General features: G+C 45.6%; 1 protein-coding gene across 3 annotated transcripts; it reads right to left on the bottom strand.

Annotated features, from left to right (window-relative positions):
- Positions 1 to 42905: 42905 nt before the first annotated feature.
- Positions 42906 to 141259, bottom strand: LOC122943575 (putative RNA-binding protein Luc7-like 2). 3 transcript variants are annotated; one of them, XM_044301425.1, is made up of 10 exons: positions 141027 to 141259; positions 129657 to 129727; positions 121321 to 121415; positions 108670 to 108768; positions 93175 to 93285; positions 77275 to 77418; positions 61340 to 61516; positions 53647 to 53741; positions 45940 to 46116; positions 42906 to 43450 (listed from the first exon to the last, which is right to left on the bottom strand). In XM_044301425.1, exons 2-10 carry the CDS (start codon positions 129712 to 129714, stop codon positions 43288 to 43290), a joined length of 1119 nt encoding a protein of 372 aa, XP_044157360.1. In that variant the 5' UTR covers positions 129715 to 129727; positions 141027 to 141259; the 3' UTR covers positions 42906 to 43287. The 3 variants fall into 3 exon arrangements, with proteins under 3 accessions (XP_044157360.1, XP_044157359.1, XP_044157361.1); XM_044301424.1 differs by lacking the exon at positions 129657 to 129727 and having other exon boundaries at positions 42907 to 43450; XM_044301426.1 differs by lacking the exon at positions 129657 to 129727 and having other exon boundaries at positions 42912 to 43432.
- Positions 141260 to 144179: the final 2920 nt, after the last annotated feature.

Below are 144179 nucleotides of genomic sequence, written 5' to 3'. Positions count from 1 at the left end.
TATATACTCTTTTACCATTACTAATAATTGTATTTTACAACTTTGGGATTACATCCTTTAATTGTTATCTTGCAGACTATGTTGGAGAAAAAAATATGACGAGCTAGGTTCTCGTACAGAAAACAGACAATTGTAGAATAGCCTACAGTCTGTGGCAGCAGCATGGCAAGAGTCATTCAAAAAGTGCATTTTTAAAGAAATGGTTGGACCTTAAACGACATAGGATGGATCTGATTAAAGAGGTCAGAGACAAAAATTGTCCAGGTACGATGCTTACATTAATTTTCTATCACCCACCTATTGTTATTTATGTGTTCAGTTATGCAAATAAGTATTTATATCCCTTTACAACTGATTACTTAGTTCAGTGGTGTTGAACCGATGGCAGGGGTACTAGAGGCAGCACTCAGAGCCCTCTCTGTGGGCCGCATACCCTTGAAAAGGTCTAAGGCGTACTAATCGGCTTTAGACATTTCCTACCATACAGCTTCGCAGGCACACTATTAACAGCACAGTCAGCATATTGAATGTAGGCAGCTGTTACAGCAAAATGATAATTGTGTGGAAGACAGACTATACTGGTATTCAGGTACAACGGTAACATTGGATTTTTGCGATAAATAATTTAGTTGGTTTTCTCTTCTGCCTAAAAGTTCTCCAGCACGGATTTAGTAAATGCTGGGACATGTAGCTGATTATTCCTTTAAAATATATACATTCACTCACAGCGAGATACAGATATATGATGTAAACTCTTATCCAATGTCAAAACTGTTGACTTGGTCCACCTCATTTGAATAACCCTGCAACAGTACCTTGCGAACCAATACCCCCCGATACCTCATCCTAGCTATTAACGTACTCAACTGTAAACCATCAGAAATACCTCATTTATAGTTTCATCTAACACCAAATCAAGTGAAATCAAACATAGGGGTAATCATTATGCCATTCAGATCCCACCATAGATTAATTTGTGTACCGTTAAATTTCTAATTTTTTTTGCTTTCCTTGTTTATCTTGGTATTTTTGGAAAATTTGTTCATTACAGGGGCTCCTCTTCCAAAAGTACGAGCTAAGCGCTCTAAAAAGAAGGTGGTGGTGGAAGAAAAGGAAATGACAGAGGAGCAGGAAGAGGAACAGGCAGGACCATCAGGGCATCATGCCCATAGCCCACCTGAGGCAGATGAGGTCCAGGAGGGAGGATGATGAGGAGGAAGAAGGCGAGGTGGTGACGATGAGGGTAAATATATATTCTGTTGATGTTTTAATTGAAAAAATGTCCCCACACACATACAGGTGTCAGTTTAGTCTTCACCACAGGCAGATTGTATTCAAGAAAACAATTATAAACAAGTTCAAGTTCAACCTCTAATTTTTATTCAGACTTCAAATATTACATAACCTAAAGTCCCACACTTTGCGTTCACTCCAAGCAGTGTAACAAAAAGACTAGTATATCACCACTCTTTAGGGTCTGTCAGAGACCATGCTCATTTCTCTGCAGGTTCAGTTTTCGCATCTCCTGTCCACACTTGAAAAGAACTGTATTTTTAATCCAAACTTTATTAAAAAGGCTTGATGGAGTACGGGAGTTACCTGTGCCACTATATCTGTCTAGGCACTCAGTCCAAAAACCCAGACCCTAATTAAATCCACGTAAAAAGTTTATTTTAAAGCAAGCTGATGTTACTGGTGTAATGATTTCCGTAAAGTATCTCAATGAGGCATACTATTTAATTAAGATGTAACGAGCATCCAATATATAAAAATTTTCTTAGACTAAAAAATAAAGTGCACAAAACCATATTAATATTTATCAAAAAAAATGGTGTAAAAACTATAAAACAGGCAACAAAGAACGTACAACACACAACAGTAATATAAAACATGAACACTGTAAAGTAATTAATCTACATAAAAAGCATTAACTTAACTACTAAGTCCATAACCCTAAGGTAAAAAGAACTATTATTAATCCTAACTAAACCAATATATGACAGATTAACATAGTAACATAGTACATAAGGCCGAAAAAAAGACATCTGTCAATCCAGTTTGTCATGTTATCCTGCAGGTTGATCCAGAGGAAGGCAAAAAAAAACAAAAAACTGTAAGGTAGAAGCCAATTTCCCCCACTTTAGTGGAATAAAAAATTCCTTCCCGACTCCAATCAGGCAATCAGAATAATTCCCTGGATCAACGACCCCTCTTTAGTAGTGATGTCCCGAATAGTTCGCCGACGAATAGTTCCCGGCGAACATAGCTTGTTCGCGTTCGCCGCTGCGGCGAACATATGCGATGTTCGGTCCGCCCCCTATACATCATCATTGAGTAAACTTTGACCCTCTACCTCACAGTCAGCAGACACATTCCAGCCAATCAGCAGACCCTCCCACCTCCTGGACAGCATCCATTTTAGATTCATTTGGAAACTGCATTCACAGAGAGAAGAGGGACAGTACCTCTGCTGCTGATTCAATAGGGAAAGCGTTAGCTAGGGCATTGTTCTGTGTCCACAGACTCATCTGCTGTAAGGACAGTGTCCTGACAGCACCCCAAAAAGCCCTTTTCAGGGCTGGTACGTCAGTCAGCTTTTTTTTTTTTTCCCATATATACACTCACCTAATGAATTATTAGGAACACCTGTTCTATTTCTCATTAATGTGATTATCTAGTCAACCAATCACATGGCAGTTGCTTCAATGCATGTAGGGTTGTGGTCCTGGTCTCGACAATCTCCTGAACTCCAAACTGAATGTCAGAATGGGAAAGAAAGGTGGGCTACAACAGCAGAAGACCCCACTGGGTACCACTCATCTCCACTACAAATAGGAAAAAAAGGCTACAATTTGCACAAGCTCACCAAAATTGGACTGTTGAAGACTGGAAAAATGTTGCTTGGTCTGATGAGTCTCGATTTCTGTTGAGACATTCAAATGGTAGAGTCCGAATTTGGCGTAAACAGAATGAGAACATGTATCCATCATGCCTTGTTACCACTGTGGAGGCTGGTGGTGGTGGTGGTGTAATGGTGTGGGGGATGTTTCTGGGCACACTTTAGGCCCCTTAGTGCCAATTGGCCATCGTTTAAATGCCACGGGTTACCTGAGCATTGTTTCTGACCATGTCCATCACTTCATGACCACCATGTACCCATCCTCTGATGGCTACTTCTAGCAGGATAATGCACCATGTCACAAAGCTCAAATCATTTCAAATTGGTTTCTTGAACATGACAATGAGTTTACTGTCCTAAAATGGCCCCCACAGTCACCAGATCTCAACCCAATAGAGCGTCTTTGGGATGTGCTGGAACGAGAGCTTCCTGCCCTGAATGTGCATCCCTCAAATCTCCATCAACTGCAAGATGCTATCCTATCAATATGGGCCAACATTTCTAAAGAATGCTATCAGCACCTTGTTGAATCAATGCCACGTAGAATTAAGGCAGTTCTGAAGGCAAAAGGGGGTCCAACACCGTATTAGTATGGTGTTCCTAATAATTCTTAAGGTTAGTGTACACTACGTGCAGAATTATTAGGCAAATGAGTATTTTGACCACATCATCCTCTTTATGCATGTTGTCTTACTCCAAGCTGTATAGGCTTGAAAGCCTACTACCAATTAAGCATATTAGGTGATGTGCATCTCTGTAATGAGAAGGGGTGTGGTCTAATGACATCAACACCCTATATCAGGTGTGCATAATTATTAGGCAACTTCCTTTCCTTTGGCAAAATGGGTCAAAAGAAGGACTTGACAGGCTCAGAAAAGTCAAAAATAGTGAGATATCTTGCAGAGGGATGCAGCACTCTTAAAATTGCAAAGCTTCTGAAGCGCGATCATCGAACAATCAAGCGTTTCATTCAAAATAGTCAACAGGGTTGCAAGAAGCGTGTTGAAAAACCAAGGCGCAAAATAACTGCCCATGAACTGAGAAAAGTCAAGCGTGCAGCTGCCAAGATGTCACTTGCCACCAGTTTGGCCATATTTCAGAGCTGCAACATCACTAGAGTGCCCAAAAGCACAAGGTGTGCAATACTCAGAGACATGGCCAAGGTAAGAAAGGCTGAAAGACGACCACCACTGAACAAGACACACAAGCTGAAACGTCAAGACTGGGCCAAGAAATATCTCAAGACTGATTTTTCTAAGGTTTTATGGACTGATGAAATGAGAGTGAGTCTTGATGGGCCAGATGGCTGGATTGGTAAAGGAGAGAGAGCTCCAGTCCGACTCAGACGCCAGCAAGTTGGAGGTGGAGTACTGGTTTGGGCTAGTATCATCAAAGATGAGCTTGTGGGGCCTTTTCGGGTTGAGGATGGAGTCAAGGTCAACTCCCAGTCCTACTGCCAGTTTCTGGAAGACACCTTCTTCAAGCAGTGGTACAGGAAGAAGTCTGCATCCTTCAAGAAAAACATGATTTTCATGCAGGACAATGCTCCATCACACGCATCCAAGTACTCCACAGCGTGGCTGGCAAGAAAGGGTATAAAAGAAGAAAAATCTAATGACATGGCCTCCTTGTTCACCTGATCTGAACCCCATTGAGAACCTGTGGTCCATCATCAAATGTGAGATTTACAAGGAGGGAAATCAGTACACCTCTCTGAACAGTGTCTGGGAGGCTGTGGTTGCTGCTGCACGCAATGTTGATGGTGAACAGATCAAAACACTGACAGGATCCATGGATGGCAGGCTTTTGAGTGTCCTTGCAAAGAAAGGTGGCTATATTGGTCACTGATTTGTTTTTGTTTTGTTTTTGAATGTCAGAAATGTATATTTGTGAATGTTGAGATGTTATATTGGTTTCACTGGTAAAAATAAATAATTGAAATGGGTATATATTTGTTTTTTGTTAAGTTGCCTAATAATTATGCACAGTAATAGTCACCTGCACACACAGATATCCCCCTACAATAGCTAAAACTAAAAACAAACTAAAAACTACTTCCAAAAATATTCAGCTTTGATATTAATGAGTTTTTTGGGTTCATTGAGAACATGGTTGTTGTTCAATAATAAAATTAATCCTCAAAAATACAACTTGCCTAATAATTCTGCACTCCCTGTATATATTGCAGTTGCCTGGCTGCCCGTGTGTGAGAGGCTGCAGGCTCAGTCATAGACAGCACTGTGTGCACAGTGCACGCCATTCATACAGGGTGTGACAGAAAATACCTTGCAGATAAAAACAAATTCTATTTAATATTTTTCTGTGATCTAATCACATTTGCAAGCCCGTGTGTGTCAGGCGCCCACACATACTGTATTGTGGCTAGTGGCTGGCTAGGCCTGCACTCATACCGTTACAGGGTGTCATTCACTCAAATAACTTGCAGGAAAAAAAAATCTATTTAAAATTTAATTGTGATCTAATCACATTTGCAAGCCCGTGTGTGTCAGGCCCCCACACATACTGTATTGTGTCCACTATATAGGCCTGCACTCATACCATTACAGGGTGTCATTCACTCAAATACCTTTCAGATAAAAAAAAAATCTATTTTAAATTTAACTGTGATCTAATCACATTTGCAAGCCCGTGTGTGTCAGGCCAACACATACTGTATTGTGCCCACTGGCTAGTGGCTAGGCCTGCACTTATACCGTTACAGGGTGTCATTCACACAAATACCTTTCAGATAAAAAAAATTATATTTAAAATTTAACTGTGAAATAATCACATTTGCAAGCCCGTGTGTGTCAGGCCCACACAGACTGTACTGTGCCCACTGCCCACCACTTATATAGGGTGGCACAGTACCTTGCACGCATAGTAACACTTATCTAATTAAAAAAAACAGGCAGAGGCAGGCCACGCCGCAGGGGCCGTCGTGTTCGTGGTGCTGTGATTTCCACTGGCCCTGGAATAATGCGCAGTCTTCAGAGGCCATGTACCCTGAACCCAAAAAATTCAGAGAAAATAGTTGACTGGCTTACACAGGACACCCAATCTTCAACAGCTTCCGCTAAGAACCTTGACGCACCATCCTCCTCCAGCTCAGCTTTGGTCAGCACTCTCCCTCCCGCTGCCACCACCACCACTACCACCACAGCCGCTTCACTTGATCCCTCAGAGGAGTTATTTACACATCAGTTGGATAAAATTAGTGATGCGCAACCATTATTGCCAGGGGATGTAGATAACAGGGATATGTCTCAGTCAGGCAGCATTACACACATGGATGTACAGTGTGATGATGATGATGATGATGATGATGATGTTGTACCCACTGCTGCTTCCTTTGCTGAGGTGTCAGATACAAGTGAAGCGGTTGATGATGACAATGTGTCCGTGGATGTCACGTGGGTGCCTGCTCGAAGAGAAGAAGAAGAGGGGGAAAGTTCAGAAGGGGAGCCAGAGAGAAGGAGAAGACTAGTTGGAAGCAGGGGGAGGTCGTCGCAAGGAGCTAGTGGCACAGTCAGACAGCATGTATCGGCACCCAGGGTCAGCCAGACAGCACGCCAATCAACGCATGCTGTTGCCAACACCAGAATGCAGTCATTGCAAAGCTCAGCAGTGTGGCATTTTTTTTGTGTGTCTGCCTCTGACAACAGCGATGCCATTTGCAACCTGTGCCAAAAGAAACTGAGTCGTGGGAAATCCAACACCCACCTAGGTACAACTGCTTTGCGAAGGCACATGATCGCACATCACAAACGCCTATGGGATCAACACATGATGACGAGTAGAAGCAGCACACAAGCTCAAAGCCACCATCCACCTCCTGGTCCAGCATCTTCAGCCACGTCAACCACTGCTGTCCTCCTTACCCCCTCTCAACCACCCGCCACTCTGCCTCTCACCTTGAGCAGTTCCATCTCATCTGCCCACAGTCAGGTGTCTGTTAAGGAAATGTTTGAGCGACAATTTCTTTTTTCTAATAAGGCAATCCCAAACCTCTACTCGGTGATTGAAAAGGAAGTCATGGCATCTCTGGCATACAGTGTTGGGGCAAGGGTCCATCTGACCACTGATACCTGGTCTGCAAAGCCAGGTCAGGGAAGATATATCACCTACGCTGCGCATTGGGTCAACCTGCTGATGGCTGTCAAGCATGGAATGCGTGGCTCTGCAGCAGAGTTGGTGACACTGCCACGACTTGCAGACAAGCCTACTGCCACCTCCTCTACTCCATCCTCTTCCATAACCTCCTCGGCTGAGTCCTTTTCTGCTGCGTCGTCTGGCTGCACATCAACTGAACCCCCCCAGCTCCCCAGGGGCTATTCCACATCCCGGATACGACCGTGTCACGCTGTCTTGGGGTTGACTTGCCTGAAAGCAAAGAGCCACACCGGACCAGCACTCCTGTCCGCCCTGAACACACAGGTGGATCAGTGGCTGACCCTGCACCAACTGGAGATCGGCAAAGTGGTGTGTGACAATGGAAGCAATTTGTTGGCGGCATTGAATTTGGGCAAGTTGTCACATGTGCCGTGCATGGCACATGTGTTGAATCTCATCGTACAACGCTTTGTGTCTAAGTACCCAAGGCTTACAGGACGTCCTCAAGCAGGCCAGGAAGGTGTGTGGCCATTTCAGGCGTTCCTACACGGCCATGGCGCACTTTTCAGACATTCAGTGCCGAAACAACATGCCAGTGAGGCGCTTGATTTGCGACAGCCCGACACGTTGGAATTCAACACTCCTAATGTTCGACCGCCTGCTCCAACAAGAAAAAGCCATCAACGAGTATTTGTATGACCGGGGTGCTAGGACAGCCTCTGCGGAGCTGGGAAATGTTTTGCCACGTTACTGGACGCTCATGCGCAATGCCTGTAGGCTCATGCGTCCTTTTGAGGAGGTGACAAACCTAGTCAGTCGCACCGAAGGCACCATCAGCAACCTCATCCCATTTGTTTTCTTCCTGGAGCATGCCCTGCAAAGAGTGCTGGATCAGGCTGTAGATGAGCGTGAAGAGGAAGAGTTGTGGTCACCATCACCACCAGAAACAGCCTTGTCATCATCACTTGCCAGACCTGCGGCAACGCTGCAAGAGGAGTATGAGGAAGAGGAGTCAGAGGAGGAATGTGGCTTTGAGGAGGAGAAAGACCAACCACAGCAGGCATCCCAGGGTGCTCGTTGTTGTCACCTATCTGGGACCCGTGGTCTTGTACGTGGCTGGGGGGAAGAACAGACCGTCAATGACATCAGTGAGGAGGAGGAACGGGAAATGAGTAGCTCGGCATCCAACCTTGTGCAAATGGGGTCTTTCATGCTGTCATGTCTGTTGAGGGACCCTCGTATAAAAAGGATGAAGGAGAATGACCTGTACTGGGTGGCCACGCTACTAGACCCCCGGTATAAGCAGAAAGTGGCAGAAATGTTACCAAATTACCGGAAGTCGGAAAGGATGCAGCAGTTCAAAACCAAACTAAAAAATATGCTTTACACAGCTTATAAGGGGGATGTCACAGCACAACGGGAATCTAACTGGGGAAGAGGTCAAAGTAATCCTCCTCCTACCACGGCAGCAAGGACAGGACGCTTTACAGATGTGTTGTTGATGGAGGACATGCAGAGCTTTTTCAGTCCTACACATCGCCACAGCCCTTCGGGATCCAGCCTTAGAGAACGACTCGACCGACAGGTGGCAGACTACCTCGCCTTAACTGCAGATATCGACACTCTGAGGAGCGATGAACCCCTTGACTACTGGGTGTGCAGGCTTGACATGTGGCCTGAGCTATCCCAGTTTGCGATAGAACTTCTGGCCTGCTCTGCTTCAAGTGTCCTGTCAGAAAGGACCTTCAGTGCAGCAGGAGGCATTGTCACTGACAAAAGAAGTCGCCTCGGTCAAAAAAGTGTTGATTACCTCACCTTCATTAAGATGAATGAGGCATGGATCCCGAAGGGACTGACAGTAGGGAATACGTTTAACTAACAAAAGGCCTGACATGCCTTGGCCTCAAAATGGTCCCCACGCTGCTGTATTTAATGTCTGCATCCTGGATGACTTTCGCGAATTCTCTGCCACCAACTAGGGTTTAAGCCGCAATCTTTTAGTCACCTTTCTGCCTTGAAAACTAACATTTTTCCGGCCGCTGCTACAACAGTGGCTGCAACAATAACATTGTTTTTCAGGCATGTGTACATGCCTAATTTTTCTGGCCTCTGGTGCTGCACTGTGGCTGCAAAAAACAAACAAAAAAAAGGCACATACAAGTGTCAATTCCCCTTTCGTGATCGTTACCTTGTTGTGGTGAAGCGGCTTGCGTATCACAGTGAAGCGATCATCACCTCTATGAGTGTGTTGGCAATGTTGCCACACCCCAGATGATAAGGCCGTTGCTTTATTATGATCAGACCAAAAGCGATCTGGACGGCTGGATGTTTTTTCATAGAAAAAAATTACATTTTTTTATTTTATTTTTTTAAGTTGTATGGGTGGGTTTTTAATACATAAAATAAAAAAATCATAATAAAGTCTCTTAATAGTTTATTAGAAATAATGCAGACAATTTAAAAAATCCCCAACAATTCCAATACAAATCAAGTACAAAGCTCAGAACTAAATTATTCCAGGATGTCGTAATGGTTCGTTAATTCGACAATGGTTAATCAATTCGACACACGTCCCCGGATAGGGGACATAACAGGGATTAAACTGATAGGAATAGTACTAGTTAAGACACCACTCATATAGGGTGTCACAGCACATTGCTCCGTGCACGCGCAGTGCCCCAACTTGGGAGTAAGAGGACCGACCAAGCTGCTTTTTCCATCTCCCGGTTCCTAAAATCAATTCAGTTTGGTGTATTAGAGTTTGGTCTGTCACTGTGAAGGCAGTCGAAGGTACCCGGCCTAAATTTTTTTTCACAAAAGGCAATCCCACCCTGATATGGAACATACCAGGGATTAAACTGATGAGAATAGTACTACAGAAAATAGCACTCATATCGGGTGTGACAGTAAATTGCACGGCGCAGACGCAGCGACCGTGGCGTGGATTTAAACAAAGGGAAGGGAGCCAGCAATTATTTTAACCATCTCCCCGTTCGAAAAATCAATTTAATAAATGGACCCCAGATCGGGGACGTAACAGGGATTAAACTGATGAGAAGAGAGAACTACAGGAAATACCACTCACATTGGGTGGGACAGTAAATTGCACGGCGCAGACGCAGTGACCGTGGCATGGATACAAACAAAGGGGAGGGAGCCAGCGTTTTTTTAACCATCTCCCCGTTCGAAAAATCCATTTGATAAATGGACCCCAGATTGGGGACGTAACAGGGATTAAACTGATGAGAAGAGAGAACTATAGAAAATAGCACTCATATCGGGTGGGACAGTAAATTGCACGGCACAGACGCAGTGACCGTGGATTCAAACAAAGGGGACGGAGTCAGCGTTTTTTTAACCATCTCCCCATTCGAAAAATCAATTCAATTCACCTTTCCGGGACCCTTGGTGTTGTACGTGGCTGGGTGGAGGAAGAAACCTTCAATGACATCAGTGGGACATGGCTAGCTTGGTATCCAACCTTGTGCAAATGGGAGGTTTGCGGTTGGGCAAATGGACTGTTTGCAGTTGTTTGCGGTGCATTCAATGGGGAGTTTGGTCTGTCAATGTCTGTGAAGCGGGCGTAACCTTTACACTATTTGGATTGTTAGGTGATTTATGCCCTTTATGGATTGAAATCCAACTCTGCGTCAACTGTGTAATTTTCCATGGGAGTTTTGCCATGGATCCCGCTCCGGCATGCCACAGTCCAGGTGTTAGTCCCCTTGAAACAACTTTTCCATCACTATTGTGGCCAGTAAGAGTCCCTGTGGGTTTTAAAATTTGCCTGCCTATAGAAGTCAATGGCGGTTCACACGTTCGCGAACATTTGTATAAATTCGCGTTCGTGAACGGAAAATTTTATGTTCGCGACATCTCTACTCTCTAGTAGCTATAGCCTGTAATATTATTACACTCCAGAAATACAGTACAGACCAAAAGTTTGGACACACCTTCTCATTCAAAGAGTTTTCTTTATTTTCATGACTATGAAAATTGTAGATTCACACTGAAGGCATCAAAACTATGAATTAACACATGTGGAATTATATACATAACAAAAAAGTGTGAAACAACTGAAAATATGTCATATTCTAGGTTCTTCAAAGTAGCCACCTTTTGCTTTGATTACAGCTTTGCACACTCTTGGCATTCTCTTGATGAGCTTCAAGAGGAAGTCATCTGAAATGGTCTTCCAACAGTCTTGAAGGAGTTCCCATAGATGCTTAGCACTTGTTGGCCCTTTTGCCTTCACTCTGCGGTCCAGCTCACCCCAAACCATCTCGATTGGGTTCAGGTCCGGTGACTGTGGAGGCCAGGTCATCTGGCGCAGCACCCCATCACTCTCCTTCATGGTCAAATAGCCGTTACACAGCCTGGAGGTGTGTTTGGGGTCATTGTTCTGTTGAAAAATAAATGATGGTCCAACTAAACGCAAACCGGATGGAATAGCATGCCGCTGCAAGATGCTGTGGTAGCCATGCTGGTTTAGTATGCCTTCAATTTTGAATAAATCCCCAACAGTGTCACCAGCAAAGCACCCCCACACCATCACACCTCCTCCTCCATGCTTCACGGTGGGAACCAGGCATGTAGAGTCCATCCGTTCACCTTTTCTGCGTCGCACAAAGACACGGTGGTTGGAACCAAAGATCTCAAATTTGGACTCATAAGACCAAAGCACAGATTTCCACTGGTCTAATGTCCATTCCTTGTGTTCTTTAGCCCAAACAAGTCTCGTCTGCTTGTTGCCTGTCCTTAGCAGTGGTTTCCTAGCAGATATTCTACCATGAAGGCCTGATTCACACAGTCTCCTCTTAACAGTTGTTCTAGAGATGTGTCTGCTGCTAGAACTCTGTGTGGCATTGACCTGGTCTCTAATCTGAGCTGCTGTTAACCTGCGATTTCTGAGGCTGGTGACTCGGGTGAACTTATCCTCCGCAGCAGAGGTGACTCTTGGTCTTGCGCTTGATGGTTTTTGTGACTGCGCTTGGGGACACTTTCAAAGTTTTCCCAATTTTTTGGACTGACTGACCTTAATTTCTTAAAGTAATGATGGCCACTCGTTTTTCTTTACTTAGCTGCTTTTTTCTTGCCATAATACAAATTTTAACAGTCTATTTAGTAGGACTATCAGTTGTGTATCCACCTGACTTCTCCACAATGCAACTGATGGTCCCAACCCCATTAATAAGGCAAGAAATACCACTTATTTAACCTGACAGGGCACACCTGTGAAGTGAAAACCATTTAAGGTGACTACCTCTTGAAGCTCATCAAGAGAATGCCAAGAGTGTGCAAAGCAGTAATCAAAGCAAAAGGTGGCTACTTTGAAGAACCTAGAATATGACATATTTTCAGTTGTTTCACACTTTTTTATGTATATAATTCCACATGTGTTAATTCATAGTTTTGATGCCTTCAGTGTGAATCTACAATTTTCATAGTCATGAAAATAAAGAAAACTCTTTGAATGAGAAGGTGTGTCCAAACTTTTGGTCTGTACTGTACATCCAGGCCCCTCTTGGACTCTTTTAGTGAACTCACCATCACTACCTCCTCAGACAGAGTTCCATAGTCTCGCTGCTCTTACTGTAAAGAATCCTCTTCTATGTTTGTGTACAAACCTTCTTTCCTCCAGGCGCAGAGGATGTCCCCTCGTCACAGTTACAGTCCTGGGGATAAATAGATGATGGGAGTGATCTCTGTACTGACACTTGATATATTTATACATAGTTATTAGATCTTCCCTCAGTCGTCTTTTTTCTAAAATGAATAACCCTAATGTTGATAATATTTCAGGGTACTGTAGTTGCCCCATTCCAGTTATTACTTTAATTGGCCTCCTCTGATCCCTCTCCAGCTCTGCTATGTCTGCCTTGTTCACAGGAGACCAGAACTGTACACAGTAATCCATGTGTGGTCTGACTAATGATTTGTAAAGTGGTAGGACTATGTTCTCATCACCACCATCTATGCCCCTTTTGATGCAACCCATTATCTTATTGGCCTTGGCAGCAGCTGCCTGACACTGTTTTTTTGCAGCTTAGTTTGCTGTTTATTAAAATTCCTGCATCCTTTTCCATGTCAGTGTTACCGAGTGTTTTACCATTTAGTATGTACGGTGACTTGCATTATTCCTTCCCATGTGCATAACCTTACATTTGTGAGTGTTAAAACTCATCTGCCCAAGCCTCCAGTCTATCCAGATCGCTCTGTAGCAGTACAGGTCCTTCTAAAAAAATTAGCATATTGTGATAAAGTTCATTATTTTCTGTAATGTACTGATAAACATTAGACTTTCATATATTTTAGATTCATTACACACCAACTGAAGTAGTTCAAGCCTTTTATTGTTTTAATATTGATGATTTTTGGCATACAGCTTATGAAAACCCCAAATTCCTATAAAAAAAATTAGCATATCACGAAAAGGTTCTCTAAACGAGATATTAACCTAATCATCTGAATCAACTAATTAACTATAAACACCTGCAAAAGATTCCTGAGGCTTTTAAAAACTCCCAGCCTGGTTTATTACTCAAAACCGCAATCATGGGTAAGACTGCCGACCTGACTGCTGTCCAGAAGGCCCTCATTGACACCCTCAAGCAAGAGGGTAAGACACAGAAAGAAATTTCTGAACGAATAGGCTGTTCCCAGAGTGCTGTATCAAGGCACCTCAGTGGGAAGTCTGTGGGAAGGAAAAAGTGTGGCAGAAAACGCTGCACAACGAGAAGAGGTGACCGGACCCTGAGGAAGATTGTGGAGAAGGACCGATTCCAGACCTTGGGGGACCTGCGGAAGCAGTGGACTGAGTCTGGAGTAGAAACATCCAGAGCCACCGTGTACAGGCGTGTGCAGGAAATGGGCTACAGGTGCCGCATTCCCCAGGTCAAGCCACTTTTGAACCAGAAACAGCGGCAGAAGCGCCTGACCTGGGCTACAGAGAAGCAGCACTGGACTGTTGCTCAGTGGTCCAAAGTACCGTATTTTTCGCCCTATAGGACGCACCGGCCCATAAAACGCACCTAGGTTTTTGGGGAGGAAAATAAGAAAAAAATTATTTTTAACCAAAAGGTGTGCTTTTGGTGGGTTTGGAACTAATGGTGGTCTGTGGGTGGCACTATTACTGGGGATCTGTGAAGGACACTGTTATGGGGGGATCTGTGGATGACAGACACTGTTATGGGGGGGATCTGTGGATGACGGACACTGTTATGGGGGGATCTGTGGATGACGGACACTGTTATGGGGGGGATCTGTGGATGAAGGACACTGTTATGGGGGGGATCTGTGGATGACGGACACTGTTATGGGGTGATCTGTGGATGACGGACACTGTTATGGGGGGGATCTGTGGATGACGGACACTGTTATGGGGGGGATCTGTGGATGACGGACACTGTTATGGGGGGGATCTGTGGATGACGGACACTGTTATGGGGGGGATCTGTGGATGACGGACACTGTTATGGGGGGGATCTGTGGATGACGGACACACTGCTACAGGGGGGATCTGTGGATGGCACTGTTACGGGGGGGGATCTGTGGATGGCACTGTTACAGGGGGCATCTGTGGATGGCACTGTTACAGGGGGGATCTGTGGGTGGCACTGTTATATATGTGCCATCCACAGACCCCCCACCCCATAACAGTGCCATCCACAGCCCCCCAGCCCATAACAGTGGCATCCACAGCCCCCCCAGCCCATAACAGTGGCATCCACAGACCCCCCCCCCTTAACTGTGCCATCCACGGATCAGCTCGATCACCCCACCCCCCCCCCCCCCAGTATACTAATATTAAATGTCTTATTCGATTAAAATGTATTAGATATGCCCCCTCACTCCTAAATTCCTAATAGTACCTTACATCCTATTCCTAGGTTCTGTAATGCAGGCCGGGCGGCCGGCGCGTCACTCGCTGACGTCACTTGCCTGCGCCGCCTGCTTCATTCATAAAGTAGGCGGCGCAGGCACGTGACATCAAGGAGTTACGCTGCCGCCCGCCCGGCCTGCATTACAGCACCTAGGAATAGGATTTAAGGTACGATTAGCAATATAGGAGTGAGGGGGCATATCTAATACATTTTAATTGAATAAGACATTTAATATTAGTATACCGGAGCGGCGGGGCTATAGTACATTGATTGCACCGCCCCGCCGCTATTCCCGGCCCCCAGCTCCTCCTCCCAGTCCCTCCCCCGGCCCCCGCTCACTCTACATCGCATCCAGCGATGTTAAATTGTCAGCATTCGCCCCATAAGACGCGAATTTTGCATGTCATTCGGAAATCAAGGTGCCAGAGTCTGGAGGAAGACTGGGGAGAGGGAAATGCCAAAATGCCTGAAGTTCAGTGTCAAGTACCCACAGTCAGTGATGGTCTGTGGTGCCATGTCAGCTGCTGGTGTTGGTCCACTGTGTTTTATCAAGGGCAGGGTCAATGCAGCTAGCTATCAGGAGATTTTGGAGCACTTCATGCTTCCATCTGCTAAAAAGCTTTATGGAGATGAAGATTTCATTTTTCAGCACGACCTGGCACCTGCTCACAGTGCCAAAACCACTGGTAAATGGTTTACTGACCATGGTATTACTGTGCTCAATTGGCCTGCCAACTCTCCTGACCTGAACCCCATAGAGAATCTGTGGGATATTGGGAAGAGAAAGTTGAGAGACGCAAGACCCAACACTCTGGATGAGCTTAAGGCCGCTATCGAAGCATCCTGGGCCTCCATAACACCTCAGCAGTGCCACAGGCTGATTGCCTCAATGCCACGCCGCATTGAAGCAGTCATTTCTGCAAAAGGATTCCCGACCAAGTATTGCGTGCATAACTGAACATAATTATTTGAAGGTTGACTTTTTTTGTATTAAAAACACTTTTCTTTTATTGGTCGGATGAAATATGCTAATTTTTTTTAGATCAAAATCATCAATATTAAAACAATAAAAGGCTTGAACTACTTCAGTTGGTGTGTAATGAATCTAAAATATATGAAAGTCTAATGTTTATCAGTACATTACAGAAAATAATGAACTTTATCACAATATGCTAATTTTTTTAGAAGGACCTGTATGTTGTCCTCTTCATTGTTAATTACTTTACACAGTTTATTGTCATCTGCAAAAATTTATATTTTACTGTGCAAGCCTTCTACAAGATCATTAATATATTGAAGAGAATAGGGCCCAATACTGACCCCTGAGGTACCCCACTAGTGACAGTGACCCAATCTGAGTGTGTACCGATAATAACCACCCTCTGTTTTCTATCACTCATCCAGTTACAGACATTTTCTGCCAGTCTGAGCATTCTCATTTTATATACTAACCTTTTATGTGGTACAGTGTCAAATGCTTTGGAGAAGTCCAGATATACGACATCCATTGATTCGCCGCTGTCAAGTTACATCCTCAAAGAAACAGATTAAATTAGTTTGGCATGACCGATCCCTCATGAAGCCATGCTGATATGGTGTTATTTGCTTATTTCCATTGAGATGCTCTAAGATAGTATCTCTTAGAAAACCTTCAAACTGTTTACCCACAACAGATGTTAAACTTACCAGCCTATAGTTTCCAGGCTCTGTTTTTGGACCCTTTTTGAATATTGGCACCACATCTGCTATGTGCCAATCCTGTGGGACATTTCTTGTCAGTATGAAGTCCGCAAATATCAGAAATAAGGGTCTGGCTATGACATTACTTAATTCCCTTAGGATACGGAGGTATATGCCATCCGGGCCTGGCAATTTGTCTATTTTAATCTTTTTAAGTCGCTGATGTACTTCTTCCTGTGTCCAACAGGAATTCATCTGCTTTATACACCAAGCAATGATTGTCTTTTAAAGTACATTTGAAATTTTTATTTCCTTTACTTTTACAGCCCACAACAACACGATTAAAAAAATTAAAAAAAGTGCAGCGGGAGCAGCGCGAAAGAATGAAGTAGTTCAGGGCGCTGCAGATGCAAAAGATAAGGGAGCTGAAGCTCCAATTGTCACACCAGCTCACCCTAATGGAGGAGGCCAACCAAAAGGCCCTTGATGAACTGCTCCAAGAGCAGAAAAAAATGAAAAGTTTACCATAATTTTTTTCATTTTGGGGGGGGGGCTTCTGTTATTTATGTTAATATTTTTCTTTATTTAAAGATTGTTTTATTAAACTTTATTGTTCTATAAAATTTGTTGTGTTTTGTTTTATTGTAACCAATGGGGTTACAGTACGGACAATTTAGTCTGGGCCAAAGTAATAATTCATTATCATTACATTCAGCAGCCGCCGTTACATGGAAACAAGGTAATAGACATTGCGCTGCTTATGGTCTCACCACTTATTCACTATGACTATTTTCTTGTGCCGGTGGTCATGTGTGTGCCACAATTCAAACCGAATACTGTGGCGCTCTTAGCAGCACGCGTGACGAGACCAGGTCCAATCATACACCTTGTACAACATGCATAAATGTAATCCAAAACTTGTAAAATACAAGCATTAGTAATTAATGTGATCATGTCATCAAAAAATAATAATTATGGCTATAAATGGAAAAAAAATGATTTTAGGTTACCGTTATTACATTACATTGAATTTAAATTGTATGTGTGTGGTGTATGAGCAATGGGGTATTGGCCAATGGCCATCTGAGGAGAGGTGTACCTGTGTAGTGAGGTGACGGTCCGGTATGGGGTATACAGCTGGTTCGCCTCTACGTGGTGCACCCTGGGTTATGGTAAATGAACCAGCGAATATTGAAATACTGGAGGTCAGTCATTACTTCTCAAACTGTGTGCAAGTGAGGAGGTGGGGGGGACGTGATGGAGGGGGGGGTTTAAGGTGTTGGAGGGTTATAGCGTGGGATATACTGTTTGTAGCACGTAAATAGAGGTGCTATGTGCATATGAGAGATATTTGTCTGCTATCTATACATACATGTTACAGACATTGTAGTGTGATGTAACCACTTTAATTTGTGCCATAATCATTTACCGCTTCACACCCAATGACGTAGCTATACTTCATCCAGCAGAATAATTAAACATGGATCAATCCTTATGCGGGCGCAATGGCCACCTTCTTTGTGTTGCTGCATACACACATGGCTAATGTCCGTGACCGTCAGTAATAACGATGGTGGACATTTAACCCATAAGATGTAGTGGTCACTTGTTAACTATAACAATACAAGCAATACGAATCTTTTAGCAATAGTGTTGGATTTGAAATGCAACTAATATTATTGCATTGCAATTCCAGCTTTTGCAATTTTGCTATAGGTGGTACTGGTAGAATTAACTAATAAAACAAATATAGTACTGTATATCAGAATAGTGCATTATAAGGCTACTTTCACACTAGCGTTCGGGCGGATCCGTTCTGAACGGATCCGCTCATAATAATGCAGACGGAGGCTCCGTTCAGAACGGATCCGTCTGCATTATTTTTAGCATAGAACAGCTAAGTGTGAAAATAGCCTAGTACGGATCCGTCCAGACTTTCAATGTAAAGTCAATGGGGGACGGATCCGCTTGAAGATTGAGCCACATTGTGGCATCTTCAAACGGATCCGTCCCCATTGACTTACATTGAAAGTCTGGACGGATCCGCACGGATCCGCACGCCTCCGCACGGCCAGGCGGACACCCGAACGCTGCAAGCAGCTGTCCGCCTGTCCGTGCGGAGGCGAGCGGAGCGGAGGCTGAACGCCGCCAGACTGATGCAGTCTGAGCGGATCCGCCTCCATTCAGACTGCATCAGGGCTGGACGGCTGCGTTCGGGTCCGCTCGTGAGCTCCTTCAAACGGAGCTCACGAGCGGACCAGCGAACGCTAGTGTGAAAGCAGCCTAAAAGTTGGATTTGCAATGTGGTTAATAATAGCAAATATTATCGCATTGCGATTACAACTTAGGTGATTTTGATAATGGTGGTATTGGTAGAATTAACGGTCGGATAACGAATATAGTACTATATCTAAGAATAGTGGATTATAAAAGTTGTATTCGCAATGCGGTTAATAATAATAGTAAATATTATCACATTGCGATTACAAATTAGCACTGCTAGATTCCATATTCGTTAATTCTAGCAAGCTGACCCATTCCATTAGAGAGAGACCCGGTGTACGGCATACATATTAGGACATCGTCAGACATCATCCACAACTCCGTCCTCCGTCAGGCAAAACTCCATCAGCCCTCAGACATCAGACAAAACTCCGTCCTCCGTCAGGCAAAACTCCATCAGACATCAGACAAAACTCCGTCCTCCGTCAGACAAAACTCCATCAGCCCTCAGACATCAGACAAAACTCCGTCCTCCGTCACCCAAAACTCCATCAGACCTCAGACATCAGACAAAACTCCGTCCTCCATCAGGCAAAACTCCATCAGACCTCAGACATCAGACAAAACTCCGTCCTCCATCAGGCAAAACTCCATCAGACCTCAGACATCAGACAAAACTCCGTCCTCCGTCACCCAAAACTCCATCAGACCTCAGACATCAGACAAAACTCCGTCCTCCGTCACCCAAAACTCCATCAGACCTCAGACATCAGACAAAACTCCGTCCTCCGTCACCCAAAACTCCATCAGACCTCAGACATCAGACAAAACTCTGTCCTCCCTCAGACATCAGCCAAAACTCCGTCCTCCCTAACTCAAAATACGCCCTACTACACACACTCTTCACCTGACGGAGCTGCTAGCTGCTGGAGAAGCAAAGGACCTGTGATGACGTCATGACCATGTGACGAGTCACGTGTGTGGGAGGGGTCAGATGTGCACAGCAGCTGGTAGAGTGTACAGAACAGTAGCCATCAAATAGAGCTCTGCACTAGAGATGTGTGTGTAACCTGCATGTAGCAGAGCTGTGTACTGTGTTACAGAAATGTATGTGTAACCTGCATGTAGCAGAGCTGTGTACTGTGTTACAGAGATGTATGTGTAACCTGCAGGTAGCAGATCTGTATGTGTAACCTGCAGGTAGCAGAGCTGTGTACTGTGTAGCAGATCTGTATGTGTAACCTGCAGGTAGCAGAGCTGTGTACTGTGTTACAGAGATGTACGTGTAACCTGCAGGTAGCAGAGCTGTGTACTGTGTAGCAGTGCTGTATGTGTAACCTGCATGTAGCAGAGCTGTGTACTGTGTAGCAAAGCTGTATGTGTAACCTGCATGTAGCAGAGCTGTGAACTGTGTAGCAGAGCTGTATGTGTAACCTGCATGTAGCAGAGCTGTGAACTGTGTAGCAGAGCTGTATGTGTAACCTGCATGTAGCAGAGCTGTGTACTGTGTTACAGGAATGTATGTGCAACCTGCAGGTAGCAGTGCTGTGTACTGTGTAGCAGAGCTGTACGTGTAACCTGCATGTAGCAGTGCTGTGTACTGTGTAGCAGAGCTGTATGTGTAACCTGCATGTAGCAGAGCTGTGTACTGTGTTACAGGGATGTATGTGCAACCTGCAGGTAGCAGTGCTGTGTACTGTGTAGCAGAGATGTGTACTGTGTTACAGAGATGTGTGTGTAACCTGCATGTAGCAGGGCTGTGTACTGTGTATATAGAGCAGTGTGTAACAGCATGTAGCAGAGCTGTGTACTGTGTTACAGAGATGTGTGTGTAACCTGCATGTAGAAGTGCTGTGTACTGTGTAGCAGAGCTGTATGTGTAACCTGCATGTAGCAGAGCTGTGTACTGTGTTACAGGGATGTATGTGCAACCTGCAGGTAGCAGAGCTGTGTACTGTGTTACAGAGATGTGTGTGTAACCTGGGAACTATAAAAAAGTGTAAAAAAACCCCATAAATATTCAGATCACCCCCCTTTTCCCAAAATTAAAATAAAAGACACATCATGGGTTTCGCAATGTGTAAAAACGCCCATTGTATAAAAATATATTCCCCATACGGCAAACAGCAAAACAGAAAAAAAAAAAAAGAGTCCAAATGTCCGATTCGCCGTTTTTGGTCACTTCATTTGCTACAAAAATGTAAATAAAAAGTGATCAAAAAGTCTTAAACACCCCAGAATGGTATCAGTAAAAAGTTTAGATTGCCCCGCAAAAAATGAGCCCCGACCCAGCTCCGTACACATAATTACAAAAAAGTTATGGGGCTCAAAATATGGCGACAAAAAAAAATCGGATATTTTAAATTTTTTATCACTATTAAAACGCAAGAAAAATTATACATATAAGGTATTGCCGGATTCGATCTGACCTGTAGAATAAAAGTAACCAGTCAGTTTTATCGCACATCGAATGTCGTAAATAAAAATCACGTAAAACTGTGTTGGAATTGCTTTTTTTTTTTTTTCGACAGGAAGAATGGGCAGTTTTACCATCTGAGAAAATAAAGAGCCTCATCCACAACTACCACAGAAGACTTCAAGCTGTCATTGATGTTAAAGGGGGCAATACATGGTATTAATAACTGGGGTGTGTAAACTTCTGACCAGGGTCATTTGGGGAGTTTGTGTTGTGATTATGATTTATAAAGAGTAAACACCATAAATGGCTTCAGCCGACCACTAACCATGAGCGAGAGAAAAGTGTCCGTGTTATCATTCATATTCTCTGAACAATGGTTAAAGGGGTATTCTCATCTTAATGATCACTGTTACATCTGTTAATGATTTGACAGTGATAATTTTTCTAAATACATTTTATTACCCAATTCCCATCCTTTTTTAGAAAATAAGTCCCCTCTTACCTGATGTTGTCTTTGGTCTCCCCTGGTCACGGCCACCTCTCCTGTCGAATCCAGCCAGGCCACGCTTGCGCAGAAGACGGAAAATTCTCTCCCGGCTGGGCCGCGCAATGTCCTGAACGCGCATGCAGCCGCGCATGCGCCATGATGACTTCTTCCTGGCCAGTATAGTACAGAGCCGCGAATGCGCACGGCGACTCTGTACTATACAGGCCAGGAATAAGTCCCCATGGCACATGCGCGGCGCTGTGCGCGTTCAGGACATTGCGCGGGCCGGCCGGGAGAGAATCTTCAGTCTTCTGCGCAAGCACGGCGCGGCCGGGAGAAGAATACAGGAAGTGAACGTCACGCTCAAGGAAGGTAAGTATGAAAAAGGGAAGATGAGAATACCCCTTTAAGAAATCATAAATTCTGCAAGGGTATGTAAACTTATCAGCACAACTGTAAGTAGCTGTGTGATCTGTGGAATATGGGAAGCACAAGAGGATGTGCACCATAAATCCCATCTTTGTAAGGCCTCTTGCACATGGCCGCTGTGTGACTGTGGTCGTATTGTGGACCACATACTGCGGTTCCGCAATACACAGGGCACCAGCCGTGTGCATCCCGCATCCGTGATGTCGACCCATTCACTTGAACGGAACAGAAACACGGATCGGATCCCCAAAGAAGCACTACAGAGTGCTTCCGTGGTGTTTCTGGCCATCCCTCCGCACAGCAAAAAAGTAGAACATATTCACGGACCCATTCAAGTTGAATGGGTCTGGATCTGTCCCGGCCGCTGCACGCACGTTGCCCGTGCATTGGGGACTGCAAATTGCTGTCCCCAATGCACGGAATGGACCAACAACGCTCATGTGCAAGAGGCCTAACACTTGTGATCTGTGTGAAGCGGCATATATGCATTCATGTTGCATGTATTTATTAATTAGGGCTACCAATTCTGAGTAACTCGGAGTGACAGGAGATTTACAGAATCAGATTTTATTTTTTTGTCGTCATATTTTGAGCTCTATAACTTTTTGGGAATTATGTGTACAGAGCTGGATGGGGGCTCATTTTTTGCGGGGCAATCTAAACTTTTTACTGATACCATTCTGGGGTGTTTAAGACTTTTTGATCACTTTTTATTTACATTTTTGTAGCAAATGAAGCGACCAAAAATGGCGAATCGGACATTTGGACTCTTTTTTTTCTTCTGTTTTGCAGTTTGCCGTATGGGGAATATATTTTTATACAATGGGTGTTTTTACACCTTGCGACACCCATGATGTGTATTTTTTTAGTTCTTTTATTTTCATTTTGGGAAAAGGGGGGTGATCTGAATTTTTATGTTTTATTTTACACTTTTTTATAGTTCCCAGGTTACACACACATCTCTGTTAGGCTACTTTCACACTAGCGTTCGTTGGTCCGCTCGTGAGCTCCGTTTGAAGGGGCTCACGAGCGGACCCGAACGCCTCCGTCCAGCCCTGATGCAGTCTGAATGGATGCGGATCCGCTCAGACTGCATCAGTCTGGCGGCGTTCAGCCTCCGCTCCGCTCGCCTCCGCACGGACAGCTGAACGCTGCTTGCAGCGTTCGGGTGTCCGCCTGGCGTGCGGAGGCGTGCGGATCCGTCCAGACTTACAATGTAAGTCAATGGGGACGGATCCGTTTGAAGATGCCACAATATGGCTCAATCTTCAGGCGGATCCGTCCCCCATTGACTTTACATTGAAAGTCTGAACGGATCCGTACGAGGCTATTTTCACACTTAGCTTTTATATGCTAAAATAATGCAGACGGATCCGTTCTGAACGGAGCCTCCGTCTGCATTATTATGATCGGATCCGTTCAGAACGGATCCGATCGAACGCTAGTGTGAAAGTAGCCTTACACAGTAAAAAGCTCTGCTACATGCGGTTACACACACATCTCTGTAACACAGTACACAGCACTGCTACATGCAGGTTGCACATACATCCCTGTAACACAGTACACAGCCTGCTACATGCAGGTTACATATACAGCTCCGCTACACAGCACACAGCTCTGATACATGCAGATTACACATACAGCTCTGCTACACAGTACACAGCTCTGCTACATTCAGGTTACAAATACAGCTCTGCTACACAGTACACAGCACTGCTACATGCAGGTTACACATACAGCACTGCTACACAGTACACAGCTCTGCTACATGCAGGTTACACATACAGCTTTGCGACACAGTACACAGCTCTGCTACATGCAGGATACACATACAGATCTGCTACACAGTACACAGCTCTGCTACCTGCAGGTTACACATACAGCTCTGCTACACAGTACACAGCTCTGCTACATGCAGGTTACACATACAGCTCTGCTACACAGTACACAGCTCTGCTACATGCAGGTTACACATACAGCACTGCTACACAGTACACAGCTCTGCTACATACAGGTTACACATACAGCTCTGCTATACAGTACACAGCTCTGCTACATGCAGGTTACACATACAGATCTGCTACACAGTACACAGCTCTGCTACCTGCAGGTTACACATACATCTCTGAAACACAGTACACAGCTCTGCTACATGCAGGTTACACATACAGCTCTGCTACACAGTACACAGCACTGCTACATGCAGGTTACACATACAGCTCTGCTACACAGTACACAGCACTGCTACATGCAGGTTACACATACAGCACTGCTACACAGTACACAGCTCTGCTACATGCAGGTTACACATACAGCTCTGCTACACAGTACACAGCTCTGCTACATGCAGGTTACACATACAGATCTGCTACACAGTACACAGTTCTGCTACCTGCAGGTTACACATACATCTCTGTAACACAGTACACAGCTCTGCTACATGCAGGTTTCACATACAGATCTACTACACAGTACACAGCTCTGCTACCTGCAGGTTTCACATACAGATCTACTACACAGTACACAGCTCTGCTACCTGCAGGTTACACATACAGATCTGCTACACAGTACACAGCTCTGCTACCTGCAGGTTACACATACAGATCTGCTACCTGCAGGTTACACATACATCTCTGTAACACAGTACACAGCTCTGCTACATGCAGGTTACACATACAGATCTGCAACACAGTACACAGCTCTGCTACCTGCAGGTTACACATACAGATCTGCTACACAGTACACAGCTCTGCTACCTGCAGGTTACACATACAGATCTGCTACACAGTACACAGCTCTGCTACCTGCAGGTTACACATACAGATCTGCTACCTGCAGGTTACACATACATCTCTGTAACACAGTACACAGCTCTGCTACATGCAGGTTACACATACATCTCTGTAACACAGTACACAGCTCTGCTACCTGCAGGTTACACATACAGATCTGCTACACAGTACACAGCTCTGCTACCTGCAGGTTACACACACAGATCTGCTACCTGCAGGTTACACATACATCTCTGTAACACAGTACACAGCTCTGCTACATTCAGGTTACACATACATCTCTGTAACACAGTACACAGCTCTGCTACATGCAGGTTACACATACATCTCTGTAACACAGTACACAGCTCTGCTACATGCATTGAAAGTCTGGACGGATCCGTCCGAGGCTATTTTCACACTTAGCTTTTTTTAGCTAATATAATGCAGACGGATCCGTTCTGAACGGAGCCTCCGTCTGCATTATTACGATCGGATCCGTTCAGAACGGATCCGATCGAACGCTAGTGTGAAAGTAGCCTTAGGGAGGACGGAGTTTTGGCTGATGTCTGAGGGAGGACAGAGTTTTGTCTGATGTCTGAGGTCTGATGGAGTTTTGCCTGAGGGAGGACGGAGTTTTGTCTGATGCCTGAGGTCTGATGGAGTTTTGCCTGATGGAGGACGGAGTTTTGTCTGATGTCTGATGGAGTTTTGCCTGATGGAGGACGGAGTTTTGTCTTATGTCTGAGGTCTGATGGAGTTTTGCCTGATGGAGGACGGAGGACGGAGTTTTGTCTGATGTCTGATGGAGTTTTGCCTGACGGAGGACGGAGTTTTGTCTGATGTCTGAGGTCTGATGGAGTTTTGGGTGACGGAGGACGGAGTTTTGTCTGATGTCTGATGGAGTTTTGCCTGACGGAGGACGGAGTTTTGTCTGATGTCTGATGGAGTTTTGCCTGACGGAGGATGGAGTTGTGGATGATGTCTGACGATGTCCTAATATGTATGCCGTACCGGTGTCACGACCCTTGGTCATGGTCGTGACTCCTTGGGTGCCGCATGCTGTTGCCCGCGGTTTTCCGTTGTCAACCGCAGCTGGGAGCACTTCGTTGTTGCCTCAGGTGCGGTTGCCGCGGACAATAGGCATGCGTGTGGTTGCCCTTGACAACGTGTTTTTGTGTGCACTCCCTTTGTCTGTTTGTTGTGCACGAGGTGGTGTTTGTATGCACTTGGACTCCTCCCTTCACCTGCGGTTGTCCGCGGCAACATCTGGTGATGTTTGCATGCTGTGGAAGTGTCTCGGCCCGTTGGCTGTTCTTGAGGACACGGTTGCCACGCATGCCGTTGCCGTCGGAGACAGGTGAGTGAGTTTGTGTGCTTTCCCCTTTATGTGTTTTCCCTTCTGTGGTGTAGGAAGGGTTAACTACCTTCCCAGTGTGTCTGTGAGTCACTGGGTGTGTCTGACCGTGGGTGTGGCCACCTGGCCTATAAAGCCTCAGTCCCTGGCTTGGTTCAGTAGGTTGCTCTCAGCCATGCTGGCTGGAGCAGCCTCCTGTCTCCTCCATCTGCTTGGTGGGGACCATCCTTCTGTTCATAAATCTTCGCTAGTTATATTCATGTTTGGTGTTCAGAAGATGTTTGTGTGGTCTCTTTGTTGGTGCAGCATATGGTTTCCTGGGTTCCCGTGTGATGTCTGGTGTGTGCTGTGTCCTTTATGTTGCTGTGGACATCAGCACTTGTTCATGGGTTCCAGGTTTGTGTGTCTGTGGCAGGTAAGTGCAGGACTTGTCTCACTTACCTGTCATTTCCATATGTCTGTTGATGTTCCCCCTGTGTTGCTTGGCCGTTGAGACTCCTGCTCCTCCGTGCCTAGGAGGAGTAGGGCGTCTGACTCTGTCCCCTAGTTCAGGGCCGACTTGAGGGCTCGTAGGGACTTTTAGGTTCCGGCGTATGAGCCCTCCTACCACCAAGGTCGGCTCATACTGACAGGAGACAGGGTCAGCGTTAGGGACGCAATAGGAGGTGACCTGCTCCCTAACTCTGTGGTCCCGGCCAAGGGGAAACCCTATCATCTCCTGGCTTCGCACGGCTGGGGGTTTCCCCCACCGCCAGCCGTGACACCCGGCAGCAGCTACAAGTTTAAATCTCAATACGATTAATATAACTTGAATTAAATCACATTGCGATTACCAATTAGCACTGCTAGATTCCATATTCGTTAACTTTGTTAATTCTAGACCATTCCATTAAAGACCCAGCAGCAGCTACAAGTTAAAATCGCAATGCGATTAATATAACTTGAATTAATCGCATTGCAATTTCAACTTAGACCTGGTTTACTAAATTACTTTCAATTAGCGAGGATAACTAATATATTTATCAGTCAAAACGAAATGTTCTCCATCTTCGCTAATTCAAGAAAGCCAACCATTGTAAACCAGGTACAAGTTAAAATCGTTATGTGATTTAATTAAGTTATATTATTCGCAATGCGACTTGCAACTTGATTCTCAAATCCGACAGTACATTCTAGTATGGAGGCGTTCCCATGGTGATGGAGACGCTCCATGCGCACATAAAGGCGGCAACAGGCACTGACTTGAGCGGGCACAGAGCAGGGAATCATCTCTTAAAAGTACCGCCTTTTGAAAAGCTCGGGTAATAAAAAATAAAATAAAATACGAATATTCGAAAAAAAGAATATATAGCACTATATTCGAAATATTCGCTATTCGAATATTCACGCTCAACACTAATGGTAAGTTCAGTAAGAGTTCAGGGGCCTGGATGTATTTCTGGAGTGTAATATTACAAGCTTTAGCTATTAGACAGAGGTCGTTGATCCAGAGAGTTATTCTGATTGCCTGAGTCGGGAAGGAATTATTTCCCCCTAAAGTGGGGAGAATTGGCTTCTACCACAGTTTTTTTTTTTTGCCTTCCGATGGATCAAGGCTGAACTGGATGGACAGATGTCTTTTTTCAGCCTTATAAACTATGTTACTATGACACACTGCTGCTGTACAGAGTCCAGAATTAACCCCAGGAAGACACACCTCTGAGCAGGGACCAGATTCGATTTTTCCCAATTTAACTGACAACCGAGATTTTGAACAATTCTTATTACTTCCAGAAGACGGGAAGATAAAAGGTCTACTGATTCTGCTACCATCAAGAGATCGTCCAAATATGGAAATATTAAAATGTATTTTTCTCTTATATTGGCCATCACTTCCACCATTAATTTAGTGAAGAGTCTGGGGGTCTGGAATACACCAAAAGGAAGGACTCAGTATTGCAGATGAGTTATCTGACCTTCTAAAGATAATGCTACCCTGAGGAATTTTTTAAAATATGCATGTATTGGGACATGATAATAAGCGTCCTTTACGTCTATGGTAGCCATTACACAGTCTTTGAAGAGATATTTTACTGTAGACTGAATGGATTCTGTTGCAGAGCTTCAAGGTATACCCTCAATATCTTCACTTAAATCCCCTTGTAGCTGAAGAAGCAGGTCAATATCCAAGAGACAATTTCCCCAGTAACTGGACGACACACAGTTTGGGAGTCAACTAACTTTACTAGGCATGCGCACCTGGTTTCAAACCTCCAACAGCCTAATTTACATACAATACATAGATTACTATGGTACAAGGAGAAGTGGGGTCAGACAATAGCAAGGGCTGATGGGAGGTTGAGGGGGGGGGGGACACTGCAGCTAGTTTCAACTGGTCTCCCAGTGTCCCTGAGACAACACCCTGCTGGGGAAACAATGGGACAGGAAAAGGGGGGAGGGGAAGAGGTACAGACAAGAAAGACATTCTTTAAGTGGCGATGTTTGCCACAATGCTCCCCCAGAACCAAGCCGGCATACACAGTCTGATCCCAACGGATCGCTTGAGGATGTCCGGAGGAGCGCTCACAGATCACTTTTCAAGTTCAGTTTGTTTGGATAATCCGTCGGCGTTGCCATTTTACTTCCCAGGGCAGTAGTGGATGGTAAAGTCAAAAGGCTGTAGTGCCAAACTCCAGCGCAGCAGCCGGGCATTGTCTCCTGACACCCTGTTCAGCCACACCAACGGGTTGTGATATGTAAGGAAAAGGGTTGTCCATACAAATAGGGCTGCACCTTTTTAAGGGCCCACACCACGGCCAGGCATTCTTTTTCTATGGCGGCGTAGCTTACTTCCCGGGGTAAATGTTTTCTGCTTAAGTAAGCCACTGGATGCTCGCCGCCATCTTCTCCGACTTGGCTCAGTACTGCCCCCAATCCAAATATAGAAGCGTCTGTGTGGACGAGAAAGCGTTTAGTTGGATCAGGGGCGGCAAATACAGGTGAATTCACAAGAGCCGTTTTTTTTTAGTTGCTGGAATGCCTGCTCACACTCCGGGGTCCAGACTACTAGATAGTAGTCTGGACCCCGGAGTGTGAGCAGGCATTCCAGCAACTAAAAAAAAAGGAAGATTCTTGTGGGTCAAATCGGTGAGGGGTTTGGCCAGGGTACTGTAGTTGGGTACAAATTTACGGTAGTATCCTGCGGTACCTAGGAATGCCAGTACTTGAGTTTTGGTACGAGGGGTTGGCCATTTGGCTACAGCCTCCACCTTAGTCGATTCAGGTTTTTGTTGGCCGCTCCCTACCCGGTGTCCTAGGTATTGGACTTCTGCCATCCCTATATGGCACTTACTGGGTTTCAGAGTTAATCCTGCATCCCTAATACGGTCTAGTACGGCTTCTATGTGGTTTAGGTGTTCAGTCCAGGAGTGGCTGAAGATCGCTATCATCTAGATAGGCGCAAGCGTACTCCTGGAACCCATCCAATAGCCGATCCACCATCCTCTGAAAAGTAGCCGGAGCGTTTTTCATCCCGAATGGCATGACCTTAAACTGGTACTGGCCAAACGGGGTGACAAACGCCGACTTAGGGATGGCGTCTTCGGCTAGGGGAATCTGACAATACCCCTAACAAAGATCTATTGTGGTGAGGCATTGGCCCCTGGCCATTTTGTCCAGGAGCTAGTCTATCCGGGGCATAGGGTAGGAATCAGATACAGGCTTATCATTAAGCCTCTGGTAGTCTACGCAGAAGCGGGTAGTCCCATCCCGCTTCGGCACCATAACTACTGGGAGGTCCAAGGGCTTTCAGAGTGCTCTATGACTCCTAGTTGTAGCATTTCTTCAATTTCCTTGTGCATATTATCCTTTACGTATTCAGGTAAACGGTAAGGAGGTTGGCGGAGAGGGGTCTGCCCTGGTGTTTCTACTCTGTGGGTGGCTAACGGGGTGTACCCGGGGAGATTAGAAAAAGTGGTTCCTTTTTCCCTTATTAGACTATGAGCCTGCGCCCTTTCCTGGGGACTCAGCCGTTCACCTAACTGAACCTCTTCCAGGTCCTCTTTCTGGCCCTCTTTCTCTAGGAGGTCTGGGAGAGGTAAATTGTCAAAGTCCTCTGCGGCAAAGGAGCAAATAGCGGTCACCTCTTCTATGCGCTCGTAGTAGGGCTTTAGCATGTTCACATGAAGCATGCGTCTGCCCCCTGCTCCAGCGCATGGGCAGATCACATAGGTGGTATCGCAGATTTGCTCCACTACCTTGTATGGGCCCTGCCAGGAGGCCTGCAGCTTGTCATTAGGGACTGGCCGTAGGATTAACACCTTCTGCCCGACTTAAAAGCTGCGGTCCCTGGCCCCCTTATCATACCATCTGCGCTGTCGTTGTTGGGCCGCTTGGAGGTTAGTATGTACCGTCTGGGTCAGAGCCTCCAAGCGTTCCCTAAACTCCAGCACGTATGGGACAATAGGGGTACCATTCGTAGTTACCCCTCCCTCCCAGTGTTCTCTGATAAGGTCTAAGGGACCCCTCACTCTCCTCCCGAACAATAATTCAAAAGGGGAGAATCCCGTGGATTCTTGGGGTACTTCCCTATAGGCAAAGAGCAAGTGGGGCAAAAAACTTTCCCAGTCTTTTTGAGTGTCTATGAACGTGCGGATCATCTATTTAAGTGTTCCGTTAAACCGTTCACAGAGCCCGTTGGACTGGGGGTGGTTGGTGGGTGACCTCTGCAGTGAACTGGCTGCCCCTATCCGATATAATCTCCCGGGGAAATCCCATATGGGAGAATATTCACATAAGGGCATCGGCTATAGTCTCTGCATGTACATTGGTCAACGCCACTGCCTCTGGGTATCTAGTGGCGTAGTCCACTACGGTCAAGATGTATTTCTTGCCGGAGGGACTGGGTTTCGCTAGGGGTCCTATTATGTCTACAGCTACTCGACTGAAGGGTTCTTTAATTATGGGCAGGGATCCGAGTTTGGCTTTATAGCGATCCCCTCTCTTCCCTACCCTCTGGCAGGTATCGCACGTTTGACAGTATTGTCTAATATCCTTTGAGATACCTGGCCAGAAGAAGTTCTGCGTCAGCCAATGTTTCGTTCGTCAGATTCCTAAATGTCCTGATAATGGTATATCGTGTGCGATGTGCAGCAACTCTTGTCTATACTTTCGGGGTACCACTAACTGCTTACTGGGCACGGGTATGGACCCTGCTACTACCTTCTTTGCAAAGCAGTATATGAGACCTTTGTCCCAAGCATATCTCTTTCCCTCCAACCCTTCTTGGTCCTTGTTTATCCTATCTTTATATACCTGCAGGGAGGGATCGACAGCCACCTCACTGCCAAATTCCAGGGAAGCATCCCAGGGGAGAATAGGCATTCTATAAGTGGCGATGTTTGCCACAGATTCCATCTTGAACTTTTTGTATTTGAGATATTGATGTAATTCCCTCAAGTTTATCCCGAAGGAGCAGTCTGGTTTGGGTACTACAGAGACAAGTAAAATCCCCTTCCTTTTTCGAAGTCCGGGACTGGGACTAAAACCTTCTTCGTTAGTAGGGAAAGAATTTCTTCTTTTAAAGCCAAATATTTAACAAAATTTGAGGATAGATCTGTGAACTTTAACCTGTCCGGAGGGGGAGATGACAAACTCTAGGCGAAAACACTCCATTCCAATTATCCAAGGGCTTGCAGAGATCTTCTCCCAAGCATCAGAAGAGATAGTCTTCCCCCTGCTGGACAGTTACTGTCCTTGCTGACCTGACTGGGAGGTCAGGGAGTTAAAGAGGAACCCTTTTTGTCTTTTTTATATCTCTAACCTCCCTCCAGTTATTTTCTCTTCTATCTGATCTATTGAAAACGCTCCTGTTTCTACAAATAAACAGCTTTTTAGAGGGTTTGGAAAGAGGAAAACCTCTCTCTAAAAGGTCATCAAGGACTGACCCAAAAAGAAAATCCCACTGACAAGGGATAGAACAGAGCTTTTTTTTTTTAAACCACATCTCCAGACAAACCCCTAAGCCAAATAGCCCTCCTACCCAAGTTTGACAGAGCCGCTGATCTAGCATTCAATCTTATTGCGTCAGCCGAGGAATCAGAGTCAAAATCTACCGCCTTAAAAATAGTTGGAAAAACTGCAAGCAGCTGATCTCTGGAAGTTTTATTCTAAATATGAGACTCCAACTCCTGCAAGCATAGTTTTAAAGATCTGGCTGTAGAGGTAGTGTCTATATTAGGCTTAAAAGCCTGGGTAGAGGCTTCCCATACTTTTTTTTAAGATAGACCTCCACTCTTCTATCCATTGGATCTTTCACTGTACCTAGGTCTTTAAATGGTAAAGCTGTTCTATTTGAAATTTTGCCTACAGTGGCATCCAATTTAGGTGGCCTATCCAAACTGGAGGATTCGCCCTCATCAAAAGGTTATTTCCTCTTAACACTTCCAGCGATAAAACATTTTTTTTCAGCTTTTTTCCATTTTTTTAAATTAGATATTTTATATTTTCATTTAATGGGAAAACTCGAAAACTCTAGACCGCTTATACCCCAGGTCCCCGACAATGTCCTGAATGGATTCCTGCTCCCTAGCCTCATTCATTTCGATAGTGGCTCTAATTGCTTTGAGTAAGGAATCCGTATCTTCTGGGGAAAACCGAGAGTTTTGTATAATTAACCAGTAAAATCTCTTTCTTGCTCTTCCTTGGGGGACACAGGAAACCTTGGGTATAGCTCAACTCCCTAGGAGGCGTGACACTAAGTGAAAACTTTTAAGCCCCTCCTCCTGCAGCTATACCCTCAGCCTGGAAAGCGAGACTACCAGTTGCGTGTCCAAGTAGTGAAAAAAAGGCAATGACCAACCATGTGAAACCAAACAAGTCAAGTACACGACAGGGGCAACTAAACCGTAACAGTAAATCAGAAAAATGGGTGGGTGCTGTGTCCCCCAAGGAAGAGAGAGAAAGATATTTTACTGGTAAGTTGCACAAAAATCTTGTTTTCCCGCCCAATTCCTTGGGGGACACAGGAAACCTTGGGACGTTCGAGAGCAGTCTAAGAGGGGAGGGACTACAGCCCAAGACAAAACCACTGGGGGAATCAAGAAACCGCCGCCTGCAAGACCAAGTGTCCCAAAGCAGCATCCACCGATGCATAGGTGTTCACCCTGTAGAACTTGGTGAAGGTGTGCAAGGAAGACCGGGTGGCCGCCTTGCACAGTTGTTCAGCCGAAGCCCGATGCCTCTGAGCCTAAATGGCACCGAGAGTGCTGGTAGAATGAGCGGCAACTCCAAAAGGTGTCTCCTTGCCCTTGGCGCGGTAAGCCTCGGCAATAGCCATCTTGATGAAGTGGGCAATAGACACCCTGGACGCCGCCAACCCCTTGTGCGGACCTTCCGGAACCACAAAAAGAGTCAGTGCGCCGAAAAGGTCCGGTGATCTCCAGGTAGATCTTAAGGGCCCTAACGACATCCAGGCGGTGAAGCTCCCGTTCTCGAGGGTGAGCAGGAGACGGACAAAGGGAAGGGAGGATAATGTCCTCATTGAGGTGAAAGACGGAGACCACCTTCAGGAGGAAGGAAGGGAGCGGACAGAGAACAACCTTATCCTGGTGGAAGACCAAAAGGTGCTCAGTACAAGAAAGCACCGCCAATTCAGACACCCGTCGTAGAGACGTGATGGCTACAAGAAATATGACCTTGCAGGACAAAAGGCAAAGAGAGACCCTCCGCAAAAGTTTGAAAGGGGAAGACTGGAGCGCCGAGAGCACAACATTAAGGTCCCAGGGTGGAATGGGAGAGCGATACGGAGGAACAGCGTGAGCAACTCCCTGGGTGAAGGTTTTGACAGGACCGAGAGGGGCCAAAGGACGCTGGAAGAGGATGGAAAGCACCGAGACCTGACCCTTTAAAGAGCCGAGACCCAGACCCAGACCCAGGCCCAGGCCAGACTGTAAAAATGACAGGATCGTGGGGAGGGAAAATCGAAGAGGATGAACATCCAGATTTTCGCAAAAACCTAGGTAAGACCGCCAAGTCCGGTAATAAATCCTGGACGAGGCCGGTTTCCGTGCACGGATCATGGTACGAACCACATTCGCCAAAAAACAGAGTCACATTAAAACTGCGGTCTCAACAGCCATGCCGTTAAACGTAGAGACCCTAAATGCTGGTGGAAGATCAGCCCTTGAGAGAGAAGGTCTTCTCTTAGAGGCAGCGGCCAAGGCGCATCTACCAGGAGCAACATCAGGTCGGCGTACCAAGGCCGCGAGGCCAATCTGGGGCTATCATAGGCATGCCCTCTGTCGCGATTTTCCGGGGAACCCGCGGCAGAAGGAGGAGGGGCGGGAACATGTACAGGAGGGAAAATTCCGCCACGGAAGAACAAGAGCGTCGGTGCCGTACGCCCTCGGGTCCTTTGACCTGGACAGGAAGGTGGGGAGCTTGTGGTTGAACCTGGAGGCCACGAGATCCACATCCGAACGACCCCAACGGAGGCAAATGGACTCGAACACGTCGGGATGCAGAGACCAGTCGCCCAGGTCGATCGTGGTCCGGCTGAGGAAGTCTGCCGCCCAGTTTTCCACCCCGGGATGTAAATTGCCAACAGGGCCGGAACAGGAGGTTCCGCCCAGCGGAGGATCTGAGACACTCCCCGCATAGCCGCTGCACTGCGAGTGCCCCCCCTGATGATTTATGTACGCCACGGCCGTGGCGTTGTCCGACTGGACACGGACGGGATGGCCCGAAGCAGGGGAGTCCAGTGCCGGAGCGTTATGAGAATTCCCTCAGTTCCAGGATGTTTATCGGCAGCTTGGATTCTGATGGAGACCAAGTGCCCTGGACGGACCGGGGAGGAACTGGCGGGGGAGGGGGGGGGGGGTCCGCAACCGCCAGAGAAGGGAGGTCTGAACATGGGGAGGTAGGGGGAAGGGCCCGTCCAGACTCTCCAGGGACTTGTCCCAGGCAGACAGGATCGCTGCCTGGAAGATGCAGGAGTGATATTGTGCGAATGGAATCGTTTCGAAGCAGGACACCATCTGTCCCAATACCCACATGTTGGACCGGAAGGACGCACGGCGGTGGAGAAGGAGTGTCCAAACTGAATGAAGGGTCAGATGGTTTTCCGGTGGGAGACGAACCTCCGCCGCTTCTGTATCCAGCAGCATCCCCAGGAAGACGAGCTGTGTAGAGTGGGTAAGTGAAGACTTGGGAAGGTTGATAATCCAACCGAACCGCTCCAGGGTTTGCAGCGTGAAGTCCACGCTGGTGAACGTCTGGGAAAAAGAAAGCGCCTTGATGAGCAGGTTGTCCAAGTAGGGAAGCAGAAAAACACCCCTGGAGCGGAGCAAGGCTAGGACAGGGGCTAGGATCTTGGTGAACACCCGAGGAGCCGTCGCCAGGCCGAAGGGGAGGGCGACAAATTAATAGTGGTCTTTCCCCACCGCAAAGCGAAGGAAATGCTGGTGACACCGAGCAATCGGGACGTGGAGGTAAGCATCCTGGATGTCGAAAGACGACAGACTCCCTTTTTCCAGAGAAGCCACCACGGATCGGAGGGACTCCATCCTGAACTGGCGAAGACGGAGAAACCGGTTTACCCGTTTGAGGTCCAAGATCTGTCTTACCGAGCCTTCCTTTTTGGGGACCACAAAAAAGGTTTGAGTAGAACCCCTTGAATCTGTCCCTTGGGAGGAACCGGAGTAATCACTCCCTTGTCCAGAAGGGTGCGAATGGCTTCGGAGAAGGCGGACGCAAACTGGGAGTCCCTTGGGGCACGGGAGCGAAAGAAACGATTCGGAGGGAAGGATGCGAATTCGATTTGAATCAGGATGACAAAATCTCGAGTGCCCAGGCGTCAGAGACGTGTGCCTGCCAGATGTCCCTGAATAGGAGGAGGCGGCCCCCTTCCCGGGTGGGTGGGGGCGCACCTTCAGGCAAAGGGGTGCTTGGCCGAGGAGGGGAGGGCAGGTTGGGACTTACGCCAGAAGGGTTGAGTCCGAAAAAAGGGCTTTTTACGCCTATCCTGGGAGGAATTAGGGAAAGGACCGATTGCGGGTCGAGGGCAGGAGGAACTGCGGGAGGACCTAAAACGAGATAAACCAGGACGGCCTCGAGTGGTGCTCTTGGTCCTGGGCTGGAGAAGATGGGTGCTCTTCCCCCCCATGGCTTCAGAAATGATCTCGTCCAAGTGGGTCCCGAATAAACAGGAACCCGCGAAAAGAAGTCCAGCAAGAGCCGTTTTGAAGCGGCATCCACCGTACAAACTTTTAGCCAAAGTTCTCTCCTGACAGACAGCCAGAGCAGAGGAACAGGCAATGACGGCAACCGCATCAAGTGAGGCCTCACAAATGAATTTGCCTGCCTGAACAACGAGCTGGGCTAAAAAATGGAGGTCCTGAATGGAGACATCCGAATCAAGTTCCTGGTCCAGTTGGGAAGCCCATTCCAAGACTGCCTTCCCGGCCCAGGCGGAAGCAAAGACCGGTCTGAGGGCTGAACCGGAGGCGGCAAATATGGCTTTTGTAAGGGATTCCATGCAACGTTCTTCAGTGTACTGAAGAGAGGAGCCGTCCGCCACAGAAATGGCCATGCTTTTAGACAGGCAGGCCACGGGAGGGTCGACCTTAGGTGGAGACGTCCAAGTGGAGATGCAATCTGCTGGGAAGGGATAACAGATATCCAACTTCTTAAGGGGAGTAAAACGGGCATCGGGGCGAGTCCAAGCCTTAGAGACCACAGACGAGAAGTCGGTGTGGAGGGGGAAAACCGTGGATGCCTGTTTGTGGCGGAAAAAGGACACACTGGCCTTGTCAGTGCTGGGAGGGTCGTTGTGGAACAGCCACTCACCATCCTGAATTCTTCACCCTCTGTCCAGTCCAGCAGGGTCGCCCCTTCAGCTACTGGCACCGCAGTGGCAGGAAGCTGGAGAGGGGCTTGACGTGTAAGTGACCCTTACGCTGGCGGGATGCAGGGGAGCTGGGCTGCCCTGGTCCTCCTCGAATTCTGTGGGGGAATCCGCAGTGCGGATGACCGGTACTGGCCTAGCTCGACCCCGGGAGAAACAGAGGTCCAGGCATGTCGGTTGTCCCTGTGAATAGTAAAATTAAAAATGAAATCTAAAAAAAAAAATATGTTTTAGAAAAGGAATTGGGTGAGAAATGAAGGTCTACCCGGAGGATTCTTCATCAAAGGAAGAACTCAAATCGTCCAGGACTTCACCTTGCTCATTCTGATCAAAAGACTCTGAATTTGAGATAACGTTAGAGTGACCCTGTTTGCCCATCGCTGAAGCAGGGAGACATTTCTTAAACACGTTAATAGAGTCAGAGACTTCAGATTTAACAATGTCCTTGATACTCTGAAGCAGAGATGGGGATTCTTCCTCAACTACTTTGTTCACACAATGCTGCATAGTAATTTGGAGCAGGAGGGAGCAAGTTTTTTCTTGCACATGGCACACTCTTCCCTTAGCTTTAGTTGTGGCTTTTCTAGGGCCCTCTTTGGTATTTTTTAACAAAGTGAGAGAATAAGCTCCATTAGATTCTAGAAGAAAGTAAAAGGATGGGGATTAAACCCCATTGCCCCACAAGGAATATGTGCCATAATTAACATGATTACCCTCCTCCTCCTCCATACTTCCAGACAAGGAGAGAGAGTTTTTCATTAGGGTGCACACACACACACAGGCCGAGATCCTTCTGGCAGCACGCAAAAAAAGAGGACAGGGTTTAAAAACGCAAAACCCAGGTCATGCGACTTCTGGTTTCGCATGTGCATTGCGCCAGGAAAACCCAGCCTGTCCCCGTCAATGCAAGCCAAGGAATGAGAGAGAGAAGAGGCCCGGACCTCCTCAACACTGCAAGGAGGATCCGGCGCACCAACATGACCTCCCAGTTATGCTGGGACTGCCCAGGAACGCCAGCCCGACACAAAAGTCCTGGATCAAGAAAGAGTGCCCCAGACTTTGCTAAGCAGCTCCTAGTAGAGACCAGGTAACCCCCATATACATCTCGAGTTAGGGGCTCCTGCATCTTTTACTTTATAAAAACATATATATAAAATATTTACCTTCCTTACTAAAACATATATTTTAAGGTATTTAATAAAAGGTATCTTTCAAGAAAACCCTATAGATAGTATAATCCTAGATACTTAAATGGTTATTGAAAACACCATATATCAAATCAAATTATAGAGTTATAATCTCAGGCTGGTTACTCAAGAGGTGGGACAATAAGGCTAGGTCTACACGATGACATGTGTCGCGCGACATTTTGTTGCACCAATGTCGTGCGACAATTTTTATAATGGCAGTCTATGGTGTCGCACTGCAACATGCAATATGTTGCAACTGCGACGCAACAGTCGCAGAAAATCCATTCGAGATGGATTTTTCTGCGACTGTTGCATCGCAGTCGCAGCATGTCGCAGTGCGACACCATAGACTGCCATTATAAAAATTGGTGCGACAAATGTCGTTGTGTAGACCTAGCCTAAATGTCCTTCCTACTCACGGTTTGTTGACACAGGATAGGGTGGAAAGTGGGACTAAATGTGTCCTTGTACAGGGTTCACTGACACCAGATACGTCCCAATTCTCTTTCCAAGTCCAGGTATATGGGAATAACAAATATCCCTAATCTTTCCCTGTCTACAGGTAGAGCACCCACCCCGAAAGGGGCGACCCCACCTCTCGGTGGCTAAACCTTTTATAGCCCCTGCCCTTAAGATGGTCGTTATTCCCAAAAACAAAATATATTTGATAAAATAAGTCCCAAAAAAAAGGCTCAATGTTGCGTTTTCGACATTATTTAAACTGCTTCTTCAGGGGACATTTCCAATGTATGGGAGACCTGTTGGTAGTAGTACAATACTTCTGTTCTCCAGCCTGCTGTCTCCAAGTCCCTATGATTAGGGAGTACAACCACAGATATTGGCTACCAGATTAATGGCGTGAGGGAGAGATCCAGGGAAAGATTAGGGATATTTATGTTATTCCCATATACCTGGACTTGGAAAGAGAATTGGGACGTATCTGGTGTACACTTTCCACCCTATCCTGTGTCAACAAATCATGAGTAGGCAGGAAATGTATTGTCCCACCTCTTGAGTAACCTGCCTGAGATTTTAACTCTATATTTGATTTGATATATGGTGTTTTAAATAACCTCTGAGTGCTTTTATTGTGAAAAAAAAAAAAAAAGATTTTATAGATATGTAAAGTAACCTTAGATGAATCCTGTCAGAGATGAGTCCAGTGTTCTGAATGAGCCCAGCCACGCCCATTGTGAAGGAGCCCAGCGCCCAGCACCGCCTCCCAATTCCTCCGAATCTCCTTGCTCCCCGACGTCACAAAGCAAAGTGCCGTAATCTCACGATGCGCGAGTTAACGCATGTGCAGTGTCGGCATAGCGTTCCTTCCCTGTGCTAGCATCAGTTTCCAGGAACAAACTGCACATACGCTAGCTCATGAGATTACGGCGCTCTAACTTTGTGATGTCGGGGAGCAAGGATGAGATTCGGAGGATGCGGGGTGGTCCTGGGTTCCTTCACAGTGGGCGTGGCTGCACTCCGAGAGTCAGAGAACGCTGGACTCATCTCTGACAGGACTCATCTAAGGTTAATTTACATATCTATAAAATTGTTGTTTTTTTTTACATGTCATCTATGCTTGCAAGCCAAATCTCCTGAAAGGACTGCAACACACACCTGAGGAAGCATTTAAAGTGGGGAGAGACCTTCAGGCAGAAGAGGACTTAGCAGGGGGATATTTGGAAACCTTAGAGCAGGGATGCCCTGGGCTTAAAGAATAGGTGCCTGAGGAGTGTTGGAGTTTCCCATCAGAATGAGACAATGAGTCCCAAAAGGAGAAAAACCTCTGGTAATGTGCACCAGAAGAACGGCATCTGGAACAGTTCTGGGGCAGACGGATACTCCTACCACCCACAGTCTGTAAAATAAGCTCTTCTAGTCGCTTCCCTAACAGCTTGTATCACAAGAAGAGCAATAAACTCCTTTTTAGACGCTAACTAAAGCCTACCTGGAGCGTTGAGAAGACTGGGATATATCACAAGGATACTTTGAAGCCTGAAGTAACTGAGAAGTGGGAACAGATACCCTTGAGAGGCTTCAGAAGACAAGCCCTGATGAAAATGGCTTGGCCCAAACAGGGCAGGCCTTAGCAACCCAGCCAGCAGTGAAGGCTAGGTGAATAGCTGAGTCTGCTGCAATAAATGTGGACTTAGACAGGGAATAAGGGGTCAGACAGCAAAGTGGCATCCACCAAGGGAAGAGTAGTGGGGCCCTAGCCAGGCTCTGAGGTTGTCTACCCAAGTAGGTATTGACCACCTGCAAATAGTGTTCTTTGGTAAACGGAACAAAACCTCCCAAATCTTGGAGTTAGGCAGACGTCTGTTCTGGTGATGCTATTCCTTCATCAAAATCCCTATGGTTAGTGAAAGCCAGGAAACGGTGATTGATAAGGTCAATAGAGATCTCATCCTGGGATGAAGACTCATCCTTGACCTGAAGGGTGTCCCCTAACCTTCTAAATGAGACTGTCTGGCAGAAGACAGTCTGGAACTCTGCTTAGGAGGCAGAGGTGTATCTTGAGTTGAAGAGGTGGGGTGAACTGGTGAGGTGATCCTGCCAGTGGTATCCCTTCCTGGGAAAAATCTGAGGATGAACAGGACCTATGTGGCGAGACCCTATGGTGCTCATAGGTCTTCTCCTTGTTATGCTGCTGCGATCTGGGCAGACAAGCACTACCGGGTTGCCAGAATCAGGGACAAGTCGTCAACTGGAATGGTCTATGCCCAGCAATAACCAGAGACTAGAGTGAGAGGTGCTGTCTCCCAATGTCATTAACAGGAATTGTCTTTTCCATTCTCAATGCTTTCAGTTACACATTCTAGAGTTTAAGGAGTCTTGTTGCAATTCAGGTAAAACCCTTTTCTTATTACAAGGATAAGTGGCGGCATTGAGGTTTGTAACTTATTACAGGACATTAGTTTAAGCAACAATCAAATAATTATTTGTAACCTAAAAGGTGAGACCCAATTATACTGGTCTAAAATAAGGGAAAATGAAACAGAAGAAAACATAGGACAAAAGTTGACATTAATATATTTTTAATAAACAATATTGGCAGTTCATACAGACAAAAATTGTACAGATGATATTGCTAATTATATTGATTTAAAAAAATTGATTAAAGAAAAAAAATGGTGGTGTATGGTGATCAGTCTCTGCTCTTAAAAATCAATTTCATCTATTAGATGGAGTCGCAGCTCCTGAAGGGATAAGTATATGTAATGTTTTCCTGTTTGTAAGCCATTCTTTGTGTAAAAAAAACATTACTACACCACCCTGCTTTACACAAAAATGCTGCAAGGGAATGTTTTAAGAACCAGTTTCAGAACAGCGAGAATTGGACAGCATGGAGGATTGAACGTATGACAAATACAGTGTACCTGTTATGCATTTAAAGGGGTTTTCTGGAAGTTTTTTTATTTATGGCTTATCAGGACAGGTCATCAATAATAGATCAACAGGGGTCTTACTCCAAGCACTCCTGTTGAGCAGCTGATTGAGAAAGCACATTGAGGTATTGTAGCTCAGCCCCATTCACTTGGCCATGTGACATGGCGTAGGAAGAGTCTTAATCGCTCACAGAGTGCCGCAACCTCTTTGAAAAGCTGATTGGTCGGGGTGAGAGGAGTCAGACCCTGGCCAATTTCATATTGCTGACCTATCCCAAGGATAGGCAATCAATATAAAAAGCTGGGAAAACCACAAAGTTTTAACACGAATGAGGATAGCATAATGTATTAACATTCATGTCTCCGGTTGTCCGTCGTGTGAAGATGAATAATGTAATTGCCGTCTCTTACTGGTATGTGCACTTTATTCTGTACACCATAGTGCCATATTTCATTTATTTATACTTTAACCAATACACTGCAAATAGGAGTGGAGAATGAAGCAATACTGTTAACTTTGCAATCATTACTAACAAAAATATTCTAGCATTTTGGTAGATATTAAAGAACTGCAAAACAAATAAAACAGCAAAAAACATTTCTAGAAATCCAGCAGCAGAGGCCATAAGAGCAGACCAAGAACTTTGCGCTCATCACTGAATCTGGTCTTCATGGTGTACAAACAACATTCTAGAAAGCTTACGTGTCACAACTGAGAAATGTACTTTCCTAGCAATGAACTATAAGGTGTTAGGCTACTTTCACACTTGCATTCGGGGTTCCGCTTGTGAGTTCCGTTTGAAGGCTCTCACAAGCGGCCTCGAACACATCCGTACGGCCCCAATGCAGCGGATCCGCTCAGAATGCCTCAGTCTGGCACAGTTTGACCTCCGTTCCGCTCAGCAGGCGGACACCCGAACGCAGCTTGCAGCGCTCGGGTGTCCGCCTGGCCGTGCGGAGCCAAACGAATCTGTCCAGACTTACAATGCAAGTCAATGTGGATGGATCTGTTTGAAGTTGACACAATATGGCTCAATTGACTTTCAACGTTAAGTCTGGATGGATCCGTCTGATTAACTTTCAGACTTAGAATTTTTTCTGAAATATAATGCAGACGGATCCGTTCTGAATGGATCCCATCGTCTGCATTATAGGAGCGGATCCGTCTGTGCAGACACCAGACGGATCCGTTCCTAACGCAAGTGTGAAAGTAGCCTTAAAAAGGTCTTGGGTCAAACCACCCTCTCAAAAAAAAAAAAAAAAAAATCCTGCCGTTTGATTGAAAAATAAAAAGTCTGTACAAATTGCTAAAATGAATGCAGAAGAAAAAAAAAAAAAAAAAAACCCTCAGATGTAAGGACAAAAACAGACTAAAATACGATTTTAAACCTAACTTTTTGAGTTGTCCACAGAGTAAAAATAACTTAACTTTTTGGTGTAAACCAATATATACCAAGTATAGATCTGAGCTCGTATCTATTCCTAGCAGAAGTAGCCAACTGTCCTTGTTACTGTCCCTTTTAAAAACAGCAGTCCACTAAACCATATGTTTCCAGCTGAAGACAGACTCAGATCTCTCCAGCTTCACGTTCTTCAGAACTACGTTCCTCCGATTTCCCATTAGCAGTTTCATAGCTGCGCTTTTTGTGCCTTCGTTCTCTGTCTCTTGAACGATCCCTGTCTCTTGAGGTTCTCTCCTTATCTCTAGAAGACCTGGAAGGAATCAGATTACTACTACAAAATTACTTAAAAAGTTATTCGTTATACAAAAAAAAAATGTAAAAAAAAAAAATGATGGATATTGCTCCACCCCTTCTTAAAGTTACAAAAAAAAAAATTCCATATTTCATGAATTAAAAGGGGTAGAAAACCAGACAGAACATACGATCAGCCTGCGATCAGATCCTGCGCCTTTGCTCTGGTTCCCCCAGCAAAGCTCTGTTTACCAGCTGCAGCATCGCAACCATCACTGGTCTCTTTGGCGAGTTGCTGGAGCCAGCGATTAGCAGCAATGGTAGCCTGTTATCAATACGATGTCACCACTGCAGTCAGGAAGACAGAGCCCTGTCAAGAGAACTGGAGCAGCAGGTAAGTAACAATCTATTCTTTATTGCAGGTGAATCACATGTGTTTGGCGTCCTCCTGAAAATGGGCAAACCCTATAAGTTAACCCCTTAAAGACCGAGCCCATTTTCATTTTTTATTTTTCCTCCCCACATTCCAAGAGTCATAACTTTTTTTATTTTCCGTTCACATAGCCATATGAGGGCTTATTTTTGCAGGACAGGATATGTTAAATGGTACCATTAAACATACACCATGTCTTGTATTGGAAAAATACAATTTTGCGGTAAAAATAAACGCACAATTACACCAATTTTTGGGATTTGATATTATGTCCACTGTGTGCTAAAATGGATATGATGTCCTGCAGATCAATACGATTAAGGGCAATACCAAGTTTGTATAGTTTATTTTATAACTTTAAAAAAATAAAAACCTTTGAAAAAAGGTTTTACTTTGCATCACTATTTTCCGACAGACAACTTTTTTATATTTCCGTCTACAAAGCTGTACGAGGGCTTCTTTTCACCGGGAAAAACTGTAGTTTTTAATATGTACCATTTTTAGTACGTACAACTATTTGATAATTGTTGTATTTATATTAAAATTTTCTGACATTTTCTGATGCAGAAATACCCATTATTTTTAACCACTTCCTGACGCAGTGATTTTTTTGTTTTTTGGCCTTTTTCTTAACTTTTTTATTTTTCTATTCATATAGCCATATGAGAACTTGTTTTTTGTGGAACAAATTGTACTTTCCAATGGCACCATTTAATATTGCATAGGATGTAGATGGAAGGTGAAAAAATTCCAAATGGGGTGGAATTGGAAAACAAAAGGCAATTCCACAACAGTTTTATCAGTTTTGTTTTTACGGCGTTCACTATGTGGTAAAACTGGCTTGTGCTCTTCATTCTCCGGGTCAGTATGATTACAGCGATACCACAAATGTATAGTTTTTCTTGCGTTTTAATACTGACAAAATTTTTTAATGCCTTCCCTGATCTCTGCCCAGGGGAGGTAATCCGCCTGCAAAGAGCACACTTCTGACCACGGCGTCTAAGGTATAAAATGTCAGCGATCGGCAGTACAGCCAATCACGGACATTAGCCAAGGGGGTCTGCTGTATGAAACATCTATGGCAATCGCTCCACATGTACAGAAGATGTCGAAGTTTGTTTGTTTTTTCTTACTTTTCACTCAATAACAACTTTTAGCCCCTTTAGTGGGCTAAAACCTGTGATCTTCTGATTGCTTGTGCTATAAACTATAAGAGAAAACTATTCTGGTCTATGATATTTTCATTGCCCGACTGTGAAACTGTGCCTCGTGCATGGCTTCACAGGCAGCTTACCATGACAGGCCTGGGAACCTTCAGCAGGCATCAGGCTGTCATGGTAACTGATTTAATTTGCATCGGCCTATGTAATCAGGCCGATGCAAATAAGAGCCAACGGATATAGCACCTTAACACAGAAAAGGTCATCAATATGAGATCAGTGAGTTAACAGCTTTGTACACTGTGTGATGGCTGTTTTCAGGTAGTGCTGCTAATACTTCTTATCAAGTGAATGGGACCTGAGCTGCAAAACCAGAGAATGGCTACTACACAATGTACAATGCTGTGGTGTTCCAGCTATATACACCAATTTCATATGGAATATGTGGCTGCCACATGTCAGACCCCTACAGATATCATACCGATGACCTATCCTTTGGATTGATCATCAATATGTTTGCTCCAGAAAAACCCTCTAAAAGCGATGGTCAACTTTGGAGCCATTTATTTTTCATCATCGATTTGGATGTAGTTTGGTGCAAATAACACTTTTGTAATAGGATTTTATTTAAAATTAAATTGTAGTTTAGCAGTTTTTCACTACATAACCAGCTGCATAACGCAGTTCTGCAATAAATCCGTAAAGACTACGTGTCTCTATGATCACTACTGAGGGATCTTGCATGCAAAGCAAAACTTTGATGTGAGCATAAATAAGATATACAATCGATCAGGACAGATGAGACGGACTGGATACGATCATCAGTCTGATAGATTCATCACATAAATGCTTTCTGCAGCAGGCTATGTAGTGAAAACTATTAATTAACACAATTTACAAATTAATTAGTAATCCTTAAGTCACAAAACATACTTTGACTTGGAACTCCAATCTTTGCTCCTATCCCGGCTGCGGTGATGACTGTGACTACGACTGCGACTGTCAGAGCGTGATCTATGGCGGTGACGTCTATCCCGAGATCTGGATCGTGTTTTTCTCCTGCGGTCCCGGGAAGATGAACGATGTCTGCGTTTCTCCCTGGATCTAGATCTACATGGGGAATTACAATGTTACTGAAAATTCATTAATATAACCAAAAGCAACCAACACATCACCTCAGGTTTCTTACTTGGAATTACAGTAATAATAAAGTATATTCAATTTTTATTTTAAAAAAAGGAGCATTTTGTAGTTTGAAAAAAATAAAAATACAAATAAATCAAAGCCTCTTATTTGTCAATGCCTGAACACAGTCACCACAAGGTGACTAGGAGAAATTGTTTTCTCGCCAAAAAGAATATAGCACCATGACAGGTGTCCAAAATTGAATCTGATCAAAACAAAACTTCTGGTCAATATCCTGTGTACTGATGAGAGCAAGTTGGAGAGGTTTGTTTTTTGCCAAACACTCAGGATACTTGCAGTCTTTAAGACAATGATGAACTCTACTTTATACCAGGATATTCTTGACAAATGGGAAACTATCTGCCCAACAGCTAAAGCCAATCTAAAATTACAACTTGCAAAAGGAAGATCATTCTAAGTAAGTAAATTGACATATGTAATACTAAAGAAGAAAATAAACGTTAAAGGTAATACAACTTCCAGCTATTGTTGCTAAAGGTGACTCTATATGTTACTGAACCATAAGGAGGCTTTATTTTTAAACCACGCTTTTTCAGAATAATGGTTCAATTTTGGGGGATGACAACATTATTACATTGCGACTGATAAATAAAACCATGGGAAAAAGAAAGCACACCCTCTTCATCCTGATGACTATATAAAGAGAAAAAAATAAAATTTAACAGAGGTGTACTGATTCATATACAGGTGCATCACAAATTAGAATATCATCGAAAAGTTAATTTACTTCAATAATTCAATTTAACCACTTCAACCCCGCTAGCTGAAACCCCCTTCATGACCAGAGCACTTTTTACACTTCGGCACTACACTACTTTCACCGTTTATCGCTCGGTCATGCAACTTACCACCCAAATGAATTTTACCTCCTTTTCTTCTCGCTAATAGAGCTTTCATTTGGTGGTATTTTATTGCTGCTGACATTTTTACTTTTTTTGTTATTAATCGAAATGTAACGATTTTTTTGCAAAAAAAATGACATTTTTCACTTTCAGCTGTAAAATTTTGCAAAAAAAACGACATCCATATATAAATTTTTCGCTAAATTTATTGTTCTACATGTCTTTGATAAAAAAAAAATTGTTTGGGTAAAAGTTATAGCGTTTACAAACTATGGTACAAAAATGTGAATTTCCGCTTTTTGAAGCAGCTCTGACTTTGAGCACCTGTCATGATTCCTGAGGTTCTACAATGCCCAGACAGTAGAAAAACCCCACAAATGACCCCATTTCGGAAAGTAGACACCCTAAGGTATTCGCTGATGGGCATAGTGAGTTCATAGAACTTTTTATTTTTTGTCACAAGTTAGCGGAAAATGATGATGATTTTTTATTTTTTTCTTACAAAGTCTCATATTCCACTAACTTGCGACAAAAAATAAAAAATTCTAGGAACTCGCCATGCCCCTCACGGAATACCTTGGGGTGTCTTCTTTCCAAAATGGGGTCACTTGTGGGGTAGTTATACTGCCCTGGCAATTTAGGGGCCCAAATGTGTGAGAAGAACTTTGCAATCAAAATGTGTAAAAAATGACCGGTGAAATCCGAAAGGTGCACTTTGGAATATGTGCCCCTTTGCCCACCTTGGCTGCAAAAAAGTGTCACACATCTGGTATCGCCGTACTCAGGAGAAGTTGGGGAATGTATTTTGGCGTGCCATTTTACATATAACCATGCTGGGTGAGAGAAATATCTTGGCAAAAGACAACTTTTCCTATTTTTTTATACAAAGTTGGCATTTGACAAAGTTATTTTTCTCACCCAGCATGGGTATATGTAAAATGACACCCCAAAACACATTCCCCAACTTCTCCAGAGTACGGCGATACCAGATGTGTGACACTTTTGCAGCCAAGGTAGGCAAAGGGGCACATATTCCAAAGTGCACCTTTCGGATTTCGCAGGCCATTTTTTACACATTTTGATTGCAAAGTACTTCTTACACATTTGGGCCCCTAAATTGCCAGGGCAGTATAACTACGCCACAAGTGACCCCATTTTGGAAAGAAGACACCCCAACGTATTCCGTGAGGGGCACGGCGAGTTCCTAGAATTTTTTATTTTTTGTCACAAGTTAGCGGAAAATGATGATTTTTCTTTTTTTTTCTTTTTTCCTTACAAAGTCTCATATTCCACTAACTTGCGACAAAAAATAAAAAATTCTAGGAACTCGCCGTGCCCCTCACGGAATACCTTGGGGTGTCTTCTTTCCAAAATGGGGTCACTTGTGGCGTAGTTATACTGCCCTGGCAATTTAGGGGCCCAAATGTGTAAGAAGTACCTTGCAATCAGATAACTTTTCCCATTTTTTTTATACAAAGTTGGCATTTGACCAAGATGTTTATCTCATCCAGCATGGGTATATGTAAAATGACACCCTAAAACACATTACTCAACTTCTCCTGAGTACGACGATACCACATGTGTGACACTTTTTTGCAGCCTAGATGCGCAAAGCGGCCCAAATTCCTTCTAGGAGGGCATTTTTAGACATTTGGATCCCAGACTTCTTCTCACACTTTCGGGCCCCTAAAAAGCCAGGGCAGTATAAATACCCCACATGTGACCCCACTCTGGAAAGAAGACACCCCAAGGTATTCAATGAGGGGCCTGGCGAGTTCCTAGAATTATATTTTTTTTTTGCATAAGTTAGCGGATATTGATTTTTTTGGAGCCTTACCAGGGGGGTGATCAATGACAGGGGGGTGATCACCCATATAGACTCCCTGATCACCCCCCTGTCACTGATCACCCCCCCTGTAAGGCTCCATTCAGACGTCCGCATGATTTTTACGGATCCATGGATACATGGATCGGATCCACAAAACACATGCGGACGTCTGAATGGAGCCTTACAGGGGGGTTATCAATGACAGGGGGTGATCAGGGTGATCACTCCCCTGTCACTGATCACCCCCCCTGTAAGGCTCCATTCAGACATCCGCATGATTTTTACGGATACATGGATCGGATCCGCAAAACACATGTGGACGTCTGAATGGAGCCTTACAGGGGGTGATCAATGACAGGGTGGTGATCAGGGAGTGTATATGGGTGATCACCCGCCTGTCATTGATCACCCCCCTGTAAGGCTCCATTCAGACGTCCGCATGTGTTTTGCGGATCCGATCCATGTATCCGTGGATCCGTAAAAATCATACGGACGTCTGAATGGAGCCTGACAGGGGGGTGATCAATGACAGGGGGGTGATCAGGGAGTTTATATGGGGTGATCATTGGTGATCAGGGGTTCATAAAGGGTTAATAAGTGATGGGGGGGGGGGGTGTAGTGTAGTGTTTGGTGCGACTTTACTGACCTACCTGTGTCCTCTGGTGGTCGATCCTAACAAAAGGGACCACCAGAGGACCAGGTAGGAGGTATATTAGACGCTGTTATGAAAACAGCGTCTAATATACCTGTTAGGGGTTAAAAAATTCGGATCTCCAGCCTGCCAGCGAGCGATCGCCACTGGCAGGCTGGAGATCCACTCGCTTACCTTCCGTTCCTGTGAGCGCGCGCGCCTGTGTGCTCGCGTTCAAAGGAAATCCCGGCCCTCGCGAGATGACGCATATATGCGTGACTCTGCGCAGGGCCGCCACCTCCGGACCGCACATCTGCGTTAGGCGGTCCGGAGGTGGTTAAAAAGTCAAACTTGTAGATTCATTACATACAGAAGATTTACATGTTTCAAACATTTATTTCTTTTAAATGTTGATTGTGGCTTACAGCTAATGAAAACCCGAAAGTCAATATCTCAAATAATTTGATTATATAAGATAAATTAAACAATGATTTTTAATTTAGAAATGTTGGCCTCCTGTAAAGTATGTACAGTATATGCACTCAATACTTGATTGGGGCTCCTTTAACCTCCTTTTGCACGAATTACTGCATCAATACAATGTGGCATGGAGGCGACCAGCCTGTGGCACTGCTGAGGTGTTATGGAAGCCCAAGTTGCTTTGATAGCGGTGTCTCAGATTCTCTATGGGGTTTAGGTAAGGTGAGCTTTCTGGCCAATCAAGCACAGTGATACCGTGGTTATTATGTGGCGGTGTGGGCAGGTGCCAAGTCCTACAAGAAAATTAAATCAGCATCTCCATAAAGCTTGCCAGCAAAGGGAGGCATGAAGTGCTCTAAAATTTCCTGGTAGACGGCTGTGCCGACTTTGGACTTGATATAACACAGTGGACCAACACCAGCAGATGACATGGCTCCCCAAACCATCACTGACTGTGATAACTCTTCCTTCAGACTCTGGGACCACGATTTCCAAATGAAATGCAAAATTTACTTTCATCTGAAAACGGGACCTTTTTCTCCTTAGCCCTGGTAAGACACTTCTGACGTTGTCTCTGGGTCAAGAGTAGCTTTACACAATGAAAGCAACATTTACGGCCCATGTCCAGGATGTGTATGGTGGCTCTTGAAGCACTGACTTCAGCCGAAGTTCACTCCCTGTGAATCTCCCCCAAATTCTTGAATGGCCTTTTCTAGACAATCCTTTCAAGGCTGCTGTCATCTCTGTTGCTTTCTTGTGCACCTTTTTCTACCTCACTTGTTCCTTCCACTCAACTTTCCATTAATATGATTGGATACAGCACACTGAACAGCCAACTCCTTTAGCAATCACCTTCTGTGGCTTACCCTCCCTTGTGGAGGGTGTCAATGACCGTCTTCTAGACAACTGTCAGTAGTCTTCCCCATGATTTTGTAGCCTACTGAAACAGACTGAGTGACCATTTAAACGCTTAGGAAACCTTTGCAGGTGTTTTGTGTTGATTAGCCAATTTGTGTCTACAATATTGAACTTTTTTAATAATATTCTAATTTTCTGAGATACTGTTTTCTCCAGAATTTTCACCATAAAGAATGCATCACACCAGAAATGAGTTATAAATGTAAGCGGGCGGGGCTATCAAATTGGCGCATATTACGCCTCATTCATCAGCCTCTTATCAGCAGAAATTGCTCAAATTGTTGCGGACAATTAAGCCAGCTTAAGCGGTGGTGTTTTGTGTAAAAATTTAAGGCATAAAGATGCGACTTTTTTTCAAAAAGTCGCATTTATGTTAAGAAATAACTCATTTTAGGAACAAGTGATAGGTACTGTAAGTATTAAAACATACTCATTTATTTTTACCTAATATAAATGAGCCAGGCATGGTTTTGTCAGTAAATTGACATTCAACAAAAAAAATAATAATAATAATAATGTCAAGATTTAACACTGGAAATGTCGCAAATATATTTCAAAAGTCGCAAATGCGGTCTGGCAGAGGTTGGCTGAAATGGCGCATTTTGGTATTAAAAAGTCGCTACTGGCATTAAAATTTTGCAAAAACCGAGAGAAATAGGCATATAATAAAGTTAATATTTTAAAAAGTCACATTTTAAAAGTTACATGCACCTTTTGATATGAGGTGAAACAAACCACCACTTTTGATTTGTAATGCTAGTATTGTAATGAGAGCCATTATTGATAAATGCCCCCCACCGCTGAATTTTGGGGTTTCATTAGCTGTAAGCTATAATCATCAACATTAAAATAAATTAATGCTTGAAATAGATCACTCTGTGTAATGAATCTATATAAGTTTCACTTTTTGAACTGAATTACTGAAAGAAAATTAACTTATTCTAATTTATTGAGATGCACCTGTAAGGTTTGTTCACAGAAAGACAACCTGTGTCTGTAATGTATGATATAAACCTGTACATTTTATATGTATAAATAGCTCCACAGCTACACAGACACAGCTATTGGAAACTAGTATACTCTGAATAGGCCTTAATAGTGAGGTGCTGTTCTTGCACACATTACTGCCAAGGCTGTAGCAATCCTGTGACCAATAACAGAATGTCATCATTTCCAGTCTGACAGCGACTGCAGTGGTGGTATGAAAGGAGTTTGGACAACGACGCTTTCGTTTTTTCCTTGCCACCTTTCAAGAGCTTTTTTTTCTAACCAAAAACATTATTTGGGTGGAATGAGAGGGGACGGGAAAACAAAAACAAAACTTTTGCCATTGCTTTTTGGATTATGTTTGTATGGCATTTGTTGTGCTGTAAAAATTACTGCATGTTTTCTTTTCTGTGGAGTAAAATAGTTTTTATTGGTACCATCATAGGTTTAATACGATTTTTTAATTTTTCTAATTTATTATTGTGTAGTCGAGGTGTCCCCAAAAAACTAACAATTCCAGCATTGTGCTTTTTTATGATGTTTACAGTGTGGAATAAATAATGTGATATTGTAATATCCTTGAGGTGCAAAAAAAGACCAATTAGGTTTATTTTTTTAAGTAATAAAATTGGATTTTTTTTATTCAATATTTTTTTCATTTTTAAAAACTTTATTAATCTGTGATCACTAGTACAATACACTGAAATCAATATTTTTGTATTGCAGTGTATTTTGCTGCTATCCTATTAAACTTTCCCAGGTCGTATTTATAAGAGTACTAACATGGCAGGCCTGGGGATCTTCACTACAGACTGGCATTTTAGGAGTTAAACGAGCAGGATAGAAGGTTTCTAATCACAGCCACATCAGCTGTATAGCACAGGACACTAATGACCATGACATCTAGAGGATTAAAGGATCATTGTACTTTCATTAAACCTTTGATGCTATGGGGAACAAGTCTATATGTCTAGAATTAGTGAATTCTCTCTCTTTGCTGCAAGGCTGAAAGCGAGACGGACTCAATAGAAAGTCTATGAGACCTCTCGCAAAGTAAGGACACTCTCTTTGTTCTAGAGTTCGGTGGGGGTCTCAGCGCTCAGACCCTGTGACATTTTAAAAATGTAATCAAAGTACAGTGACCCTTTAAGTAACAGGGCCATAAGCACCGCTCAAAGGTGTTCATTTGGACCATAAGAGTCTGCTAAAAGTGTGGCTATAAGGATGTGCTGTGGAACCTGGCACTAACAGTTAGGTCCCTTTCACACCAGCAAGTTCCACGCATTAGACTCACAGCGTGTCAGTGAGAGCACCCGTTCTAACCTCCCAGCACTGAAAAACAATGGTGTGCTTGGTTTTAATGTAACTTTATTCTTTCATGAGTTATTTACAAGTTATGTGTCACATGACCCTCTTCCTATTGAAAAAACAAAAGTTGGATTCAAAATGGCCGACTTCAAAATGGCCATGGTCACCACCCATCTTGAAAAGTTTCCCCCCTCACATATACTAATGTGCCACAAACAGGAAGTTAATATCACCTGGGAGGTCAGGACGGGTGCTCTCGCTGACATGCTGCGAGTCCAAGGCATGGAACTCGCTTGTGTGAAAGGGGCATTAGATAAAGCAGCCACCGTTATTTATATGGAGGCTCACATTAACAATCTAGTGCCACAACATACTGTAATAAATACTCTAGTTTGTGAAATTATGATAAGCTTGGTAATAATTACTTATTTCATCATTACCTTCTTTTTAATTTGTCTCGCTCTTCTCTATCTCGCTCTTCTCTGCGCTTCAATCGATCTTGATTTCGTTTCTCCTGCTTTTCTGCCACAATTCTCTATTTGAAAGAACTTAAATTACATTTCTAAATGGTTTCCGTTACACAAATCAATCTTTTAAAATAAATGGAAACGGTAAAAGTACAGTGTAATTACTGCACTTAATGAATAATGAAATAATAAAACAAATGGAAAAAAACATTCCAATATGTTGGATTCTAATTTTCCCACAAATTTTGCAACTATATCCATACAGTATCCTCAATGGATGTGAATAGCGTTTTTCATTCTGACATTCAAAATGTTCTGGAAAGAAAAAGGAGATTTTTGTATAACTTACAGTAAAATCTCTTTCTCTGGGGGACACAGGAACCGTGGGTATAGCCATGTCCTCTAGGACAGTGTTTCCCAACCAGTGTGCCTCCAGCTGTTGCAAAACTACATTTCCCAGCATGCCTGGACAGCTTTTGGCTGTGCGGGCGTGCTGGGAGTTGTAGTTTTGGAACAGCTGGAGGCACACTGGTTGGGAAACACTGCTCTAGGAGGTGTTGACACTAGATAAAGCTGTTAGCTCCTCCCCTGGCAGCTATACACCCTCAAGCATGGAGAGAGAGCTTCAGTTTGTGTACAAGCAGTAGGAGAAACAAGCCAATCAAAGAAAAAAAACATGGAACACCAACCATGCCAAAAGACACAATGGGGTTCAAACCAGCAACTGCCACAACTGTGCTCGAACAACAATACTGGGTGGGTCCTGTCTCCCCTCCCCCCCCCCCCCCCCCATGAAGAGCGAGAAAGATTTTACTGGCAAGTTATACAAAAATCTCCTTTTCTCGCCCATATTCATTGGGGGACACAGGAACCATGGGACGTCCTAAAGCAGTCCACGGGAGGGAAAAAAATAAACACCACAGACCCATGGAAGCAAGCGTCCCTGCAGGCATCTAAGAAACTGCCACCTGCAAAACCATGCGGCCCAAGGCAGCGTCCACCGATGCATAAGTATGCACATGGTAAAATTTTGTGAGTGTGTGTAAGCAGGACCAAGTAGCCGCCTTACACAACTGTGCAGCCGAAGAGCGATTCCTCCGAGCCCAAGATGCGCCCACCGCTCTGGTGGAGTGAGCCGTGACAACTAAGGGCGGAACCCTGCCCCGGGCGCGGTATGCTTCAGCAATTGCACACCGAATCCAACATGCGATTGCCACCTTGGAGGCAGCCAATCCATTGCGAGGACCCTCTGAAATGACAAAAAGGGAGCCTGTATGGTGGAAGGGACCAGAGGCTGCAAAATAGATCTTCAGAGCTCTGACAACGTCCAAATGGCTTAACTCCTTTTCCTTAGAGTGTGAAGGAAATGGACACAGTGAGGGAAGGACAATTTCCTCGCTAATATGCAAGTCAGAGGCCACCTTCACAAGAAAAGAAGGGACAGGCCGGAGAACCACTTTGTCCCTATGAATAACCAGCAAGGGTTCTCTGCAAGAGAGCGCCGCCAACTCGGACACCCGTCTGATGGAAGTGATGGCGACCAGAATAAATACCTTCCAGGACAGGAGTCAGAGAAATCTCCCGCAAGGCCTCAAGGGGAAAGCCTGGAGTGCCGAGAGGACTAAATTCAGATCCCAAGGCGGTAAAGGAGGATGTACGGAGGAACTGTATGTGCCACTACCTGAAGAAACATCCTTACAGGCCCCAGGGGGGCCAGAGGGCGCTGGAAAAGGATAGAAAGCGCCGACACCTGACCTTTCAAAGAACTAAGGGCTAGACCAAGGTCCAACCCTGAAGAAAGGAAAGGACGATAGGGAGAGGATGTTCCGGCTTTCACAGAAACCCTGGAAGGACCTTCAGGTTCTATAATAGATCCTGGACGATGCAGGCTTCCTGGCCTGAATCATAGTGCGGATGACATCCGGCAAAAAAAAAACTCTTTGCGTCAGAATAGCGGTTTTAATGGTCACCCCGTCAAACGAAGAGACCTTAAATGCTGATGGAAGCCCAGTCCCTGTGAAAGAAGGTAGTCTCTGAGAGGTAGTGACCAAAGGACATCTCCTAGAAGGAAAACATGGTCGGTGTACCACGACGGGGCCAATTCGGGGCGACGAGGATCGTTGGAATGCCCTCCATCCTGATTTTCCGTAGAACCCTGGTAGGAGGGGGAAAAGACGTAAAGGAGGGAGAACCCTGCCAAGGGGAGATCAGGGCTTCCATGCCGCAAGCTTCCGGATCCCTGCTCGGGAGAGGAAGGTGGGAAGTTTCCGATTGAGCCTTGAGGCCATCAATTCCACGTCCTGGTGACCCCAACGCAGCCAGATCGCCTCGAACACCTCCGGGTGCAGGGACCACTTGCTCGGATCTATCGTCGTACTGCTGAGGAAGTTCGCAGTCCAGTTCTCCACACCCGGGATGTAGATTGCTGAAATTGCCGGTACATGGGTCTCCGTCACCACAAGATCTTGACAGATTCCTGCATTACCGCAGAGCTGCGCGTTCCCCCTTGGCGGTTGATGTCCAGAGTATGTAATGGCTACGCCAGGTTCCACGTACCGTAGAAGCTGCGGTTTTCCCCGCCACGCAAAACTGGGGGGGAGGCTTGAGGATATCCAGTAGAAGCCATGGTACCATACTGACCCAGGGAAGTACAGCTAATCTTAAACACTCCACCTGGCAAGGGTGTTGAACAGGAACAAGCGCCAAGCCAGCGTCAGGGTAGAACCCCAACTTGATGAGGGCTGCCCCACTGCAGCAACCACGAACGCTAGGACTAGCGTAATATCTGCACCTGCAGAGGAGAACACGTTGTAGCTAAACCAGAGTGCCAGCATAACCACTTTCCACATCAGGAATGGTGGACAAAGAATATAGAGTCAGTGCAACACTCGACTCCTGGAACGTAAACACAATATTATGCGCCATGGTGTACGTACTACATACTGTTGAGGACACATACTGGACCAGCGAAGGACCTTGGAGATGGGGGACACTAGGACACAAGTGTTGCTAGGTAACCCCCTGAGAGGAGAGAGGTTGTCATATTCATGCCCCAAACCAGCACCGAAGAAAAAGATACAATGTGGAAACAGCCACAGTATCCACTGGCGGCACCCATATACCACTAGATTAGGAGTACAGGCCACCAGAGTGTATGGATACTCGCTACACCCAACTTGTAGAAGAAGGTAAGGCATCTAGAGCCATGGCGTAGTTGAAGTGCAGCATCCAAGATGTGTACTCATTCCCCACATTAGAGGCTCACTAGTAGAAGGGGGCAATGTTACCGGAAGCATAGTGATGGCCATGCGACTGATGAAAAAGCACCCTGTGGTAGGGCAAAACTCTGCTGAAGGAAGGGGTAGTGCGACAGTCAGAACAGAGTCCAAAGGTAGTGTAATTATACCACCAATGGAAGGGGGTAATGCCTACAGCAAGCACTGCACCCAGTGGTAGTGGAGAACTCAACCATGAAGGATGGTAATGCATTAATGCCTACAGCAGGAGTTACCCCTTTACGTAGGTGGAGTAATGGCAATGCATTCGGTAAACACTGGAACCGTTGATAATGTCATAACGCCACCTATGGAAGAGGCTAATGCATACGGTAAGTACTGTCCCCAGTGGAAAGCAATTCCGCTGGAGGGAGGTAATGGCTAAGGCAAGTATTGCATCCAGTAGCAGTGCAAATACTCCCCCTAATCAACTCTATATGATACACAGGGTATATAGAACTCCAATCTTCTTATGGAAGATGGGATATAGATCTGACTCCAAGTGCCCGAAATGTGGGGAAGAAGGGGCCAGATTGCTCCATATGCTGTGGAATTGCAGTGCGCTACAGGGCTATTGGACAGATACAGTCCTGATCAAAAGTTTAAGACCACTTGAAAAAAGACAAAAAAAAATAAAAAATACATTTAGCATGGCTGGAACCTTGTTAAGATCCAAGTACAGCTTCAACATGCAACAAGAAGAAATGGGAGTGAGACAAAACATTTTTCGGGCATTCAATTTAATGAAAACAACGAATAAACTGAAACAGGCTGTTTTTCAGCTGATCAAAAGTTTAGGACCACACCTCCAAAAAAGACCTAAACCCCCTCAAAACAGAAATCTAACTTACAGACATGAACTCCGTAATGAGTAGCTTCGCCGTTATTGTTTATCACTTCCAAAATTCGTTTCAGCATACTTGATGCAAGCGTTTCCATGAGGTGAGTGGGAACATTTCTCCAAGTGGTGAAGACGGCTGCACGAAGGCCATCTACTGTCTGGAACTGTTGTCCATTTTTGTAAACTTCCCTTGCCATCCATCCCCAAAAGTTTCTCATATTGGATTTAGATCAGGGGAACACGCAGGATGGGCCAAATAAATGATGCTATTCTCCTGGAAGAAGTCCCTTGTCCTGCGGGCATTGTGTAATGTAGCGTTGTCCTGTTGAAAAACCCAGTCGTTACCACACAGACGAGGGCCCTCAGTCATGAGGAATGCTCTCTGCAACATCTGGACACAGCCAGCGGCTGTTTTACGCCCCTGCACTTCCTGAAGCTCCACTGAAGGAAAAAGCACTCCAGACCATTATGGCGTGTAGAAAACATCTCAGGTGGGATCTGCTTGTCATGCCAGTAATGTTGGAAACCATCAGGACCATCAAGGTTAAAAAAAAATTTCATCAGAGAATAAAACTTTCTTCCGCCTTTGAATGTCCCATGTTTGGTGCTCTCTTACAAAGTCCAAACGAGCAGTTCAAGGAGATGAGGTCTTTGAAGACTTTTTGTTTTTGAAGCCCTTCAGTCTCAGATGCCATCTGATGCTTATGTGGCTGCAGTCAGCACCAGTAAGGGCCTTAATTTGGGTCGAGGATCGTCCAGTGTCTTGACGGAGAGCCAATTGGATCCTCCGGCTCAGTGCTGATTACATTTTTTTGGGTCTTCCACTTTACTTGTTTGTTCCATAACCCTCAGGACCATTTAAGAAATTCCAAATGACTGTCTTACTGCGTTCCACCTCAGCAGCGATGGCGCGCTGTGAGAGACCCTGCTTATGCAGTTCAACAACCCGACCACGTTCAAAAAGGGAGAATTTTTTTGCCTTTGCCATCACAACATGTGACTACCTGACAGAAAATGACAATGAATCCACATCTTTGCACAGATTTGGCCTGTGGCATGTGGTCCTAAACTTTTGATCAGCTGAAAAACAGCCTGTTTCAGTTTAATCATTAATTTTCAATTAATTGAATGCTCAAAAAATGTGTTGTCTCACTCTCATTTCTTCTTGTTGCATGTTAAAGCTCTACTTGGATCCTTGTTAAGATCCAACAATGTAAAATATGATTTTTTGCCATTTTTCAAGTGGTCTTAAACTTTTGATCAGGACTATATAATCAATTTACCAAAATGTATAGTGCTAATTATAAACTGGATCCTAGGTTTTGCTTGCTTGGTATGTTAGATTCGGATAACTTGCCACCAAATGTTACAATCGGAATCAACAGAATCTTATATCAGACATGCAAAACCCTAGCTGCTAAATGGATACAGCCGCTTCCCCCAAGCATATCGGAATTCATTACCAGAATGAATACTTTGATACCGTTTGGGGTCCACCTAACGAAGGGGGTAATGCATACCCGGGAATAACGGTGCGTCTGAGCGTGACCCTAGGGAGGAAGGGTTTGGGTGCGGAGGTGACCGAGGAGGAATATATCCTGCTCTGACCCTGCAATTCTACCTCTCAAGAACTAGCCCATGGCAGTTGGAGGCTGCGCCGGTGGGATTTATCAACCAAACTACTCGGGGTGGAATGGGAATTTCTACAGGTTCACTCACCGGATTGTGCAGGCGGTGCTACATCAACCAAACTACTCCGGAGGGTGGATTGGGAAGGCACAGAGATCCACCATTAGATTGCGCAGGTGGTGCTTATCAATCAAACGACCCGGAGGGTGATTGGGAAGGTCGGGATGTTCCCCATTGGATCACGCAGGCAGCGCTTTATCAACCAACGACCCCGAAGGGTGATTGGGGGGGTTTGGATGTCCACCATTGGATTGCGCAGGCAGCGCTTGGCAACCAAACGGCCCCGGAGGGTGAATGGAAAGGTCCAGAGATCCACCATTGGATTGCGCAGCCAGGAGGGTGGATTGGGAAACTGAAGGGTCCTCCTCTGTCCGTGATAGGACACGGGCCCAGTCTGACTCAGACAGGGCGGTCCTGCGGACTGAGGGGGAGGACCCGAATAGACTTTTTATTTTTATAAATAAAAAAAACTGGGATGCCCAGGCTCAATTGGACAAGAAGCAGAGGAGTTAAATTCCTCAACATTAAAGCCCTGCAGATAGAAAACCATATAATCCTGTGCCAGCCTCAAGAGATGGCTGACCAGGAAGGGTTAACTGCCTGAGGGCCAAGGGCGGGGCCCTGTGAGCTACTGGGGGAGAGGAAAGCAAGGCGGGAAGAATTTGTGCCAGATCACCCCCCTCCCCAAGGATGAAAGTGGCGGGCTAGTAGGCCGCAAAGCCGGGGCCTAAAGTTATGAGACACGGCCAACTAGAATGTACTGCCGAAGCACAGAGGTCTGCGGGGACACAACGCTGCATGATCGCGGCTGGCCGAGAGGGCAGCATGCTCACCTGACACCAGCGCATTACTGTAGTGGCAGAGAAATGCACCCGCTTGCGCACACTGGTCGGGGGAGAACGTTGCGCGGGATGGAGTGAAGGTGGGGCCCAAATTTATTGGTGCCGGGACCCAGTGCTGGCGTTTAGCCATCTGGAGCGGCGCGCTGGCCTCCCTGCATTCGGACCACAGCGGTGCGCACGGTCGACCACTGTGTCTAATAGTGCCTGCGGGAGACATGGCCATCAACCCCCTATGTGCCCGTGTATCGTCAGCACAGAGGGGGAGGGAAGGGAATGCCAACAGAGGAAACTGGGCTAGAATAAATTAAGCTTGGCCAAATAGGAAGGGAAGGAGGGATAGGAGTTAAACATACTCACCTAGTCCCGTGTACTCCCCTTATCTTCCCCCTCTTCACTTCACCCTCCCTGAGTGGGCCCATAAAAGGTCACCTCCTCAGCAGCTGGCACCGGAGTGGCAGGAGTCTGGTATGGCGGGAAGGTCTTCTCTTTGTCAGACTTAGGTGACCCCTTGGTTGGCGGGATGCAGGGGAGCTGAGCTGCCCTGTTCCACCTAGTCTTCTTGTGGGAGAGGAGGCAGTGGGGGGGACCGGCACTGCCTAAAAAGAAGAAGAGAAAACAAAATAAACTAAAATAAAAAATCTTCAGGAGCTACCCTGCATAGGGAGGTCTTGCCTCCTATTGACACTAGAAAAAAAACTGAAGCTCTCTCTCCAGGCTGGAGGAGGTATAGCTGCCAGGGGAGGAGCTAACAGCTTTATCTAGTGTCAACGCCTCCTAGAGGACATAGCTATATCCATGGTCTCTGTGTCCCCCAATGAATACGGGCGAGAAAACTTGTGTGAATAATGACAGTGTTCATTTAATGTAACCCATGAGTAAATATGCTTGCAAATCTGCGGCAGAAATCGTAGTTTTCTCTGAACGTGTGTGGTGGATTCCTGACTGTGTGAATATGGCCTTGGTTTATAAAAAAAAAAAAAAAAAAAAGTGGAAAGTTTGTACACAGAAAATAAAAGTACCTTTAACTCATCTAATTTCTCACGTATTTCAATGAAGCCCAAGTGCAACTTGCCACCAAAGTGGTCAGCCAATCTTCTGTCGTTATCATGCAGTCCCAGATAGGCAGAACATACTTCACATACTCTCAGCTTTTGCTGCTGAAAGCTTGAGGCTGGCATAGAACTGCGATAGATTTCCTGTTAGTAAAATAAGATTTTAACACTTCAGATCACTGCAGTATATATTCTTATATAAAATCTATCCATATACAAATTTCACTGCACTATAATGAGGCTACTATCACATTTGCGCTTTTGCCTGTTCCAGCTAGGATCAGCAAAAACGCTCCTGTTACTAATACAACCATCTGCGCCCGTTATAAACGGATCCGGTTGTATTATCTTTAAAATAGCCAAGACGAATCCGTCTGAAAGTCAATGGAGGACAGATCAGTTTTCTATTATGTCCGAGAAAACAGTCATGGGATGCTTGCTGCGGTTTGCTCTCTGGTATGGGAACGCAACCAAACGGAATGGCATGCAGTTTGGAGCATTCCGTCCAGTTTTGTCCCCATTGACAATGAATTGGGACAAATCTGAAGAGTTTTTCTCCAGTATTGAGATCCTCTGCCAGTTGCCAATACCTGAAAAGTTAAAGACAAGTGTGAAAGTAGCTTTAGTTTGTGTCTGCTTTGATTTAATTAGAATCTACAGTGGTATTTAAAGGGTACCTCCAATTATAAACCACTTTCCATAAATCAAAAGTGCAAGAAAATAAGAAACTTTGTAAGAAGGTACCTGAGATCATTGTGGATGGAAGGTATGTGTCACCGAGGTTCCTGGCCTCGGTGAAGTAAGAGCCGGTATTTTGTGTATCAGCAGAAGCTATTGCTAATTGACACCGTGAGAGTTAGCATGGCTGTCATAGCTGATCCAGGAGTAGTCAAAGTGCTGGGTGGGTGACTACTCCCCAAGTTCCAGGCCGGGTTTTGCCAGGCATAAAACCAGCCAGCACTGCCAGGTGTGTGGATTTGCCTCCCTCTGACAGTGGTGCTCAGAAGTCTGTGTGCTGTGAACTGAGGGCTGTGCTGGGATTTGAGGTTTGAGCTGGGCTGGAGGACTCAGGCCCCTCTAAAAGGTGAACAGGCCGCCTATAGATTTGATGAGGTTGAACTGCTAACAGGGTGTGAATTAACACCCAGGAGAAAAAGGGACTTATTATTTATGGATTTTCCTTGTGTGTGAACAAACACCAAGCCACCCACGTTTTGTGATACACCTTATCTGCATTTGGTTATACACCAATGTGGGATTAAACACCGCTGTTTGATTCAAGAACTGTGTACTTTGCCTCTATAATGCATCCGCTAGTCATAACTACCAGAGCGAATCCCCACATTATATAGCTATATAAAATCCTTCTCTCTACTTATCAGGCTCCTTCATCTCCTTAAAGGGCATCTGTCAGCAGATTTGTACCTATAAAACTGGCTGACCTGTTACATGTGCGCTTAGCAGCTGACAGCATCCGTGTTGGGCCCATGTTCATATATATTTTTCATATATGCAAATGAGCCTCAAGGAGTAATAGGGGCATTGCAGTTACACCTAGAGGCTTTGCTCTCTCTCGCAACTACCGCACATTCTCCACAGGGCCAAGTTTGATGACATTTACACTAGGTGTAACGGCAACGCCCCGTTACTCCTAGAGGGTCATTTACATATATGAAGACATTTTTCTCAGAAATGCGGGCACATATGAACAGGAGACAAACACATGCCTTCAGCTGCTAAGCACACATACAACAGGTCAGCCAGTTTCATAGGCAAAAATCTGCTCACAGATGCCCCTTAAAGAAAACAGTGCCAGAAAAACATTTAACTCTTAATCAGACTGACCGGATCCCACAAATTTGCTTTATGGGCAGGAAGCAGGTTTATCTATTTATTCCTATGAGTCTCAATGTCAGTCTCATAGGAATCAAGAAAAAAAAATGACTTTATGTCCACACAGAACATGCTGTAAGATCAAGCGAGTCTCACGGGTCACATGATCTAACTGCCAAAAATCGTGGTCTATAGCTGTCCCTATTAGAGTTGTTGCGATACCAAATTTTTGATACGATTTTGATACCATAAAAAAAGTATTGAGATACTCGATACCATTCCATACCACGCAAAAAAATAAACAAAAAAAAGCCACATGCATTTTTCTGTTTCAGCGTTCACCGCATAGATTTTTTAAAAATATTTTTATAGTTTGGACTTTTTTGACGTGGTGACATAAAATATATAAATCAATAAATATATGTGAAATTAGGAAAGGGGGTGATTTATACTTAATATTTTGTTGCTTTTTTTTTTTTTTTTACACACCTTTTATTTAATAACCACTAATATTTAACTAAGTCCGGACCCAGGAAAAGTCCTATCATTGGTGGCGCAGTGCACCCATCCCTCTCCCCGTTCATTGGTGGCAGCAGCGGCACAGGGGAGAGGGAGACACTGCTTCCTTCTCCCCTGTGCTGCTGAGAGAACATGAGCGCGCTGACAGCTCATGTTCGGAGATACTAGACTGCGCAGCCCAGTATTGAAAAAGTCAGAATTAATCTTACCGGTAATAATGTTTCCAGGAGTCCGATATGACAGCACTACATGGAGGTAGTCTCCCCCGCCCACTATTGGGACAGGAAACAGAGAGAGGTTAAAAGCTTCCCCCCCCCAACCCACCCACCTTCACCAGTCTTTTATAGATTATCACACAATAATGGGTATCATAATACAAAAGAAAAAAATACTCTATAAACATTAGGGAGGAAACTACCAGTGCGGTCATGTCGGACTCCTGGAAACATCATTACCGGTAAGACTAATTCTTACTTTCCAGGACGTCCTCCATGACCGCACTACATGGAGTAGGAATACCAAATTAATCCAATAACTAGGGAGGGACCGCAGCCTGAAGAACTTTATGTCCAAATGACTGGTCATTATTCCCTGACATTTAATCTGTAATGCTTACAAAAAGTTTGGGAACTTACCCAGGTGGCTGCCTTACATATCTGGTCAATAGAAACATTTGCATGTTCGGCCCATGAAGCAGAGACTGCTCTCGTTGAATGAGCCTTAACGTCTTGAGGACAGGGAAGCCCCTGGCCCTGATGGGCCTCTTTAATGACTATTTTAATCCATCTTGCTAATGTCGCTTTAGAAGCTTTCTTGCCTTTATTGCGGCCTGAAAATTGAATAAACAGATTTGAGTCCAATCTGAAAGTACTGGTAACGTCTAGGTAGGAAAGTAGAGAACGTCTAACGTCCAGAAGATGGAACTTCTTCTCCCTTTCGGATCTGTGTAGAAGGTTGGTAGTACTATTTCCTGGTTACGGTGAAAGGAAGAAACCAGCTCAGGTATAAAAGGATGGGTCTAGCCTTAGTATGACTATCCTCACAAATTTTAAGGTATGGCTCACGGATGGTAAGGGCTTGGATTTCTCCTAGTCTACGAGTTGATGCGATAGCTACTAGAAACATCATTTTCAAGGTTAAGTTTCTTAAGCTGCTTTCATGTAAGGGTTCAAAGGGTGGTTTTGTTAAGGCATTAAGAACTAGCGACAGATCCCAAGGTGGAACCGGGGACCTTAGTGTTGGTCTAATCCGCGTGGTTGCCTTTAAAAACCTGTTTACCCATCGATTTTCTGAAAAGGAGTAATTTAGGAACCAGCTTAAGGCTGCAGTCTGAACCTTAAGGGTACTGGGTTTAAGACCCATGTTGAACCCTTCCTGGAGGAAATCAAGAATATCTCCCAGACTCAGGAGTAGAGGATTCTTCTTCTCTCAGTGCCATCCAGGAGCAGAATTTTTTCCAGATTTTATTATAAATTGCAGATGTCACCTGTTTATGGCCTCTCTGAATGGTGGATATTACTTCATCTGAGAATCCCTGTAATTTTAACAAGTCCCTTTCAGAAGCCACGCTGTTAATTTCAGCTTGGTTACTTCCGGATTCCAGATTGGACCCCGATTCAACAGGTCTGGCCCGAGAGGGAGAGGGATTGGTTTTTCTTGACTTAGTGAGGACAGAACCGGGAACCAGGCTCGTTTTGGCCAAAAAAGAGCTATGAAGATCACTCTGGATGATTCCCTGCTGATGTTCCTCAGGGCTATTGAAATCAGGGGGAAAGGAGGAAACGCATAAGCTAGCTTCATGTTCCAGGGCTGGGATAAAGAGTCTACTGCTGTAGGATGATCGGCTGGATTTCGGGAGAAGGAGGTTGTTTGTGCATTCTCCCTTGATGCAAAGAGATCGATCTCTGGGTATCCCCATGTTGATGTCAGTTCTAGAAAACACCTGTATGTTCAGAGTCCATTCGTTTGGATCTATAAAGTGTCTGCTGAGGAAATCTGCCAACTGGTTTCTTGAACCCTGTAGGTGTACCGCTGAGATTGACAGCACATTCTCCTCTGCCCAGGAAAAAAAATTGTTTGTCAGATTCTGCAGAAGAGGATATTTTGTTCCCCCTTGATGTTTGAGGAAAGAGACCGCTGTCATATTGTCTGATAGGATTCTTATGTTCTGTCCGCTCAGAAGATCTTGACTCTGTCTGAGCGTCTCCCAAACGGCCTGAAGCTCTCTGAAATTTGAAGATAATTTTTTTATGGTCTGGTTCCAGGTTCCAGGTTCCCTGGAAGTAGTAGATTCCAACCTTTGCACCACAACCTTGTTGGCTGGCATCTGTTGTCACTACAACATATGGGCTTAGATTCCAGGAGACTCCTTTTGATAGGTTGTCTGATATCTGCCACCAATCCAGAGATTTTCGAGCATTTTCTTTTATAGTGAAGTTCCGGTCTATGGATCGATGGTCTCCATCCCAGACAGTTAGGATCATTTTCTGTAGGACTCTGTGTGATGTTGACTCCACGGTAACGTGAATATACAAGATGTCATTAGGCCCAGAATGCTCATGGCGTCTCTGATGGTGCACACTGATTTCTTCTGAAACGCTTTCAATCTTTTGACAAGGTTTTGTTGTTTTTGAACTGGAAGGAAAGACCTCTGTAGGTTTGAATCTAGCATCGTTCCAAGGAAAATTTTTCTGGTTTCTGGTACTAGGTCCGATTTTTCCCAATTTATGATCCAGCCGAGATCCTGTAAGAGGGATATTGTCGTCTGTGTTTGCTCCGTTAGTACTATGGCGGAATCTGCGGTTAGGAGAAGATCGTCTAAATAAGGTACAATCTTTATTCCCTTCAGTCTGAGCAAGGCCACTATCTCTATTACCAGCTTTGTAAACACCCGAGGGGCAGTTGATATCCCAAAGGGCAGGCACTGGAACTGATAATGGCTTACTTTCCCCGCTTCCCTTACTGCGAATCTTAGGAATTTTTGGTGGTCCGGATGTATTGGTACATGGTAGTAAGCATCCTTTAAGTCCAAGGTGCACATTACCGCTCCCTGAGAGATGAGGGGTGTAGTTGATCTTATTGATTCCATCATGAAGCGGCGATACTTTATGAAGACGTTTAGGGGTTTTAGGTTGATTATAGTTCTGAATGAACCACCTGGCTTTTTGACCAGGAATAACCTTGAATAGTAGCCCCTGTTCTCCTGATCTTCAGGGACACGAGTCACTGTGCCTAGATTCCTTAATTTCACGACGTCTTTTAAGAGATTTTCCTGTGATGTACCTTCTCCGTACCCTGTCAGCACAAATTTTTGTTGTGGAGCCGATATAAATTCTATCTTGTATACCTCTTGAATAATTTGGAGCACATAAGGGTTTTGAGTTATTTGGCTCCTTGCTGGCAGAAAGGATCTTAATCTCCCCCCGACTGGCCGTCGTTGTTTGTCTTGGGAAATGTTGGGGTTAAGCAGAAATCCTCTGCCCTCACCCCCTTTAGGATAGGACTATTCCCCCCCCCCCCCCCCCCCGACTTTCCCTCATCTTTATAATTTTTTTTTTTTTTTGGCTGAATTTTTTTTTTTACAAAAAAAAAAATGTGTCTTCCTAGTTTTTGTTTCTGGAAACCATACTTTTTTTTATCTGAGGCTTTCTCAAGAATTTTATCCAGGCTAGGGCCAAACACATGATCCTGAAAATGGAATTGCACACAATTTATTCTTTGAGGTAAGATCACCAGACCAGTTCTTTAACCACAGAGCTCTCCTTGCGGTGTTTAGAAGGGCCCCACTTTTAGCTGCGAACCTGACTGACTCAGCCGAGGCATCCGCTGTAAAGGCAGTCACCATCTTTAGGAGCGGGATAGTCTCCAAGATGTCCTCCCTGGGAGTTCCCATTGATAAATGATTCTCCAGCTGAGATAACCACATTAGTAAGGATCTAGCCACTGATGTAGCTGCAACGTTAGTTGAAATTAAGGCCGCAGAAGCCTCCCAAGACTTTCTCAGGAGACCATCAGCCTTGCGGTCCATGTGGTCCTTCAGCTGGGAGGAGTCCTCAAATGGGATCGCTGTTTTTTTAGCTACCCTGGCGACTGGGCCGTCTATTTTGGGGATTTCTTCCCATAGTTTAATGTCCTCTTTGTCAAAGGATAAGAGACTTTTGAATTCTCTAGGAATAAACAGCCTTTTCTCTACATCTTCCCACTCATCCAGGATCATTTGTTTTAAGCTAGAATTCTTTTTTGTAATCAGGCCAGCAAACATTTCCTCCTGAATGGATCTCTTTGTCGGTTCGTCCGAGATATCCATAGTCTGCCTAACTGCAGTCAGGAGGGAATCCATGTCCTCAGTTGAGAAAAGGTATTTGCGTTTCTCCTCGTGGGATGAGGAAGACAAAGACTCATCTTCTTCCGAATATTCCACCTCTATAACCTCTGGGTCTGATTCTAAGGTTTCTCTAGGTCTTTTTACCCCGGTGGTTTGCTCAGCCACCTTAGGCGTTATCAAGGAGGAAACTGACGCTTTAACTTCTTCTTTAATGATGGCTCTAAGGTCTGTTAATAGGGACGACTGTTCCTCTTTCATCATTTTATTAATACATTCCGCACAAAGCTTCTTTGTATATCAATCCTGAAGCCTTTTGCTGCAGATAGCGCATCTTTTAGGCTTCTTTTTACTCTCCACCTTGAGGGTAGGATCTCTTTCTCCCTAAGAGACATGACGATAGGTTTAGCAAAGCATTATAGCCTGCTTTTTCTATCATTATTCCTTCCCATGTAGTGCTGGGTTACTCACATGTCCCTGGGCAGGAGGGTCTGGGGACTGCTCTCTCATGCCGGATGAATCCATAACTGAGGGACTCACACTTAGCCCAACCAGAATTTAAATGCCACTGGCACTTACCCCTCCTGACATGGATGCTCCTCCCATTTCACCTTCTGGTCACTTTCAGGGATTCCGGATCGGACACGAGGCCAGAACGCTAGCCTCCAGCGTCCCTCGCCGTGGGGATTGATCGCAGGGCGCCGCCATACTGGATACGGTGTCGAAGGTTACACGCATGCGCACTCCTTCCCCGGCGCCTCTACATCACTTCCGGTCTTCTGCACTGAGCCGGAAGTGAGAGAAGACACTCCGGCTCCCGCGCGGTCTCCCCTGGAGGAAGCATCATGCAGCCCAGAGCCCCACCGGGGTTGCAGCTACGGTTCCCCAGCTCTTTGTTTCCAGCAGTGAGCCGCATGACCCACAGGTACTGGAGGGGCTGGGAGGCTAAGGGACCCCAGCTTAAAGGTTTTAGCCCGGCGCAACAGAAAATAAAAAATTTAAGGTCCAAAAGAGAGACCCTCTGTCTGCCCCTTCCATTATTGGGACCGGAAAAAACACTGGTGAAGGGGGAGCTTTTAACCTCTGTTTCCTGTCCCAATAGTGGGCGGGGCAGACAACCTCCATGTAGTACTGTCATAGAGGACGACCTGGAAAATAGAAATCCTGGTATCGCATCAATACCGGGACAAAAGTATTGAAATTTCGATACCCGCAACAACCCTAGTCCCTATATACTCTGCATTAACAATAGTGAGCGCTTACTGGCTGCTGTCAGCGCTGATCAGTGTGACAATAGCAGGGAAGTTTAGGGAACACTGTACATGAGGGAGAAGTGAAGACGGATATGCCTTAGCAATGCTCAGTCATTTAGAGAACGCTGCTAAGGGACATTTCAGGGCAAGTTTTCTCCTATAAATGTACAACTTCACCAAATAAAGTATATTAGAAAAATCTTCCCCATCGCTGTTTCTACACATTAGGGAAAAAATAAATGGATGTTACACTTGAAAAGCAGTCTCCTCTCTGGAGACAGATTTAATCTTCACTAAGAGATTTGTCTACCTGCTACCCATAGAAGGCTATGCAGAGAGGAGGGAGCAGCTACAGAGAGAGACAGATGCAGAGAGAAGCTGCTGCACGCTTTAGTAAATTTCCTCTCACATCGATACTGGCATTACAGCTACTTACTGCTGTATAATGACCTCCATGCTTCTGCTGTTTCTGGGAGAGACAATCAAGCTCTCTCCTAAGAGTCTGCTGTCTATAGGACGTCAATGCAGCACATCTCCCCCGCTCTGTAACCCGATGTCGCGTTAAAATTTGAAAGCAGCCTCCTCGCTGGAGGAAACTTTAAACAGTAAATGCAGGATGCGTAGGAGAAGGTGGCATTTTTCTATAAGATATATTATGGCACTTCACTTGCATAATTTATTTATGGAAAGTTGTTTCTAATTGAAGGTATACTTTAAAGTGGTTGGCCAGGATTAGAAAAACTTTCCAGAAACTGCACCACATCTGTCCCTGTGTTGTGTCTGGTATTACTGCTCACAGCTGCACTGAAGTGAATGGGGCTGTGCTGCAACACCACGAAGACTTGGTCTAGTACTGGTTTTTCACCGAAACAGAAACAAGCTACTGCCAGACTCACATCTACCATGTTGATTCATCGTGCCCTTGTCTTCTTCCGGCCCCATGCTGTGTCCTGACACGTACAGTGTTTGGACGTAGTGCACGTAGACGCACACTATGACCTAAAGCTGTGCGCTGTCAGGTCACAGGACAGCACGGCAGGAAGACAACCAAGGAGGGTCAGTGAATCTGTGGCAGCGATGTCCGGAGCTGGAGAGGTTAGTTTATATATTCTTTTTTAAATGACTGATCTGAGGCTGAGGGGCCTATTGGGGGTCCGATCTGAGGCTGGGGGTCTGATCTAAGGCTGGGGAGGGTCTGATAGGAAGCGGAGTAAGATGGGGGGGGCAGATCTGAGGCTGAGAAAGGGAGGGACAGTTGCGAAGAAAGAGGCAGGGACAGTGTAAGCTGGGTGAACCTTCTGGGTTTAGCTTGGCTGCCATTAATGCCAAATAAATAAATAAATATACAACATTCCCAACTTAAAAATGAGACTGCTATATGTGGTCAAAATGGTGCTTGTACTAGATGTAATATATGTAGTGCAGGTGCCATTTTGTGCTGCAAAAATAAAATGCTCTAGATTTTTTTAAATTGAAGCACCATTTCTGTAACTTACCCCTAAGTATGGTTGTTGCGGGTTTATAAACTTTGATACCCAAATCGATACTTTTGTCCCGGTATCGATACGATGTTGGGATTTCCATTTTTTTCGATCTGGGCTGCGCAATCTAGTATTACAGAACATGAGCACGCTTGTGTTCCATCAGCAGCACAGGGCAGTCTCTCCTTGCCCCCTGTACCGCTGCAGCCACCAATGAGTAAGAGGGGCAGGACTTTAAGTTACCCGCTGTGCCCCCATTACTGTCTTCTGCTCCGTATGCTAATTACTACTATCGGAGCAATGGGCAAGAGACATCAGCTTCTTTCCTGGGCATTCCTTCTCCCTGGCTGTAGCGCTTTCCAAACGCAGTGCAGAACGCCCGAGCCAGGGAGAAGGAACGCCCAGAAGAGAAGCTGATGTCTCCTCCCCACGGCTCCGATAGTAGTAATTAGCATACGGAGCAGGAGACAGTAATGGGGGCACAGCAGGCGAACGGAGCAGTGCCCAGGAATAATAGTAAGTGCGGGGAGATCCCTGGTTGCCGCTCTATGTAGCCTGCTTATGAAAGGTCGTAGTCTTTAACTTTTAATACAGGAGGCGGGTGCCGGCAGCAGAATCGCATAGCCAGCACACTACCTCTGACAGTGAGCTGCTATCAGCGGCAGTTAACTGCCGCTGATCTGCTGCCAGTACCCTGTATTACAGGTTAATCATCATTAGTGGCGCAGTGGGCCCGCCTGCCCAAACCCCCCCCCCCCCCCCTTCAATCCCCCTAGTATTCAAATCATTGGTGGAAGCTTCTGATCGGAGACCCAGCAGTGTAATCCTGGGGCTCCGATCGGTTACCATGGCAGCCAGGACGCTACTGAATTCCTGGCTGCCATGGTCAGCTCCTTTCTGCTGTGTGCACAGAGCAGCAGGGAGTGTGTGAAGTCCTGTTCACCCTAATAGAGATCTATTAGGGTGAATAGGACAAGAGATCAAAAGATCCCAGGTTCTAGCCCCTAAGGGGAAAAACAAGATTTTTGTATAACTTACCAGTAAAATCTCTTTCTCGCTCTTCCTTGGCGGACACAGAAGACCTTGGGTATAGCTCAGCTCCCTAGGAGGCGTGACACTAAGTGAAAACTGTTAAACCCCTCCTCCAGCAGCTATACCCTCAGCCTGGAGAGAGAGACTGCCAGTTGCAAGTCCAACAAGTGGAACCAACAAGCCAACCGTGTAGAATAAAACAATGAATGGGTGGGTGCTGTGTCCCCCAAGGAAGAGCGAGAAAGAGATTTTACTGGTAAGTTATCCAAAAATCTCGTTTTCTGGCCCATTTTCCTTGGGGGACACAGAAGACCTTGGGACGTTCGAGAGCAGTCCAATAGGGGAGGGACCACAGCTCCAAGGCAAAGCACCCGAAGGCATCAAGGAACCGCCGCCTGCAAACCCAGGCGGCCTAAGGCAGCATCCGCCGGAGCCCGAGTATGCACCCTGTTGAACTTGATAAGGCGTACAAGGAAGACCGGTCGCCGCCTTGCACATTTGCATGGCCGAAGCCTAATGCCTCGGGCCCAGGAGGCACCGACAGCTCTGGTGAAATTAATGGCGACACCAAAAGGCAGATCCCTGCCCTTGGTGCAGTAACCTCAGTAATAGCCATTCTGATGAAGCGGAGGAAAGCCACTCTGGGGGCCGTCAAACCTCCTGGAAACACAAGAGACCGAACGCCGACAAGAGTCTGAGATCTCCAAGTAAAACTGCAAGGCCCAAACAACGTCCAATCGGTGAAGTGTCCGTTTCCGGAGATGGGAAGGGGAGGACGATAGCCTCGTTGAGATGAAGGCAGATACAACTTTCAGAAGGAAGGAAGGGATGGGATGGAGAAACAGCCCTGCCCTGGAAAAGGACAGAAGGCTCGGAACAAGAAGGGGCCGCCATTCAGACACCCGCCAGAGACACGATGGCAACAGAAACACAACTGTACAGGACAGAAGGAGTAGGGAAAACTTCTGTAAAGGCTCCAAGGGAAAGATTGGAGCGCCGAGAGCTCAGTATGTAGTTCCCAGGGCAGTACAGGAATGGTACAGAGGAACCAAAAGAGCCACTCCGTGGAAGAAGGTCTTGACAGGCCCAGGAGGGCCAGGGAACGCTGGAAGAGGAAGGACAGCGCCGACACTTGACACTTCAAGTAACCAGTCCCAGGTCCAGGCCGGACTGCTGAAAGACAGAACCATGGGGAGAGAAAGGCAGATTGGGGGAATGCCCCGCTTCCCACCGAACCCCAGGTAAGAACCTTAAGTCCGACAACAGATCCTGGACGAAGCACGGCCGGGAGCGAACACTAGCGTGCCCGCTGGAATCGCCTGGCAAGCGGGAGAAAACCCAATGTGATCAGGCACAGACCAGTAACACAGGCAGAAGGGTCGGAAAAAATGGTCCCGTCGGCCCCCCGAGCAACGTCGTCCCGTATCCACCCGGAGTGGGGGAGCAGAAGGACAGACGAAAGGGACCGAAAAAGGTCCGCCCAGCATCCGACAGATGCCAGGACAAGACAGGCTAAAGTCCATGCCGACGTAGCCACCACAGAAAGGTGTTCTACAGTCCCGGTGTGGGAGATCTAAGGACAATCTTGACCGAAGGGTAGTCCTCTCAAGTTACCGAGAAGGTAAGTCCACAGCAGGACCATGCCCAGAATGGAAAACGCAATCTGCACCCAGCGGGAGGACAGAATGCGGTAGACCCGGTAAATACACACAGCTAGTACTGCCAATGAGAACAAGGGAGATGGTACGATACCACAAGGAACACTGGAACCATCCAAGTGAACAACCATGCTCTCCCCCAAGGGGGAGGGGGAGGGCAGTGAAGGAACAGCCTCTGAAGCCTGGACTGGGCAGAAGCCACATCGGAGTGATATGCCCCAAGCGGGAGCCAAAACAGAGTCGGCGAGGAAAGGCAGTCGAGACAGAGGCCGGCATAACACCCTCAAACCGAAAGGAGGAGTGGGCAACAGGGAGGCCATATGACAGCTCAAAAGCAGAATCCCCGCTACTCTGTGAGACGCCCTGCTCACCGCTTTACAGAAGACGAATACCCTGAAGAACCCAAAGTGGAGTTCCCCTGGACCTTGATAATCGAGCACCCAAAAGAAGTTGGGTGACTTACCCGAGAAGAGCGGCCCGAACCTGGTAACAGATCAGCCTGAAGCGCAGAGGGCACCAATAGAAAGGACTCATACCACACTGCATCCGAAGAGGAGGAAATGGTAGTAGGCGAGGGAACAGTAGTACCAGCCGGGACTGGCGCATGTACATACCGGCCGCGGGAGCCCACACCGCGGGCCGGAAGTGTCAGGGGCCCGGATGGAACGCCGGCAGGCAGCGAAGCCTGAGCCAAAATTTGAGGTGCCAGGCCAACAGGAATGTACGGTCGGCCGGGGCCTGGAGGAGCATAGCTCTCAAGTCAAAAGCCGGCCGCAGGTGCCCATCCCGTGGGCCGGAAGTCAGGGGCCCGGGAAGGAGCGCCGGAGGTGCCGCGAAGCCTGGGCCAAAATTGCGGCGCCCGGTCGTGTCCAAAATCGGGGCGCCCGGGCCGGAGGAGAGGCCTAACGCCACTGCCGTCAGGAGCGGGCCCCAGGCCCTGAGCAGCGCACCGATAAGGGTATGGGGGGGAACCCGAGACCGGGTAGCCGACGATAGAAGGGACTCCGGTAGGAGAATGAAGGCAATTTGGCTGAACCTATTGCAGCCAGCGGCATCCTATGGAGGCCAGGAGGGGAGGAGAGGGAGCAGATTGCCACCCTGCGGCACCCCAGGCGCCAGCCTAGGTCCAGCATGGGAAGGTTCCAGAAGCACCAGTATGGGGGTCAGGCACACAGGAGACCGAGGTGGTGGTGGGGGGGGGGGGGGGGACGTAGGGCTGGAGAAGGCACTTAATCACCATCAGCCATCTTTACCCTCGGTCCGTTCCAGCAGGATCGCCCCTTCAGCTACTGGCACCGTAGTGGCTTGCGGGCGGCCCTTATGCTGGCGGGATGCAGGGGAGCTAGGCTGCCCTGGTCCACCCTTTCTTCTGTGGGGGAGGCAGCAGTGCGGGTGACCGGCACTGGCACAGCTCGACCCCGGGAGAAACAGAGAGGTAATTGAGTCTCTGTTGTCCCTGATGGTCTGGAAGAAAAAAGTAAAAATCTAAAATTAAACAAGGAGAAAACAGCCCTGCAGAGCAGGGAGTGTCTTGCCTCTTTGGACACTAAGCAAAAAACTGGCAGTCTCTCTCTCCAGGCTGAGGGTATAGCTGCTGGAGGAGGGGCTTAACAGTTTTCACTTAGTGTCACGCCTCCTAGGGAGCTGAGCTATACCCAAGGTCTTCTGTGTCCCCCAAGGAAAATAGGCGAGAAATGGTTATTAAATAAACTGTAAAAAACAAACAAAAACCACACTAAGTATAAATCACTCCCTTTCCCAATTTTACATCTAAAATAGCTAAACAATAAACAAACATATGACATATCGCCACGTCCGAAAAGTCCAAACTATTACAATATAAAAAAGAAATAAATAAAAAATCTATGCGGTAGACTGCCAGAATAGAAAAAGAATAAAAAATGTGCAATTCGCCATTTTTTAAAAAGCGGAATGCACGTGGCTTTTTTTTTTTTTTTTTGCGTGGTGTCGAATGGTAACGAGTGTCGCAATACTTTTTTATGGTATCGAAATAGAATAAAAAATTTGGTATCGCAACCACTCTACCCATAAGTCACTTATATGTTTGACCAAATATAGCCTTCAAATTGAGAATTTTGTATGGCCCCCCGAACGATGTTACAAATATTCAAAATGGCCCGCCCTCCCTGTCTACAGTGCCGCCTTCCTCACCTCAGTCCGCCTCCACAATCCTCCTGTTCCTTTGCCAGATCCGGCGCCTGCGCACTAGGCTCAGCCTGATGCACCGCGGACTCCTGGCAGCGGCGGCGCATCAGGCTGAGCCTAGTGCGCAGGATCTGGCAGAGGGATGGGAGGATTGTGGAGGCGGCGCTGAGGTGAGGAAGGCGGAGATTAAGACTGGGAAGGAGGCGCTGGGCACCAGACGGCCGGGCACCCTGCAATAATGGAAGTCCCCTTGGGCACCTTAGGTAGGCGATTGACATGTTATAAAAACCAATTTTTGGGGGGCTAATAGAGCCACAAGCAGGTTTAATAAGGTCTGTTTAGGATTCATATTACTAGTACGGACATGGGCATATGCTTATAGGGCTAAAATCTCATGACAGAATCCCTTTAATCATCGGTTCGATCAATGTACATGACAAGTGTGAACAAGTTTTAATAGCCTACTATTCTGACATTTTTGGAGTAGGAAGGCTTACCCAATTTTGTTCTTCCCTTCCCCTAGGCCAGTGGTCAGCAACCTTCGGCACTCCAGCTGTTGTGAAATGACAATTCACAGCATGTTCAATTTACTTCTATGGGAGTACTGAAAAAAGCAGAGGAAGTGTGCATGCTGAGAGTTGTCACTTCATAACAGCTGGAGTGCTGGTGGATGCCTACCCCTGCCCTAGACCAACAATGCATGATAATAGGTTGAACCAGTGGACCAAATTATTCCCCAACCATACCATATTCATACCTCCCAACACGATGGAATACAATGATGTTAATAATCTATGTCACACTGCACTCTAAACAGGACAGGTATTTTATGCAGTTTTTAAAGACAAAACCAGGAGTGGATTCGAGAAGAGATGATGGGTAGTATCTGTCAGTCATACTTTTTCTTTTATGATTCCTTGCTGATTGTAGCTTCAAAAACGACACTAAAAAGAACCTGTATTGCATGTGTGGCCTACGGCTGAGGCTACACACAAGGCATATTGTAGAAAGATTTCTCCAATTTTAACCATCAAGCTACAGCTCTTGTCCAAAGCTACACATTAAGTTGCATGCATCTGAGTACACTCCTCTGGACTGCAGCTGTCACTTAAGTAAAATCAAATCTTTCAGCACTACAAAAAGTCTAGGTGTAGCTGATGTGTCCTATTAGATTACCAAGCGGTTGATCAGGATAAGCGCCAATCAACGATACACACGTCCACCAATACTTGTTTAGGCGATGCAAAGTAAGCGGGGAGGAATCATTTGTACTGCAACGGTTCTTCCTCTATTCAGTTCTGATTAGCAGCAGCACATCCCTAATTACATAGGGCGATGTGATGCCGATAACTGGGCATCTTTCATTCTGACGAAAGACAAACAGGCATTTCCTCAATTTTTGGCTGACTATAGGCATGATAATACAGGCCAATTATTGGAAACAAGTGTTCCTACAAAATCTTTTTCCCCAAGCCTATTCGGAATTAGGATCGTCAATGACATTCCTTTTTCCTAATAGATTTGGACCAAAGAAGATGTAGTAATAACTAATATGCTACCAAACCAAAAATACAAGTAATTCCTAGAGACATTGTCTATATTATGTCAAGCATTTATAAATGAAGCTTTTATGACAAACCTCAGCTTCTCGTTTCCGAATTCTAGTCTTTTCGACTTCATCCATAACTTTCTGTGACTCTTCGACATTTCCTTCTGCCCCTAACTGCTCAGCTTTTGCTAGCAGTTTTCCAATCTCTTCATTTAGTTCGTGCACTCTCTCTGCCTGAACAAATTAATCAGGTTACATTACCAACATCTCTAAAAACATACTGCACTGCCAATTTGTCTACAACATTTTTATCATAGATTTTAAATACAATTCAGTAAAAAGCTTATTAGATAACATGCCCACTCTCTTCCCAGCACTGATAACAGAGGTCTATGCAGGCCTTGTAAGATGCATGTAAGCGCCGGTGCTATGGGTGTGGGGGATAACGTCAACTGTGGATATTACAGAGGGGAGTATTGTGCGGCCTTGGGTATTACAGTGGCGAAGCACTGTACAGCTAACATTGTTACTATGGAGCACTGTGCAGCTGGCACTGTTATGGGGGAGGAGAAACACAGCTGGAGATATAGGAGGAGCACTGTGTTGCGGGCGCCGCTACAACTGAGGAAGGGCACTGTGCTACTTGACGTGTTACAAGGGAGAGAAGTGTTCGGCTAGCAGGGCTATGGGGGTGCACTGTAAGTTCTATTCTTGGTATCTTTTTAAACATATATTTTTATTGTTTTCAAAAAGGGAATAAACAAAATACATACATACCAAAAATTTGTATGCGAGTTTGCTTACAATGACAAAATAAATTAGTACAAGTCTTATAATCCCCCAACATAGGGGTTCAAGATAATAAGGAGTACAAATAATACAATGATAAAACAAAAACAAGGGATAGGGAGAGGGTAAAAAGGGGAAGAAAGAAGGGTGACAAAAGAGAATAACAAGGAGCCATCCTAATCTCCTTTACCATAAATTTGTAGAAACCCTGTTGAAACGAGAGTGAAGCCAGTAATGCCATGCAATTTTAAATATGTCTGTTTTGTTATTAGTGGCGGCACTTATTTCATGTAAACAATTATTGTTAATTGCGTTATTTCCATCAGTTTGGGGTTTTTCCAGTACGGAGCAATTTTTGTTCTGGTTGCTACAATTGCGTGAATGATTACTATTCGATAAGATTCGGGGAAAGAATGTAAGTTAATAGAGAGTAGGCTTGGCCATTATTAATGAGATTGTGGCACACAGAGGTTGGATTTCTCTGCATTCCCACCATATATGCTCCATGTTGGCTCCCGCCGCTGAACATCTCCAACACATATTAGGAGCTAAAGGGTACATTTTAGTCTATAAGGAGTATAATACCACCTATACAGAATTTTTCTGGAATTTTCTAGATGATTGACACATTTGGATGATGCACTAATGACGGAGAATGCAGAATCCCATTGTTCTGGTGAAATTACTGTGTTTAATGCAGATTCCCATTTACGTAGTAGCGGGAACAGTGGAGAGTCCAGATCATCAGTCAAATGGTAGTAAATGAAAGGGCTTTAACCACTTCAGCCCCCCCTAGCTTAAACCCCCTTAATGACCAGACCACTTATTACAATTCTGCACTACACTACTTTCACAGTTTATTGCTCGGTCATACAACTCACCACCCAAATGAATTTTACCTCCATTTCTTCTCACTAAAAGAGCTTTCATTTGGTGGTATTTCATTGCTGCTGACATTTTTACTTTTTTTTGTCATTAATCGAAATTTACCGAATTTTTTTCAAAAAAAATGACATTTTTCACTTTCAGTTGTAATTTTTTTTTAATAAAACTACATTTACCCGGTCATGGTGGATAAGCTGCGGGACTAAAGATGAAAATCTATTGGCCAACAATTTGGAGTATATTTTCACGTGAGAGTTCAATCGGGAGTACGGTTGAAAATTTTCTGGGTATTCAGGGGATTTGCCGGGTTTGGGAAGAGCCACTATTGTGGCTTGAAGCATTTCGGGTGGTATTTTACCCGTGGTCATTATGTGGCGACATGTGGCTGAAAGGTGCGGGGCTAAACTATTTGTGAAGGTTTTAAAATATTCGTTTGTTAACCAGTCAGGTCCTGGGTACTTATTGTTTTTAGTCCGTTTTATCATTTGCATTATTTCTGTTGTTTCTATTGGTTTGTTGAGTTCCGCGAGTTGCTCAGAAGTCAATTTAGGTAAGGCAATATCAGCTAGGAATTTGTTAATTACCTCTGAATTAGGTTGGGGGACTGATATATTATCTTGAAGGTTATATAAATTGGAATAGTAATTGGCAAAGGTATTTGAGATTTCCTGGGGATTAAGTATTTTTTGTTTTTGGGTATTATAAATATGTAGTCATTTTTTCTTATTTTGTATGGATTTAATTTTGTTAGCTAGCATAGCATTAGCTCTGTTCCCCTGTGAGTAGAATTTTGCCTTTGCTCTCCTCAAGTTATGTTCATATTTATTTTGGAAAAGTTGATATAGTTCGTATCATAAATCTCCCAATTGTTTTTGGATGGCTTGTGAGGGGTTTGTTTTATCCTTTTTTTCCAATTCAATGATGGAAGTGCTTATTTGTTCTGTTCATATACGTCTTTATTTAGAAAAGGATGAAATGCAAATGAGTTGGCCTCTAATGAAAGCTTTATGTGCACACCAGATTGTAGTAGTGGAACTATCAGGGGTGCAGTTATATTTGAAGTATTCTTTCAGAGCTTCTTCAATTTGAGTTTGTGTTGAGGGCAATGATAAGTGGTAATTGTTAGCTCTCCAAGAAATGTAAGGTGGTTTGTTGAATTTTTCTGAGAGTTGGCATGAGACCGATGCATGGTCGGACCATGTTATGGACACGATATTAGCCGATAATATTTTTGGGAGGGTCCATTTGTCGACCAGTATCAGGTCAATTCTGGAGTATTGTTTATGAGAGTGTGAATGGAAGGTATAATCACGTTCTGAAGCATGTAATACTCTCCAGGTGTCGTATATATCTTGTTAGAAGATACTGAGCTAATTGTGAGGGGATATGCTTTTTTGTTTGGTTGGATTTGTCCAGAGATTGGGATGGAGGTAAATTGAAGTCTCCACACATGATCAGGGAGCCTTGTTTAATGGGTTGTGTGGTATTTATTACCTCTTTACCCCGCCTCCGGACCACCTAACGCAGGATTGCAGTCCGGAGGCGGCCGGATTATTCCTCTTCGATGCGCCATCTCGCGAGATGCGAGATTTCCTGTGAACGCGCGCACACAGTAGCGCACGGTCACAGGAAACTGCAGGTAAACAAGTGCATCTACAGCCTGCCAGCGGCGATCATTCGCTGGCAGGCTGTAGATGCGATTTTTTTTAACCTTTGAAAGGTATATCAGACGCTGTTTTGTTAACAGCATCTGATATACCTGCTACCTGGTCCTCTGGTGGTCCCTTTTGCTTGGATCGACCACCAGATGACACAGGAAGCTCTGTAAGTAGCACCAAACACCACTACACTACACCCCCTGTCACTTATTAACCCCTGATCACCCCATATAGACTTCATGATCACCCCCCTGTAAGGCTCCATTCAGACGTCCGTATGCGTTTTGCGGATCCACAAAACACGGACACCGCGGATCTGCAAAACACGGACACCGGAAATGTGCTTTCCGCATTTTGCGGATCCGCACATTATTGCCAGAACTATATAGAAAATGCCTTTTCTTGTCCGCAATTGGGCCTGATCTTGTGCGCACACTTGCGTTCAGTCCGCCCCACCGCAGTGACAGAATATTTTATTTTTTTTCTGATCACTGCAAAAACACAGTAAAATCGCCGCAGCGTTATAAAAAGATCACTTTTGAGGGGCATGGCGAGTTCATAGAATAATTTTTTTTTTTGGCACAAGTAAGGCTACTTTCACACTTGCGTTCAGAGCGGATCCGTCTGGTGTCTGCACAGACGGATCCGCTCCTATAATGCAGACGATGGGATCCGTTCAGAACGGATCCGTCTGCATTATAGTTTAGAATAAATTCTAAGTGTGAAAGATGTTCAGACGGATCCGTCCAGACTTTACATTGAAAGTCAATGGGGGACGGATCAGTTTGAAAATTGAGCCATATTGTGTCAACTTCAAACGGATCCGTCCCCATTGACTTACATTGTAAGTCTGAACGGATAAGTTTGCCAGACTGATGCATTCTTAGCGGATCCGCATCCACTCAGAATGCATTATGGCAGTACAGATCCGTTCGGGGACGCTTGTGAGAGCCTTCAAACGGAACTCACAAGCGGAGCCCCGAACGCTAGTGTGAAAGTAGCCTTAGCGGAAATTGATTTTTTATTTTTTCTTACAAAGTCTCATATTCCACTAACTTGTGACAAAAAATAAAATCTCACATGAACTCACCATACCCCTCACTGAATACAAATGCATAAATATTTTTAGACATTTATATTCCAGACTTCTTCTCACGCTTTAGAGCCCCTAAAATGCCAGGGCAGTATAAATACCCCACAAGTAACCCCATTTTGGAAAGAAGACAACCCAAGGTATTCCGTGAGGGGCATGGCGAGTTCCTAAAATATATTTTTTTTTTGGCACAAGTTAGCGGAAAGTGATTTTGTAAGAGGAAAAAAAAAATATATATAAAAAATATTTCAGCTAACTACTGCCCTGGCATTTTAGGGGCCCTAAAGTGTGAGAAGTCTGGAATCCAAATGCCTAAAAATGCCCTCCTAAAAAGGTACTCATTGGAATTTGGGCCCCTTTGCGCATCTTGGCTGCAAAAATCTGTCACACATGTGGTATCGCCGTATTCGGGAGAAGTAGGGCAATGTGTTTTGGGGTGTATTTTTACATATACCCATGCTGGGTGAGAGAAATATCTCTGTCAAATGACAACTTTGTTGTCTATTACAGAGATATTTCTCTCACCCAGCATGGGTATATGTAAAAATACACCCCAAAACACATTGCCCTACTTCTTCTGAGTACGGCGATACCACATGTGACACTTTTTTGCAGCCAAGATGCGCAAAGGGGCCCAATTTCCAATGAGTACTTTCAGGATTTCACAGGGCATTTTTACGAATTTGGATTCCAAACTACTTCTCACGCTTTAGGACCCCTAAAATGCCAGGGCAGTATAAATACCCCACATGTGACCCCATTTTGGAAAGAAGACACCCCAAGGTATTCCGTGAGGGGTATGGTTAGTTCATGTAAAATTTTATTTTTTGTCACAAGTTAGTGGAATATGAGACTTTGTAAAATAAATAAAATGTCTGTCTGGGAATTGTAGAACCTCAGGAAACATGACAGGTGCTCAGAAAGTCAAAGCTGCTTCAAAATGCGGAAATTCACATTTTTGTACCATAGTTTGTAAACGCTATAACTTTTACCCAAACCAATAAATATACACTTATTGCATTTTTTCTTATCATGTAGTTTTAATTGAAAAATTTCACAACAGAAAGTGAAAAATGACGTTTTTTTGCAAAAATTTCGGTCAATTTCAATTAATATAAAAAAAAAAAGTAAAAATGTCAGCAGCAATGAAATACCACCAAATGAAAGCTCTATTAGTGAGAAGAAAAGGAGGTCAAATTTATTTGGGTGGTAAGTTGTATGACCGAGCAATAAACCGTGACAGTATTGTAGTGCAGAATTGCAAAAAGTGGTCTGGTCATCAAGGGGGTTTAAGCTAGGAGAGCTGAGGTGGTAATGAACGCAAGTTGGTTAGAGTAAGGAGCGTACAGGGAGACTAGAGTGTATGGTGCATTATTGATATTACATACTAGTATGACATATCTGCCTTCGTTGTCAGATTTACTGTGGATCAGCTGAAAAGAGAGGGAATCCCTAACAGCGATGATTACCCCTCTTTTCTTGTTCACTGCAGGTAATGCAAATATATTAATACAATTTTTATGCTATGAGTATCTGATTCATTCAAGTGGGTTTCTTGAATGCAGATTACGTCACATTTAAGGGAATGAACTTCCTTCCATAGTAATGTCCTTTTAAAAAGACTGTTTAGTCTGTTGGCGTGAATTGAAGATATTTTAGTGACCATTACTTGCAGTGAAGGTAAGGCAGGTTGAGCAATGCAATATAAGATTTGTACAATACACAGTACTCTTAAAGAATAAAATAAAACTATATTGCGATATCTAATAATATATAGTGTCTAGCAAATGCGTAAACCTTGGCACTAGCAACACAGTCACTACGCAGTATCAGTTATAACAATGTCAGTCTCACTTGTCACCTATAGAGTGACTATAGTATTAATATATGTGGTAGGGAGAAAGGATTAAATGGGAAGGTAAAAAAGCAAAAGAGGTTAAATCAGATAAAAACAGAAAAAAATAATACTATTTTATCTATATACCAAATTCTCAAACTAAAGTCCGGTTCTAAGTGAACTAACTGGGTACTGGTTTATCCAGCTATTAACCCCATAGGGACACAGCCTTATTTCACCTTAAGGACCAGGCCATTTTTTGCAAATCTGACCACTGTCACTTTAAGTGCACATAACTTTAAAACGCTTTGACTTATCCAGGCCGTTCTGAGATTGTTTTTTCGTCACATATTGTACTTCATGACAGTGGTAAAATGAAGTCAAAAAAATTATTTTTTTTGCACAAAATAATACCTAATTTACCCCAAAATTGCAAAAATTAGCAAATTTCAAAGTTTCAGTTTCTCTACTTCTGTAATACATAGTAATACCCCCAAAAATTGTGATGACTTTACATTCCCCATATGTCTACTTCATGTTTGTAGCATTTTGGGAATGATATTTTATTTTTTGGGGATGTTACAAGGCTTAGAAGTTTAGAAGCAAATTTTGAAATTTTTCAGAAATCTTCAAAATCCCACTTTTTATGGACCAGTTCAGGTTTGAAGTCATATTGTGAGGCTTAGATAATAGAAACCTCCCAAAAATGACCCCATTTAAGAAACTACACCCCTCAAGGTATTCAAAACTGATTTTACATACGTCGTTAACCCTTTAGGTGTTGCACAAGAGTTATTGGCAAATGGGGAAGAAATTTGAGAATTTCATTTTTTTGTCTAATTTTCCATTTTAACCCATTTTTTCCACTAACAAAGCAAGGGTTAACAGCCAAACAAGACTGTATCTTTATTGCCCTGACTCTGACGTTTACAGAAACACCCAATATGTGGCCGTAAACTACTGTACGGCCACACAGCGGGGCATAGAGTGAAAGGTGCGCCGTATGGTTTTTGGAAGGCTGATTTTTATGGACTGGTTTATTTACACCGTGTCCTGTTTCAACCCCCCTGATGCACCCCTGGAGTAGAAACTCCCTAAAAGTGACCCCATCTAAGAAAGTACACCCCTCAAGGTATTCAAAACTGATTTTACATTCGTCGTTAACCCTTTAGGTGTTGCGCAAGAGTTATTGACAAATGGGGATGAAATTTGAGAATTAGATTTTTTTGTCTAATTTTCCATTTTAACCCATTTTTTCCACTAACAAAGCAAGGGTTAACAGCCAAACAAGACTGTATCTTTATTGCCCTGACTCTGCCGTTTACAGAAACACCCAATATGTGGCCGTAAACTACTGTACGGCCACACAGCGGGGCGTAGAGTGAAAGGTGCGCCGTTTGGTTTTTGGAGGGCTGATTTTTATGGACCGGTTTATTTACACCGTGTCCTGTTTCAACCCCCCTGGAGTAGAAACTCCCTAAAAGTGACCCCATTTTGGAAACTATGGGATAAGGTGGCATTATTTGGGGGACTATTTTTAGGGTACATATGATTTTTGGTTGCTCTATATTACATTTTTGTGAGGCAAGGTTACCAAAAATTGAGATTCTGAAATTTCATCTCCATTTGCCATTAACTGTTGAGGAACACCTAAAGGGTTAATAAAGTTTGTATAATCAGTTTTGAATACCTTGAGGGGTGTAGTTTCTTAGATGGGGTCACTTTTAGGGAGTTTTTACTCTAGGGGGGCATCAGGGGGGCTTCAAAAGGGACATGGTGTCAATAAAAAAGGCCATCAAAATCGGCCTTCCAGAAACCATGTCGGTCCTTTCCTTTTGCGGCCTCCCTTTTACTGATACAGCAGTTTACGACCACAAATATGGCATTTCTGTAAACTGCAGTATCAGGGTAATAAATATTAACTTTTGTTTGGTTGTTAACCCTTGTTTTGTTACCGAAAAAAAACGGATTGAAATGAAAAAGTGCCAAAAATTGAGTTTTTGGCACCGTTTTCATTTTTTTTTTTTAACCGTGTTAATCTGGGGGGTTGGGTCATGGGATATTTTTATAGAGGAGATTCTTACGGACGCGGCGATACCTAATAAGTCTACTTTTTTTTTATAATTATTTAGGTTTTTGACTATATTATCCTTTTTGATACCCAAACATTTTTTTGGTATCTCTAAAGTCTAGGTGTCATTTTTTTTATTTATTTTTTATCTGATTATCTTATGTGGGGGCTCATTTTTTGCGGGACGAGCGGACGGTTTTTCTGGCACTATTTTGGGGGCTATATGACTTTTTGATCGCTTGCTATTAAATTTTTTGTTATGTTTGGTGACAAAAAAAAATCTTTTTTTGCACTTTTTTTTTTTTTTTTTGGACCGTGTTAATCTGGGGGGGTTGGATCATGGGGTATTTTTATAGAGGAGATTATTACCGACGCGGCGATACCTAATATGTATACTTTTAATAAATTATTTTAGTTTTTTTGGGTGTCTCAAGTCTGAGAACCATTTTTTTTTTTATCCCATGTCAGTCCTAAATTGGGATATAAATTTAGTACTCCATGGAAGTGTGATACTCCCTGAAGCAACCAATAATGCAGAGGCCCGGATGATCGGGGCACGTGTCACATTGAGTTGTGGTGTCCTTCCGTATCCCCCTCCTGTGACACACTCTGCACCTTTTTTGGGTTCGTCCCTTCTTTCCAGTATGGGGGACCACACCTGGAAAGTGTTGGCCAGGGACGATCCGGGCGCCTACAGTTCCCGAGGTACTCCGGCCTGCTCTTTCCCGGTCCGAAAAGATCAGGGCCTTGAGGACTGCCTCATAGAACTGGAGGAATGTCCCTGTGCTGCCAGCGCTTCGGGATAGTACAAAAGAGTTGTACATGGCAACCTTCACCAAGTAGACCGCAACTTTTTTGTACCATGACCGGGTTTTGCGCATGGCGTTATATGGCTTGAGGACTTGATCAGAGAGATCAACTCCTCCCATATACCGATTGTAGGCGACGATACAATCGGGCTTGAGGACCGTTGCCGCGGTACCTCGCACAGGGACAGGGGTGATGCCGTTACCATGAATTGTGGGGACAGCATAAGGACATCCCTCTTGTCCTTATACCTGACCAGCAACAGGTTTCCAGTGGTAAGGGCACGGGTCTCACCCCTGGGGATAGGTACCTGGAGGGGGAGGGCAGGGAGGCCGCGTTGATTTTTCCGCACGGTCCCACAAGCGAACGTGGATCTGGCGGCAAGGGACTGGAACAAGGGGATACTGGTATAAAAGTTATCCACGTAAAGGTGGTAACCCTTATCCAGCAGTGGGAACATAAGGTCCCACACAAGTTTCCCGGTAACACCCAGAGTGGGGGGACATTCTGGGGGTTGAATCCGGGAATCTCGCCCCTCGTATATACGAAATTTGTAAGTGTACCCTGAGGTACACTCACAAATTTTGTATAGCTTCACACCATACCTCGCTCGCTTGGTGGGCACATACTGGCGGAAAATGAGTCTCCCCTTGAACGCAATGAGAGACTCATCAACCGCGACCTCTCTTCCAGGTACATAGGCCTCCATGAATTTGGCCCCAAAGTGATCGATGACCGGCCGTATCTTGTACAGACGGTCATGGGCAGGATCACCTCGGGGGGGACATGCTGCATTATCGGAATAATGCAGATATTTCCGGATGGCCTCAAACCGGGAGCGTGTCATGGCCGTACTGTAAAGTGGGGTCTGGTATAGGACGTCCCCACTCCAGTACAGCCTGACACTGGGTTTCTTGACCAGCCCCATATGCAGCACGAGGCCCCAAAATGTCCTCATTTCGGCTGCACTGACCGGCGTCCAGCCACCGGGCCTGGCCAAAAAGGAGCCCGGGTGTTGAGCGACGAACTGTTGGGCGTACAGATTCGTCTGCTCCACCATCAGATTTACCAGTGGGTCACTGAAAAAATGACGAAAAAAGTCATATTCAGTGTAGCCCACTGTGGAAATCTGGATTCCTGATTGGCCTACAAAATCAGGAATCACGGGCTCGTATCGCTCTGGGCTACACCAGACAAATTCACCGGCAGGGTGCTCCGGTGGATTTAACTGGTGGGCCGGGAAACCAGTACGAGCCCCAGAGCTGCTCGTACTAGGCTGGGCCACAGGGTCCCTAACATGGCGGTCCCCTTGCTCCACCTGGCGGCGTCTCCGCCGCCTTGGGGGCTCATCATCATCGCTAGATGATGAGGAGGATGCGGATGACAACAGGAATGTGGGGTCATCCTCATCCTCACTGGGACTCTCGGATTCAGAGGCAAGCTGGGCGTATGCCTCCTCGGCCGAGAACGTCCGGCGGGCCATAGGGGAGTGTGTGTCTGCGTGTATATGTGCGTGTGTGTAACTCTTTAATTTTGTGTGCGTGTGTGTGGGGGCACGGGTGTTCACGAACTCACCCTAAAAACTAAAAAAAAAAAAAAAAAAAAAAAAAACTGACTAAAAAAAAGGCCAAAAAATGTGGGAAAAAAAATTCAAAACCGCTGATCAACCGTCCGAAGTTGATCAGCGGTGGGGTGTGCGATGCGCTAACAGTGGCCGGACACTAAGAGTGCCGGCCACAGTCAGCGTACACAAAAAAAAAAAAAAAATCCTGCACCCCAAAAAAGTGGGGGAAGAGGGGAGGGGGGGCAGGGGGGGGGGCAAGTGGCAGCACCCCTGGGGGGTCTAGGGTCACACAGCTGTGCTGTGGACCCCAGACACCCTAACTAGGGTGATGCAATGAAAAGTAAAAAAACTAACTTTCCCTTTTTTTCCCTGCCTAACCCAAACTTTCCCTAGCTGTCCCTATGTACCTGATGGGGGGTGCTGGTGGCAGAGATCGGGTCCTGGGGGCACAGATCGGGTGCAGGCAGCGGCAGCAGACACGTGCAGGCAGCTCCTCTCTCCTCCGGCTCCGGAACACAAAAGGAGGAGGAGAGGAGCGCCTGCCTCTTTTGAATCTGCCGCCGGACCGCCCACTGACCAATCAGAAAGCGATCCTGAGTGGTGATGTCACCATCACCACTCAGGATCGCTGGATGGCGATTGGTGGAGTGAAATCACACCACCATCACCATCCTGTTCCGGGTTATCGGGTCTTCAGAGACCCGAATAACCCGGAAACGCAGAAAACCGCAGGTCTGAATTGACCTGCGGTTTTCTGCGATCGCCGACATGGGGGGGTCACAGGACCCCCCGGCGCATTTGCCCCAGGTGCCTGCTCAATGATTTGAGCAGGCACCGTGTTCCGATCACCGCCCGCCGAGCGGCGGTGATCGGAACCATTCATGACGTACCGGTACGTCATGTGTCCTTAAGTACCAGGACATCATGACGTACCGGTACGTCATGTGTCCTTAAGAGGTTAATGGGGTGGATAACAGTAAACAAGTACAGAATCTCCTGGGAGACCTGCAGCAAAGAGTGTAGACATAACGTAGTCTAACAACTTTCTTTTATCATAAAGGATATGTCCTTTGAATAAAGAGTAGAAGTCCCTTCATCCACTGTGATTAGGGACCATTTCTGGAGCAGCTTCATGGAGTCTCTCGGTGACGTGATCACGTGGGTGGTTCCGTTTTTGAAGATCAGTAGTTTCACCGGGTAGCCCCACTTGTATGGGATGTTGTGATCCCTGAGAATTTTGGTAGCCTGAGAATTCTCTGCGTCTGTTTAACGTAGCAGTGGAGAGGTCTGAGAATAATGAGATTTTTGTGAACTCACCTGTAAAATCTCTTTCTCGCTTAATTCATTGGGGGACACAGGATCGTGGGTATAGCTTACTGCTGCCACTAGGAGGCGACACTAGGCTGAAAACTGTTATGCTCTCTCCAGGCTGGAGGGGGTATAGCCTGCAGGGGAGGAGCTATCAGTTTGTGCTTCAGCAGTAGGAGAAAACAGTACCGAAACAAAAACATAACTAGTAAGGACCACTGCCCAACAAAAACCGAACCGGACACCAGTCCCAACCGGCAACTCTGACCCACTGGCCTCATAAGAACGAGAAAAAAATGGGTGGGTGCTGTGTCCCCCAATGAATAAAGCGAGAAAGAGATTTTACAGGCGAGTTCACAAAAATCTCGTTTTCTTGCTCATATCATTGGGGGACACAGGACCGTGGGACGTCCTAAAGCAGTCCCCAGGGCGGGAAAACAACCACAGGCCCCAACTCCCTCATGTAAGACACTACACTGCGGCCTGTAAAACAGGGGAGCAGCATCCGCCGAGGCGAAAGAATGCACCTGGTAAAATTTTGTGAAGGTGTGTAAAGAAGACCAAGTCGCTGCCTTACACAATTGAGACGCCGAAGGGTGGTGAAGGTGAGCCCAAGAAGCCCTGATCGCCCTGGTAGAGTGAGCCGTGATACCGGGAGGAGGAACCCTGCCTTTGGAGCGGTAGGCCTCGGCAATGGCCGATCTAATCCACCGAGCAATCGTCACCTTGGAGGCTGCCAAACCTTTGCGAGGACCCTCCGAGATCACGAACAGGGAGTCCATACGCAGAATCGACACACATCCCTTGTTGGCTAGCCGAAATCAGGCTGTCCACCATGGATGCAATCTGAGAAGAATGCTCCACCTCCACATCCGCATCCGAATCCCCAAGCTCTCCCTCTGACAGGGGGGGGGGGGATGCTGAGGCGTCAGAGGAGGAACGGTTGCCTGCTCTGGGGCGCTTACTAGGAAGTCTGCCTCTGGTTTGTGCGGTCTGCGACTGTGCGGACTGCACCGGCGGTGATTTCTCCACCAAACGACCCAGCAATGAAAGGGTGGATTGGGAGATCTTAGAGAGGTCTTCCACTGCCCGTGACAGGGATCTTGCCCAGTCTGGTTCCCCCTGGACAGGACGATCCGGGGCTTCTGTGAGCTGTTGGGCCCTAGAGGGATGGCTCTGTGCAGACTTCTGACATGCAGAGCACAGTGATAGTGACTGACCACGACGGAATTTTGCCGAGCACGAAGAGCAGGCATAGTAAGTGGTCTTGCAAGGTGCCTGAGGGGGGTCAGTGGCCGGGTCAGACATGGTCAATCTCCTGCTGGATGGGGGTAAAGATAGCCTACCAGTATGGAGGTCCCAAGTCCTGTGTCCTACCCACGCAGCGCCGGGGAAGAAGCAGGAAGTTCAACTCTGGCGGGAGAATAAGCCACGCCCCCTTCCAGCCCGGGAGCGGCAGCCTAATGCTGAAGTGGGGAGGCCACGCCTTCCGCTCTGTGCACGTGACCGCAGCTGCGGCCCGAGTGCTTCTAATTCTCCTCTACATCCTATTCTCACCTGCCTGACCGCAGCGGTAGGGAACCGCTGCGGTTAACGTGGTGCCCAGCGCCCTACATGTGCGCCGTGTTCCCTTATCTTCCGGTTGCAAGAAACGCGGCCTGGGGCTAAGCTGCTGTCCCCAACTAACAGTGCCGCGCCTTCCGGGTAAGCGCTGGTGCGCGATGCGGCAGAGGAAGGCGGGCGGCGGCGGGAGGAGGGCGTCTGCACCGGCGGAATGTGGAAAGGGAGGACGCGGCACGCGAACATCAGGGACTGGAAGGGGTGGTCTCAACCACCGCACAGTCCCTGAGAGAACCCCTCCACCTGAGAAGGAATGAATGGCATTGAGGTCAGGAACACGGTCTTGCAAGTGGGGGAGGGAGGGACCATTGGGGTAGCCACTGCATCTGGGGATGACGGAGGTCTACTTACCCGTCTTCATCTGTGGCCTTCACCCTATAATGGATCACCAGCAGGGCCACCCTATGACCGCTGGCACCAGGCGACAGGGGTCCAGGCAGAGGTAGGGCTGAAGAGAGGGTGACCCTTTTGCTGGGGGGAGGCAGGGAAGCGAGGCTGCCCTGGTCCACTTTTCTTCTTGGGGGAGGCGAGGCGGTGGAGTAGGTGCACCGGCCAGCCTCCCGGGGATACAGGGACGCAAACGACCCTGTGCCCCCTTCCAGTCGTCTGAACAAAAAAATAAAATCTAAAATCAAACGCCATCCTGCAAAGCAGGGAGGTCTGCCTCCTATGACACTAAGCTAAAAACTGATATGCTCTCTCCAGGCTGGAGGGGGTATAGTCTGCAGGGGAGGAGCTAACAGCTTTCAGCCTAGTGTCGCCTCCTAGTGGCAGCAGCAAGCTATACCCACGGTCCTGTGTCCCCCAATGATATGAGCGAGAAATTAATATATTCTTGAAGCAATCTTGGAGATCTTGGGTAGAGTTTGTCGCTTTGAGGATTAATTCCTTAAAATGGTAGAAATGAAGCCTGGCGATGATGTCCCTGGGAGCGGCACTAGGAGCACTTTTAGGTTTAGGGATTCTGTGCACTCTGTCAATCATTAAGTCCCTTTGTTCCACTTTTGGGATCAAAGCAACAAAATAATCAGTAAGAAAGTCCTTGATAGCATCAGGGTCCATGGTCTCAGGGATTCCTTAAAATCTTAGATTGTTGCGCCTTGAACGATCTTCAAGATCTGCTAGTTTGAGTTTTAGAGCAGTTATTTCATCCTCTGCTTCATTATATGCGTCCACTAGTTGATTGTGGGCATTAGTAAATTCCTCCATTTTATCCTCAATATGACTTGTTCTTTCTCCAATTTGAGTAATATCTTTCTGTAATGCATAAAAAGCTGTGGAGATATATTTTTTTGAATGGAGTGCCTCAGGTCACAAAACAGGGACCTTAGGGTGGCTTCAGTGACTGGTACTGACTGACCACTAGTAGTTGGGGATGGGGAGGAGTGAATTGCAGATATGATTGATTCATTCTTTTCACAAGGAGGTGCTGCTGCTTCCTTCAGTATATTTTCAATACTTTCTGCTGCAGCTTCATGCCTATTTGGGAGGGGAGATAGATTCAGCCCTGCAGTTCTGGATAGAGGGCTTCTTCCTCCAGCACTCCTGAGCTGTGCAGAGGTTTTCAAACTCCTGCGCTGTATCGGGAGCGCGTGGTGCGGAGAGCGGGCGCCATTTTGGATTTCCTCCTGGCCCTGAGCTCTTCTGAACGCAGCGATTTTGCTCGGCGGCTCTCCCTTTCTCCTCATTCTGCCCATACCTGATGGTGGGGGGCAAGTTCCGGCTGGTTATCGCCTCTTTTGTGAGGTCGCTGGGTTCGTTGGTGCCTGCTGTGAGCCGCTACTTTGCTTTAGGCTCCAGAGCTAGTGCAGGACGCATCCGCTCAGCTCCACATCTGGCTCCGCCCCCATTCTTGGTATCTTAAAGGGATTGCGTAAGAATGTGGGGATTGGGTCAACCCACTGACCACACACTTTACCAGACCAATACAGGGAACATTACGTGTTGAAAACATCTGGTTTGGCCACTGGTTGCGGTAAAGACCGGATCCCCTTGCATCATGTGACCATTTGTCATGCTGTAAGTGGAGCCGATCGCAATTAGCCACAGTGATGTCAAACTGGATGTTTACAGCGAGGGAGCCAGCGCCGGGAAGCAGGCAAGTGATCTTCCCTTTCCAGGTCCCTATAATGGGGCTATCCAGGCAAAACCTTGCATGACTGGTGCTCTTCGAATCCCTGTGTCATGCACTGACCCCTCAGGTCCTTCACCATGTGTAACAGTAAGGAGTATTCCTATATAAAGACATTTATAATCTTTATATCCCATGCATATGTATACATCTAGTACATACTATTGTTCATGGTGAGATATCATACAATAAGTTACTTGTACAGAAAATACATTTACTGGTCTTACTTTGGCAGCTACTTCTGCACTTATTTCCTCCTGCGTATCAGCCAGTCTTTTTTTTGCAATGTCGGTTCGCCTGTCACAGTCTGCAATGAATGACTTCAAGTGGTCCATTGCCTATTAGAGAAGGGATATAGTTTTACAATCGAATAACAATCATATAACTTACAGTGGCATGTAGAGTGATGATTGTAGGTAATATGGTGCCACAAGCCTTCACATAGACCTAAAATATTTAGTTTTGCTGTGCGCATAAAACCCAGGACTCAATAACTGGAGGCAGTACCTTGCCGTAAAGTAGCACTTTAACATATGTATGTATAGCATTTGGCTCTTAATTTGGAGACAGCTACTGGGTGCACAACTCCAACTATTAACGAGCCCTTTCTTTAGATGCAATAGTTGCCTAGTGTCTCCTCTAGTCTCCAAATGGGCATACAAAAATAAAAATGCCAATATCATCTTCATTGAAAAACGAGATTTTTGTGAACTCACCTGTAAAATCTCTTTCTCGCGTGGTTCATTGGGGGGACACAGGACCATGGGTATAGCTTGCTGGTGACACTAGGTTGAAAAAAAGACTTAGCTCCTCCCCTGCAGGATATACCCCCTCCAGCCTGGAGAGTTTGTGCTCAAGCAGTAGGAGCAGTAGAAACATGTGCAAAATGAAAGAACGCAACAAACGCCGGAGGGAGCGAACCCGCTAAACACCCGACTGGCAACCAAACATCACCATCAACAATAATAAAGTGGGTGCTGTGTCCCCCAATGAACCACGCGAGAAAGATTTTACAGGCGAGTTCACAAAAATCTCGTTTTCTCCCTGCCCTGGTATCATTGGGGGACACATGACCGTGTGATGTCCTAAAGCAGTCCACGGGGAGGGAATTTTTTATTTTTTTTATCCATGCCCATGGAAATAGCACCCTCGAGAATGCTTAATACCAGGAATGCCACCTTCCCAGAAAGAAAAGGGCGGGGGGGGGGGAAACGACTTGCAGAGAGGGGTCATGTTCCTCACTGAACGCCAAACGACCCATCGGACGAAACCAGGTACCTGGCCCTAACCCTGGAAGCAGAACCAAAATCCCAGGCCACAGGATAAACCTCTGCTAAACAGAGGAAGCAGTCAATTGGCAGACCGATGGCCGTAGAGGTTTGCGGGGAGACTGAGAAGCTGGTTGATCACCCACAGAGAAAAAACACCTGAATCAGACACGCCCAACCACAGGCCAAAGAACCAATACATTTGAGATAGGTAGAAGTAAAACTGATGTGAAAATCACTGGCGGTGAGGAGCTCAGTCAGCGACCATATACTGACAGTGTGGCAACACTGCTCGACAGAAATTTCGCCCAGACCAATATACGAGAAAGACTCCTGCCGGATGGAGTGTGATGACGACGTTCAACGCCCCACCCGTACCTGAGAAAACACAGGTCACATAGGAAAAAAATAAAATAAAAATAGTGATGGGCTACTGGCCAGGTAGACAGAAGGGAGAGACAAGCAAGATTCAGCTCCAGAAAAGGTGTTCAGTTCCAGAAACGAAACTTCTATCAGCGGTGGTAAGGCGTGACAGCACCCCCGCTCTGCCTGGCGTGGTGAGTCTCAGTCTATCCACAGAATGGGCACTGAAAAAGTATGACCACCATCGGATTGACATGACCGTCATTACTCATGTCGTAAGAGAGGTAATTGCAGATACAGGTAGCACCCCCAGGACCAATGGGAAGGCTTCACCTGTAGAAAGAGGGATGTGAGGCATCGCTGCACACCAGCCAGGACCGGAACAAACACCCTGTGCCAATGCAGATGAGGAGAAAATAGTAACGTAGGAGCCACCAAGGCTTGCGGGGTGGCCTTGAACCCGAGCCAGAAAAGGAAAGGGATGGAAGGAGAAAATAGGCCAGGGCTAAAGCCCATTCTCTATCTGAGACTGGTACTATAAAGAAGAAGCCACAGAATGATAGTGACGTCGTCAAACTCCGCCTAAGGAAGAACCCATGCACCATATTCCAGCTGATGAGGGGACCACACGGCAGAGGTCCCCGAATTGAATGCGGCATTAGAAGAATCCGCCACCGAAGGAGCTGTGGAGGGGGAACCATAGTATGTTGTGACAGCGCAAAGACCCCTCGTACCGTTGTAGCCACAGCATGCCCCGTTAGCGCAAAACTGAGGGGGAGGCCTGAGGACTTGCTGTAGAAGTCATGGAACCATACGGCCCCAGTAAAAAGGGTATTCCCATCTTAATGATCACTGTTAAATCTGTTAATGATTTAACAGTGATCATTTTTCTAAATATATTTAATTTACTAATCCCCACCCCTTAGAAGAAAATGAACATATACTTACCTGACTGTTGTCTTCTGTCTCCCCTGGTTACGGCCACCGCTCTTCTCCGGAATCGTGGTGGCCGCGCTTGCGCAGACGTCTTCTTCTTTTCTCCCGGCCGGGCGCAGTCCTGAAAGCGCACGCCGAGGCCGCACTATGGTGATTTTTTCCTGGCCAGTATAGTATACTTGCCAGGAAGACGTCACCAGGGGGCATGCGCGGTGGCGTGCGCGTTCAGTCTAGCACGCGGCCCGGCCGGGAGAAGACTTCAATCAAGATGGAGCCCACCCCCTGCCAAAACCAGGAAGTGGACAGTGCGCCGGGAGCAGGTAAGTATAAAACAGCGTGATGGGAATACCCCTTTAAGTAGAGCCAATCTAAAAAACACTCCCCCACTGCAATAACTACGAACCCTAGCACCAGCGTAGAAACTACACCTATGGAGGAGAACACACTGTAGTAGCTAAACCAGAGTGCCAGCATAACCACTTTCCCAGATAAGGGGGAGTGGAGCTAGAAAATACAGAGTCAGTGCGACCCTCGACTCGCTGGAGCGAAATCACTATATTATGTGCAATGGCGTACACCCTCCATATTGTTGAGGACAAATACCATGACAGACTAATGGTGGAGGCCCATGGAGATGTGGTTCTCTAGAACACTTAAGTGTTGCCGGGTAACCCCTTGAGAGGACAGAGGGTGACATTCATGCCCCAAACCAGCAACGGCAAGAAGAGAGGATACAACGGGGAAACGGCTACGGTATCTGAACCAATCAGACCCGTAGCCAACTGTACTGGAAGTACCCCACTAATGGAGTTTGGCAATGCTTACGTCGAGCATTGCCTCAGTGGCAGTGCAATCAAACAGTGGTAGTGCAACAAAAGGTGGAAAAATGCATATGGCAGGAACTGTATCCCGAGGAAGTACAAGCACACCACCTAAGGAAAGGGGTGATGCATATGGAAGGAACCGTACCCAATGGTAGAGAAATTACACCGGTTATGGACAGGGATAATGCTTATGGTGAGTCCCGTACCCGGTGAGAGTGCAATTACTCCACCTAAGAGAGGGGTAAGGCATATGGAAAACACTGAAATCAGTGATAATGCCATAACGCCATCTATGGAAGAGGCTAATGTATAAGGTAAGTATTGTACCCCGCAGAAATGCAATTCCACCACCTACGGAAGAGGGAACGCCTGCGGCCAGCGCTAGTGCAGTTAGTCCACTAAGAAAGGAGGTAATGCCTCAGGCAAGTACCTTGTCCAGTAGTAGCGCAAATACTCCGCCTATGGAAGGGGGTACTGCATACGACAAGCACTGCTGTCTACCGTGGATGCAATCTTGGAAGATTGCGCTGGGTTCATGACAGAGTCCAAGTCAGTAATCCCTCCCTCAGACCAAACTTCTCCAGGGAGGAAGGGTGCTTCTGAGCGTGACCCTGGGGAGGAATTTTGGTTTGTGCAGAGGTGATCGAGCAGTTTGTGCAGAGGTACTGCATACAACCGCACCACAGGCTGAAATTCCATGCTGAGACATGACCTTCCCACCTGATAACATTGATTATAGCAAACACTCTGTACAGTGTCAGGTAAGCCCACGGAAGTGGGACACCACAACGCGCTGACCGACCGAACTGTAAGCATTTAGGCGGGCATATATTTATATAAGAGAGATATGAATATCAATCCCAAAATCAAAAGCCCAAGCCACATTCCTGGTTTTCTCTATATATGAACACCCCACAACTGGATTTACCCATTATCCTTTTCCACATATGAATCTCCTACAACTGGATTTATCATATCATCCTTGTCTATATAAGAACCTCCTACAACTGTATTCACTATATTACCTTTATAATTGAAGACAAACGCTAAAATCGATTAGTATACAGGATTAGAGGCGTTCCTTTATGCAGAGATAGAGAACATGTGGAGTGACTTCGTGGTCTATTTATTATATATACACTACTATATATTTTACTATATTTGGGGTACACCCACCCACTCATTTTGTTTTGTTTTTAGTTTGTATATTTTATACATAGATTTTAATACCTCAATAAATATATGTGTATCCATGTGAATCCGTTTAATACTTATACTACTTACCATTGGAAGGGTGATTCAATTGGACTAGAGCACCAATCCTTGTATATGGTAGAGTGAGCTATTGCCGATCATTATGCACACAGCGATACTTAAATATGTCTATTTGTTTAATTTTTGTTAAAGGAGTTGTCAGTTATTTTTTTGGTTCTTTGTATGTGTCCAACTAATCAAATGTAAAGGCTTTGGGGGCGGAGCCTAGCGGCGCATGGAGTAGGACGCACGCCGCACTAGCTCCGGCAAGAATCCTGACTAAAATACCCACGACGGTGGCGATATACCCTCCACACATCCAGAGGAGCAGGGGACATAGCCAGGAAGCGGTCCGGTGCGGAGAAATATAAGCATGCCTGCAAAGAGAGGCAAAACGCCGAGCCGGCAGGACAGAGAGGCACGGTCCCAAGATGGCGCTGAGGAGGAAGAGTGGCCTGACCTGGGGGCGGCGGTGAGTCAGGGAGCGGCAGCGCGGCTGGAGCGCTTCGCTCACAAGCCACACCAGCTCCCCAGCCCTGTGTGGGGAGAAGGAGAGGGCACCCTGTCACAGGTGGAGGAAGGCTCAGGGGAGCAAGATAACCCCTGTAAAGAAGATCAGCAGTCCCCAGTTCAGCATGAGGAGGGGGCGAGTGCTAGCCTGTGCAGCACTGGGAAGTGTCTGCCTGTAATCAATGCCCCTGAGCCCACCCTGAAAGATGTGATGGCAGCTATTGCTAGCTGTAACGCCACCCTCCAGAATATGAATATTAATATTGGAAGTCTAAAAGCGGACATGTCCATTATCCGTCATGACCTGCATAAGGTGGCTGAACGCACCTCAGAAGTGGAGAGGAGGGTCTCGGATCTGGAAGATGGGGCTGTTACCCTACAGAGAGAGAGCCGGGCTGCGTCAAAGGATATAGCGGCGCTCTACGCTAAAACCGACGACCTCGAAAACCGTTCTCGACGCAATAATATAAGGCTGGTGGGCATTCCTGAGAAGTCTGAGGGCCCAGAGGCCACTGATTTTATTGAGAAATGGCTCGCGGAAAAATTCCGCGATAGAGGACTTTCTGCACTTTACGCTGTTGAACGAGCGCATAGGGTCCCCACCAGGCCTTTGCCGCCAGGACGTCCGCCACGTCCAATACTGGCTAAAATCCTGCACTATCGAGACAGGGACACTATACTGAGGGCTGCAAGGTCTCATCCTGATTTAAAAATTAATGGAGTTCAGGTGTCCCTGTTCCCTGACTATTCGTCGGATGTACAGAAAAAGAGAGCTCGCTTTGTGGAGATTAAACGGAGGCTGAGAGATTTGCAAGTACAGTACTCCATGATGTTCCCGGCCAGGCTCAGGGTGGTGGCGTTTGGATCCGCGGTGTTCTTTGAGGACTCGGATGCTGCGGTCAAGTGGCTGGATCAAAATGAGCGTCGCCTTAGGATTCCATCAACAGACACCTGAGACTGTTGGACATTCCTGCTCCTGATTGAAGTTTTGAAGTCCCAGGGACTGTCCACCCACCGTTGTGGACATTTTCTTTTGTCTTTAGCCGGTTGCTGGAGACATCTTGTGGGTAGAGCATACGCCCGAGGTTGCTCCCCACCTTCTCAATGTGCCTGTGTACGGTATCGTGCTGGATGCTGTGCTGCTTCAGGCGCTGTTGGGCCAGGTTCACAATGTTGGCCCCGAGTTCATTACTGAATCTAATTATGCTGCATATGTTTACTGTCTGGGGAGGGTTAGTTGGGTGGGGGGAGGGAGGGGGGAAGGGGTTAGCGGGGGTTAATACTGTCAAAGGTGCTATTGTTGGCTATTCTAAAATGCTGAAACGTACAGTCCTTGTATATTCTGTTGGGGAAAGTAGGGAGGAGAGGGGAGTCTGTAATCTGATGATTAACAATGTTTTTTCCCGCAGCGGTTGGGAGGTGGAAAGGTGTGGATCTCAAATGTACTTTTATATATGCATGCATTCTTATGGGACCTGTTACGAGAATACTTAGCTGGAATGTGAGGGGAATGGCGGATGCTACGAAGAGACACGGTCTGTTCCGGTACCTATCTAGATATCAGCCGGCAATAATATGCTTGCAAGAAACGCATGTGACCAAACAATCTATACATGTCATGCAAAAGCCGTGGCTGGGTTATTCTGTGCATTCCGTCTTCTCCTCGCATTCCAGAGGGGTTAGTATCCTAGTCTATAAGAATATCATATTTGAATGTCTCAGGGAATGTGTGGATGAAGAGGGAAGGTTTATAGGAATGCATTGTGTGGTTCAAGGGATAAGAATGGTGCTAGCGACAATCTATATACCCCCACCATTTTCCTCAGTGCCTTTAAGGAAACTTATGGAGTTTATGGCAGAATTCTCTGAACTTCCAATGTTGATAGTGGGAGATTTTAATAATGTACTTGACAGTTCGCTCGATAGATGCCAGATCACACCTAGTGGTAGTAATGCGGGTGAAACCTTGTTTGCAAGAATACTGAGGGAACTAGGTCTGATGGATGTATGGAGAGAGACCCACCCCCTGGACAGGAAATACTCGTGTTGCTCCTCGACTTATGGCTCCCTGTCGCGTATAGATCTGGGTCTGGTAAATGCGCATATGTTCCCGTTTGTACAGAACTCAGAATATCTTGCTAGGACCCTATCTGACCACTCCTTATTTAGCATCGCCCTCGACATCTCTGTGACAGCCAGGCCGGGGGTTAGTTGCTGGCGATTGAATGCCTTTTGGTTAAAACTGATGGGTGAGCCGACTGATATGCTTCAATCCCTTAGGGAATATTTTTGTATAAATGAAGGGACTGCGTCTCCGTCAGTCGTCTGGGATGCAATGAAGGCCTTCCTCAGAGGATCCTTTATTAAAACAGTCAGTCGGATTAAATCTAAATCTAGAGAGCTTGATCGGCAGAAGCAGGATAATATGAGGATAGCGGAGGAAGCTTTTGTGTTAAATCCTTCTATCATGACAAGCAATACCTTGAAGGCTAGGCAGGAGGAGTTGAGGTGTCACCTTTTGGAGGTAGCAGAGAGGAAACGACTGTTTTACAAGCAGCAATTTTTTACTGAGGGTGAGAGTGTGGGCCATATGCTCTCGGTTATCGCAAAAGCGCAGCAAGGGTCACAATGTATATCTGGCCTGTTAGATGCTGGCGGCGTCCTCAGGCGTGATACGGATAACATTTTGAATATACTGAATAATTTTTACTCCTCTCTGTATACTTCTAGGGTGACATGCTCGGATGCGGATATTGACACCTTTTTAGCCACATTAAATCTCCCTAAGCTTTCCAGGGAAGACAGTATGCGATTAGAGGAGCCGATTGAGTTGGAAGAATTGAAGGCGGCATTAGCTGCTATGGCCAACGACAAGGCTCCAGGTTTAGATGGGCTTTCCGGCGGAAGTTTATAAGTCCTTTTCGGAAGTGCTGCTCCCGGAACTTCTGAAGGTATTAAATTATTCCAAGGAGAGGGGGGAGTTGCCTCCGTCCATGCAGGAGGCGGTAATAGTAGTCATTCCTAAGCCAGACAAGGATCACTCTCTCCCTGACTCATATAGACCGATATCGTTGCTCTCCGCTGATGTTAAGTTGCTTGCAAAGGTCTTGGCCATGCGTCTGTCTAAAGTGATTTTGTCTATCATACACTCTGACCAGACTGGCTTCATGCCTCAGAAGTCAACGTCAATTAATATTAGAAGAGTGTTTGCCAGTATTCAACTTCCAGCTGATAATGTTGGAGATAGAGCTATCCTTTCTTTAGATGCGGCCAAGGCCTTTGACAGCATTGAGTGGCGATTCTTGTGGAGAGTTATGGCGTATATGGGATTTGGAGATGAATATATATCCTGGGTCCGGGTGCTATATTCTAAACCCAAAGCATGTATCAGGGCGAATGGAGGAGTGTCCCCCAAGTTCTGCCTGGGCCGGGGTACTAGACAGGGGTGCCCGTTGTCGCCTCTGCTATTTGCAGTTGCGATTGAGCCATTGGCCGCAGCAATTCGGAAATCGACGGACATTCGGGGGTTCCAATATGGGACAGTTGATAATAAAGTGGCGATGTATGCAGACGACACTTTGCTTTTTCTGGGGGATACTGGTCCATCGTTGGAAGCGGCTATGAAAATCATTGATTGCTTCAGGGATCTGTCGGGTCTGACTATTAACTGGAGTAAGTCGGCGATTATGCTGCTTGACGGGCAAGTGCAATCACAGACAGTGCGAGACAGAAGTATTCCATGTGTAGCGACCTTTAAGTACTTGGGTATCCATATATCCCCGAGAATACGAGACTTTGGGCGCCTTAATTTTGACCCGCTGGTTGTTAAATTTCGTAATAAAACTAAGGCATGGTGTAAATTATATCTGTCAGTGGCGGGAAGAGCCAATCTCATTAAAATGGTGTTGATGCCCCAGCTACTCTATGTTCTACATAATTCCCCGGTCTGGCTGTCAAAGTCCAAATTTGCTCCAATCAATGCTACTTTCAGGGAGCTCATATGGCGGAAGGGGCATCCGAGAATTAAGCTGGAAACGTTGCAATATCCTAAAACGGAAGGGGGCCTTGCAGTGCCAAACCCCTGGGTGTACTTCCTGGCGGCTCAATGCCAACATTTTAAGGGGTGGCTGGAACTGGAGTCGAGTGAGATGTCGTGTCAGTTGTTTAAGTATTGCTTGTCCTCTAGTGACCTACTGCTAATCCTTGAGACTAAGGGGGCTGGAAGGAGTGGTCCGATGGGTGATTTGGGACATTTGATGCAATCCGTGTGGAATAGGGTCAAGCTCCTGAGGGGGGTTTTCGGCAATACGGAATACACTCCACTGTGGGATAATCCCGTGCTGCCGGAATTCCTCTCCCTGTCTGAGTTTGGGGCATGGAAAGGGAAGGGTATTCTGAGGTTGGGACATCTTTTAGAGGAAAAGAAGTTCATGTCATTTGCCAGATTTCAGGAGAAGTATGAACTGCCTAGAACTCACTTTTATAAGTACCTTCAGGTGAGACACGCTTACAACTCCACATTTAAAGGTACAACTATGGTGGCGGGGAGAGATGCTGCATTGCACCTGATTCTGTCCAGGGGGGCGAGGAGAGGTATGATTTCCTGTATATACAAGATGTTGCTTGATAAGTTTCTAATGTCACATCCGCTTGCGGCTAAAAGTAAATGGGAAAAAGATGTTGGCGAATTAACTGACAACCAGTGGTCTGACATACTGGAGGCGATACCTCTCTCTTCCTTGAGTGAAGGGCGTAAACTCTCACAGCTGTTTATTGTCCATAGAGTCTACAAAACACCGTTTTTTTTTGTTCCGTATAGGGTTTAGACCCACGGATGAATGTCCAAGATGCTCTGTGGTGTCTGCAGATTTGTTGCATATGATGTGGACGTGCGAAAGGTTGGGGAGATACTGGGAGTTGGTACGTCAGACGACACAGGACGTTTACAAAGTACGAATACCCTCTGACCCGAAAGTGTGTGTGTTGGGATATGTCTCTGAATTGGCCACCGGTCAGGTGCATAAAATAGCTATAGGTAGAGTGTTGTATGTTGCTAGGAAATTAATCGCCTTACATTGGATACAGACAGCGCCGCCAACGCTAGGTGAATTCTTAAGTGCGGTTGACGTGATGCTGAGTTATGAACGGATGGTATACCAGAAGCGTGGATGCCCAGCGAAATTTGAAAAATTGTGGGATCCATGGCTGTCGTTTCGACGTCTGAATAGAGGTGTTTAACAATGTGCCTTTTGAATCTTGCAGGTTGGGTGGGGTGGGATGGGAGGGGTGGGGGGGTTGGATTGTAATCTGTTTACTGCACATAGCTTGGCGTCCTTTTCGTTATTAGCCGTATGGACAGCATGTCTCTATGTCATCCTTGTACGTAATATGATAAAACGTGTAGCTACATTGTAAAATGTTCAATAAAAAATGATCTGATTTAAAAAAAAATGTAAAGGCTTTATAATGCACTTACTGCATCTACAGTTGCTGCTTTTTTCAGATTTCACTGAGGGTCAGCTTCTCTTCCTGCTCTTTGGTGCACAAGCCTGAAAAAGCAGAGGTGTCTGTACACAAGTCACTGTGCTGGCCAAGCCCCCCTGCACTGCCTGCTCTCTCCCTGGATTCTTCAGGGAAAAAACGTTAACCCCTTCAGCAGCACAGACTCAGGGCTGAAGGCTTTATTGAGCAGCTGCAGGCAGTGAGGAGACAAATGCCGCGCACAGGAGCTAACAGACTGGAGGAGTTCTGCAGAGCATTGCACAAGAACAGGTATGGGGAAGATACTGTGTGCATCAGCAGTGTAATTGTACAGCTGAGACTTGTAGTCCTACACATACAACATGCTGCCGAGTCTCCCCACAGTAGGACATGTCACTCAGGGCAGACTTATTCACTGCTTTTGCGGAGCAGCAGAGATTGTTGTTATTGCAGGTAAACAAAGGGCCAGAAGAGAACCAGGGAAATGAGGAAATAACATTTTTTGTGCCTAAAACTTGTTTAGCTTAGTTATATATTGCTGCCCATCAGATTTACATTGCTATATTTTTTTTTCATAACTCAGTCGACCACTACGTTTTACACAGTAAAAGCATTTTGGGGGAAAAAAAAAATTCATTTTCTGAAAGCCATTTTTTTTTTTTTTTTTGGTCTGAGACCAAAATAAGCTCCTCTTCTCCCCCCCCCAGAAGGGGGGAACATACGGTTACCAGTTACATACTACCACCAGGATGGTTTGTCGGATACAGCGCCTTGAGATAGTACAAGTACACCGCTGAGGACGACGGTAATGGGTGCCAGATGCATACTAGAACCAGAACAGAGTGATGAATACAGCATCTGGGGATGGTACCATCATGCTGCATGAAGAAGGTCCACATGATTGCCTAGCACACATTAGAGCCAGGAAAGGGCAATGCAGGAGCCGTATGGGCCACAGATTGTACCAATAGGGCAAAACACTTGGAGATACTACAAATACTCCGCCTGAGAACAGGAGTAATCTGGCTGCATGATGCACACTATAATGGGAGTGAAGACATGGCTACAGCATCTGGCGCTGGTATAGGTACTCCACTTAATAAAGGAGTTATATGGCTGCATGATGCACACTAGAACTAGACAGGGGCAATGGCTACAGCATTTGGAGATGGTACAGGTACTCTACCTAATCAGGGAGTAATACGGCTGTGTAGTGAAGACTAAGGCCAGACAGGTGTAATGGCTACAGCATCTGGAGATGGTACATGTACTCCACCTCTGCATGGTGCACACTAGAACCAGACAGGAGCAATTGCTACAGCATCTGAAGATGGCATCTGTACTTCACTTGATTAGGGAGAAATACGGCTGCATGGTGCACACTAGAACAGGACAGGACAGTTGTAATAGCTACAGCCTCTGGAGATGGTACAAGTATTCCACCCAATAATAGAGTAATGTGGCTACATGGTGCACACTAGTACCAGACAAGTGAAATGGCTATAGCGTCTGAAGATGGTACGGGTACTCCACCCAATAATGGAGTAATATAGTGCATGGAGTGCATTAGAACCAGACAGGTGAAATGGCTATAGCATCTTAAGATGGTACAGGTACTCCGCTTAATAAGGGAGTAATATGGTTGTGTGGTGCACACTAGCACCAGGATGGTGTATTGGCTACAGCGTCTGGAGAATACGGTAGCCTGGAACACTCTCCGACTAAGAGGGTGTGTTGAATACAGACCCTGGTAATATTGAAATTACTCCAGCTGAAAAGGAGATACATTGGAACCAGGAAAGTTTGCCAGATACAGCATTTGGCAGTGGTAGGAGTACCCCCCTGTGAAGGGGAAGGCGTACGTACCTGGGACACCACATAAGTGGGTCAGCATGCGAAACACGGTGGCGAGTAAAGCACCACCTACTGGAGAGGCGGCAAGCTGACTTACCTGTGTGGATAATTATCTGTGCAACCAGGGGGATTGCCATCTGAAAATCCACTAAAGGGGGTACCAACCCTGGAGAGGAGAGGTTCCTCAGAGGACATTTGTCTTTGACCACCCAGAGAGATTTAGTATGGTGGAAAACCGCCTGATGCTCTGTTCAGAGTCAGACTCTGAAGAGGTGCAGAGGAGTCCCTCGATGAGGCAGGAGAAACCTGAGGCATTTCTCTCAGTGCTAGTCCTGTCCTGGGAGGAAACCAGGGTGTAGGGGGTGAGCGGGACCTATGAGGAGAGATCCTAGGCCGCTATTGGACTCTGCCCCCTGATATGAACAAGGCAGGAAGCAATGGGGCATGCTGCCGCATGAGGGCAGGGATTTCTGTCCTGGAAGTGACCCGAGGATACAGAGGAGGAGCAGGACCTAGTTGAGACAACCCGAGGTCGATTACAGGACCTGGTGGCTGAGCGTGAGCGTACCCAGTTAGTAGAGGAATGCCTGGCGGGGCAGAGGCAGCTGCATTTGGGTAGGTAAGTGGTCCAATAACTCCACCATAGATTGGGAGGGTAGGGCTAGATTCCCTATGGCCTGGGACACGGAAGGGACCCATTCAGGAGGGGCCTACGCAGAAAGTGGGGGCAGGGAGCCCTGGGGGAGCCTGGAAACCAGGCAATGCACACAAACAGGGTCAGGCTGACCGCATGGCGACTTTCTACAGCAATGGCTCACGAAAAATACGTGGCGACCCCGAAGAGGGCTGGGAATGGGGGGGGGGGGGAAGAGAACACGGTCAGGTGCTGTGTCCCCGAAGGGGTGTTGCGGCTGCCACAGAAGCGTGCAGGAAGGCTTTATGGGATGATCATTTATGCTGGCAAGATAGAGGCCCTGAAGCCAGAGTTAAGTGAAAACTCTGCCCACTGGGGGGGGCAGGTAAAAAAAAAAAAAAAAAGAGCGGGAAGCCAGAAGGGGGCGGGAGAGGATGCCGCCTAGTCAAGGTAAAGGCCAGGGCCTTGATTAATTAAGCAGCCGGAAAAAGTGAGCCAACAGCAGGACGGAACCGCGGGACACCGGGGGCCCTCCGGAAAGAAAAAAATTTTTTTTTAAAAAACAGGGAAAAAGGCGCACCTGGGACCCGAGTACAGGCCAGAGAAGATGCGGCCTAGTCCCGGCAGAAGCCAGAGACTAAGGTAGAAGGGAAGGCCGGGGAGGGGCATGGGTGGCCAGGAGACGGGTTTCCCAGGCCCCCTGAATAAAGTGTAACCTACCCCCTGGCCAAAGAAGGGGAACTAACCAGAGACCCCATGGGACACAGGGGATAATACTTATCGTCCGGCGTCTTCAAGTGCCACAGGGTCACCCCTTCGGCAAACTAGCACTTACGTGGGACTACCGGCATGCCACTGCGGATGCAGTAATGGGGGACCGACATGGTACTCAAAGTACGCGTGCGAAGGGGGTGCAACCAAAGTGGATATCCACGATGGAGCCCCATCCTGCAGCAGGCAGAAACCTGCAGACAAAAAGAAAAAAAGGAATAAAATAAAAAAGCAAGACCTGCAAAAAAAATGAATAAATAAATAAATAAAAAACAGCAGGTCATGTCTGCCTCCTACGACACTAGACTAAAACTGATTAGCCTAGTGTCTGTGTAGAGGGCATAGCCCACCTGGGCGGAGCCAACCTTTTTGATCTCTAGTGTCGCCTCCTAGTGGTAGCTGGGCGTATACCCATGGTGCTGTGTCACCCAATGACATTAATGAGAAAACACTGCTTGCAGCGTTATTCTGTCCGTGATGGGAGCGCTACCAAACGGAACGGAATACATTCTGGTGCACTCAGTTTAGTTACGTTTTGACCTCATTGACAATGAATGGGGACAAAACTGAAGTGTTTTCATCCGCTATTGAGATCCTATGACAGATCTCAGTAGCGGAATTTAAAAACGATAATGTGAAAGTAGCCTTATATAGCTCATCGTGACATGGTATTCGTCCGTTTTTCCTTTATTTTTTCTTCAATTTTTTACATTTTATATGACTTGATTATGGGAAAGGGCCTTTTTTTTAACTTTTAATCTTTGTCCCAACTTTTGGGGGTCTGATCTTCTCTACAAAGCATTACAATACATTGTGTATTGTAATGCATTGCCTGTGAGTATTTACACTGACAACCTGGGGGCTGGATCTCATACGCTTCCGTAGTTGGCAAGCTGCAATGCCTGTGTAAGGCATCGGGCTGCCACAGTAGCCATCAGATCCCCATCACCGCAGCGCGAGGACCCGATGGGGTGAAAGAGGGACCCCGTACCCTCCGCAGTCAGAGTAAGATGTACTGCGCTGATACCCTACAGGTTAAACTGATTATTTCATCACATAAATTGGTGGAATATTGAGACCCGCTCCTATCCAAGCGGGGCGCACTGCACATGTTTCCTCAAAGGAAAAACCTAGTACATATAAAACTATGATAATACTTCAAATATTTTAATAAGGTCATGCAGTTTGAAATGTGTGCTTTTTACATTTCAGGAATTGACACACCTCAAAATAATCTTTATACAATGCCAGCATATTTCACAGCAATAAATGCTAAGTACTAAAGTGACAAAATCAATACAGATGTATGAACAATGAGAGACAAAAAGGTCCTAGTCCTAAATACAGGTTTGATTTATATATTTGTTACACTAAACTTTAAACACTTACCAAAGATCTCTTGACCACATGGCAGAAAAGCATTATTACCAGCATCCATATATTAACAAATCGACACAAGCAAATCATAATTTTATATTTTCTCTTACTTTTTGTAATCTAACTTGTTTGCCACCGAGTCAGAAAATACTGTTGGAGAACATGATTTTATTATTTATTTTTACACCACATTTCCACAATAACTAAAGCTGTCATAGCTGTGAATAGCATGTCTTACTGAGGAGTACAAGTCCAGGCAACGTGAAAAATGGCACATTATGAGGGCTTTGCTGGGTTTAGTAGGATCAAGCAGCTGTCATTTGACAATTGTCCCTACGTTCATATGATCACTGGGACCAGGAGAGGCAGCAGCATCTCTGTTTCGACTGCAAACACAGCACTGATATTGGTATAGATATCGAGAAGGCAAAAGAATTTAACAAAACTTACATCAAGCTCAAAGAAGAAATCTTGTTGTTTAGATGCAATCTCATAATCTGCTCTCAAGGCCAAGTCATGTACCTTCAAACATTCTCCCAGATCCATTCTCTGCAGAAGGAATATTACAGTTTATTACAGAAAGAATTACTTTAGGAAGAAATAAATATGACAGCAGAACTGTAGTTACCAGGCATTGCCACTACACTTTGTACAGCGCTGTGCGACTGGTGACAGAGGCTGCAGGGATCAGCTTAAAGGGATTCCGTCACCTGGATTTTGCCTATAGAGCTACTAGATCGCTGATAGCACGTCCGCAATATCCGTTCCCCATAGCGCTCGATGTGTGTGTGTGTGTGTGTGTAAATGAGGCAAGTAAGGTGCCCAAGGGGCTGTTACTAACATTTTTAATGCCCAGCCACGCCCACTGTGAAGGAGCCCAGCACCACCTGCATCCTCCAAATCTCCTCCTTGTTCCCCGAGGTCACCAAGTTAGAGTGCCGTAACCTCGTGCATGCGCGAGTACGTGGCATGTCAGTGCCAACATATGTTGTGCATTTTCATACGTATACAATATTATCTAATGACGTTATAATCAAAATGTATGCTCATCTCATTGCCTTCAAGAATAAAATCAGCCTGAACCAAAGTTCTATTATGTTGCTGAGGAAGCAAAGATGAGTTCATTGCAAGTTCAGTTTATATAAAAATAATTGTGAACATAAACGGACATTGTATTTAAAAAGTTATTACAAAAGATATGGGACTATCTAGAGGAGTAAACCTACTTTAAGACATGTCTGTCTGGAGGGAACAAGGTTATTTTATAGATAAGCAATGGCTTGATAAGGACTCATATCCTTGAGGCACACCTGCTGTATGAGGTTCAATTTACATATTCATAATTAGATAGAGATATATATAGATATATATAGAGAGAGATATATAGATATATTTAGTTTACAACATATGGTAATTCATATAATGTGTTATCTATGTGTAACAATGTATCGATTTATATATATGTTATACCATGTATTTATCATTTAGAAGGTATTGTAGAAGGTACAGAAACATTGAAGTAAGTTTATGTTAATTGGATTTCTGAGAAGAGTAAATGTTATTTCAAAACAATAGTTATTCATGGATGTAGATACCGTATTTTTCGCCCTATAGGACGCACCGGCCCATAAGACGCACCTAGGTTTTTGGGGAGGAAAATAAGAAAAAAAAAAATTTTTACCAAAAGGTGTGCTGTGTGTTTGGTGGGTTTGGAACTAATGGTGGTCTGTGGATGGCACTATTACTGGGGATCTGTGGATGACGGAAACTGTTATGGGGGGATCTGTGGATGACGGACACTGTTATGGGGGGATCTGTGGATGACGGACACTGTTATGGGGGGGATCTGTGGATGACGGACACTGTTATGGAGGGGGATCTGTGGATGACGGTCACTGTTATGGGGGGATCTGTGGATGACGGTCACTGTTATGGGGGGATCTGTGGATGACGGTCACTGTTATGGGGGGGGATCTGTGGCTTGCACTGTTACAGGGGGGGATCTGTGGCTTGCACTGTTACAGGGGGGGATCTGTGGCTGGCAAAAGGTGTGCTGTGTGTTTGGTGGGTTTGGAACTAATGGTGGTCTGTGGATGGCACTATTACTGGGGATCTGTGGATGACGGACACTGTTATGGGGGAGATCTGTGGATGACGGACACTGTTATGGGGGAGATCTGTGGATGACGGACACTGTTATGGGGGAGATCTGTGGATGACGGACACTGTTATGGGGGAGATCTGTGGATGACGGACACTGTTATGGGGGAGATCTGTGGATGACGGACACTGTTATGGGGGAGATCTGTGGATGACGGACACTGTTATGGGGGAGATCTGTGGATGACGGACACTGTTATGGGGGAGATCTGTGGATGACGGACACTGTTATGGGGGAGATCTGTGGATGACGGACACTGTTATGGGGGAGATCTGTGGATGACGGACACTGTTATGGGGGAGATCTGTGGATGACGGACACTGTTATGGGGGAGATCTGTGGATGACGGACACTGTTATGGGGGAGATCTGTGGATGACGGACACCGTTATGGGGGGAGATCTGTGGATGACGGACACCGTTATGGGGGGGGGATCTGTGGATGACGGACACTGTTATGGGGGGGATCTGTGGATGACGGACACTGTTAGGGGGGGGGATCTGTGGATGACGGACACTGTTATGGGGGGGGATCTGTGGATGACGGACACTGTTATGGGGGGGGATCTGTGGATGACGGACACTGTTATGGGGGGATCTGTGGATGACGGACACTGTTATGGGGGGATCTGTGGATGACGGACACTGTTATGGGGGGATCTGTGGATGACGGACACTGTTATGGGGGGATCTGTGGATGACGGACACTGTTATGGGGGGGATCTGTGGATGACGGACACTGTTATGGAGGGGGATCTGTGGATGACGGACACTGTTATGGGGGGGATCTGTGGATGACTGTCACTGTTATGGGGGGGATCTGTGGCTTGCACTGTTACAGGGGGGATCTGTGGCTGGCACTGTTACAGGGGGGGGAATCTGTGGCTGGCACTGTTGTATATGTGCCATCCACAGACCCCCAGCCCATAACAGTGCCATCCACAGACCCCCCAGCCCATAACTGTGCCATCCACAGATCGCTGCTGTTTTCAGGCAGGACGGTCGGGCGGGCGGCGCGTCTCACTGACGTCACTTGCCTGCGCCGCCTGCTTCATTCATAAAGTAGGCGGCGCAGGCACGTGACAAGAGTTACGCTGCCGCCCGCCCTCCTGGCCTGCATGAATTCAACAGCAGCGATTAGATGTAAGTTAGTAATAGGAGTGAGGGGGCATGTTTGATAATTATTAATTGAATATGACATCGTATATTAGTATACTGGAGCGGCGGGGCGGTGCTATACTACACTGACTGCACCGCCCCGCCCCGCCGCTATTGCCAGCCCCCAGACACTCCTCCCAGTCCCTCCCCGAGTCCCCGCTCACTGATACATCGCTGCCAGCGATGTAAAACTGCAAGTATTCGCCCCATAAGACGCAGGGGCATTTCTCCCCCATTTTGGGGGAAGAAAAAGTGCGTCTTATGGGGCGAAAAATACGGTAAGTGAAATGTACAAGTTCCAATGCCAAGCATCAAAGCCGTTATATAAAATTTTCATCAAGTTAACCTATGGTATATTTCAGTAAGATAGGAGAAGACAGCCAACTCCAACAAGTCTAGGATATAGGTAATTAAAAGTGTCAGGAAAAGAGCTTCCTCAATGATTTATATTAAGAATGTCAAGCAGGTCATGAGAACTTATTATTAGATATTTAATTTTAATGCTTAAAAGTTGTGATGTTCATCTGCAGTACCGCAGTGCCATCTGGAGGACAATATTATATTATTTCATTATTTGTTCTATACCATATTAGGAGTTGATATGACATCATGGTGTTATTAGCATGCGAATACACCCACCTTACCTGATTGGGAATCCCTAATCTAAAAGGGATGATTCTTAGATAAGGGGGGAATAATTACTCGTGTGCGGAGTAGCAAGGGAGGAAGCCATAGAGATCCATATATCCATCCATCTAATCAAAAAGATAAACTTTACCAGAAGAAACTTGGATTATGTTTTAGTTCTTCAGAACTGATCCCATCTGAACTCTGTCTACCTTTGACCCAGTAACGTATATTTTGTTTACTACTCGTGAAATTAATAAGATATTTCTCTCGGTATATAGCCAAGAGTTCCCATACTGTGGGAATATATAGTCTTAGGTGCCTCCATAATGCTGATTATTCTCTTAGCAAAGATGCATATTGTTAATGGAAGATCTGACATTATTTGAAAAGAGGACTAAAACCCTTGGAAAGTTATTTTCCATAGTCTGATTGCCGAGCTGAATATTTTATCATATTTTTGATTGCTCATAGGAAAACAGAGTCAAGGGATAACAGTTATTTTCCTGTATATCCGTGTTTTATTGTTATAGCCTGTTTGATAAAAAAGAAGATCCTAAGTTTCTCTTGGTATACGAGTCTGTTTGTTAAAAGTATGACACTGGTTGTCATAAATCATTAAATCATACTGTGCTGATCAGATAGGGGTGTGTTTTGGGCATTATTTTATAATTTCATCATTTGTTTTGCAATTGTATTGTTTTATATTCTTTGTTTTTATAATAATAAACGATTATATATTTTTGCATATACAATTGTCCCTTTGTTTCACTGCTTGCACAAATCAAATTAAGATACCTGATGAAAAGAACGTAGAGGCGTGTTTATGTCCACCTGAAGGATAATATAATTTTTATACTTTTTTTAAATTATCCTCTCTTTTATATGAAGATTCTTTTTATATAGAAGATATATGACACTGTTCCTTCAATGTGTTGGGAACGAACTGCGCATGCGCTAGCTGCGAGATTACGGCGCTCTAACTTTGTGACGTCCGGGATCAAGGAGGAGATTTGGAGGATGCGGGCGGTGCTGGGCTCCTTACTTGCCTCATTTACATATATAATCTTTTTTTTGCCTAAATGAAAGCATTGAGAACTATGGGAAATGTATATTGTATAGTTAGAGAGTCAGTTAATTTTTTTGCAGATTGTCTTGGGCAGAGGCTCATTTTTTGCGGGATGAGAGGATGTTTTATTGGCACTATTTTGGGGTACATATGACTTTTTGATCGCCTGCTATTACACTTTTTGTGATGTAAGGTGACAAAAAAAATTGCTTTTTTTACACCGTTTTAATTAAAAAAATTTGACTGTGTTCATCTGAGGAGTTAGGTAATATGGTATTTTTTATAGTTCAGGTTCTTACGGACACGGCGATACCTAATATGTATACTTTTTTAAATTATTTTAGTTTTACAAATTATTATAAAAAAAAAAAAGTTTAAAAAAAATTGTTTGCGTCTCCAAAGTCTGAGAGCCATAGTTTTTTGGGGTTTTTTTCTGGGCAATTGTCTGTGGCCAAATAGAATTAAAATTGGGGAAGGGGATTATAAATTTAGTATTCCATGGAAGTGTGGTACTCCCTGAAGCAGCTGTCAATGCAGAGGCCCACATGATCGGGGCACATGTCACACCGAGTGGTGGTGTCCTTCCGTACCCCCCTCCTGTGACACACACTGCACATTTTTTGGGGACCGTCCCTTCTTTCCAGTATTGGGGACCACACCTGGAAAGTGTTGGCCAGGGACAATCCGGGCGCCTCCAGTTCCCGAGGTACTCCAGCCTGCTCTTTCCCGGTCAGAAAAGATCAGAGCCTTGAGGACTGCCTTATAGAACTGCAGGAATTTTCGTGTTGCCAGCGCTCCGGGACAGCACAAAAGAGTTGTACAAGGCAACCTGTACCAAGTAGACCGCAACTTTTTTGTACCATGCCCGGGTTTTGCGCATGGAGTTATATGGCTTGAGGACTTGATCAGAGAGATCAACTCCTCCCATATACCAATTGTAGTCCACGATACAATCGGGCCTGAGGACCGTTGCCGCGGTACCTAGCACAAGGACAGGGGTGATGCAGTTACCGTGAATTGTGGACAGTACAAGGACATCCCTCTTGTCCTTATATCTGACCGGCAACAGGTTTCCACTGGTAAGGGCACGGGTGTCACACTTGGGGATAGGTACCTGAGGGGGTGGGTAGGGAAGCCACGTTGATTTTTCTGCACGGCCCCACAAGCGGACGTGGATCTGGCGGCGAGGGGCTGGAACAAAGGGGATACTAGTATAAACGTTAACCACGTACAGGGGGTAACCCTTATCTAGCAGTGGGTGCATAAGGTCCCACACAAGTTTCCCGCTAACACCCAGATTGGGGGGACATTCTGGGGGTTAAATACAGGAATCTCGCCCCTTGTTCATACGAAACTTGTAAGTGTACCCTGAGGTAGCCTCACAAAGTTTGTACAGCTTCACACCATACCTCGCCCACTTAGAGGGAACATACTGGCGGAAAATGAGTCTCCCCTTGAAAGCAATGAGAGACTCATCAACAGCGACCTCCCTTCCAGGTACATAGGCCTCCAAAAATTTGGTACTGCCTGACCCTGGTATTTTTGACTAGGCCCATGTGCAGCACGGGGCCCCAAAACGTCCTCATCCTGGCTGCACTGACCGGAGTCCAGCCACCAGACCTAGCCAAAAAGGAGCCCGGGTGTTGAGCAATGAACTGTTGGGCGAACAAGTTTGTTTGCTCCACCAGATTCACAAAGTGGTCACTGAAAAAAAAAAATAAAATAAGTCATTCAATGAAGCCCACTCTGCGAATCTGGATTCCTGGTTGGCCAACAAAGTCAGGAATCGCAGGATCAAAATCCTCTGGGGTGAACCAGACAAGTTCACCGGTAGTGGGCTCAGGTGGACTTGTCTGGTGGACCGGAAAACTAGTACGAGCCCCAGGGATGCCCATACTAGTGTGGGCCACAGGGTCCCTGGCATGGGGGTCCCCTGGCTCTGCCTGGCGGCGTCTCCGCCTCCTTGGGGGCTCATCATCACTAGATGATTAGGAGGATGCGGATGACAAGAGGAAAGTGGGGTCATCCTCACTGGGGTTCTCGGAGACAAGCAGGGCGTACGCTTCCACGGCCGAGAACGTCTGGCGGGCCATAGGAGAGTGTGTGTGTGTGCTTGTGTGGAAAACTTTATTTTGTGTGCGTGTGTGTGTGGGGGACGGGTGTTCACGTTCACTTATAAACCTAACAAAAAAATAAAATAAAAATCTAATAAAAATGAAAGCCCCAAAAATTTGAAAAAAATAAATGTAAAATAAATAAATAAAATCAAACTCGCTGATTAACAGTGGTGTGGGCGATGCACTAACAGTGGACGGACGCTAAGAGTTCGCCCCAAAAAGTGTATGTGTGCGCACAGCATCCCTGGGGGGTCTAGGGTCGCACAGCTGAGTGTGCTGTGGACCCCAGACACCTGATCAGGGTGAAGCAAAAAAAAAAAAAAAAAAAAAAAAACTATCCCTCAGTCTCCATGCCTAATCTAACCTTTCCCTAAACCTGTCCCTGCGAACGTTTGAGTGTCAGGTGGCACTATGGTGGCTCACGTGGGGGTGCTGGGTTCAGAGGTGGACAGACGGGCTCCTCTCTCCTGGCTCCACGGAAGCACCGCCACCTCTTAGGATCTAAAGATGGTGATTACACCACCGATCATCCTCCTATTCCGGGTTATCGGGTCACCGGAGACCCGAAAACGCAGCCAAACTGCAGGTCTGAATTGACCTGCAGTTTGCTGGGATCGTTGATACGTGGCGTCACAGAGTGCCTGCTGAATGCAGTCCTTAAAAGGGAACCTGTCATCTGGATTTTGGATATAGAGCTGAGGACATGGGTTGCTAGATGGCCACTAGCACATCCGCAATACCCAGTCTCCATAGCTCTGTGTGCTTTTATTGTGTAAAAAAAACGATTTGATACATATGCAAATTAACCTGAGATGAGTCCTGTCCCTGACTCATCTCACATACAGGACTCATCTCCGGTTAATTTGCATATGTATCAAATCAGTTTTTTTACACAATAAAAGCACACAGAGCTATGGGGATTGGGTATTGTGCATGTGCTAGCGGCCATCTAGCAACCCATGTCCTCAGCTCTATACACAAAATCACGGTGACAGGTTCCCTTTAAGGATTCGGATATCAGGGCGTACCTGTACGCCCTGTGTCCTTAAACGGTTAATAGTGTGGGTGTAGGATGTCAGAGCCCCACCAATCTGATATTGGAGGATAGTTTAGCAATATCATAAAAAAAAGGCTCTGGACACCTTCAGTGTATGTCCATACATGGCATAAATAATGCTGAATCTTGGCAGCAGAGTTTTGTGAGGCAAAAGTGATGAGATCTCAACCAAATGCTGCACACAAATGGACTTGTGCTCTGTGTGCTTAAAGGGCTTCTGTCAGCAGATTTGTACCTATGAAACTGGCTGACCTGTTACATGTGCACTGGGCAGGTGAAGGCATCTGTGTTGGTCCCATGTTCGTATGTGACCATATTGCTAAGAAAAGTGATGGTTTAATATATGCAAATGAGCATCTAGGAGCAACGGGGGTGTTGCCTTTACACATACAACAGGTCAGCCAGTTTCATAGGTATGTTGCAGGATTTAACTGCAGCTTTTAACTTTTGCAATGCAAAGGTTGAAGGCAGCTAGAGACCTGCAATGATCCTGGCAGCAATGCCACCACAAATATCAGCCCATTTCAGGAGTTTTGTTGTCCGGATGCACTTTGGACTTTCCCCAGTGAAATTATGTGTGACTGTACCCTTGGGGTGAGTTGTTTTATTGCATTAGCTATATTACAGGATAAAAAGTTACAGTTAATTGAAATGTTGCTCTGTTTGTCTTCTCACACATTGCAGAATACCAATTCATACTCGGTGTGAAATCTGACAGACGAGCTCCGGCAGCTCAGTCTGTAGCCTCCGTCTCTGCTTACATTACAACCAAATAAAATAAACTTCATTCAGAAGGAAAGAGGTCAGCTTAGATTTGTGTTCATAAGAGCAGAGATAGGCCTGCAAGAGAGCTCCTCTAATGGATTTTAACGTTGACCGGGACTGAGCAGCTTGCAACGTATGAGAACACATACAGGCTGCAAATTACAAAGCAAATATTTTGTTAACTTTGCTTGTATTAAATATTAACAAATGGAAGTTATGCGGGAATAAAAGGCTTTCAATCACTAGTGACAGCTAGCGCTCTTAAATAATTCTTGGACAACCCCTGTAAAGAGAACCTGTCACCACAATCCTGTTAACCAGCAGGAGTAGCTGAGCAGATTGATATCTATTTTTATGGGAAAAGAATCTCTGTAAAACATGTAATTTAATCCTTTATGATTAGGAGTCATGTGGGCGGTGCCACTCAGTGACTAAGCATACGGAGCAGGCCGTCAATGACGATTGGGACGATCCACATGATTTGCAAGCATAAAAAGAGAAGGTGTTAAAATGAATAAATTACAAGTTTTACAGATTTTTTTCCCCCATAAAACTATACAATCTGCTCAGCTCCTCCTGCTCTATAACATGCTGCCTGCAGATTGCACCATCAAGGTAGCAGGTTCCCTTTTAGCACTAATAATCTAATACCAGGATCACAGTGCCAGCCAACATACAGCCCGAGATATAGCCTTTAGAAACAGGGTTGACTGCCCCAGTTATAGGCGAAATCAGTCCTGTTACAGTGATTTGAGCCACAGGACTAGGACTGTTAGAGCTGTACTGGGTCAAGTCAGACCTGGAATAGGGCTCATGCACACAAACGTATTTTCTATCAGCAAAAAAAAAAAAAAAAAAAAGAAGTTACTCCATGTGCATTCCGTTTCCATATGTCCGTTCCGCAAAAAATAAATAAATAGAACATGTCCTATCATTGCCCGCATTACAGACAAGGATAGTACTGTTCTTATTAGAAGCCAGCTGTTCCGTTTCGCAAAATACAGAATGCACACGGACATGATCCGTATTTTTTGCAGGACCGCAAAATAAATAAAATCGCGTGCATAAGCCCTAATCCTAGGAATCAGGTGACCAGAATAGAGGCAGCACTGCTTGGGCAGCCAGCTAAAGCCTGAACTGTAAATATACTTTGGCATGAGGTTTACAGACCTGGACCACCTACTTGAAATACACAAAGGGCGGTCTGTTAAATTGACTTGTTAAGGTAATAATGTCTGCCTCTTGCACACTTCCTACATCTATACACCAGAACACAATTGTCACCATTGATAAGTTTCAAACATGAAATCTAAAATTGAATTTCCTGAAATAAGTCTCTGAGCAACTGTAATTACAATTGGGTGGTAAAATTGAAGAAAGTCATCAAAAAAACTACTATCACTGGACTTTGTCAAGCCATAAAAAAACAAAAAAACAAACAAATAAACATTAAAATGATGTTGGAACCGCGCTGCTTCTCTTTTAATCCGGCTTCTTTCTTTGGTGCAAACAACCAAGTAGTAAAACACAAGACAAAGATACTCCCGCTGTTTGTTCCACGAACCTCCAAAAAGGATTCTCTATAGGGTATCGAGGATCACAAAATAGTGTAATGCCTCCAATGCATTTAAATAACAATGATTTATTATACTCAAACTAATTTAAATTGCCAGGATATCATAAAATAATGCAAACTTATTTAATGATATGCTGGCAATTAGGGGTGGGTGGTATAGGCGATATGGATTTTGTGCATATCGCCGGACTGCGATATGACCACGGAGCGACCATGGTACGTCAGTGAGCGGCATTATACTCACATGCGCCGTGCCGCCGGGCGCTTCGTTTTCTCATAGGTCGCTATAAGCATTAGCAATGCGCCGCACAGACAGAAGGAGCGCTCGGCGGCCACCGCGCACGTGAGTATAATGCTGCTCACTGACATACCATGGCAGCTAGGACTTCAGTAGCGTCCTGCTGCCATGGTGACCGATCGGAGCCCCAGCATTACACTGCTGGGACTATGATCTGAACTGCTGCTGCCACCAATGATGTGGGGAGGGAGGGGGCCCCTGCCACCAATGATCAATACTGGGGAGTAAGGGAGGGGGGCCACGGCCACCAATGATTAATACTGGGGAGGGGGGTTGCAGAGGGGGCTGATAAGAGGGAGAGGCTGGGGGGCTACATCAGAGGCTGGCTGCCATGGTCAGCTCCCTGCTGTTGTGTGCACAAAGCACAGGGCAGCTGGGAGAGTGTAAAGTCCTATTCATCCTAATAGAGCTCTATTAGGGTGAATATGACAAGGGTTCTAGCCCTTAAGGGGGCTAATAGTTATTAAATAAAAAGTAAAAAAAAAAAAAAGTAAACAATATATTGCATATCGCGCATGCTTAAAATTATATCGCAATATAGATTTTAGGCCATATCACCCACCCCTACTGGCAATTTAAACAATTTTGTGAGTATAACAAATCCTTGTTATTTAAATGCATCGGAGGTATTACACTATTTTGGGATCCTTGATACCTTATAGAGAATGGTGGAACAAACAGCGGGAGTATCTTCTGTCTTGTGTTTTACTACTTGGTTGTTTGCACCAAAGAAAGAAGCTGGATTAAAAGAAAAGCAGTGCGGTTCCATCATCATTTTATTGTCTTCTGTGTGAACATGACCCACTTCACTTCTGTAAGCAGCAGAGCAAGTACCCTATAGCCACGGAATTAGGGCTGCACGATATGGGAATTTTGTGCGATTGCGATTAGGGCCCTAAAAATTGCGATAACGATATGCGATTCGATATTGTAAGGGAATCGTGCTAGAGGTCTATTTGCTTGGATTTTCAAGGCAAAAGCACACACAAATTACTGATAATGCTGAAATGTAGTTATGCTTAACTCATGAACTGAAATGCACAGTGTTTTTCAAAATAATTTTACTAAATTAAATAACATATTTGCATTACTGTACAAAAGTACAAAATACAAAACTTGCCATTTTCTTAATAGCACCGCACAGAACAGATAAATAAAATAGAATAAATAGAAGAACATTTGTTCATTAAAATAATGACTTGCCTCCAGTCCCTCCTCCCTCCCCGTACTGTAACTCATGTATCGCCGGCCGCGCTGTGCAGCATAGCGGCCGGCGATACATCAGTGTCAGCCACGTAAAAAGTCAACCATCGCTTTTTGGGGGAAAAAGTTTGTCTTATAAAGTGAAAAATATGGTAATACAATTGCAGCATTTTTGGGTCAGCCAATTGGCAATTGCAATATGGCAATTTATTGCGATTGCTTTGGCAATATATTGTGCAGGCCTACTTGGAATTAAAACATTATATAAAAACCGCGCAGCTCTTAGATCAGCAATGGAGATTCTAGTCTCTGAAGGCACACAGAAAGTGGTTTCTGATACGATTGATCACTGGACTAGAACCTGGGCTTCAACATAAGTCAGAATTCCTGTCTACTAAATATTGAGAAAAAACTGCTCGACACAGTGAAGTACCACAAGTTCTTAGTTAATCCAACTTCTTTATTATACTTACAAAATTCCAAATATAAAAGTCAGAGTATAATCAGTCTTTTCAATTTGCCCGACCCGAGTTTTGCCTCCAGTGTCGAGCTGTTTTTTTTAATATTTAGTAGACAGGAATTCTGACTTATGTTGAAGCCCAGGTTCTAGTCCAGTGATCAATCGTATCAGAAACCACTTTCTGTGTGCCTTCAGAGACTACAATCTCCATTGCAGATCTAAGAGCTGCGCGGTTTATATATAATTTTCAAGACTGAGTGTGAACTGAAACCTACCTCACCACGGACCAGCTGTGCTCAAAATATAATTACGGTTTAAGACTTTTAAATTATTTTTTTTTTTTTCCAAGTGTATTACCCATGGAATGATTTACCAAACGATGCCTCAAGACAAGTGCAGCTAAGTAACGCGTCCACTGTAATGGCGGCAAGGATCTTCCTGTAGGGTATTTTTTACATTTCATCTGCTTTGCTGCTACTGTAAATGCAGTGGATTTTCTAAACACAATTCCACTGCAGACAATCTGCAGCAATTACACTACACGTGGCTGTACCCTATGGGGAACTTTAGAAAAAGAGCTACAAAATAAACAAAAACACAAGATTACCTACCGTTCCAGAGAGTATATCATGGGGGCAGCAATTGAGCAGATGGCTTTTGCACACTCTTTCATCACTAAACTTGATCCGCTGTCTTGTTGTATCACCTGAAAAAGACGACCCGTAATATCTTATATTAGAGATCCAAAAGTCTGCGTCGCGGACCATAACATCAGCCTATCCTGACTATGCACTAAAGTCTAAAATGGCGCTACGGTCCGTTTGTTGGAGGGTATCAGTAGAACATCCAATTATAAGAACTATGTAATACTGTTCTTTCAGTCCGTTTGCAGGTTCTGTAATATAACAGATGTGATCACACTGAATACACAGAAATGTAGCATTTTGAAATTAGAGGCACGGGAGCATATGCTGAGGGTGCACAATTTGTCATTCGTCATATAGAATGGATGGAAACAAACCGATCGGAAGAAAGCTATCTCTCCATTATAGAGCTATAGGACTTGGCAGGTTACAAAGCACTAGAAAACACTGCACTATGGACTAGAGATGTCCTACTCCTAAAGCAGACCAAGAGGTAAAAAAGGCTGAGCTGGTCTAGTCTATACTAGCTTTGTAAGCAAAATAATATTTTCAACAAATGTATGGGGTTGTTCGAGTTAGAAAAACACAGCTGCTTTAAAAAAATAAAAATAAACTGTCCTCATGTTGATTTCAGTATATTGCAGCCCAGGCACATGCACTTCACTGCAGCTGTGCTGCAATACCAAAGGCAAACAATGGATGGGTGCAGAGCCTTTTTTCAGAAGAAAGCGTGACAGTCTTCTAATAGCGGACAACCCCTTTAAGACTAGCAGGTAACAGTTACATTAGAATGCAGGAGTAATACAAACCTGAGAAGTACTTACACTAGTCAAGACCCAGGAATACTCTTACTGTGCAACATTTTACCAACATTACCCTTCTTGTGCTCTGTGGACATGATGAGACCAGCGGGAGCCCCAAACAGATTTTTCTACGTTTTTGCTTTTTGCTTTTCCTTTGATGCAGATAGTTAAAAAAGCAAAAGGGCAACATCCAAATGGAATAAACTATTAGGATACTGGTTATTTGATGTGAGGGTTAGCTTAAAATATGCAGTTCTGCTAAAAGCGGGGGGGGGGGGGAAATAATCCCATGTCAGGTTGTGTAGATACTGAAGACGGGGCATTGATCTGGGCCATATCTGGAGCTGGAAAGGATTTTTCCCCCTTAACATGGGGCAATGGGCAGAAGCCTCAATGTGTAGATAATCCAAAGTGTGTGGGATATAAAGTTGGCTTATTTAAGATGCCCCATAAATTGCCATCTGCAATTTGTTTCCAGAGATTTGCCAGATACTCATGGGAATGGTAACCTGACAGATGCCCTGCTTCAGGACAGATACATTATATACAGAAGATGCTGATATCACTGACCGGATGCAAAGCAGTTTCCAGTTATCTATTACAATGTCCTTCATTAAAGGGGTTCTACAGTTATTTTAGATGATCTATCCACTGAATAGATCAGCATCTGGTCGGCGGGGGACACCCGGGACCCCTGCCGATCAGCTGTTTGAGAAGGCAGAGGCGCTGGCAGTAGCAGGTTTACCGCAGGCCCAGTGACGTCACGACTAGTATTCAGGTGAACAGAGCTTAGCCGCGCCCAGGCCAGTGATACTAGTCGTGACATCACTGGGCCTGTGGTAAACCTGCTACTGCCAGCACCTCTGCCTTCTCAAACAGCTGATCGGCAGGGGTCCCGGGTGTCGGACCCCCGCCGATCAGATGCTGATGATCTATCCAGAGGATAGATCAGTTTAAAATAACTGTAGAACCCGTTTAAAGTTAGAAAGTAAAAGGGAAATATTTAGCTAAGGCTACTTCCACACTAGCGTTAGAAGAATCCGAAAGGCAGTTCCGTTGCCGGATCTGGAAATTTAAAAGGTCTGCGCATGCACAGACCAGGAAAGCGGATCTGTTTTTTTCCAGAACACTTGGTACCGGATCTGGCATTAAAGGATAACCGTCGTATTATTATTATTTTTTGAGTATTGGATTGTGGTGATTAATATCACCTTGGTGGCCCCATTTCAACTTTTCACAATTACCCCTAAATTCCACATTTTTGTTCCCTGTACAGCCTACTTTTACCTGTGCTTAAAATAGGGTTGCTAGGCATGGTCAATAGACGGAGCACCAGCGTGCAGGGTCAGATTACAGACAGCCAGGGACTGTAAGTAAATGATTAAAGCCAGGTCCTCCCCAGCAGCTGATAACAGTGCCTGGGCTGTGTGCACTTATCCCTGTCCCTGCACTTGGCAGACGCTCCCTCACTCAGCAGACTTGGAGAAGGCAGAGTGGAAGCAGCGCAGACCAGGGAAGGGAGATCTGCCATCTGCTCAGTGTATAAATGAAAGCAACATGTGGTAAGAGGACCCTTTTGTGCTGCAGGAGTTTAACCCTTTAGGGGGGAGGGCTCTGGTTACTGACACTTTTGGGGGGCTATTGTTACTGGCTAGTGAGGGCAGGCGGATTAGCCTCAGGGTGAGGGCAGTGGCTGCCATCTTAACTGAATAGTGAAATTGCCGTTTTATGCAGACTGGTTGCTAAGGGCTGAATCTTATTAAATATGGGGTAAGTCAGTCTAATAGTAACTGATTCTGGAATATCATGTTATTAGTAACTACATATATGAAAATTGAAATTAGGGTCTAAGTGTGACAGTTATCCTTTAATACATTTCAATGGAAATTAATGCCGGATCCAGCAATCTGGCAAGTGTTCCGGAATTTTGGCCGGAAACCAAAATACTGCAAAAGGGACTGAACTTAGGACATCCTGAACGGAATGCTTTCCATTCAGAATACATTGGGACAAAACTGAAGAGTTTTTTCCGGTATTGAGGCCCTATGACAAAACTCAATACCGGAAAAATTTAACGATAGTGTGAAAGTAGCCTAAGAAAGTATATTTACAAGAGTGCCAAACGTGTTTTACAGCGTATCAATGACACAGATGAGGACCTGGCTGTCGAGGAGCCCTCTAATCCAAGAAAAGGGGCATTTTTGGTCTTGGCTGTCCAGTGAAGGGTGGATTTGCAACAGATTTGCAAGCACTCACCATGGAAAGCAATGGAAGATATGTAATTTCTAATACCAATTTATAAGAAATGCAAGTTCACTTTAATGGACAATGAATTGTGAATGCATGGCCACCTATTCATTAAAAAGAAAACCTCTTATTAGCAGAGCAGAAGCGTTCGGAGGTTAAAACAGTTTGTCACAAAGGTTTATTAATGTGCCATGTAGTTCTTACATTTAAATTGGACAGAGCAGATACATTATGGTAACAATAGCATTACGTTAAAGGGTTTTTTCCAGTACTTTAACAATAATGATGGCTGATCCAGTGATGGTTGGGGGTCTGACGTCCCGGACCTCTGTCTACAGTAGACGGAACTGGTTATAGTAGCACTCCTTCCGCTAAGGTGAATGGGAGCGGCTGTGCCGTGACACGGCTGGTGTTGCTGACTTCTGGCAGCTGATCAGCAGGGGGTAGGGTGTCAGACCCCTGATGATCTAATATTGATGGCCTATCCTGAGACTAGCCCATCAATATTAAAGTACCAGAAAACCCCTGCAGGAAGTTGTACAGGACAGAAGAGACATCAGCTAGAATATCTTGGGCAAGTCTGTGGAGGGCAAATACTTTCCAATTTATTAAGGTTTCCATAGATCTCAGTAGAAGGCAACCAAAAGTGATGAGATTTTTACCCCCTTGACAAACTTAGAACTTATAAACATATATAATTTGCTTTGCTAGAAAATTATTCATCACTAGAAATGGTCTTGAATAATTTTCATGCCAACGTTCTAAAATGTTAATAATTACTTTAATGCAATTCTGTGTTTTAGAATATTAAAATAATACGTTTTTCAGCTATTTTTGTTGTTATTTGTCCAACTTTGTTGCTGGAGGCAGGCGCTGGACCTAGTTAAACTGGCCATACACATTTAAAAGCTGCTGGCCGACAGCCCTCTCCTGTCTCCGCTATACACATGTTCTGCCGAGCTGAACGGGTATGTCTAAGTATGCTATGGGCAGAGCAGAGAAAGCCGCTGCCAGACAGTTCTGATAGCAGCCGCCCAACATACCGTTGCAGAGAGTGTATCATGTCAGGTGAGAATCAGAAGCTCCGCACACACATTGATGTGTCTGTCAAACCAGAAGTTTTTGGCAGGTTCGGCCCACAGAAGTATAACATGTATGGCTAGCCTTTGTCTCGGTCCCTCTCTGGCAGCTGACAATATAGTTCTATGTCCCCTTCAGAAGAGGTCTTCTCAGCTATGCTTTAGAGGCTGGGGTCCTCGTCTGACAAGCTGGGCAGTAAGCCATTTCTATGGTAAAGTCACTATGTACTATGGCTGTCAAGCATGCGATTGCCCATCACCCTTCAGCTTATGTGAATGTGTGCATTGCTATAAACTTTAAACGGTGCTGTCAAGCCCCTTTTAGCATGGAGATACAGTTCTATCTACATATCTGCTATCTTGCTGCTATAAAAGTGGACTGCACACCAAAACTATTTCCTAATACAACCCGCAGCAAGCAGCGGGTTGTGTCCGGTCGGTCCCCCGATGCCTGCCAGAACATGTATGGATTAGGGCTGAAACGATTATTCGAATAACTCGATTAAATCGAGTCAAAAAATTAATCGATGCAGTTTCCCTGCATCGAGTAATCGTTTACACCACGTGATCACGGAGCGGGAGTGAAATTAAGCGCCTCACTCACCGCTTCCGTGTCCTCCGGAGGTCAGAGAGGCAGGACTGAGCCGGCCGGCACAGAGGAGGGAGGAGCAGGAGGGAGTCCCTCCCTCCCCACTGTGCGCGGCTGCCGCTGAACACCAATGAGGACAGAGTAGGAGGAGGAGGGGAGGGACTGTGGCCACTGCACTACCAATGAATCTGCCGGCCATATCCCACAGGGTCCCCCCCCCCCCCCATCATTGGTGGCAGTTTGCAGTTCCGATCGGAGCCCCAGCAGTGTAATGCTGGGGCTCCGATCGGTTACAATGGCAGCCAGGAGTCACGCTACTGAAGTCCTGGCTGCCATGGTATGTTAGTGAGCAGAGAGCAGCGCATTTTACTCACGTGCGCTGTGGCCGCCGGTCGCTCCTTCTTCTGTCTGTGCGGCGGATTGCTAATGCTTACAGCATTAGCAATGCACCGCACAGACCTATGAGAAGAAGGAGCGACCGGCGGCCACAGCGCACGTGAGTATAATGCGCTGCTCTCTGCTCACTAACATACCATGGCAGCCAGGGCTTCAGTAGCGTGACTCCTGGCTGCCATGGTAACCGATCGGATGGGGGGGGGGGGGAAGGCAGATCAGAGGCTGGAGGGAGGGGGGGGGGGGGGGAGGCAGATCAGAGGCTGGGGGGAGGGGGGGAAGGCAGATCAGAGGCTGGGGGGAGGGGGGGGGAGGCAGATCAGAGGCTGGGGGGAGGGGGGGAAGGCAGATCAGAGGCTGGGGGGAGGGGGGGGCAGATCAGAGGCTGGGGGGAGGCAGATCGGGGGAGGCAGATCAGAGGCTGGGGGAGGGGGGGGCAGATGAGAGGCTGGGGGAAGGGGGGGCAGATGAGAGGCTGGGGGAAGGGGGGAGGCAGATCAGAGGCTGGGGGAGGGGGGGAGGCAGATCAGAGGCTGGGGGCAGGGAGATGGAGAGAGAGTGGTTGATGGAGGCTGCAGGCACCACCTTGGTATGTATAAAGTTATTGGTTTAGAGAGGGGTTAATGAAGGCACCTCCAAGGTGCTTTCATTAACCTCTTCAAACCAATAACTTTATACATGCCTAATGCCAAGGTGCTTCCATTAACCCCTCCAAACCCAAGGGGCATGTATAAAGTTATTGGTTTGGAGGGGTTAATGGAAGCACCTTGGAGGTGCCTTCATTAACCCCTCTCTAAACCAATAACTTTATACATACCCAATTACGTACATTATTTTAAGTAGCTTTTTCTTATTAGATTACTCGATGAATCGAGAAATATAATCGATAGAATACTCGATTACAAAAATATTCGTTTACTGCAGCCCTAGTATGGATCTCCGCCGGATTACATTACACTTAATGGGTCCGGCGGACATTCCGTCAGCATCAAAATTTAAACTGGAGATGTGAAAGTAGCCTTACAAGGGCTGAGCTGCTGCTTCTTTTATGCCCCTTTCACACGGGCGAGAATTCTGTGCGGGTGCAATGCATGAGGTGAACGCATTGCACCCGCACTGAATCCGGACCCCTTCACTTCAATGGGGCTGTGCAGGTGAGAGGTGATTTTCACGCATCACTTGTGCGTTGCATGAAAAAAAAAAAAATCGCAGCAAGCTCTATATTCAGCGTTTTTCATGCAACGCAGGCCCATTGAAGTGAATGGGGCTGCGTGAAAATCACAAGCATCCGCAATCAAGTGCGGATGCAGTGCGATTTTCACGCATGGTTGCTAGGAGACGATCAGGATGGGGAACCGATCATTATTATTTCCCTTATAACATAATAGCATTCTTAAGAATGCTAAGTAAAATAGTGATGGAGGGGTTAAAAAATAAAAAACTATTAAACTCCACTTGAACGCTCAGCCTGGCATGTCGTCTTTCTTTTTGATGAAAAGGACCCATGGTGACGTCACTGCGCTCATCACAGGTCCTTTAGGCAGGTCCTGAAGAAAGTAGAAAGAAGAGGAGATCCGCCACGTGATCAAGTGGATGGGGCGAGTTAAATTTGTTTATTATTTTTAACCCCTCAATGGACATTTTACTAAGCAATCTGTATTAAGAATGCTATTATTTTCTCTTATAAACTAGGTTATAAGGGGAAATAATTAAATCTACACAACACCGATCCCAAATCCGAACTTCTGCGAAGAAGTTCGGGTACCAAACATGCCGATTTTTCTCACACGCGTGTTAAATGCATTAAAACTCTTTGCACTCGCGTGGGGAAAAGAAAAAAAAAAAAAATGGGCATTTTCCCGTAACGCACCCGCATCTTGTCTGACCCTCACACGCGACGACGCCCGTGTGAAAGAGGCCTTACAACTCTCTTGACAAGTGTGCAGTGGTAAGATTACGTCTGCACACTTCTAGACTAACCACTCAATCCCACCCCAGTTTGGGCCATCAAATTCAAATCAAGAGGAACAGTACCTGCACAACATAACACCAGCCTCCAACTGTCATGTTGCCTCTCCTAATGATGGTCATTAAACGGGTTGTACAAAGTTAAAAACGTATCCCTTATTCACAGGATAGGGCATAAGTATCTGATCAGTGGGGGTCCAATCACTGGGAACCTAATTACGAGGACTGTGGTCCTGTGCCCCATTATGAAGGTATATGCAGGTCACATGTCTGCTGCGGCTCCATTCTTTCTCTATAGGACTACCAGGGACAGCAAAGTCCTGTACTCCAGCATTACCAGCAATCCCATAGAGAATTTATGTGCATTCATACAGAACCCCCACCGATCAGATATTTATGTCCTTTCCTGTGAGATGCAGGAAGGATATGGACTGAGGGCAAGGCCACTATTGGCCTAAACTAGGAAGCATCCAACCCTGGGATACAAGTATGATGGCCAAATTGAATTACTGATTTTAAAATGTTCAACCTGCTATTGTAATAAATTCATACAAGATAAATTAACCACACTGGAGCGCTACAGACATGGTCAGTGTTGTTCCAGCATAGGGTCAAATCTTTAGAAGGCTTCAACCCAAATAGATGCAATATGCAAGTCTTTTCAATGTTTTATGCAGTAGTGCAGATGGGATACTCTGCTTAGCATGTATTGTTTTTTTTTAGATATTTTTAAAGGAAAAGTACTGGGATTAACCACGTATTTTATCACCATGAGTGACTACACACAGCTCATGTACCTTCGTGACAGGAAGAGAATACCTATAAAAATAGCCAAGATACTGCCATGCCCTATGTCATGGCTTAGGGATGTTTTCTGGGTGGTCACCATCATTGCGGTATAAAACACACATTGCCAACTGCTAAGGACACACTCTGCTATTATCAACTCATCCTCCCTAAATCCAAACCCATACAACCAAATGATACTACACGTTGTAGAGTTCTGCACATTGGTATGAAAGATATTTTCAGAATACCAAAAGGCAATGTAACAGCCATGCTAGCTGAGGTCTGTCTACAGCAGAGGTCTTCTGTCCTGGTTCATAGTTGGGTGATATAGGTTCACTGTTGGGGTCAGCAGCTGCAAGATCTCATGGTTTCTGTTACACAACTGCGTTTCTCTCCACATTCATTAACACATCTGAAAAGTTTGTTATAACTCACGGCTCGGCGAATGCGGGGCCTTTCTGATACTCCCTTGCGGATTGAAGTAGGCAGGCATAGATACATTGAACCTTTATAAATAAAACAAGGGGGCCAGATTGTTCAGTTTGTATAAAATACATTGCGTCTGCCAGCATTTTAACACAGTAGCAAAGAACATCTTGATCCAGACTTAATGAAAAACAATCTATAGTTATTCCCTCCCAAACCAATTGCCAGGCATGAGGTTTCACATATTTTAAAAACATTTCCTACGTGGATTAAAACACTAAATACACTTGTGGTATTGACCATATCAGTTTTATTGTTTAGCTGTGTAATAACAATCCACGTGCTTGGCTTTAAAGCATCGAACAGCTCACAGATCAACTGTTCAGTAACCAAAAAAGGTTACATTTACTGAACAATTACAAAACACTGTTTGGCTATAAAAAAAAAAAAAAAAAAAAAAAAAAAAAAAACAAACACCTTTCTTGTAGAAATATACGTGAAACCACATACCTGGTTATTTCCACAAGTCATGCATTGATTGACAGTGTGAACCATCTCCAAAAGGTTCAGGACATTCTGCTTAGCCACAGACATAAAAAGGAAGGCAGGGAAGAAAAAGAAAGAAAAGAAAAGGAAAAAGAAAAAATAAACAAATAAAAAAAAATCCATGACTTCTAATGCAACCGCCATGTTCAGTCTACTCCACTCCTCCAGCAAATACTCTTTAAAGGGAATTTAATTAGTGAAGAATACACAAGGGACATATGCTCCTCAGACTTCAGTTTCCTGATCCAGGCCCATTACCTACAGGAGAAGGTTTGCGCATGGACATAAGATGCATGTATGATCAATGTACGTACATCTGTTCTACGTCTCTGGGATCTGGTATTGTTAACAGCATGGGTCACATTTTGGAGGACTATTTTTTTACGGTTTCCTGCATTCATATTTGCGTTCACTGTAGCAACCATAGGAGACCCACTTAGAAGGGAGGTAGTGTATTAAATCAGGGGTGGTCAAGGTTCAGTAGCATGACCAGTAGTCCTGATCCTTCCTCTATTGCATACACAGAACTAATTTTGGCTCGCTTTAAAAAAAATTGTATGGCAGAAATCGTGACAAATTTCTACACCTCCTATTGAGGAGGTCGGGTTGTCAGAAATACCCAGGTAACCTACAGCCAAACAACTTCTTCGAAAGTGCCATAAACATACAACCCTAAAGCACAAAACCATCATCAAGACGTTAAAGCGAACCTTTTACCTCAATTTCACTTAATAAACTAGCAACAGTACCTTATAGATCATCTTCAGTGTGTTCTTATACATCCTTGTGCCGCTTTCATGCGCTGTATATGCCTGAAAAAAATTGTCTAATCATTTCCTGCTCCAACAGTCACGCTAGAAGTCAAGGGGGTAGCCCTTCCCTCACTTCAGGCTGTAACTCTCCTGCCCTAACCCTGCCTCTATGCACTGTAATTGACACCCGGCTCAGTCGCCGGGACTGCGCTTGTACAGGCTGCGCATGCGGCGTCCTCCTTATTCGCCGCGCGGACTCAAGCGCGATCCTGTCACTGAATTACAGGATCGCGCTTGAGTCTGCGCGATAGACGGGATCGCACGGCGAATGAGGACGCCGCCGCATGCGCAGCCTGTACAAGCGCAGTCCCGGCAACTGAGCCGGGTGTCAATTACAGTGCATAGAGGCGGGGTTAGGGCAGGGGAGGTACAGCCTGAAGTGAGGGAAGGGCTACCCCCTTGACTTCTAGCGTGACTGTTGGAGCAGGAAATGATTAGACAATTTTTTCAGGCATATACAGCGCATGAAAGCGGCACAAGGATGTATAAGAACACACTGAAGATGATCTATAAAAGGTACTGTTGCTAGTTTAAGTGAAATTGAGGTGAAAGGTTCGCTTTAAGAAAAAAAACGCAATTAGACTTACCGGCAATTCAGTTTCCTTGAATCCACCTTGACTGCCACAAGTGAGAGATGACCCTTGACCTCTGTAGGGGCAGAAATACACGGAGAGTTCAAATTGCCCCCACCCCTCCTCCCTCTCAGTGTTTTTACAAATTATTAAGGAAGGTGAGCAATAGTGTATGTCCCCTTGAATCATATCCAATACAAACACATCTACAAAAAGGTGTATATTTTGAAGGGATATATATGGGCCGTCATGGTGGATTAAAGGAAACAGAATTACTGGTAAGTCCAATTGCGGTTTTCCATTCCATCCACCATGACGGCCACAAGTGACAACTAACAAATACTTAAAAGGGGTTCTGCAGTTTGCTTAAACTGATGATCATCAGCATCTGACACCTGGGACCACCCCGGCCGGTCAGATGCAGATGGATAGATCATCAGTTTAAACAAACTGCAGAACCCCTTTAACTAGGGTGTGAAACCGCCTGCAGAACTTTTTGGCCAAAAGCTTAAGGCGATAATGTTTTACAAATGTGCCGAGAGTAGACCAGGTAGCTGCTTTGCAGGTTAAATCTTATGAAACACCAGCTTTTTCTGCCCAAGAAGAGGCCGTAGCCCTGGTAGAGTGAGCTTGCATACCCTGTGGACAGGGTATGTTCTGAATGGAGTAGAAGCACTCTATGGTAGATCTAATCCATCGAGCTATTGAGGACTTAACCTTTAGAAGCTTCTAAATATTGTAAGATGGTGTTCCTTACATCAAGGAGAAGGCATTTCTATCTTATCTTCTGGAAAGCTGGTAACTGATGGTAACACGTTTTCCTGGTCTCTGTGAAAATCTAACCAGACTTTAGGGAGGAATCCTGGATCTAGCCTTAACACTTTTCGGTCCTCAAAAATCTTAATGGTTCTCTACAGGAGAGGGCCTAAATTTCACTTAAACTGGCTGAAGTGATGGCCATGAAGAAGGCAGTCTTGAGGGACAGGTGTTTTATAGAGATTTCAGCTAAGGGAAAGAAGGAAGATCTAGTTAATCCTTCTAAAACTATGTTGAGATTCCATTGAGGAATTCTAGATCTCAAGGTCTGTTTTAATCTGGAAGCTGCTCTGACAAATCTCCTTATCCACCTGTGTTCTGCAAGACTTGTGTCGTAAAAGCACTAAGAGCTGATATCTGGACTTTAAGTGTGCTGGGTCTTAAGCCAATTCCTAATCCGTTCTGTAAAAAAATCAAGTTTTTTTATTAATTGGAGAAAAGGTGTCCGGATGTTCTTCTAGCCAACTGCAGAATCTCTTCCAGATATTGAGATAAATGGCTGAAGTGACTTTTTCTACTTGCTTAAAGAGTATGAATTACTCTGTCTGAAAGGCCCTGTCTCCTGAGAGATTCGCTCTCAGGATCCAGACAGCTAGATTGTAGATCTGTGGATTTTGGTGCTTTATTGGTCCCTGAGCGAGGAGATCCTCCTGTAAGGGTATTTTCCATGGTTCTTCCAGTGCCATTCTTTTCAGAGCCAAGAACCAGCTTCTTTTCAGCCAGTGAGGAGATATTAGGATCATTGTTGTTGGTTCCCTCAGAATTTTCTGTATCACATGGGAAGGGTGGAAAAGCAAGACAAGGCTCCATCACCAGCTAATTGACAGGGGAGGGGGTCTAGTGAACAGAATCTGCGGACCGGAGTACTTTTTCTGGATGCGAATAGGCCTCTCTGGAACACCCCATCTGGATGCGATTTCCTGAAAAAATCCGCTTCTAGATTTTGACCCTTTTGGATGGATCGATGTTAAGGAGAGAACATTTTCTTCTGCCAGAGAAAGTATTCTTTTTTCTACCTCTGCTAGAGGGTTGGATCTTGTGCCGCATACTGAAAGCAGTGGAGGTAACCCTTGGGATCTTTTACCGTAAATTTTAGGTACTTATGGGAAGCTTGATAGATTAGTATGTGGTAGTAGGCATCTTTTAAATCTATTGACGCAAAAAAAAAAAAAAAAAAAAAAAACACGCCTTCCGGAATCAGAGGAATGGTAGAGGCAACCAACTCCATTTTGAACTTCCTGTACACAATAAACCTGTTTAGGGGTTTTAGATTTATTATTGTGCGGTACGAATTGTCTGGTGGTTTCTTGACTAGGAAGACCCGTGAATAAAATCCCCTTCCTATTTCGGTATGTGGCACTTTTATTATAACTCTTGATCTGATCAGGTCCTGAACCCCCTGCCAGATCTTCTCTTTAAACTCCTATGTTGTGGGTAGTAATTGTGAATCTTTCTGGAGGGTCTGAAGAAAATTCTATCTTGTAACCCTGTGCTAGGATCTGTAAAGCCCAGGGATTTGATGTGATCCGATTCCATTGCTCTAGAAAATCCTTCAACCTTCCTTCTACTTTGGCGTCATTGTTTGTTCTGCTTATTCTGGGGATTGAGGATAAATCCCCTACCTTTGCCTCCCTTGCTATAGCTCCAACAACCTGTCTTACCCTGCCCTCTATAGGATATACATTGGAAAGAGAACAGGTGAAAGGGTTTCTTTTTAGTTTCTCTCTCTTCCGGAAACCCCTTCTTCTTGTCGGCAGCTTTTTCCAATATTTTGTCTAATATTGGCCCAAATACAAATTCGCCTGAAAAGGCGATAGAACATAACTTGGCCTTGGAGGCCTTATCCCCCGACCAAGCTTTCATCCATAATGCTCTTCTGGCAGCATTGGATAAAGCTGCATCTTTGGCAGAAAAAAAAACACTGACCGATGAGTTAGCCAAAAAAGCAGTTGGCAATTTTAAGAGTGGGACAGAATGTATAATATTTTCCCTGGGGGTCTTATTTTTCAGAGGTTCCTCTAATTTTGATAACCAGAAATACATAGCTCTGGCTACAGATGTAGCTGCAATGTTGGTGTTGATGCCAAACATTGCAGCTTCCCTTAGGAGGGAGTCTGCTTTACGTTCCATCAGATCGCTAAGCTGCGAGGAACGGTAGCGCAGTCTTTTTTTTACTACCTTAGCCACCTGGATATTGATCTTGGGAATTTCATCAAATATTTTACATTCTGTCGCATCAAATCTTAATCTATTCCTGAATTCTCTTGATACTCCTAGCCTTTTTTCTGTCTCAATCCATTCATCCATAATCATGCCCTTATTTTCATTGACGGGGAATATTTTAGATTTTTTCGCTTTTAGACCCCCCAAACATCTCATCCTGTACTGTACGTGGTTTGGGAGTATCTTCTATACCCATAGTGGATCGTATGGCTTTGATTAACTCTTCCATGTCATCTGAGGAGAAGTATTTTTTTATCATCCTCCACAATTTCTCCCTCAGACAAGAGATCCTCTTCAAAGACTCGTCTGGAGGAAGAGGCATCCTCGTCATTGTCCTCTGACTCAGAGGAGGATTGAACGGACATTCTGTTTTTTTTTGGGGATTTGGAGTGGGACTAGCTGTGCTCTCAGCGACGCCATGGAAGATCTGATCTCTTCTTGAATAAAAGATTGCCTATCAGAAAAGATAGATGGCTGCTCTTCTTTTACAATGTCCGAAATGTAGACTTTACATAATTTCTTTTTGCAGTTATCAGGCAGTCTCTTGGCACAAGTAGCTCACTTTAGAGGTCTTGCTCTAGAGACTCTCTTGCTCCCTAAGGAACAGAGAAAAGCAACCAAGTATCATACATTGGGTAAAAGAAAAATACAGAGCCCTCTGAACAGGGTGCAGGAGCGGCAGTTTCCAGCTTGCTAGAGCGCCCTGCTATGAAATACTGGCGTCTGAAGTCATCCTTGTGCATCTTGCATGGTGCGCTATAGCTCCGCCTCCCTCTGCTTCTGGTATGTGAAGCCGGAGGTGCAGGTCACAAGAATTGCGTGCGTCCCACGTGACCCAGGTCTCAACAAGCGTACCCTGGATAGCAATCTGGATGAAAGCGTACCCAGGATAGCAATCTGGATGAAACTCATGCCCCAGCACGAACTGGAGCGAGCGTCCCATGGCCTTAGGAAGCAGACCTCTGATACCTTAATAGTAGTGGAAGGAAGACCAAGACATGGATGGAGCGCAGGTCCCAGCTTAAGCCAGAGCGAGCATCCATGTTGCTCCCGCTGCCTAGCCTTAGCTCCTGCCGCGGGAAGGTAGCAGGAGATCTGAAAATAAAAAAATCTGAAGTCTTCACCTCCCGATAGGAAGGACTCTCTCTCTCTCTCTCTCTCTCTCTGCATGCTTACCCCGTAGGGGCAGGAAAAAAAAACTGAGGGAGGAGGGGTGGGGGCAATTTGAACTCTCTGTATATCCCTGCCCCTACAGAGGTGAAGGGTCATCTCTCACTTGTGGCTGTCATGGTGGATGGAATGGAAAACATGGATGTCTTTTTGGAGAGAGCGAGATTACACAAGATCGGAGCCATGGTGAGCAGGTAGGAATCCTGTGTTTACAGGGCAGGCTGTGGGCACTAGATAAAAAGTCATTATTTCTGAAGAACTCCTGTAAGTGCATTTTAACTCAGTTTTAAAGGGTTGTCTCACTTCAGCAAATGGCATTCATCATATAGACAAAGTTGATACAAGCCACTTGCTAGTATTGTTATTTTCCATATTGTTTCCTAACCTTTCCTGGCTTGATTTGTTTTTCCCCCATCACATTATACACTGCTTGTATCCAGTGGTTACGGCCACCGTGCAATCTAGCAGCAATGGTCATGCTTATAAACTATAGGAAAAAGCTTTAGCCAGTGCACACTTCCACGGTTCCAGCCAGCAGAGAGGCCGATGCATTTTCCTATAGAGTGCAAGCATGGCCACCGCTGTGCTGGAAAGATGAATCAAGCCAGTAAAGGAGGCAATAAGGACAACAACAATACAGGGTGGTCCAAAAGTATGGACACCTGAATAAATACAAAACAGTGGTTGGGAACGCCATTCTCTGTGTGGCATGTTGCTAATGGTGAAGCGGCAAATCAGTGAGAAACGATGTTCGACATGGCGGTCATTTTGAACACTGCCATCTTGGAACAAAATTCATACTTTCAAATGAGATGGGTGCATGCAACATATGTGATTAACATGAGAGGAGATGGAAGAGATAGTGTTGATCTCCGGGGAACGCAGAACCCGAGTCACTGCAGCGGATTTTAACCCCTTAAGGACCTCCGCCGTATATATGTACAGCGTAGGTCCGGTCCCTAAACATGGCGCCCGCTCGCACGTGAAGTGAACTCACCTCATCCACTTGTTCGCGCAGCCCGGCTTCTCTTCTGTCTTCTTTGAGGAAAAGGACCTGTAGTGACGTCATTGTGCTCATCACATGATCCATCACCACAAGTCCTTTTCTTTAAAGATGACGACAGAAGAGAAGTGGGGCTGCGCAAACAAGTGGATTAAGGAAAGTTAAATTATAATTTTTTTAACCCCTCTATCCCTATTTTACTAAGCATTGTGTATTTAGAATGCTATTATTTTCCCTTATAACCATGTTATAAGGGAAAAATAATAAAATCTACTCAACACCTAACCCAAACCCGAACTTCTGTGAAGAAGTCCGGGTTTGGGTACCAAACATGCAGATTTTTCTCACGCGTGTGCAAAACGCATTAAAATGTTTTGCTCTAGTGCGGAAAAAGTGTGCATTTTTCCCGTGACGCACCTGCATCTTATCCGGCACAAATACGTGACGCCCGTGTGACAGAGGCCTAACAGACCACCCATCTGCCATGGCACAGTTGGCAAAATTTGCCAGATTTCCCCAAACAGATTCTGTGTTGGAGCTGCCAAAAAGAGTAGGTAACAAAACTGCCCCAGACTAGGCAACAATGGCTGTCCTGACATCCTTCCACGAGAGCCCACATCATAGCACCCTCCATCTGTTACAGGAGAGCAGGGCAAGTCCAACCATGATTGGGCAGGTACTGGCTACTCCAAATGGCACCTGTAAAGCTCCAGTTACTGCATCATCTCAATAAGGATGATCCCGATCACTATGTTAAATTGTCAAAACGGGTGTCACAACAATTGTAACGGGACCCACATTTGGCAGCTCCAAGACAGAACCTGTTTGGTGATTTTTGGCGAGCAATTTGCCAGTTGTGCCATGGCGGATGGGTGGTCTGTTAGGGTGCTGCAATCACTTGGGTACTGCCCTCTCCTCTGTCTCTGTAGCAAAGAGAAAATTATAAATAACGCATGAATAAAGGTATATTACATTTAAGATTTAGAGTCCTCATCAAATTCTCAATCAGGTGTGTGTCATATGGTGAACTCTTCCGATGTGAAAATATCAATTTAGTTCTAAGATGGCGGTTTTCAAAACAGCCTCGGTGTTAGACACCGCTCCTCATAGATTTGCCCCCGTCCCCTTAGCAACGTGCCACACACGCTCCATTCTGATAGGGCCAAGCTGTGAAAATGCCATCGTGCCTGGCCTGGCAGAGCGCAGCTTAGGGTTGGGCAATATACCGGTATCACGATATACCGCGGTATTAAAAAAACGGCGATATGGCGATATCGCCGTTTCCTAAATACCGCGGTATTTTGTGACGTCATCAAAGAGGTCAGCGCACATTGTGCGCTGACCTCTTCTAAACGTGCGTCCGCTTCTAACAACTCGCCTTCAGGAACTGACTGATCACTTACCGCCCGCCCCTGCACCTTGCTCTTCCTCTCGCTCCTGGCCTGCCTCCTTCTTGCTCCGCCTCCCTTAGTCAAGTCTCCACCCACCATCTGACATAATCACCGTCGTCACCCACCAGTGTCGGGCGCCTTGTGAGTACTGTCTCTGGAGAGACTTTTCCTGCTGTCTGATGACAAAGTTATAAACTTACTACTTCCCGCAGCGGCCGCCCCGGCTCTCCCTCCTCCTCGCTCCCATAAGACCTTATTATAACGCTCCTTGTGGCCCCCCCCCATACAGTGCAACGCCTCCTTGTGGCCCCCCCCATACAGTGTAACGCCTCCTTGTGGCCCCCCCATACAGTGTAACGCCTCCTTGTGGCCCCCCCATACAGTGTAACGCCTCCGTGTGGCCCCCCATACAGTGTAACGCCTCCGTGTGGCCCCCCATACAGTGTAACGCCTCCGTGTGGCCCCCCATACAGTGTAACGCCTCCGTGTGGCCCCCCATACAGTGTAACGCCTCCGTGTGGCCCCCCATACAGTGTAACGCCTCCGTGTGGCCCCCCATACAGTGTAACGCCTCCGTGTGGCCCCCCATACAGTGTAACGCCTCCGTGTGGCCCCCCATACAGTGTAACGCCTCCGTGTGGCCCCCCCATACAGTGTAACGCCTCCTTGTGTGGCCCCCCCATACAGTGTAACGCCTCCTTGTGTGGCCCCCCCATACAGTGAAACGCCTCCTTGTGTGGCCCCCCATACAGTGAAACGCCTCCTTGTGTGGCCCCCCATACAGTGTAACGCCTCCTTGTGTGGCCCCCCATACAGTGTAACGCCTCCTTGTGTGGCCCCCCATACAGTGTAACGCCTCCTTGTGTGGCCCCCCATACAGTGTAACGCCTCCTTGTGTGGCCCCCCATACAGTGTAACGCCTCCTTGTGTGGCCCCCCATACAGTGTAACGCCTCCTTGTGTGGCCCCCCATACAGTGTAACGCCTCCTTGTGTGGCCCCCCATACAGTGTAACGCCTCCTTGTGTGGCCCCCCATACAGTGTAACGCCTCCTTGTGTGGCCCCCCATACAGTGTAACGCCTCCTTGTGTGGCCCCCCATACAGTGTAACGCCTCCTTGTGTGGCCCCCCATACAGTGTAACGCCTGCTTGTGGCTTTTTTCTTTTAAACGGGTATTTATCGCGATATATATCGTTATCGCGATAAATTTTTTAATATCGTTATCGTCTGAATATTTTTGATATCGTCCAACCCTAGCGCAGCTAGGTGTAATGGTAACCACCGGCTTCAACTTACTCTCTAATAAAGATCCCTTTAGACTGGACAATTTAGCAGCGATTGTTCGGAAGGAAGCGTTCCTGCTCATCAGTGAAGGAGACTGCCGCATTTATGCTCGTTAATCGGCGGAACCTTTACACCGCCAGATAAGCGACAACAAGCATTGCCACGTGTACTGGTTAACAATTACCTGGTGGATTCTCGGCCTGTGTAAAGTGCCCTTCACACAACAATCTAATTATTTGACGAAGGTTGAAGGATTGGATCAGATAGTCACAGATTACTAGTCAACTGTCAGACCGCACGCCGCACATTTTATGTTACGGCTAAATCCCTGTCTAATGAGCCAAATGGCAGTTGGGCTGGGATTTGTGGCTGTAATATAGATGCTAAAATGCACCCAAATTATGGCATCTGAATGTACATCCAACATCTCTCAAGATTTATTTTTCATTTCATCCCACTCCTTGCTCTTACCAAGCAGCCGAGCTCCCACTGCAATGACCAGGAGTGGGGTTCGCTCTGATCCCGGCCGTTTCACCCCTGAGGTGCAGTGGGCAATAGTGACCACAGCATCTAAATGGTTAGGTAGGCAGAGGAGGCACCAAGTGTCACTCCTTCGTTGATCGAACCGATCTTGGCAGTATTGACTGTCCCAATGTGTATGGAAGGGGCCTCCTGGAGGCAGATATCAGGGGAAAAGAAAAATCAGGCTGTTGGATTTCATCACGTCCAATCATTTTGTTCTCGGATTAATAAGCATGGCTTTCTCCTCTCTCACTGTCAGGGATACACAGTCACTCGGCTGAGTAAGCACGTGTATGTGGTGGTGTGTTTCAGGACAGAGCAACTGGTGGATCCAAGGCTCTGCCAGCAGGTATTGTGTATGGTCGGCCTAAGAGGCCATGTTCTTGCAGCAGAACTCTGAGGCTAATAGATTTCTATCGCAGATGTGTATTATGAATGCTGTGGATCCGAATGGGGATTGGCAACAAGAGGGCTCAGCAACCTCCGGCGAGCCGACTGTGGTGAAACTACAACTCCCAGCATGCCACATTCACTTGTACAGTAGTCCCAAGAACAGCAAGCGTCGTAGTTTCACCACGGTGATCCCTGAACAATGAAAGGACGCGGATGACATATGGAGTACTACTGGTTAGCGGCTGCCCCAGAATCCTTACCTTTTAGTATCTAAACTTTCGGCCCTGGTATCTGTACGAGTACCTCACAGGCTAAATGAATGCTCAAAATGAGTCTTCTATAGGGGCCCAAAATCAGCAGAGAAAGGGACCCGACAAATCCTGGTGAGGTGGAGGCACCAAGCGCCCAATGGACACAAATACACTGAAGCCAGCAGAACAGCGCCCCCACCGCTGGACGGTCACAGGTTTACACGGCAGCTGGAATCTTTCCCGCCTTCCTTACTGCAGACGAAACACCTGAGAAATGTCTATGGCTTTTAGAGGTTCAGCAAGAAGGTCTGGGAGGTGTAGAAGCACACTGTCAATCACACCCGCCCGCTGCACCAGATGTCAATACCATGAAAAAGCTACAGAGGAATCGCTTACCGTCCCTAGAGGTCCCCATGAGCTGGTCAAGCATGGCGCGCATTTGGGCCTGCGCCGACATTTTGAGGAGGTACAGAAAGGCTCAGGGCTGGAGAAACCGCTCTCTATCCCCTCTTCGGCCGTTAATTACACTCTGTGCCCTCCTAATCTCCGGAGAAAGGCTGGAGGCGGCTGTCCAGCGGCCGCTGCTGTCAGCAGGACGGAGCTCCCGGACGGCGGAAAGTATCGCGATATCGAGCTCTTGGTGACCGCGAATGCGCTGTCTGCTCTGATTGGCTGCACCGGCGTCCTGGTTCTCGTGTGTGACGGCTGATTGGTCAGAGGGGGTTTGGACGGTTCCCTGTCCGGCCGTTCGCTCGGTGCTTCGTGTTTGACGTGTTACAGCTAGGGCTCCTTCCTTCCATTGTCCTGAAGTAATAGTCATATGCAGAGGTCGAGAAGAGTGAAAAATACTCCTCCTACCATTTTTGAGTAGTATTTTTACCTGAGGAGGAGTAGGAAAGTTACAGTAATACAAATCCATAATACGTAGGCCCACACATGCTCACGTGTTCGTTGGAGCCTCTTTGACAGAATCTGCAATAAAGACCGGACAAAAAATACTTAGGCTACTTTCACACTCGCGTTTTGGTTTCCATTTGTGAGATCTGTCATGGGCTCTCACAAGCGGTCCAAAACGGATCAGTTTGCCTCAGATCAGTCTCCATTCCGCTTTGAAGACGGACACCAAATCGCTGCTTGCAGGGTTTTGCTGTCCGCTTGACGAAACTGAGCCAAAGGATCCGTCCTGGCACACAATGTGAGTCAATGGGGACGGATCCTTTTTCTCTGGCACAATAGAAAATGGATCCGTCTCCAATTGACTTTCAATGGTGTTCAAGATGGATCCGTCTTGGCTATGTTACAGATAATACAAACAGATCCGTTCTGGATGGACGCATCAGCACAAAACGCGAGTGTGAAAGTAGCCTTATATGCAGCACAGGATCCTGAACAGACTCCACAGTCAGCGGAGTCTGTTCAGCTTCTTCCCTGTCAGTTAGGCATTTTTGTCATATATTTAAAAGGGTTGTCTCACTCCAGCAAGTGGCATTTATCATTTATAAATGTATCATTTTATGTTATTAGCCATAGTGCCTCCTTTGCTGGTTCCTTTTCCCATCACACTATGCACTGCTCTGGTGGTTGTACACTATAGGAAAAAGCGTCAGCCTCTAAGGCGACCAGGACTGTGGCAGACCAAGGGTCAGTCACGTGAGGATCGATACCACGTGTTCAGGGGAACGACGCCTACGGAGGAAAAGGGAGTGTCCTTGGCCCTTTATTTATACCCATTCCAAGGGTGTAACCCCTTAAAGTATTGACATGATTGGTTTACAAATATTCCAACAATAACTTCTGATTGATCAGAACTGAATCCATCTATTGATTGGTTAGTATTCTATGAGCTTTCTATATTCTACTAATGGGTTAATTGCTAAGACTATGTTTTTTTTTCTTACAAAATGCATACTTGGTTATTAGCATGTACACACGGCCTAAGCTACTTTCACACTTGCGGCAGGACAGATCCAACAAGCTGTTCACCGTGTCGGATCCGTCCTGCGGCTATTTCGCCGGACCGCTGCTCCGTTTCCATTGACTATAATGGCGACGGGGGCGGAGCTCTGGCGGTGCACGGCGAAAGCCGCCGGACTAAAAAGCCTGACATGCAGTAATTTTAGTCCGGCGGCCTTTCGCCGTGCTGGGACGGAGCGGCGGCACGGCGAAATAGCCGCAGGACGGATCCGACATGGTGAACAGCCTGTCGGATCCGTCCTGCCGCAAGTGTGAAAGTAGCCTTATCGTATCTTAACCCGTTCGCTTCCAGTGCCGTAGCTGTATGGCGCTGCGAACTAGGTACAAAATACCAGCGCAGTACAGCTACGGTGCGGTGTTCACCCGGTCCCTGAGAGAAATTGCTTGGTGACCGAGTGACGATGGCTGCTCAGGACGGCAGGCAGCCTACAGGGAGGTTTTTCCGCCCCCCTGCAACATCAATCACTGAAATTGCCCAATTTCTGCAGACCAGCCAATCTCAATTCCGGATGATTTTTCATCCAGGAAGCTGCAGGGAGGTGGAACAGGGTTTGTACAGGGGAGATTGGTGCTGAACAAGTCAGCATCGGTCACTTCCGAGGTGAAAGAGGGGGACACCAGTGTTTTGGGTCCCCTGCCAGTGCTGCTATTGGCTGGAACAACGCTACAGCCAATGGCAGCGCTACAGCTGCACAGGAAAGGGCTGAACTTCCCTGCATGCAGCCATTCTAGCTGGTGACTGCATACAGAGAGGTTCTGGGACTTGTGGTGCACCACCACTGTGATTTAACTCTTCCTGTAAAGAAGAACAACATCTGGAACTGCTGCCATGATTTTTTTTCCATTTGCAGCAGTTCTAGATCCCTAAACCACCCTCAGTCCCCTCTCCGTCCAGTCCTTTTTTTTTTACGGAGGCCATTTGGTCAGTGCGTTTTTTTTATTCTTTTTTTTTCCCCACCATTTTCTAGCACTGCACAACTTTTTCCGCGTGCGAGCTGTGACCGCCAAGTGCTGGTCAGTGCATACCTGCCAGATCAGCACCTGGGGATTATCTTTTGCGCTTTTCTTGTAGTTAGGGGTTTATATAAATATAGAGAGAGCTCTATATTTCTATATAGATATAAGTAACATTCTTAGCCAGTGTTCACTTTTTAACCACTGTAGTGAATTTTTATACTACAGTTTTTGCACGCACACACGATCTGTGCATACGTGCTGCAGAGCACCGATAACTAATGTGCTCATTTACATCTGCACATTTACTTTCTTTCTGTGAAAAAAGACCTGCAGTTAGTGTGGAACGGAACCCTACGGAAGAATTACAGAGTGCTTCTATGGGGTTTCATCCCATACTTCCGTTCCCAAAAAGATAGAACATGTCCTATCTTTTTGTGGAATGGGTGGATCGCAGACCCATTAAAGTGAATTGGTCCACGGTCTGCTGCGGATGACCCAAGGTAAAAGTAGGCAGTACAGGGAACAAATATGTGGAATTAAGGGGTAATTGAATACACAGTGAAAAGTTGAAATAGGGCCACCAAGGTGATATTAAAGGGGTATTCTCATCTTCCCTTT

The sequence above is a fragment of the Bufo gargarizans genome, chromosome 7 (assembly GCF_014858855.1).
Source record: "Bufo gargarizans isolate SCDJY-AF-19 chromosome 7, ASM1485885v1, whole genome shotgun sequence".
Lineage (NCBI taxonomy): Eukaryota > Metazoa > Chordata > Amphibia > Anura > Bufonidae > Bufo > Bufo gargarizans.
This window is presented reverse-complemented; position numbering and strand designations above follow the sequence as displayed.

Bases quoted from the DNA above. Each gene is read 5' to 3' on its own strand.
- LOC122943575 (XM_044301424.1), bottom strand. From the start codon at position 141,087: ATGTCGGCGCAGGCCCAAATGCGCGCCATGCTTGACCAGCTCATGGGG. The intron at 53,742-61,339 runs GTACTTTTATTT...TCTTTCAAATAG, and splicing joins AGAAATTAGATGAGTTAAAG to AGAATTGTGGCAGAAAAGCA. The intron at 43,451-45,939 runs GTATGTTTTGTG...ATTTTGTAGTAG, and splicing joins GATTGGAGTTCCAAGTCAAA to TAATCTGATTCCTTCCAGGT.